Below are 144,179 nucleotides of genomic sequence, written 5' to 3'. Positions count from 1 at the left end.
TTCTTTCTTTCTTTCTTTCTTTCGAGACAGGGTCTCACTCTGTCACCTAGGCTGGAGTGGAATGGTGCTATCTTGACTCACTGCAGCCTCAATCTCCTGAGCTCAAGCAATCCTCTCACCTCAGGCTCCCAAGTAACTGGGACTACAAGTATGTGCCACCACACCTGGCTAGTTTTTATATTTTTTTATAGAGGTGGGGTTTTGCTATGTTGCCCAGGCTGGTCTTGAACTCTTGAGCTCAAGCGATCCACCCACCTCCACCTCACAAAGGGCTGGGATTACAGGCATGAGTCATTGCACCCATAGATGGATTTTCATATGCTAAACTATCCTTGCATTCCTGAGTAAATCCCATTTGGTTATCATATATGATTCTCTTAACATACTATTGAATTTGGTTTGCTAGTATTTCGTTGAGGATTTTTGCATTCACATTCATCAGAGATATTGGTCTGTAGTTTTCTTTTCTTGCAGTGTCTTTGCCTAGCTTTGGTATTAGGGCAATTTTGGCCTGATGTAAGGAACTTAGAAGCATTCTCTCCTCTTGAATTCTATGAAGGAGTTTCAGGAAAATTGGTGTTAATTCTTTTGTAAATGTTTAGTAGAATTCTCCAGCGAAGCCATCTGGGATTTCTTTTTAGGGGGATTTTTGATTACTAATTCAATCTTCATACTAGTTATTGATCTTTTCAGATTTTTATTATCTACATGATTCAGTCTTGCTAGGTTGTATGTTTCTAGGAATTTGTACATTTATTTTAGGGTATCCAATTTGTTGGCATGCAATTGTTCACAGTATTCTCATGATCCTTTTTATTTCTGTGGTATCAATTGTAATATCTCTTTTTTCATTTCTGATTTTATTTATTTGCATCTTCTCTTTTTTTTAATCTAGCTAAGGGTTTATCAATTTTGTTGGGTTTTTGTCCATTATTTTTAGTTTTTATTTTGTTTATCACTGCTCTAATCTTTATTATTTCCCTTCTGCTAAATTTGAGTTTAGTTTGTTCTTATTTTTTGGTTTCCTAAGGTGCAAAGTTAGATCATTGATTGAAATATTTCTTCTTTTTTAGCTTACACATTTGCAACTATAAAATTTCTTTATCGTTGCTTTTGCTGCATCCCACAAGTTTTGGTATGTTGTGTTTTCAGTCTCATTTGTCTCAATATATTTCCTAATTTCCATTGTGACTTGTTTTGTGACCCCACTGGTCATTTAAGAGTTGTTTAATTTCTAAGTATTTGTAGATTTTTCAGTTTCTCTTGTGTTAGTGATTTCTAGTTCACTATATGGTGATTGGAAAAGATACTTTTTATGATTTCAATGTTTTTGAATTTGTTAAGATGTGTTTTGTGACCTAACATGTGATGTATCCTGGAAAATGTTCCATGCGCACTCAAAATGAATGTATACCCTGGTGCTGTTGGTTGGAATGTTCTGTATGTGTCTGTTGGATCCAGTTGGTTTATAGTGTCGTTCAAGTCTTCTATTTCCTTATTAATCTTCTGTCTGGTTCTTCTGTCAACTATTAAATGTAACTTATTGAAGTCTTCTACTACAATTGTGTTTCTGTGTTTTTCTCCCTTCAATTCTTTCAAAACTTGATTTATATATTTAGGAGCTATTAGGTTTGGTGCATAAGTATTCATAATAGTAATATATTCGTGGTGAATTGAACGTTTTTCATTATAGGATATCCTTCTTTGTCTCCTGTAAGTTTTTCATTTCAAGTCCATTTGTTTGATATTATGTAGCCACTCTTGCTCTATTTTGGTTATTATTTGGCCAGAATCTGATTTTTTCCATTTTTTCACTTTTAGCCTATATATGTCCTGATATTAAGACTTACTTTGTAATTTTCTTAATGGCTTTTTGTTAAAAAATAAAACACTTCACAAATTTGCATGTCATCGTTGCTCAAGGGCCACACAAATCTTCTCTGTCTTGTTCCAACTTTAGTTTGTGTACTGCTGAAGCAAGCACTGTCAATTTTTTTTGCATGTCTTCTGACATTTTTCTCTCTCATTTTCTCTGCCTTCCTTTGTATTACATTGATTTTTTGGAGTGACACACTTTTATTCTTTTTGTATTTTCTTTTTTCCTGTATTCCATGGATATTTTCTTTTTGGTCACCATGGTAATTATGTAAAGCATCTTAAAGTTATAGTAGTCTATTTTAAACTGTTAACAACTTCAATCATATACAAACATTGTACTACATTGCAGCTTTGCCCCCCCCCAACACTTTATGTTATTGATGTCACAAGTTACATATTTATATACTGTATACCAGTTAACATGCAATTGTACCTATTTGTTGTACAGTTTTATCATTTAAAATCTATGCACCAAAATTAAGATAATACAGATTACTTTACTTGCCCATGAATTTACCTTTGATTCTTCTTTTTGATCAAGTCTGCCATTGAACCTCTAATAAGCTTTTCAGTTCAGTTATTGCATTTTTCACTCCATAATTTCCATTTGGTTCTTTGTTATAGTGTTTTGTATATTTGTTAATAACCTCATTGTGTTGATGCACTATTTTTCTTATCTTCTTTGGTGGCATATCTGTCCCCTTGTTTCGTTTATTGAGTGTATTTATGACAATTTAAAAAATTCTTTGTCAAGCAGCTCTTAGATCTGTATTGCTTTCGTTTTAGGACAGGTTTTATTTTGGTCCTTTGATTGGACCAATCTGTTTCTCTGTTCCTTTGTATGCTTTGTGAGATATAGATATAGGTATCTATATATAGATATCTATATCTGTCTATATCTATATCTACACACACACACACACACACATATATACATTTTTTCTGGGTTTTGGGCTTTTGGAAAAACAACCACCTCTCTTAGCTTTACCAATCAACTCAGTTTGAGGCTCTGGGACCTTTGAAACCTTTTCTCATGTCTTACTTTTCTTGGTGTTGTCCTATAAAACTGCAACTCTAACATGCTGCTAGCCTTTGCTTTCAGTGCCTTCCACACTCTACTACCCATCCCACCAGCACTGTGAGTCAGGGGAGACAGAAACCATTTCCTCAGGCAGCCCTCAGACAAGCACCAGCATTAATGCGTGGTCCACTTTTTCGTTTCCATCAGGAGAGAGAATCCCTTGTATGGGGTGGTTCCTCCCAGTTGCTTCACAGTATAATGCATAAAGGCGGGACATGAATGGGCATGCCAAATGTCACAAATTTTTTCTATCCTTTTTTTGGGGGGGAATCCTTTCTTGGTTTTATAATGGGCTGGTGCTTCAGCTTCTCTAGTAGTCTCTAGTGTTGCCACAGCAATGAGCCTGTGGGGAAGGCAGTCCCTTAATTTCCTATTCTGCTGTCTTGCTAATGTCATCCCTTCCTTTTTTCATTTTTAAGCCTAAAGTAGATTCCTTAGCTCATGATTAACACTTGCTCACTTTTGTATCTTTACCTTCTTGCACAAAATTATCCTCTTAATCACTTCTTTTTGTGGTCACCTTCTGGCCTCTATTGTGGCTCTTCATTTTCAACAGTTACATTGTTTTATTTTACTGTATTTTCCTGTCCACTCCAATGCCCACTGCTAACCTGGCAAAGTTCAATGTCAAAAATAGGTAATCTAGTCAACAACTTGTCTTTATTGTTCCTTGAGCTGCTCAATTATTACCTCTACTATTACTACATTATAAATCTTAGAATTACATATAATCATTAATTCTTTGAATTTTTTAGGTTTCATATTATATTGTGTGTGTATGTGTGTGTGTGTGTTTTGTCAATTCTCTCTCTCTCACTATCTATATTTTCTAGTGATAAGATATTCATAAATTCTGATATGCTTTGCTGTGAAGTGTAATTTGCATAATTACATCATCAAGTGGATTCACTAGCATAAATAGAAAAAAATTATAGATCTGAATTTTCATGAGGGTTTTATATATGTGTGTGTATAGAGAGAGAGATAGAACATATATGTTTATAGGCACATTATAATTATATGTAATACATATTACATATGTATATAAAATATATATACACATTAATAATTGTATAACAAGGATCTGTTGTGATAGAAGAAAATTGTGCAGGTGATTGGTTGTTGCTCTTCATACTCTGTAACAAGCAAGATGATCCATCAACATGTTTCATGCCATGTATGGACAAGTGAAGACTCTTCTTTGGTTGATATTTCTAGCTAGTTTATACTTTTGCACTTTATAGGCTTTTGCAAGCATCTATTCGAAGAGAACAGCTTACCGCAAATCAGTTATTTTTGGTACGGCCATTGTGGCTTCCTAGCAGACACAGTTATGATTCAGAACTTGAAGTTATACTTGAGTGCACTAAAACACTATCTTAATCCCCTAATTACATCAGACTTCTAGTCAATCTATTGACCTTTCTAAGATACTCCCACCCTTTACATTTACTTGATGAATGTTTCTTTAAATGTGGTCCATGAACCACCTGAAATAATTTTTAGCATTCTCCATTCTAGCTAACTGTACTTTGGGAAGAAAAAGGGGTTTATTGTCGCAAGAATCTGCATTATTAACAAGTTTTCAAGTTATTCTTATATATACTATAGTTTGAGATCTTTATATGCACTAAAGCTTTATATACTAAAGCTTGAGAATAATTCTATAACTATATCGAATTATTCCATGCAGATGACCCGGGATACCCTTTCATAATTGTGGCAGACTCTGTGTATCCTAAAAATTTAGATAAGGTGTATGGCAGAACCAAATACACTAGTACCAATAAAAAGACTGTTAGTTATCAAATAGTCAGATAGTTAAGAACATTTTAACGGAATCACTAAAGAGTGGATTGTGAAAGTCACACACACCTCTCACTTCATAATTATCAGTGAGCTTTAAGAAATAAGTGTGTGCTCTCATGATAGACATATAATGAAAATTTTCCTCGATGAATAAACACTGTCTGTCTTCAGGGTTCAAACCCAGATGACTGTTTCCACTGTCAAGTAATTTGAGCACCTGGTTTAATTCTGCTCCAATAATAGAAAGTGACTTTTAGGAAATCTCAGATTTTGCTGGTTTTTTTTAACTTGTAATGTGAAAATGTCAGACTTGGAGACACTTAAAGTCTTTTTAGAAAAATTTTATTTATGTATTTATTTATTTATTATACTTCAAGTTCTAGGGCACATGTGCACAACGTGCAGGTTTGTTACCTATGTATACATGTGGCATGTTGGTGTGCTGCACCCATTAACTTGTCACTTACATTAGGTATATCTCCTAATGCTATCCCTCCCTCATTCCCCCACCCCATGACAGGCCCCAGTGTGTGGTGGTCCCCACCCTGTGTCCAAGTGTTCTCATTTTTCAATTCCCACCTATGAGTGAGAACATGCGCTGTTTGGTTTTCTGTCCTTGCAATAGTTTGCTCAGAATGATGGTTTCCAGCTTCATCCATGTTCCTACAAAGGACATGAACTTATCCTTTTTTATGGCTGCATAGTATTCCATGCTGTATATGTGCCACATTTTCTAAATCCAGTCTATCACTGATGGACATTTGGGTTGGTTCCAAGTCTTTACTATTGTGAATAGTACCGCAATAAACATACGTGTGCATGTGACTTTATAGCAGCATGATTTATAATCCTTTGGGTGTATGCCCAGTAATGGGATGGCTGGGTCAAATGGTATTTTTAGTTCTAGATCCTTGAGGAATCGCCACACTGTCTTCCACAATGGTTGAACTAGTTCACAGTCCCACCAACAGTGTAAAAGCATTCCTATGTCTCCACATTGTCTCCAGCACTGGTTGTTTCCTGACTTTTTAATGATCGCCATTCTAACTGGCGTGACTTGGTATCTCATTGTCGTTTTGATTTGCATTTCTAGTCTTGCTAGTGGTCTATCTATTTTGTTGATCTTTTCAAAAAACCAGCTCCTTGATTCATTGATTTTTTTGAGGGATTTTTCGTGTCTCTATCCCCAGTTCTGCTCTGATCTTAACGTTTCTTGTCTTCTGCTAACTTTTGAATGTGTTTGCTCTTGCTTCTCTGGTTCTTTCATTTGTGATGTTAGGGTGTCAATTTTAGATCTTTCCTGCTTTCTCTTGTGGGCATTTAGTGCTATAAAGTTCCCTCTACACACTGCTTTGAATGTGTCCCAGAGATTCTGGTATGTTGTGTCTTTGTTCTCATTGGTTTCAAAGAACATCTTTATTTCTGCCTTCATTTCGTTATGTACCCAGTAGTCACTCAGGAGCAGGTTGTTCAGTTTCCATGTAGCTGAGTGGTTTTGAGTAAGTTTCTTAATCCTGAGTTCTAGTTTAATTGCTCTGTGGTCTGAGAGACAGTTTGTTATGATTTCTGTTCTTTTACATTTGCTGAGGAGTACTTTACTTCCAATCATGTGGTCAATTTTGGAATAAGTGTGATGTGCTGAGCAGAATGTATATTCTGTTGATTTGGGGTGGAGAGTTCTGTAGATGTCTATTAGGTCTGCTTGGTGCAGAGCTGAGTTCAATTCCTGGATATCCCTGTTAACCTTCTGTCTCGTTGGTCTGTCTAATGTTGACAGCGGGGTGTTAAAATCTCCCATTATTATTGTATGGGAGTCTAAGTCTCTTTGCAGGTCTTTAAGGGCTTGCTTTATGAATCTGGGTGCTCCTGTATTGGGTACGTATATATTTAGGATAGTTAACTCTTCTTGTTGAATTGATCCTTTACCATTATGTAATGGCCTTCTTTGTCTCTTTTGATCTTTGTTGGTTTAAAGTCTGTTTTATCAGAGACTAGGAGTGCAAGCTCTGGTTTTTTTTGTTTTCCATTTGCTAGGTATATCTTCCTCCATCCCTTTATTTTGAGCCTATGTGTGTCTCTGCACGTGAGATGGGTCTTCTGAATATAGCACACTGACGGGTCTTGATTCTTTATCCAGTTTGCCAGTCTGTGTCTTTTAATTGGAGCATTCAGCCAATTTACATTTAAGGTTAATATTGTTATGTGTGAATTTGATCCTATCATTATGATGGTAGCTGGTTATTTTGCTTGTTAGTTGATGCAGTTTATTCCTAGCATCGATGGGCTTTACGATTTGGCATGTTTTTGCAGTGGCTGGTATCGCTTGTTCCTTTCCGTGTTTAGTATTTTCTTCAGGATCTCTTATAAGGCAGGTCTGGTGGTGACAAAACCTCTCAGCGTTTGTTTGTCTGTAAAGGATTTTATTTCTCCTTCACTTATGAAGCTTAGTTTGGCCGGATATGAAATTCTGGGTTCATATGAAATTCTTTTCATTAAGAATGTTGAATATTGGCCTCCACTCTCTTCTGGCTTGTAGAGTTTCGGCCAAGAGATCTGCTGTTAGTCTGATGGGCTTCCCTTTGTGGGTAACCCGACCTTTCTTTCTTGCTGCCCTTAACATTTTTTCCTTCATTTCAGCTTTGGTGAATCAGACAGTTACGTGTCTTGGAGTTGCTCTTCTCAAGTAATATCTTTGTGGCATTCTCTGTATTTCCTAAATTTGAATGTTGGCCTGCCTTGCTAGGTTGGGGAAGTTCTCCTGGATAGTGTCCTGAAGAGTGTTTTTCAACTTAGTTCCATTCTCCCTGTTACTTTCAGGTACACCAATCAGACATAGATTTGGTCTTTTCACATAGTCCCATATTTCTTGGAGGCTTTGTTCATTTCTCTTTACTCTTTTTTCTCTAAACTTCTCTTCTGGCTTCATTTCATTCATTTGATCTTCAATCACTGTTACCTTTTCTTCCACTTGATCAAATCGGCTACTGAAGCTTGTGCATGCATCGTGTTGTTCTTGTACCATGGTTTTCAGCTCCATCGGGTCATTTAATGTCTTCTCTACACTGTTTATTCTAGTTAGCCATTCATCTAAACTTTTTTCAAGGTTTTAGCTTCTTTGAGATTGGTTCGAATATCCTCCTTTAGCTCAGAGAAGTTTCTTACTACCAATCGTCTGAAGACTTCTCTCAATTCGTCAAAGTCATTCTCCATCCAGCTTTGTTCCGTTGCTTGTGAGGAGATGCGTTCCTTTGGAGGAGAAGAGGCACTCTCATTTTTAGAATTTTCAGCTTTTCTGCTCTGGTTTCTCCCCATCTTTGTGGTTTTATCTACCTTTGGTCTTTGATGATGGTGACGTACAGATGGGGTTTTAGTGTGGATGTCCTTTCTGTTTGTTAGTTTTCCTTCTAACATTCAGGACCCTCAGTTGCAGGTCTATTGCAGTTTGCTTGGGGTCCACTCCAAACCTCACCAGCTGAGGCTGCAGAACAGCAGGCAAATGTTGCTGCCTAATCCTTCCTCTTGAAGCTTTGTCTCATAGGGGCACCCGGCTGTATGAGGTGTCGGTCGGCCGCTAGTGGGAGATGTCTCCCAGTTAGGCCACTTGGGGGTCAGGGACCCACTAGAGGAGGCAGTCTGTTTGTTCTAAGATCTCATGCTCCATGCTGGGAGAATCACTACTCTCTTCAAAGAAGCTGTCAGACAGGGACATTTAAGTCTGCAGAAGTTTCTGCTGCCTTTTGTTCAGCTATGCCCTGCCCCCAGAGGTGGAGTCTACAGAGGCAGGCAGGCCTCCTTGCTCTGCAGTGGGCTCCACCCAGTTCGAGTTCCTGGCAGCTTTGTTTACCTACTCAAGCCTCAGCCATGGCAGACGCCCCTCCCTCAGCCTCACTGCCACCTTGCAGTTTGATCTCAGGCTACTATGCTAGCAGTCAGCGAGGCTCCGTGGGCATGGGAACCTCTGAGCCAAGTGCAGGATATAATCTCCTGGTGTGCCATTTGCTAAGACCATTGGAAAAGTGCAGTATCAGGGTGGGAGTGTCCTGATTTTCCAGGTACCATCTGTCATGGCTTCCCTTGGGTAGGAAAGGGAATTCCTTGACCCCTTGTGCTTCCCAGGTGAGGCGATGCCCCACCCTGTTCTGTGGGCTGCATCTACTGTCCAACAAGCCCCAGTGAGATGAACCCAGTACCTCAGTTGGAAATGCAGAAATCACCTGTCTTCTGCATCACTCATGCTGGGAGCTCTAGACTGGAGCTGTTCTTATTCGGCCATCTTGGAACCTCCCCGCGACTGTCCTCCCTAATCTTTTAGTATGCAGATGGGTTCTCTACCAGGCCTGTGCCTTGTTGCCTATTCCTTTACTCTACATGTGATGACAAGAAAAGAAGATGGAGCCTCCATGTTGAACATGCCTGGCCCTCAGGTAGCTCTTTTCTATTGTCACAGTGGCTGGCATTCATGTGTACAAGCTTCCAGCTTGCTCATCTATGTCTGCATCTCGATTTCTCAGGCTGCTCTTCATTAGAAAAGATTTTTTTGGCTGCTTTTTGTTAAAATGGAAAATTCTGCTTATGATTCTGTTGTCCTTACTATCTGCCTAAATAATTTCTTTCTGGCCGGGAGCGGTGGCTCAAGTCTGTAATCCCAGCACTTTGGGAGGCCAAGACGGGTGGATCACGAGGTCAGGAGATCAAGACCATCCTGGGTAACATGGTGAAACCCCGTCTCTACTAAAAAATACAAAAAACTAGCCGGGCGAGGTGGTGGGCGCCTGTAGTCCCAGCTAATGTAGTCCCTGCTACTTGGGAGGCTAAGGCAGGAGAATGGCGTGAACCCGGGAGGCGGAGCTTGCAGTGAGCTGAGATCGGGCCACTGCACTCCAGCCTGGGCGACAGAGTGAGACTCCGTCTCAAAATAATAATAATAATAATAATAATAATAATAATAATAATTTCTTTCTATGTCCTGTATCACTGGCTTCCCCCTACCTACCAAGTTGTTGTTAAAAACAGCTCTCTGAATGCTCTAAGAGAGTGATTTGAGTTTTGAATAAAACTCTGGACTCCCACACAGCTGGCTCTGCATGAGTTACTCTTTCTCTATTGCAATTTCCCTGTCTTGATAAATTGGCTCTGTCTAAGCATTGAGCAAGGTGAACCTGTTGGGTGGTTACATTCTCACTGTTGTAATTTTTCAAAGGTGATTTCAGTTATGCCACCATCAGTGTAGACCTCACCTGGGAGATTGTTAGAAATGTAGAATCCTGGACCCAGTGAATATGAATCTGCAGTTTTAAAAGATCTCCAGGTAATTCACAGATGCATTAAAGTTTTAGAAGTACTGCTGTAAGTGACATGGCTTCTTGATAAGTTATTTTCTGATTTTCAATCTGAGGTCCCCTGGGCTGCCTACCTGGATGTGTGGATAGGGGTTGAGGAAAGAGATGAACATTGGTGTTTCTCTTCAACAGTTTGAATTTGATGTTTGTTTGCACATTTCAATGTATTTGTATATTTTTAAAAATGGAGAAGTTATTCCCAGAGTGAAATTTTGTATTCACCTGGAAAATCCATTTCAACTATCTGAGTTAATTTACCAACAGTTCCCAGAAGAGGGTGCTGCAATGCCTTTCTTTTTTTGTCCGTACCCGTGTGTACTGATGTCAGAAAGTAATTGGTAAAATGTTTAGATCCACCTTATTTCATTGGATGTACCAATACTTGTACTTGCTAAGTAGCTATTCTTTTCTTTACTTTGTAGATGAGTAGAGAGGAAGACTGAACTGTTTCCGAACTCCCAAATTCAGGCTTCTTTCAAAATCTACAGTACCACTAGGGACCGTTATACCAGGACACACAGAGGCGAAGAACTAAAGCAAAATACTGTCTGCTTCACAGTTTTGCTTAAGACTGGGCTTAATTCTTAAAAAGGTAGCTCTGCTCTTAGTTGAGCGGTCTGGCTAAATTCAAGTAGATTAAACCAATGTTTTTTGTGTTGCTTTGCTAAGAGCCTTTTAGCTGCTTTCAACACAAAATGTTATCCATATTGCTTAGACTTTGCTAATGTAAACAAAATATTCTGTTATGTGTTTTGCAAGAATTTTGAGGGTGAGTTAATGTCAAGGTACCTCTGAACAATATTTTATACATGTATAGAATGAACAGGACTTCCTTGATGTTCCCCTCAATTTTACTAAACTTTAGACAGATTTCTTCCGGACTTATTGCTCCTTTACTTCTCTTTTCTTAGATTGTTTACTTTAGAAAACTTCCCGCTATAAATTCTTTCTCTTCTTATTTGAGATTTAAATTTTTCTCAAGCCTTTTATCACTTTTGCAATGCAGAAATAGCTTTTTCAAAGACCTGGGAGCCATTATTTTGAAAAATAATCATCAAGAAAAATAGTTCCCTTATCTTCCCATCGCTGTGGGAGGGTAGTACTCTAACTTCCATGTGTGCCAGTTAGCAAATACAGATGGTCTAATCATGTTGACCCACATTCCCCACTAACATTCTCCAGAACTTTTTCACCAGCATACTCCAGCCTTTGCAAACTCTCCTGTCTTTTGTTCAACAGATTTGAATACAGTCTTTCTTTCCTATTGGAACAGGCTTGACACCTATTGCAGCAATTTTGAATAAAGTCTTCTTTGCCTATTTAACAATGCAATTTTTCTTTGAGAATAGCCTATTGAGATGCAAATACAGTAAGGTTATTGTATTAGCTACTTGCATACTACTGGCATTCTTTATGGCTCATTATTAGAAAATAATAAGTGTAATTGAGGAATATGGATATTTTCCCTCTACACCTGAAACCACTGAAAAGTAATCCTATAGACAAAGTAGCCCCTGTTCAATGTTTTTCCCTTATATCTTCCTAAAATACATTATTCTACTGTTCTTCCTACTTCAAGGACCACAGTGTCTCATTTGCTGACTTTTCCTGTGTTTTCCTCTAAATGCAAAATTAAGATTTTATTCTTGGCTCACTTCACTTCTCTATTTACACAGGTACAGACATGTAGATTAACAGATCTCATTGTCACTTCCACAGTTACCCTTCTGCAAACCTGTTCCACCTAGCAGTCAGAGTTATCTTCTAAAATATAAAAATGTAAAAATATCTTTTCTCTGCTTGAAGTCCTTCAATAGTTCTTTATTGCAGTTAGAGAAAAAATGATACTCAAATCCTTCTCACTGTTTTACAAGGTCCAATACAATGTAGCGTCTTTATATGTCCTCAGCCTCAACCTTCACCACTCATCCTTCTTCACTTCTGCCTCCACTGCCATGTTGATCATATTAGATCCACAAGAACTTCTTTCCATTCCTGCACATGCCACGTTCTCCTTCCTTAGGCCCTTTGTTCCTGCTCTTCCCAAGGGAAGGAATACTAATTCCTCAGACCTATTTTGGTTATGACAGCTGAAAGCTTTTCCCCAAAGATCTGGAGCAAAACATGGATGGCTACTCTCATCACTCTTATTCAACATAGTACTAGAAGCCCAGCCCAAGCAATTAGACAAGAAGAAAAAAAAATACAAAATAAATCTAAATTTTCTGTATTTCTAAATGTAGAAAGGAGGAAGTCAAATGTTCCTGTTTTCTGAAGACACAATCTTATATATAGAAAACTGGAAAGTCCACCAAAAACTCTCAGAAGAGATACAAGAACTTAGTAAATTTTCAAGATACAAAATTAAGACAGAAAAAATCTGTAATATTTATATACACACACAATATACTAGGTGAAAGCAAAATCAAGAAGGTGATCCCATCTGCAATAGCTACACACACAAAAAATCTAGGAATAAATTTAACCGAGGAAGTGAAAAATCTCTATGTTGTAGGAAAATCCAGGTTCTTGTCACATGACTAAGATAATTTAGGCATGAGGACACATTGTAGGGTGAGTAGGGCAGAGTTTATTGGTTGAAAAAGAAAAAAAAAATGGGAAACAGGGACTCTCAGCAAAGCGACAGTCCTGCTACGAAGTTTCCTGCTTTGCAGATCGACTCCTTTGTTACCACCCAGGAACAGGAGAGGCTAGGCTCCTCCCCCTTGTAAACAGTGCTAAGGTCCCAGGGCTCCACCCCATCCTCCCAGTGCACAGGACGGCCAGAGGTTCTCAGGAGACCCCTTTTGAGGTGGCTATCTCATTCCCCACTCTGAAGTATCTCTAACTGCCCTTAGAATAAGGATAAGGATAAAGGAAAAGACCAATCTTAACTGCCTCCTGCCGACGGGGTCGCTGTTTTGGGGAAAATGGCAGTCAGATCTCCCTCAAAGGCCTCTCTAAGGGTCCCTGGCAGAAGCTGCCATTGTCTGAGGCTCCAGTTGCATGACTGGAGTTTGATTGCCTGAAGGAGAGAAGAGACAAGCCAGGTTAATAGAAAACATGTATCAAAACGAAACAAGGGGGTGGGTGAAGACAGCTCAAAAATCCTGAGGCCTTTTACCAGTTTGCACAGGGAGACGGAGGGGGTGGGGGACAAAAGCTGAACTGGTAAGGAAACTTACTTTCTTGCGGGCCTGTCATGCTCCTGGGCCCCCTTCCCCTGAGCCCAATCCTAAGCCAACCAATCTAAGGTTTGGGAAATTAACTCTTCCCAGTTTGGAGGATGCATCTGAGGGAAGTGTCCCATAGTATGGAGACACAATTACTTATCATTAAAGAGAGGACAGACGAGGAAAAAGGAAAAAAGGAAGGTGTTTTTTCAAAGGAGTCCCAGGGATTCAAGAGGCATTTGAAAGGGATACAGACTGAAGATGAATGGCTACTCATCTAGAAAGAGGGGAGTCAGTGCCTCTGATTCCTTTGTCTTCCTAGCAAATACACAGGATACATGAGGGAGGAAGAGTGAGGTGTTCCTCTTTCTTTCCTCCATCCTTGTATCCCTGAGACTTGGTGACCATGACCAGTGGCCATGGGTGTTAAAGTGACTTTCACCTATGTTAACAGGGGGGCCTAAGAGGTGGGAGTGTTCATTCTTACCCATGTATGCTCTATCTCCCCTTCTGTCAGTAGCCTTTGAATTCCCTAGACCTCATTTATGCCATGGATACTAGTCTAGCCTTTATCCACGAAACTGGAAGCTTGGCTTAATCAGCAGGAATCAGCCACACTCACCTGCATTATGCCTTTTAAGTTCCGTTATCATCTGTCTCTGGATCCCTCAGACCCAGTTTTCTTTCCTAGGGCTTTGACTCAAAGCTTGGAATTGAGTTTGGGACAAAAATGTATCTTGGAGTGGGTTGCATGGGTTCCTTATCATAAACCAAATGCTAAGGTGAAGCTGTGGAATTGGGTCTTCTTCCAACAAGGGAGAGAAAGGGATGTCTAGTGACATGCCTAGAAAACTGGTGGCTATAGTTATGCTTCCTAAGATTTGGGTGCATGGTGCTTGGCTTTGATTAGCTCCCTTGGTCTTACTCCCCCACTGCCCCCTCAAAAAATAACTACAAAAAAAAAAAAAACCACTGTTTGATGGGCAACCTATTTATTCCCATCACCTGGCAAGATTTGCAGGATAATTGCTCAGAACTAGAATACTGATCCAGATTTCTACATGATGCATCCCGTTTGTTCTTTCTGAGCTGCACACAGAGATCACTGGTTAGTTCACAGGAACAAGCAGGGTTAGTCTGAAAATGTAGGCAAAAACTGAAAAACAACCAATGAGTTTAGAATTTTAAGACAAATTTATGATAAATTTTGAAACATAATTTCTCTTTCTCCAGTCCTTATTTTTGTTAAAAACACAAATCACGATAGGACTGAGTTGTTTGCAAAATAGAATTTAGTCTTATACTTGGCCTGTTTATTTGCATGAAGTGCAGCAAAAATAATCATTTCTCCGTAGGCCTTTTAGATTGGCTTTGATGGAATGCTGTTCCACAAGTAATCTCAAATAAAATATTTTAAAGCCAAACCCAGACATGGATTTGTATCTTCAAATACCTGTGAGTTGGGTAATCTCTTGCCTTAAGGTTCCAAGATAAACTTGGAGCTCCAGGGCCTGTTAGAAAGTGACATTCTTTACTGATCATAGATTATGAACCTTGTACAGGAACTGCATAGACAAGGCTATATGAAATCAGTTTCCCCAAGGGCCTTTTTTTTTTTCTTTTCCTTGAGACAGACTCTTGCTCTTGTTGCCCAGGCTGGAGTGCAATGGCGCAATCTTGGTTCACCACAACCGCTGCCTCCCGGCTTCAAGCGATTCTCCTGCCTCAGCCTCCTGAGTAGCTGGGATTACAGGCATGCACCACCATGCATGGCAAATTTTGTATTTTTAGTGGATATGGGGTTTCTCCATGTTTGTCAGGCTGGTCTCGAACTCCTGACCTCAGGTGATCTACCTACCTTGGCCTCCCAGAGTGCTGGGATTACAGGCGTGAGCCATCGCACCTGGCCTTCCCCAATGGACTTTTATTGGCTCTGCAAGTTGAGCTTGACTCCTTAAAGAGAAGCATACCCGTCCAATCAAAGCCTTGGTAAAACAGCCAGTTTTTTCAAGTGCATCCTGTTGCAAAAGAAAATGGATTTTTATTTCACTGATGCAAACAAGTATATTGCCATAAGTTAAGAATACTCACAGATAGTTTCCAGATTCTACAGGAAGTAGGCAGAGAGAAGCAAACATGGTCCAAATTTTGCTCACAGGCATATACCCTACTCAATTGTTAAAGGCTATGAATAGTTCAAAATATGTTTTCTTGACTCTAGAAAACAAAACAAGGATCAGAAATATCCAAGCAAAAGTGTAAAAGATTGCTTCATTTTTTTTGAGTTCACTCAGTTAACTCTTATTTTGCTTCATATTCATGAACATTTTAGCTCTTCATGAGTTCTGTACATTTTTCCTTTATTCCAATGTCACAATCCCCAAAGGTATCAGAAACCTGTATCTGAGAGCACTTGTAAAAGTTCTATAGCTTATTATAAACCATCTTATGAAAAAGATTAAAACAAGACAACAATTGTCTGTGAATAATAGTATGTCCAGGGTAGTTACAGTTAGAAACACAGTTGACAAAGTTTGATTATCTCTGTGGTTTAAAATAACCTAACATAACAACCTTAATTATGATGGATAGCATATACTTTAGACATTAGACTTTTAAAAATTCCTTATAATTTTTGAACATATACTAGTATTATTCACCAAAATATGACCTAAGGAAGATTGACTACCATTCTGGCAATCCTATGTACCTAAACATGTCACATAATCCTGTTTACCTTTCTTTTCTGAACACTCCAGGGGCCCTCTGAAGTATCTGAAAAGCCAGGTATCAGGAAAGACAATTTTGAAACTGAAGTTTGATTTTAGAAAGCCTGTTAAATATATTACAGGCTTAAAATACTTGCTGTTATGAAATAGAATTCCGGATTACCATAAGCTATTTATTTTGCTGAAATAATGACTAATAATTTTTTTAAAAGAAAAAACCTTGTATAACCCTTTTATACAAATTTTGCTGAAGAGCAGATTAGTGCCTTAAGGATACCTTGCTGTGCTTTTATTTCAATGCTCAATTTACAGAAAAATCATATAATAATTTTTGAAGTTATTCAATATGTTCACACAGATAATTTTTTGCAAGATTAACTTTTACAATCCTTCCACCAGTTGTTTGAACTTTTAGCTTTATCTTATCTGATTTAAAACAAATCTTCAACCCTAGGCAGGAATTTACATTTTTGTGATTTCTTATAAACTTTTATTAAAACACATTTCACTGTTCTTACACACCTTGCATGTAAATCTATTTCCAATAGTCTCAGTTGCGTGCCATAATGGTAACTTTTAGCAATTTTTAACTTTAACATAAAACCTGGTAAGTTGTTTTGATTATGTGCTAGGTGCAGCCAAGGTTTGACTCCTTCCAGCATAATTAAGGGCGTGTTTAGTTCCATATGTCCCCAGGCCTTACCAACTGTGAAGTCAGCAAATTGAAAAGTTCTCAAAAACCAAAAAAGCAGTTTATGACCTTAAAATATTTAGCCAACCTAGTATCTGACCTGCATAATGTGGTCCACCTGTTTACATTCTGATGACATCTGCGTTTTACCAATAATCGTTAAGGCTGTTTTTATTTCTCCAAGATCAAAGTTACATGAACTGAAAGATACCACAGCTTTTTATCTTCTCTTTTATAAAATATTTGATGCAAGTGTTTGTCTTCCTTTAGGCAAAATTAATTAGAACTCTTTTTTTTATATATATAAACATCACACACAAAATACATAAATAATTACAAAGACAGGTAAAAGATAATCCAGTCCCCATAAGATCTTTCATTTGCCAATCTCCTAACTGGCTTATTGGCCTCTGGGTGTTTTTAATTTCTGGGGTCCATGAGAAAAACAGAGGTCTCCCCCTCTCATGCACACATTAAAAGCGGCAAAGCAAACTGCAGAAAAAATAATTCAGTTAACCAAGAAAAACCTTTTTCCAGCAAAACAAGGTCCAAGAAAAGGGAAACGTAAAGGCCTTTTAAATATGACCCTAACTCGGATATCCACTTTTAGTAAAGCTGAGCGCTCCTTAAGAAAATCCTCTTAACTCCCTTATTATCTGAATTTAGCCACACCAAGTGGCCAGTATTTCTGACTTTCAAACTCTGCTAAAGGCTCAGAGAAAGGAAAATCCAAGGCAGTTCGTGGAGACAAATGGAATCAACAAATAGCAAAAGGTCATGCAGATATCAAACCAGACAAAACTCATTCCCTAAGCCAGGATTGAACCCAAGCTACACAGAGGCTACACAAAAACCTTGCCAAGTGGTTACAGGCCTTGCTCCCCAGGATGTTAAACAAGATGGAGGTCCTCAGCAAATTTGCTATGGACCGTACAGAAAGACATGCAAAGCAGACCAGATTGGCTACAGCTTAAGATCAACCTCACAAATCCTCTCTCACAATTAAAACTCTACAGAGAGCCCTCTGCTCAGTCCTGCAGCCGCCCACTGCCCTCCTACTGTCCACCATGGCCCTGCTGCACTCCCTGCGCATCCTCTCCGGGATCGCCCGCCACCTTCCACCTGGGCCTCGCTGCCACGGCCTCAGCCAGAGACAGCTCCTGATGGACCCATGTAGAAATGGGACCTCCAGATATCTTTCTGGGAGTCATTGAAGCCTTTAAGAGGGACAGCAATAGCAAAAAGATGAATCTGGGAGTTGATGCCTACCGGGATGATAACGGAAAACCTTATGGGCTGTCTAGCGTCTGCAAGGCAAAGGTCCAGATTACCACAAAAAGTTTGGACAGGGAATCCTTGCCCATTGGGGGCCTGGCTGAATTTTGCAAGGCATCTGCTGAACTAGCCCTCGGTGAGAACAGCGAAGACTTGAAAAGTGGCTGGTTTGTCACTGGAACTGGAACCTTAAGGATTGGAGCCAGTTTTCTGCAAAGATTTTTTAAGGTCATCTGAGAGGTCTTTCTGCCCAAACCAAGCTGGGGAAATCACACACCCGTCTTCAGGGACACTGGCATGCAGCTACAAGGTTATTAGTTTTATGACCCCAAGACTTGCGGTTTTGACTTCACAGGTGCTGTGAAGGACCTCTCAAAAATACCAGAGCAAAATGTTCTTCTTCTGCATGCCTGCACCCACAATTCCACAGGAGTGGACCCACATCCGGAACAGTGGAAGGAAATGCCAACATTGGTAAAGAAGAGGAATCTCTTTGCCTTCTTTGACATGACCTACCAAGGCTTTACCAGTGGTGATAGTGATAAGGATGCCTGGACTGTGTGCCACTTCATCAAACAGGGCATTTATGTTTGTCTCTGCCGATCATATGCCAAGAACATGGGCTTATATGGTGAGTGTGTAGGAGCCTTCACTGTGGTATGCAAAGATGAGATGAAACCAAAAGGGTAGAGTCACAGTTGAAGATCTTGATCCGTCCCATGTATTCCAACCGTCCCCACAATGGGCCCAGATTGCTTCTACCATTCTTAACACCCCTGATTTGTGAAAACAATGGTTGCAAGAAGTGAAAGTCATGGCCGACCACGTCATTAGCATGCAGACTCAGCTGGTCTCCAACCTCAAAAAGGAGAGTTCCACCCACAACTGGCTACACATCACTGCCCAAATTGGCATGTTTTGTTTCACAGGGCTAAAGCCTGAACAGGTGGAGCAGCTGACCAAAGAGTTCTCCATCTATATGACAAAAGACGGCCGCATCTCTGTGGCAGGGGTCACCTCTGGCAATGTGGGCTACCTTGCTCATACCATTCACCAGGTCACCAAGTAACGTACCTGGTGCAAGGAAACAGAGACAGCCTTTCTGTCTTCAGCCTCTGCTATTGGGAGCTTCACACAGAGGATGAGAGAGGTTGGATGGTGGTGAGTGGATCATTTCCTTAAACCACAGTGTGTAACACTCAGCAATTGAATGTTTCTCAGAAAAGAACATGTAGTGACACAGGGCAGAGGGATCCGTGGCTGGCATCTGGAACATTGTGGCTCTAAACCAAACTCTTCCCTGTCCTTTTATCTCCAACTTTTCTCAAAGAGTTTACATGTACAAGAAAGTCATCACACCAAAAAACCTGTCAATTATGCCATTGCAGTATTTCAGAAGCTTTAACTGAAGTGTCATACAGTGTCAGGTTCCTCATGAGAAATAGCCACATTAGACGCTTTGAGAGAAGACCTAGTTCTGTCATGAACACCTGGCCTCATGTCTGTCCTCCCATCATGGAGCAGCCTTGTCAATAGACTGCATTGCGGAAATTATGTTTTATGAAAACCAATGAGTCTGCTGCCACTACAGTAAGGAAAATAATGCAGTTTTCCTGTCTTATTTAAGAAAAAGAGAATGCTCTCTTTTCTCCCTTGCCATTGCTGTTCTTTTCCTTATTCACAAAGATTTTTAACTAATGCAGATTTTTATCTCACTCTACTGCTTGAATGACCATCAACCCCATCCTATTGGGATTTTTTTAAGAATAAACATAATTTTCTGCTGATGTCATACCCTCGCCTTTCTCAGCAAAGAATAATGGAGAGTAGGTAACTGTACTTTATCTCAACATCCTCTTGAATGATTGTGTAGTCTTCTCTGGTTGTGATGTTGTCTCTGCCCAGTTGTACTTCCTCTATTGAATGTGGTTGTGCAGTCACTCGTCTCACCCCCTGAGTCCAGTGGCACGAGGTGGTACCAGGAAAGAGGATATTCTAGGCTTTGTGTGCTGCCAGCTGGGTTCAGGCTTCACCCCCTGGAAACCATGTAGACTTATTGTAGCCTAGAGATTTGTGGAACTTTGAACTTGAGGGAGATGATTTAGGGTATCTGGCAGAAGAAACTTCTAAGCATCGAAGCAGTCAAGAGGTGACTTGCGTGCTGTTAAAATATTCAGTTTTGAAAGGGAAACAGAGGATAAAGTTTAGAAAATTTTCAGCCCGATGATGTGATGGGAAAAAAAGAAAAACAAACAAAAAAACATTTTCTGTTTCTCCATCGTGCAGGAGATAGGTGGAATACCTCCTAGCATTCCATAGCACTGTATGATTACTACGGTTAAAAATAACATGTAATATAGTTTCAAAAAGCTAGGAAGAGGATATTAAATGTTTCCAACATAAAGAAATGATAAATGTTTGAGATGATAGATATGCTAATTACCCTAATAGAATTATTGTACATCATATGTATCAAAATATCACTACATACTTTATGAATATGTAGTTACTATTTGTCAATTAAGAAACAAAAGGAAAAAATAAAACTGTAATCCCAAGTTTAAGTATGAAATTGGATTTCCTATATTAAATGCCTACACCCACACTGTAAATGAATTTTATTTATATTAATATGTAAAGTTGTAATGTGACAAATGAGCTTATGAGGTTGCGTTTATGACAACATTCTATTCACTGAAGAGAAAGAGTACCTCAAGTATTTCTATTTACCATTAAAACTAGAACTGATTTCAAAGATCTATATTCAAGAGAACAGAGAAAGAAATTTTAAGATAATTTCTGCAAGTTAAGGTTATTTGTTTCTAAATCTTACCCAAAATAATGCAAATGATGCCTTGTTTTCAAATTTTATTTTCATAAATCATCAATAACTATTTCTAACAAGCTATCCTGCAAATTTCATAATTATTTGTTATTATTTTACAAGCAGGTAATATGGGAATTTCAGATGTTTATGCACAGTTGGACTGTAGTTGACAAAATAACATTAAGATAACAAATTTTTAAATGCTGTACAATTTCTCATGACTCATACACACTCATGTCACAAGTGACCCACCACTGAGTCTGATGGTACCACACTTGTCTATTTCCTGTCCAACAAGGTGGATTCCCCAACTTGGTTATTAAGGAAATGTCAAGTTGCTATGTGAGTGTTTAAATGCTTACTCTCAATGTCTGTGATATGGTTTGGCTGTATCCCCACCCACATCTCATCTTGAATTCTCACACGCTGTGGGAGGGACCCAGTGAGAGGTAATTGCATCATGGGGGCAGGTCTTTCCTGTGCTATTCTTGTGATAGTAAGTCTCATGAGGTTTGATGTTTACTATAAGTGGAAATTTTCCTGCACAAGCTCTCTCTGCTTACTGCCATCCATGTAAGACGTGACTTGGGGGCAGGTCTTTCCTGTGCTATTCTTGTGATAGTGTCTCATGAGGTTTGATGTTTACTATAAGTGGAAATTTTCCTGCACAAGCTCTCTCTGCTTGCTGCCATCCATGTAAGACGTGACTTGCTCCTCCTTGCCTTCTGCCATGATTGTGAGGCTTCCCCAGCCACATAGAACTGTAAGTCCAATTAAACCCCTTTATTTGTAAATTGCCCAGTCTTGGGTATGTCTTTATCAGCAGCGTGAAAACAGACTAATAAAGTCTGTGTTTACCTCACTATTGACTCGTAGCACATAGTTCATGAACTGCCACTGATCCATGATACACACTTTGAGTAATACCACTCTAAGGTAAAATAAGAGATAGATATATTGTAACTGCTATGATTGAGGAGAGAGAGACCCTCTCATATTGTTTTATACTCAGTACCTGTTTTAAGAAAAAAACAAGAAAGTAAAACCAAAGACAGGCAGCCCGGTGCCAGGCCCAAAACCAGGCCTGGGCCTGCCTGGCCTAAACCCAGTAGTTAAAAATCAACTCATAACTTAGAAACGAATATTATTCATAGATTCCAGGCATTGTATAAAAGAACATAGTGAAACTCCCTACCCTGTTCTGTTTCTCTCTGACCACTGGTGCATGCAGGCCCTGTCACATACCCCCTGCTTGCTGAAATCAATCACGACGCTTTCATGTGAAATCTTTAGTGTTGTGAGCCCTCAAAAGGACAGAAATTGTGCACTTGGGGAGCTCGGATTTTAAGGCAGTAGCTTGCCGATGCTCCCAGCTGAATAAAGCCCTTCTTTCCACAACTCGGTGTCTGAGAGGTTTTGTCTGCGGCTCGTCCTGCTACATGATGATGATGTTAGCAGAGGAACTGGGGATGTTACTATAGGCAGATCTAGAAAATCCAGTAAAGGTTTTCTCATTTCAACTTTAAAAACTACATTTTTTACTGGTAGGTCCTTTTATTAACATGTCACCATCTAGCACTTCACATAATATATGACTCTTCACACAAATGTTTGCCATTTGTTTATTTAACTAGGTAATAATAAGGAGGAAAGATATGAGTAAGCATTTCTAACTGCAACAAACTTTTGCAAGTAATTGTTGTAATCAAAAGGCAAATAACTTACATTCTATGTGTGTGTCCTAAAAGAATCCTGGCTGTGTACTTATTTACATAACCTTTATTTATTGTCCTTTATATACAAAAGACAATAATGTGCGAGGTGGAACATTTCCTTTCTTCTGAGGACAGGGGAATTCTGAATGCAATTCCAGAAATTAACAGTCTTGTGCTTATGTATTAACTTTTTTTCATATATAATAGACATGGGCTTACATTTCATTTACTGTGATGATACATATGAGAAACCTAGTCAAATTTAAGGCCCTGCAATCAGATCCTTTGATGCCTGTCTTTTAGAGTTTGAAAAAATAAAGAAAAAAAAATTTTAACCACCACGATGCACTCAAACTCACTCATTTTTCACAGACACTTTTCTTTATAAGGGTTATATTAGGATAGTTATAGCTATATAGTGTTATTATTTTTATTATCTGTATCCATACATAGCAAAATATTTGTTACACAGCAACAAACTTAGATATTAACATCATATCTCCTTTTCCATACTTCCTCTGAGAGAGTCAAAAGGTGGAAGGACTTATTAAGGCACTACTTCTGAAATGTGATTGAGGCTGTTTCATTATCATGTAAGAAAATTCTAATCTTACTGTATCCTGTGGTGCAGAATATACACACACACATATATATATCTCAACAAATTGTAAGTTAAATTGAAGGATGATTATAGGTTTCTATGTTACAGCTAAAAACAATCATAACACTGACAAAAAGTCATCTGCTTTTTAAAAATAATTAATATAGGTCATTTTAGAATAGTTTTAGGGTTGTGGAAAAATTGAGTGGCAAGTGTAGAATTCTCATTTATCACTTCTTCCTCCTGCACAATTTCCCTTATTAGTAACATCGCCCATTAGTGTTGTGCCATTTGTCTTGATGAACAAATATTGATACATTATAAGTAAGTCCATCGTTTAGGGTTCCTTCTTTCTGTTGTACATTCTGTGGGTTTGACAAACGTATGAGATATATCTGAAGCAGCCTCGTTGTCTGGGGTAAATACCAAGACCTTAGTCTCATGGCCAAGGAGATCAAGGTCTCGGACACACACACAGACAGAGTGAGTTTGGAGCAGGAGTTTAATAGGCAAAAGGAAAGAACAGGTCTCTGTTACAGAGAGGGATCCTAAGCAGATTGCCAAGTTGTAGTAAAAATGTCAGAGATTTTATAAATGGGCTCGTGAGGCGGGCGGGGAGGGAAGCTGGTGAGGAGGGGGCTTGTGAGGAGGGGATGTCTTGTCTTATCTTCGTAGGGCCCCAGGGTTTAGTTGGGAACAGGTGTGCTCTCTGTACAGAGCAGAATTTTTTATCATCTCATCCCATTCCGTGAGCACATAGGCCAACTCTCAGTCTGTTTCTTTGTCCTGCTTATCTGGTAGGAAAAGTTTCTGTGTCGATTCCCATACATCTTCTTGCAGCTCTAGGCACTTTGGTGCGCCTAAACAGAAAGGAGTGTGCTTATTAAGGCCCACTGTTTTAATGGTATAAGTGTGAAGCTTGGTGATTACCCAGGAGATTCCCCGCTGTCCACCTCAGTCCTTCTGTGTCCCAGCCGTCTTTTCTGTGTTTTATTATCTGCTCTTTCAGGCCTCTTATTATTAGAAGAAAAGTGATTTCTTTGAACTGCATGAGGTTAGAAAGGGAGCTACTTTTGAGCTGCTTTTTGTTAAAAGGAAAGTTTTCTACCGGGGACTTGCCTTACCCTGTCTACCCAAATAATTTGTTTCTGCCTCCTATAACATATCCACCATTACACATAGCGTAGTTTCACTGCCTAAAAAGACCCTGTGGCCCAGGGTGGGAATAGGCTCTGGGTCCAGGCCTCCATCGGGTTCCCCCTAATTCCGGGGACAAGGGGATCCTCAAGACAGGGTAAGGGGTACACCAGACCCGGACAGGCGCTCCTAGCTGAAGGAGGGTCGCGTCCCTGCCAGAGGTGGAAAGAAAGTCCAGGAATCCCCTTCCTGTCTTTCTGGTTTGTCTCTGGGCTTCCTGCTCGGGTCACAAGCGCCACTAGAGCGGGCGGCTGCGGTGAAACTGAAGGCGGGGGATCCAGCCCCAAGCAAATCTCCCGCGGGCGCTGGGGAGGTGGGGCCGTGCTGGGCGGAGCCTCGCCTCCCGCCCACCCGGAGCTGCGGCGGGGACGCTTCTCTGGAGGATGTGCGGAAACTGGAGGTTTGCAGCCCGTGGGACCGGAAGGGGCTCCGTAGGTGGGGGCAGGGTGGGCGCGAGAGAGCCTAGAAGCCTATGTAGGTGCGAATCCCGCAGCCCCAGTACTCCTCCCTCGGTGCTTCCCCGCCTTTTCTGCAGAGCCCCGCCCTGGAGTGAAGGAGGAGCCTTCACCTGGAGCTCCGAAAAAAGCGGAAGAAGGCGGCTTCGCTTCGATTTACCCAGTGTGACCCCTCCAGGGCCTTCTCAGCTGGGTGAGCATCCGCTCTGAACAGACCATGAAAAGAAAAATCTGTCCGATGCCTCCCCACACGTCACGGGACTCTGACTTGCCTTTGTCGTCAGAGTTTGCAGAACTTTGGGGGACCTGAGAGGGGAGTGCCCCCTGGACGGGCCACGGCTGTCTGTGGCTTAAGGACTTTTGGAAAGGCGGAGAGAGGGAAACAGGACGTCCTAGTGGCCTGCTTCAGGGCCACCCACAGGCCCTCCCCCAACCTGTCTCTGATCCGACTTGTTTTTCCAGGCTAGGTTGGAAACTTGTGGATGCTGTGACCTCAAGAAGACTTGGCATTTTATTTGGAAGATAGGCATCTATTTGCAACTGTCCTGAACCCCTATTTTCCTCCCTTTCTTGGGGAAACGTGTTTAAGGAGGGGTGCCACTGTTTTTGTAACATGTTGCTCCTAGCTCTTAGCATTCCTGGTACTGTTGTAACTGTCCAATGGGTTCCCTTTGCTTGCTAGATAGAGCCGATTTATCAAGACAGGGGGATTACAGTGGAGAAAGAGAAATTAACGCAGAGCCGACTGTGCCGGACGGGAGTTTTGTTATTACTCAAATCGGTCTTTTCAAATCTGTCTCCCGGAGCAGTGCATTCCAACATTCTTTAGATGCTACAAATGTACCTTTTGGCTAAGTTACATTCTTGCTAAGTTACGATTCTTATGAACTAAGCCCAAATGTTACATTCTTACTAACTAAGCCAAATGTTATATTCTAAAGAATGTTTACAAAACTGAAACTAAATATTTATTACCTGGTACAGTTGTGAAACTTGTTTTTTAAAATGCATCCTGTGGTTAAGTTTTACAGATCCTGAAACTGAGTAAAATTTGACCAGTAATAATGCTTTATTTCTTTCTTTTTTAGTATACTTTAAGTTCTAGGGTACATGTGCACAACATGCAGGTTTCTTACATATGTATACATGTGCCATGTTGGTGTGCTGCACTCATTAACTTGTCATTTACATTAGGTATATCTCCTAATGCTATCCGTCCCCCTCCCCTTCCCCACAATAGGCCCCAGTGTGTGATGTTCCCCTTCCTGTGTCTCCAAGTAATCTCATTGTTCAATTCCCACCTATGAGTGAGAACATGAGGTATTTGGTTTTCTGTTCTTGCGATAGTTTGCTGAGAATGATGGTTTCCAGCTTCATTCATGTCCCTACAAAGGATATGAACTCATCCTTTTTTATGGCTGCATAGTATTCCATGGTGTATATGTGCCACATTTTCTTAATCCAGTCTGTCACTGATGGACATTTGGGTTGCTTCCAAGTCTTTGCTATTGTGAATAGTGCCACAATAAACATACGTGTGCATGTGTCTTCATAGCAGCATGATTTATAATCCTTTGGGTATATACCGAGTAATGGGATCACAGGGTCAAATGGTATTTCTAGTGCTAGATGCTTAAGGAATCGCCACACTGTCTTCCACAATGGTTAAACTAGTTTACAGTCCCACCAACAGTGTAAAAGCGTTCCTATTTCTCCACATCTTCTCCAGCACCTATTGTTTCCTGACTTTTTAATGATCACCATTCTAACTGGTGTGAGATGGTATCTCATTGTGGTTTTGATTTGCATTTCTCTGATGGCCAGTGATGATGAGCATTTTTTCATGTGTCTGTTGGCTGTATAAATGTCTTATTTTGAGAAGTGTCCGTTCATATCCTTTGCCCACTTTTTGATGGAGTTGTTTTTGTTTCTTTTGTTGTTGTTGTTGTTGTTGTAAATTTGTTTGAGTTCTTTGTAGGTTCTGGATATTAGCCCTTTGTTGGATGAGTAGTTTGCAAAAATTTTCTCCCATTCTGTAGATTGCCTGTTCACTCTGGTGGTAGTCTCTTTTGCTGTGCAGAAGCTCTTTAGTTTAATTAGATCACATTTGTCAATTTTGACTTTTGTTGCCATTGCTTTTGGTGTTTTAGACATGAAATCCTTGCCCATGCCTATGTCCTGAATGGTATTACCTAGGTTTTCTTCTAGGGTTTTTATGGTTTTAGGTCTAACATTTAAGTCTCTAATCCATCTTGAATTAATTTTCATATAAGAAGTAAGGAAAGGATCCAGTTTCAGCTTTCTACTTATGGCTACCCAATTTTCCCAGCACCATCTATTAAATAGGTAATCCTTTCTTCCATTTCTTCTTTTTGTCAGGTTTGTCAAAGATCAGATGGCTGTATATGTGTGGTATTATTTCTGAGGGCTCTGTTCTGTTCCATTGGTCTATATCTCTGTTTTGGTACCAGTACCATGCTGTTTTCGTTACTGTAGCCTTTTAGTCTAGTTTGAAGTCAGGTAGTGTGATGCCTCCAGCTTTGTTCTTTTGGCTTTGGATTGTATTGGCAATACGGGCTCTTTTTTGGTTCCATATGAACTTTAAAGCAGTTTTTTCCAATTCTGTGAAGAAAGTCATTGGTAGCTTAATGGGGATGGCATTGAATCTATAAATTACCTTGGACAGTATGGCCATTTTCATGATATTGATTCTTCCTGCCCATGAGCATGATGTGTTGTTCCATTTGTTTCCATCCTTTTTTATTTCGTTGAGCAGTGGTTTACATTTCTCCTTGAATAGGTCCTTCACATCCCTTGTAAGTTGGATTCCTAGGTATCTGATACTCTTTGAAGCAATTGGGAGTTCATTCATGATTTGGCTCTCTGTTTGTCTGTTATTGGTGTATAGGAATGCGTGTGATTTTTGCACATTGATTTTGTATCCTGAGACTTTGTTGAAGTTTCTTATCAGCTTAAGGAGATTTTGAGCTGAGATGATGGGGTTTTCTAAATATATAATCATGTCATCTGCAAACAGGGACAATTTGACTTCTTCTTTTCCTAATTGAATACCCTTTATTTCTTTCTCTTGCCTGATTGCCCTGGCCAGAACTTCCAACACTATGTTGAATAGGAGTGGTGAGAGAGGGCATCCCTGTCTTTTACCAGTTTTCAAAAGGAATGTTTCCAGGTTTTGCCCTTTCAATATGATATTGACTGTTGGTTTGTCATAAATAGCTCTCATTATTTTGAGATACGTTCCATCAATACCGAATTTATTGAGAGTTTTTAGCATGAAGGGCTGTTGAATTTTGTGAAAGGCCTTTTCTGCATCTATTGAGATAATCATGTGGTTTTTGTCTTTGGTTCTGTTTATATGCTGGATTACGTTTATTGATTTGCATATGTTGAACCAGCCTTGCATCCCAGGGATGAAGCCCACCTGATCATGGTGGATAAGCTTTTTGATGTGCTGCTGGATTCCATTTGCCAGTATTTTATTGAGGATTTTTGCGTTGATGTTCATCAGGGATATTGGTCTGAAATTCTCTTTTTCTGTTGTGTCTCTGCCAGGCTTTGGTATCAGGATGATGTTGGCTTCATAAAATGAGTTAGGGAGGATTCCCTCCTTTTCTATTGATAGCAGTAGTTTCAGAAGGAATGGTACCAGCTCCTCCTTGTACCTCTGGTAGAATTCAACTGTGAATGTGTGTGGTCCTGGACTTTTTTTGGTTGGTAGGCTATTAATTATTGCCTCAATTTCAGAGCCTACTATTGGTCTATTCAGGGATTCAACTTCTTCCTGGTTTAGTCTTGGAAGAGTGTAAGTGTCCAGGAAATTATCCATTTCTTCTAGGTTTTCTAGTTTATTTGCATAGAGGTGTTTATAGTATTCTCTGATGGTAGTTTGTATTTCTGTGGGGTCGGTGATGATATCCCCTTTATCATTTTTTATTGCATCTATTTGATTCTTCTCTCTTTTATTCTTTATTAGTCTTGCTAGCGGTCTATCAATTTTGTTGATCTTTTCAAAAAAAGCAGCTCCTGGATTCATTGATTTTTTTGGAGGGTTTTTTGTGTCTCTATCTCTTTCAGTTCTGCTCTGATCTTAGTTATTTCTTGCCTTCTGTTAGCTTTTGAATGTGTTTGCTCTTGCTTCTCTAGTTCTTTTAACTGTGATGTTAGTGTGTCAATTTTAGATCTTTCCTACTTTCTCTTGTGGGCATTTAATGCTATAAAGTTCCCTCTACACACTGCTTTAAATGTGTCCCAGAGATTCTGGTATGTTGTATCTTTGTTCTCATTGGTTTCAAAGAACATCTTTATTTCTATCTTCATTTCGTGATGTACCCAGTAGTCATTCAGGAGCAGGTTGTTCAGTTTCCATGTAGTTGAGCGGTTTTGATTGAGTTTCTTAGTCCTGATTTCTAGTTTGATTGCCCTGTGGTCTGAGAGACAGTTTGCTATAATTTCTGTTCTTTTACATTTGCTGAGGAGTGCTTTACTTCCAACTATGTGGTCAGTGTTGGAATAAGTGTGATGTGATGCTGAGAAGAATGTATATTCTGTTGATTTGGGGTGGAGAGTTCTATAGATGTCTATTAGGTCCACTTGGTGCAGAGTTGAGTTCAATTCCTGGATATCCTTATTAACTTTCTGTCTCATTGATCTGTCTAATGTTGACAGTGGGGTGTTAAAGTCTCACATTATTATTGTATGAAAGTCTAAGTCTCTTTGTAAGTCTCTAAGGACTTGCTTTATGAATCTGGGTGGTCCTGTATTGGGTGCATATATATTTAAGATAGTTAGCTCTTCCTGTTGAATTGATCCCTTTACCATTATGTAATGGCCTTCTTTGTCTCTTTTGATCTCTGATGGTTTAAAGTCTGTTTTATCAGAGACTAGGATTGCAACCCCTGCTTTTTTTTTGTTCTCCATTTGCTTGGTAGATCTTCCTCCATCCCTTTATTTTGAGCCTATGTGTGTCTCTACATGTGAGGTGGGTCTCCTGAATACAGCAAACTGATGTGTCTTGACTCTTTATCCAATTTGCCAATCTGTCTCTTTTAATGGGACCATTTAGTCCATTTACATTTAAGGTTAATATTATTATGTGTGAACTTGATCCTGTCATTATGATATTAGCTGGTTATTTTGCTCGTTAGTTGATGCAGATTCTTCTTAGCATTGATGGTCTTTACATTTTGGCATGTTTTTGCAACGACTGGTACCGTTCGTTCCTTTCCATGTTTAGTGCTTCCTTCAGGATCTCTTGTAGGGCAGGCCTGGTGGTGACAAAATCTCTAAGCATTTGCTTGTCTGTAAAGAATTTTATTTCTCCTTCACTTATGAAACTTAGTTTGGCTGGATATGAAATTCTGGGTTGAAAATTCTTTTCTTTAAGAATGTTGAATATTGGCCCCCACTCTCTTCTGGCTTGTAGAGTTTCTGCTGAGAGATTTGCTGTTAGTCTGATGGGCTTCCCTTTGTGGGTAACCTGACCTTTCTTTCTGGCTACCCTTAACATTTTTTTCCTTCATTTCAACTTTGGTGAATCTGACAATTATGTGTCTTGGAGTTGCTCTTCTCGAGGAGTATCTTTGTGGCGTTCTCTGTATTTCCTGAATTTGAATGTTGGCCTGCCTTGCTAGGTTGGGGAAGTTCTCCTGGATAATATCCTGCAGAGTGTTTTCCAACTTGGTTCCATTCTCCCCATCACTTTCAGGCACACCAATCAGACATAGATTTTGTCTTTTCACATAATCCCTTATTTCTTGGAGGCTTTGTTCATTTCCTTTTACTCTTTTTTCTCTAAACTTCTCTTCTTGCTGCATTTCATTCATTTGATCTTCAGTCACTAATACTCTTTCTTCCAGTTGATCGAGTCAGTTACTGAAACTTTTGCATTTGTCACATAGTTTTCGTGTCATGGTTTTCATCTCTATTAGTTCGTTTATGGACTTCTCTACATTGGTTATTCTAGTTATCCATTCTTCCATTCTTTTTTCAAGGTTTTTAGTTTCTTTGCACTGGTTACGGAGTTCCTCCTTTAGCTCTGAGAAGTTTGATCAACTGAAGCTTTCTTCTCTCAGCTCATCAAAGTCATTATCCGTCCAGCTTTGTTCTGTTGCTGGCGATGAGCTGCATTCCTTTGGAGGGGGAGATGCACTCTGATTTTTTGAATTTCCAGCTTTTCTGCACTGTTTTTTCCCCATCTTTGTGGTTTTATCTGCCTTCGGTCTTTGATGATGGTGACATACTGATGGGATTTTGGTGTGGGTGTCCTTTCTGTTTGTTAGTTTTCCTTCTAACAGTCAGGACCCACAGCTGCAGGTCTGTTGGAGTTTGCTTGAGGTCCACTCCAGCCCCTGTTTTCCTGGGTATCAGCAGCAGAGGCTGCAGAAGACAGAATATTGCTGATCAGCAAGTGTTGCTGTCTGATTCTTGCTCTGAAAGCTTCATCTCAGAGGTGTACCCAGCCGTGTGAGGTGTGAGGTGTGAGGTGTCAGTCTGCACCTCAGTTGAAAATGCAGAAATCACCCATCTTCTGTGTCGCTCACACTGAGAGCTGGAGGCTGGAGCTATTCCTATTTGGCCATCCAATAATGCTTTATTTCTTTGTTCTTCTGAGAGATAATTCCTAATGTTGTTTTTCCAACTAGAAGTCTGAAGAGTATTGTGTTCAGTGTGTACTTTAAGAGTGATATGAATCTGCAGGAGTCAGGACACACTATTAGAAAGGTAGAAGAGAAGTAAGTGAGCAAAAGAGGGAAATGGAACAAGATGCATGTGGGAATATTGCTGCAGGACCTTTCCTTATTTCAGCTTAAAATGGGAATCTTTGTCCGACAGTCATGAAAATTCAGGCTCACAGATACTTTAAAGAGTATATGAAGCAGAGTTTTATTGGGTGAAAAATGGAAAAAAGGGGGGAAACAGTTACTTTGGCAAGGCCAGAGTCCTTCCGCTGGAGTGCTTCCCACCTGGCCGTTTGGATCCCAGGTTCCACACATAAAACAGAGGGGCCAGACTCAGGCTTCTCCCTGCTGCAAACCTTGTGAACTTCCCAAGGCTCCACCTCAGTGGGCAGGCTAGTTGGAGTTTCTCCAGGGACCCCTTCATGCCTGGCTGTCTCAGTATTAGCAGGAGGAACCAGAGATATAAAAAAGAAGAAGAGAAAGCAGGGACATTTAGAAGATGATTAAGAGAGGCAAATGGGAGATTTGGGGGAAATTTTAAGGGTTGAGTTACACATTCCCCTAGTAACAACGAAAAAGAATTATGGAAGTCTTAGTATTCTGAACCTGTAAGACAATTTTGCATTAGTGTAGAACCAGAAAGAATAAAGGCTGATATTTTTATATGAGCCAAAATCCAAACAATATTTACTGCTTAAGATCATCCAATCTTACCCATCTTTTCCACTGTCTAGAACTGAAGCTGAAGCTCCCTGTTATTCTTGTAGATGTATATTAAATGAATGAAAGTTGGCAGGGACTTTTAAAGTATTACAATTTACATTCAGTAAAATTCACTCTTTTGGCGTAGATTTCTACGGTAAACATATATATTCATGTAACTGCCATAAAAGTTAAGATATAGAACCATACCCGCCCACTCCAAATTCCCTCATGTCCCTTTGTAGAATGTCTCTTCCTCTGCCCCTAGCCCTTGGCAACCACTGATCTCTTTTCTGTTCTTACACTTTTGCTTTTCCAGAAGGTCACATCAATGAAATCCTGCAGCTGGCAACTGTAGAATCTGACTTCATTCACTTAACAATAATACATTTTCAAGTCATCTGTATTATAGTATGTATCATTTGTCAAAGAAAAACAAGATAGGGAGAAACTTTATTCAAAAGGACTGTTGCAATAGGAATAACACTGATTTCAAAAATATGTTAGTGGGCTGGTGCAGTGGCTCACACCTGTAATCTCAGCAATTTGGGAGGCCGAGGTGGGTGGATCACGAGGTCAGGAGATTGAGACCATCCTGGCTAACGTGGTGAAACCCCGTCTACTAAACAAAATACAAAAAATTAGCCGGGCATGGTGGTGGGCATCTGTGGTCCCAGGTACTCGGGAGGCTGAGGCAGGAGAATGGCGTGAACCCGGGAGGTGGAAGCTTGCAGTGAACCGAGATCGTGTTCCTGCACTCCAGCATGGGCTACAGAGACTCTGTCTCAAACAAAACAAAGCGAAACCAAAAAAACCAAAAAACAGCAACAACAAAAAAAAAACTTAGTGGTGTAGGAGAGAGCAGGGGGCAAAGTGTAGGCGTTTCAACAGGAAATGGTGCACTGTGGGCAGGTTAAGGCAGGATGTTTTTTGCAAGTCTGTGCTTTGGGGCCTTTAGGCAAACTTGCAGGCAAACACATGTAGGGCTTGTGAGGAGGAGAAAAACCGGACAAAAGTTTGGCCAGCTAACACACAGTAAGAAATTGACAATTGTGAATGTATGATCAAGTTTTTTCTTTTATTAGGGATGAGGAATAGTGGTTCACCTCTTCAGCAGCTGAAGCATATTGGAGCTGTTGCTAGTTTTTTGTGATCATGAATAAAACTGGTGTAAAATATTCCTTTCAGGTTTTTGGGTAAACACAAGTTTTCACTTCCCTTGTTTAAATACCTAGGGATAGGATGGCTAGGGCATGTGGGGAATTTACATTTACCGTAACAAACTGCTTAACCGTTTTCCAAAATGCCCATAATATTTTCATTGCCAGTGATGCTGCATGAAAATTCCAGTTGCATCCTGTCCGTTCTCGCACTGCTATAAAGAAAGTGCCTGAGACTGAGTAATTTGTAAGAAAGGAGGTTTAATTGGCTCACCATTCCACAGGCTGGCCAGGAAGCATGATTCTGGCATCTGCTCAGCTTCTGGGGATGCCTCAGGAAACTTACACTTCATGGCAGAAGGCAAAGGGGGAGTCCATACTTCGCTTGGTCTGAGCAGGAGGAAGAGAGGAAGTGAGGGAGGGCACCACACAGTTTTCAACAACCAGATCTCACGAGGACTCACTCATCGCGACACAGTACCAAGGGGGAAATCTGCCCCCGTGACCCAATCACCTCCCACCACACCCCACCTGCAACACTGGAGATTACAATTCAACATAAGATTTGGGTGGGGACACAGATCCAAACTATATCACATCCCTTCCTCACCAGCAGTTGGTTGTTCCTTTTTTTCTTTTGTTTTCTTTGCCACTCTAATAACCATGTAGTAGTCACTCATTATGGTTTTAATTTGTATCTCTCAAATGGCTGGTTAGTTCAAGCATGTTTTTATGCACTTATTTGCTATTCATATATCCTCTTTAATCAAGTATATCTCCAAATCGTTGACCCACTTTTTAATCTAGTTTTCATTTTCTTATTGTTGAGTTTTGAGTTCTTAATACATTCTAGATACAAGTTGCTTTTTAGAAAGATGTTTTTCTGCCTTTGCTTGTCTTTTTATTCCCTTTCCAGGGTTTTTTTTTTTTTTTCTAGCAGAGAGTTTTAATTATGTTAAAGTTCAATTTATCAAGTTTTAAAATATTGATAATGCTTTTGGTGTTGTATCTAGGAACTTTTTGCCTAATTCAAGCTCACAAAAATTTTATTTTCCTCTTTCCTTCTAATAGTTTTAGTGTTTGAGGCTTCATATATGAGTCTAAGATTTATTCTGAGTTCATTTTCTTATAAGGTATTAGGTGTGAGTTGACTTTCACTATTTTGCATTAAGACACTCAATTGTTCCAGCACTATGAGTTCAGAAAATATTACCCCTTACCTGCCTGATTACTTTCCACTTCTGTCAAATGTCAATTGACCATACATGTTTAGATTTGTTTCTGAAATTTTTTTCTGTTCCATTGATTTATCTGTTTGTTCTTTTATCAATATCATACTGTCTTTGTTTCTGTTACTTTGTAAATTATGAAAGCAGGCTCCCTGATTTCCAAATTTGGCCATTTTTTTTCCTTCAAAATTGTTCAGCTGTTCTAGTTCTTTGATTTTTCTTATAATTTTAAAATTACCTGGCTTATTTCTACAAAAAATTCATACTGCAATGATTATCAGGATTGCACTGAATCTCTAAACCTGTTTGGGTATAATTGACATCCAGCAATATTGCATATTCCAGTCTATGAATATCTTATATCTCTCTGTTGATTCAAGTCTTTGATTTCTTTGTCACTTTGGTTTCCAGCTTTCATCATACTGATCCTAAACATATTTTGATAGATTTATTTGATATCTTTTGTGTTATTATAAATGGCACTGTTTTTATATTCAAATTTCCACTTCATAATTATGAATATATGGAAATATAAGTGTTTTTTATATATGAACATAGCTAATCCTGTAGCTTTGCCAAATTCATTTATTCTCATAGCCATTTGGTAGATTCCTTAGAATTTTACATGCAGACAACTATGTTGTCTGTGAATAGCAATGCCTTTATTTCTTTCCAATCTGTATGACATTTATTTCTTTTTTCTTGCCTTTTTGCCCCTAATGGGACATCCAATAAAATGTTAAATTGGATTGGTGAAAGAGATCAGACATCCTTGCCTTGTTCCATGTCACTGGGGGAAAGCATTTATTCTTTTACCCTTAAGTTTGGTGCTAGCTGTAGTTTTTCTGTAGATGCCCTTTATCAGGTTGAAGAAGGTTCTTCAATTTCTAATTTGTTGAGTCTTACTATTGTGGATGAATATTAAGTTTTTCACATCCTCTTGCAGCATTTATTCAGATGCTCATATGTTGTCCCTTGTCTCATTCTGTCAATATGGTGAATTACATTGATTTATTTCCTGCTTCCCCTGTCTGTGTCCGTTGCTTTTCAGAGAGAAGCTGGAAGCTGGGCTTGATCACTCTGCACTGAGCCAAAGTGGGGAGCAGGGGGAAGTACCCACATGCTTATTAAAAACCGCTCTGAAAATATTTGAAGTACCAGGGCTGTAACAAGTATTATTTTAAAAACAACTGCTGTTTTGTTTTGTGTAGCCCCAGAGGTTTAGCAGATGCTGGGCCCTGTCAGCTCAGCAAAACAGGGAAATTAGAAACCAGTCCCTCTGGTGGTCTCTAGAGAAGTTGTGATACCAGACACGTGGTCCAAACCCTTCACTCCTCAGGGACAGGCTAAGAGATGGGAGTTCCTTCCCGATCATAGGGCATTGTATTAGGGCTAGGGGTTATGATCAGTGTGCGAAAGTTTTTTCCTACCAGTTTTGATGTGGATAGTTTAACACTCACCTAGGGTGCAGGAGTGGCTCAATCAGTTTCTGGATTTCCAGTGATGAGAAGTTGCCTGTGTGTTGCTGTCGAATTGATGTGCCCAGGATGATGAAGGAGAGGTTAGGGCCTTCTATTCTGCCGTCTTGTGACTCTGACAGTTTCTTTCAACGTTAAACTATCATACGATCTAGTTACTACATTTGTAGACATTTCTCTCACACAAATGACAACTTGTATTTACACGAAAGCCTGTATATAAAATGTTCATAACAGCTTTATTCCTAACAGTCAAAACTTGTGAACAACCATATGTCTCACAATGGGTGAATAATGAAGTAAACTCTGTTACAGGCATACAATGGAATACTACTCAGCAATAAAAAGGAATGGGCTATTGATACATACCACAACTTCCTTGAATCTCAAAGTACTTAGGCTAAGTAAGAAAAGCCAATTACTGAAGATCACATTCTGTATGATTTAATTTACATAACATTCTTGAAATGACAAAATTGTACAGATAGAGAATGAGGGTTATGGATGGGTGAGTGGAGAAGAAGGGGTAGAATGGAGAAAGGGTGGTGTGGATCTCTGTGGTGATGGAAGAGTTTTGTTCCTTCATTGTTTCAATGGCATTATCTTAGTTGTGATATTATAGTGTAGTTTTTTAGATGTTACCATTGGGAGAAACTGAGTAAAGAAGATGTGGGATCTTTCTGTAATATTTCTTACAACTGCATGTGAATCTACAACTAGCTCAGAATAAAAAGTTTAATTATAAGATAAAAGCTACATGAAATGAAGCAAAAAATAATTCACCCTTTTCATGCACACAGAGTCAGAGACTGTGACATAATTTGCAGGATCTAGTGCAGAATACAAATGTAAAACATCTGGTTCAAAAATTATTAATAATTTTGAGACCTTGATGATAAAGCATTAAACCACCTGTGGAGCGCTTTAAGCATGATGAACTGTGCTACCACACAGATTGCACATTCACATATCTGGCCCTGCAAATGGAATGAGTTTTGCCCATGATCCATTCACCACTGCCTCTTTGGCTCAGTGAATTTTCTTCTTCAGGAGGGTAATTTTCTCTTCTTTCTCTGCTAAGCTGTTTAACAGTAGTTGCCCTGCCTAATGGGCTTCATCCATTTCTCTCAGATCGTTTTCATGATGCACTAGGATGAAGCACACCCTTTCTCCTAGTCTTGAGGAAACATCGATATTCAGAATATTTAAATCCAGGCACTGACCAATCCGAAGAGTTTCTGGCCAATGTTCCACACTTGAGGGAAATGACATTATCTGAACCCTGAAGAAAAAGGTTGTAGATATTCTCCAGATCAAAGCATCGCCAGGAAGATTTTAGTTGTTGAAGTCCATAATATTTCCTAAAGCAGGTACGAATTACTAGTAACTTAACAGGTATATTAACTGATGAAGTTTTCATTTCTCAGAACAAACCAGTCAAGGAAGGTGCTATTATACTCCTTTTATTCATATAGATCTTGAGGCTGACAGAGTTTAATCAACATACTATAATTATTGTGTAATAATAAATTACCATACACTAGGGGTGCTACGATCTCAATCTTTGTGTCTCCCACTCCCAAACTCACATGTTGAAATCCTGACTCTCAAGGTGATGGCATTAGCAGATAAAACCTTTGGGAGGTGATTAGGTCATGAGGGTAGAACACTGATAAATGGGATTAGTGTCCTTACAAAAGGGACCCACCAAAGCTCCCTTGTTCCTTCTACTCTGTGAGGACACATCTAGAAGGTGCCATCAATGAACCAGAAAGTGGGCCCTCACCAGACACCAAATCTGCCAGGGCTCTGATCTTGGACTTCCAGCCTCCTGAACCGTGAGAAATAAATTTCTGTTGTTTATAAGTTACCCATTTTATGGTATTTTGTTATAGGCCACATGAACTAAAACAAGTGGATTAAAAACAACACAAATTACTATCTTACTGTCTAGAAATGAGAGATTCAAAATGGGTAAAGTCAGGGTGAAACTGATAGGGCTGCGTTTCTTTTGGAGGCTCTAGGGAAGAAGCTGTTTCCTTGCCTTTGTCAGCTTCCAGAGGCCACCTGTATTCCTTAGTTTATGGTCCCTTGCTACAGCTTTAAAGCCAGCAGCACAGGGTCTTCCAATCTCTCTCTGACAGTGACATTCCTGCCTTCCCCTAATAAAGACCCATGTGATTAGTTTAGGCCCACCTGGATTATCCGAAATAATCCCTCTGTCTTTAGACCCTTAACCACATCTGCAAAATGTCTTTTGTCATGTAAAATAACATCCTTACCTCAAGGTTTTGGGAATTAGCTTATTAATGTCTTTAGGGGGTCATTATTCTGCTTTCCACAAACATTTAAAATTAACTATCAGGCTACAAAAGTCATAAATGAATTGAGCTTGTTTGCCCCAAAGGCTGTGTTCTTTTCTTTTTTTTTTTTTTTTTTTTGGAGCCGGACTCTCACTGTCGCCCAGGCTGGAGTGCAGTGGCACAATCTTGGCTCACTGCAACCTCCACCTCCTGGGTTCAAGCGATTCTCCTGCCTCAGCCTCCCAAGTAGCTGGGATTACAGGTGCACACCACCAGGTCCAGCTAGTTTTTGTATCTTTAGTAGAGACAGGGTTTTTCCATGTTGGCCAGGCTGGTCTCCAACTCCTGACCTGAGGTGATCCACCTGCCTCGGCCTCCCAAAGTGCTGGGGTTACAGGTGTGAGCCACCACGCCCTGCCAGCTGTGTTCTTTTACATCATAATACACTGCCTTTTATATCCCTCACTTATTCAATATCATTACCATCCATCATGCTGTCACAAACACAGAGCCCCAAGAAAAGTGGGATACAGGTCATTGAGAATAAATAGTTTTTATAAACTTTTGTTCTTTCTTGTAACTTTTTATCAGTTGACTATTCCAATGAAGCAAAATCTGATAATATATTGCTTTTATACTACTCAGTTGAGACATTCACATCTATTGAGGAGCAATGGGTACCTTGAAGGGGGTTTTTCCTTTCCTTTCATATCCGGTCAATTAGTCATCAATTTCCGCCTTCTGATATAGACACCACTAAAAAATTATATTTTGAAAAAAGAAATTTATTTTCTAAATGAAATTAAAATTACTCTTTATGTGTACTTCTTTTCCTCACACTGGAATTCTCTAGGGACCGTGTAAATGCACATCACTGTATCTTATGTTGGTATCAGTTATTTAACACAAGATTGCATAAGAAAGTAAGCACGATGCTATGGCTTAGAAGTCATGAGATTCACATAGTTTAATATAAAGCTTCTGTGATAACTGGAGAGTTATTTTGTCACATTTCTCCTCTCATAATTTATGCTTCAGCCATCTCAGATTTCAGGTGTTTTCCCAACTCTGCGATATATTCTCTTCACTCTGGGCCTAACTAAAGAAACGAGAAGACTTCCTTCAACTGGAAGACTTCTTCCTCTACCTCAAATGCCTCACTTTATTTTTTTAATTAATTAATTAATTAATTTTTTCTTTCTTTGAGACGGAGTCTTGCTGTGTCGCCCAGGCTGGAGTACAGTGGCACGATCTCGGCTCACTGCAAACTCTGCTTCCTGGTTTCATGCCATTCTCCTGCCTCAGCCTCCTGAGTAGCTGGGACTACAGGCACCCACCACTGCACCCAGCTAATTTTTTGTATTTTTAGTGGAGACGGGGTTTCACTGTGTCAGCCAGGATGTATTTATTTATTTATTTATTTGAGACAGAGTCTCACTCTGTTGCCCAGGTGGTGCAACCTTGGCTCACTGCAACCTCGGCCTCTAGGGTTCAAGCAATTCTCCTGCCTCAACCTCCCAAGTAGCTGGGATTACAGGTGCAAGCCACCATGCCCAGGTAATTTTTGTATTTTTAGTAGAGATAGGATTTCACCATGTTCGTCAGGCTGATCTTGAACTCCTGACCTCAGGTGATCCACCCACCTTGGCCTCCCAAAGTGCTAAGATTACAGGTGTGAGCCACCATGCCCGGCCTAAATGCCTCACTTTATTTAACTAACTCCAGCTCATTTGATTAGTACTTTCTTGGGAAAACTTCTTCTGGGTTAAGTGCCCTCATTAACTGCTCTCCTAATAAATTATTCTACTGCCATTTACATCTTGTTACAATAAGTCATGCATACCTACTTATTTTTCAGTTTCATATTAACTTCCTTAAAGGAAGGGACATTACACTCAAAGTCCACCTGGCCTGCTGGCTGAAGGGCGTGAAGTTTGAAAATATTTGTTAAATGATTATGGACATCTTTAGGACTTCATGAACTTACTTTCAGTTTAGTTTCCACAAAAGGAGAAACTTACAGCAATGCAGAAACCAAGAGACTGATATGAATAAATGATGTGACTAATTCACAAATACTATGTCATTTGATATTTGACCTTTAAAGTAGTTTTCATATCAGATCTTTTGGTTATGGGTTCTATAGCTTACTGTGAACTTAGACATATTAGTTAGTCCCTCACCCAAGATCATCTGAAAAATAAAGGTACTATCAGCCTCATTAGTTAGTTATGCCAATTAAATAAGAACACATGTTTAAACCTCATATTAATGTGTATGGAGCCTCGTAAGTAGTAATAAGCTGGAGTTTTATGTCGTCACGCCAGGCTAATAACAGTAAAAGTAATAGTAGTTTCACTGGAAGGTCCAAGGTTAGTGTGGAAATTCCAAGATGATGTGAAATTTACCAGGGTTTACCTTCCGTCCCCTTTAAGCTAACAATGAAATCATAAAACGACGTGAAAGGGAAAAGCCTGCCAGTTCGTATCCACTTCTGTGTATGATAATATAACTGGAGAGACATCAGACTCATGCTGAGAACAACTAGAAGGCTAGAGTTGAAGAAAAAGGATTTCATTAAGATTATTAGAGAGTGTTCAAGGCAACTGGAGGGGGAACCAAGATTCTGGAAAGCGGCCACGGAGAAGTGAGTCAGCATTCCAGGAGCCACCCTTCTCTTAGGGGCATCTTGCCAGTGGGTCAGATGCTGAGATTCTGGGGAGAAGGCAGTGGATACCAGGCATTTTTTGCGGGGACAGAAAAATCTCTTCCTAAAGCACTTGAAGGGCCAAAATCCCAAAGAGGAGAGAGGGCCAAAGAAATGAGAAAAATTGTTCTCTCAAGCAATTTTCAAATTGTTAAATTTCACAGGAAAAGAGGTTAGGAAGAACAGTGTGAAAAACAGACTTCAACTTTTGGCAATCACATGTTGTTTAGGAGACAAAACCAAATTCAACTTCCAACAAAGAGAAGCAGCTTTGATCAACAGCAGGTTCTCAGATGGAATTACTAGAAGGCTTTATCATAGGTCCTAGGAAAAACTAGAAAGGATGAAATAGTAAAGAAAAAGATAGATGGAATCTTACAGAAACTGGAACTCAGCCCTAACTCAACTTCGTTTCTATTCGATTAAGGCAATAGCTGTCCAATCTGGAACTTATTTCTCACAGGTAAGGGGGGGACTACTGTACAGAATTCAAAAAACAGGGAAAATCAATTTATGTTGTCAGAGTTAAGACAGAGATTATATTTGGGGTAACGAGCGTTGCAGGACGTGAGTAGGGCACATAGGATGTTGGTATTGTTTTATGTGGTTTTAAGATATACTTCATTTAGGTACTTGTTACATGTTATATTTTTAATTAATGTGTTTAGTTGTACGCTTACGATTTGTGCACATTACTTAATTATATTTTAGTAAAAAGTGCCCTTACCAGCATTTATATACAAAAAATCAACACATCTGACAAGAAGCTCCTGCTGCTAAAGAGCCTCTGTGCTCCTGGATTATTCCAGAAGGAGCATAGAAGCTGCACACCGTTCAGGCCCGTTTTTGAAACTTTGTTGTAGCAGCCATAGCAGCAACTTCCCAAAATATCTTGCAGAAATTGAAAACAAGATATTTTTTGAATGAACATAAACTCTTGGGAATGAATTTTAATTTGAGTTGAAAATTGCTGTTGTCTTTACTCACCTAACATTCATTTCCTCTGAGAGTCAACTGCTTCCTTTCAATAAATTCTTATTTTCTATTATGATATTGCTTTGTACCACATAAAATGCAATTATAGTTTTTTAACAGTCAAAACATTTTAAGTTATCAAGCATTTGTTTCTTTTGTAACCAAAATACTGTTGGAGAAGTAGGTTCAACTTTTTTTCTTTTAAATTCTTACAAACATCAGTTTATTCTGTTGTGATGAGCTGATTTTTGAAATAACTTATGTTTTATTTGTTCCTCTAGCTATATTTAACTTAAAGGCTTGAAATTCTGAGTTACGGGGGCAGTTACACACTGACACATTTTAGTCGTTGGGCTTTTTTTGGTTTTGTTTTGTTTTGAATCATTCTTGGGGTTGAAAACATAGACTGTGGTTTAGATCACTCATGGTAACTGGAGGCAAAATGCATGACAGTAACAACATGGAGAAAGACATTGCACCATCCGGATTGCCTGCAAACCCAGGTAAAAGGCTGGGATGTAGAGTAAATGTGAGGACTGGAATGGGAAGGTAGTGGTAGTGATGGGCTCACACAGGTAAGGTACTGATCCAGTAAAAAGTTTTCAAGGATAAGAGATGGAACATGGGAGTCTATAAATTGGCTTATAATTCATGTGAAATATGCATATATTTATATTACCAGTTGTAACCACTAAGGAGAGGGAACAATGAAACATGTAAGACAATGAGATAAGGTTAAGTTTATGATTGAAAATAAAAATAGTGAATTTCACTAAAAAAAAACTACAAACTCTAAAGTGTTACTCAGATACAAGATACTATCATTATTACATAGGTAGAAAACCTACCATGGAAGCTCATAAGAGAGAAAAGGTAGAAAACAGTATGTAAAGGACATTTACAAATCAAAAAAGTAAACAAAGGTTGAAGTAAAAACTTAGGGCATTCTAATGTAATTTTGTTAGATTGGATGCACTGGAACTATATATATATATAGCTTTATAGGATGACTTATATGATGATTTAGCAAGTGAAAAGCTTTATATGATGATTCAGTAAGTGGAAAAAAATGTCTTTTGCTACAGTTAGAGAAAATCAAGGTTTTATAACTCAGGACGTAAAAGTTTGGAGTTTTTTCCCTCCCATCTTAAAAGGTAATCAATTTAGAGAAAACGTAATTCGGAGGGGGAAAAAGATGAACTCTAAATGTTGTTAAATAACTTCATTTGTTTCTTCATTCATTGGGTATTTTGAGCATTTTATACCAACTGCTTCGAAGTATTTGTCAGATAGTTCCAACATCTCTGTGTGTCCCTCCTTGGCTTGTGCTGTCTTTCCCCACGGAAGTTGACATTTTCATGGTTCTTCATATGCTGTGTAATATTGGACTGTAATTTGAACTTTTGAATAAATATTTAGTTAGACTGGATCTTATTTAAATTTTGGAGAATATTGATACTATTGTTTTAGCAAGCAATCACACTGGTGGGATGAAGACAACCTGTGGGATCTGGTTCCAATGTCAGTTCCATTCTGAAAGCCTTTGCAGAGCTATTCAGACATATGCCTCAACCCGGGGTGAAACTGGCAACTGCGCAATGCTGTATTCATTAGGTCGGGTCTTAACATCTTTAGTATGCCAATTAGAAACACATCTAGGCACGCATAAGTTGAGGGGCAGGTGAATCCAGGAGTTTATAAATAATGTTCACGGATCTCTTTCTAACGTTTCTCCCTCTTCACCATCTGACCAGTACTTTCAGGTTCCCAGGGGCTTCTCCTTTCCATCCTCCATGAAACGCGGGGCTCCTTTTATTCCGATGAACCATACACTTCTGCGGTCATTTCTGCATCTTTAAGCTCATGTGGCAGAAGGACAGCGAGAAAGAAGAAAAAAAAGCAAGAGGTTTGGCCCCACTCTCATGGAGCCACAACTCTACTGAATGGAGAGGATTGACTTTTCTTTTCTTTTTATTTCTGAGACGGAGTCTTGCTCTGTCTCCCAGGCTGGAGTGCAGTGGCCGGATCTCAGCTCACTGCAAGCTCCGCCTCCCGGGTTCACGCCATTCTCCTGCCTCAGCCTCCCGAGTAGCTGGGACTACAGGCACCCGCCACCTCGCCCGGCTAGTTTTTTGCATTTTTTAGTAGAGACGGGGTTTCACCGTGTTAGCCAGGATGGTCTCGATCTCCTGACCTCGTGATCCGCCTGCCTCGGCCTCCCAAAGTGCTGGGATTACAGGCGTGGGCCACCGCGCCTGGCCGAGGATTTACCTTTCTCAAGGTTTTGGCTATTGCATGTTGCTGTAGTTTCCACTACTATCATCAGATTGCCTGAGGTTTGAGGCACATGACAGTGTAGACAAGAGCGAGGGAGAAAAAATAAATGTGGTGTTTTCATACTCTATTTGAGGTAGGAGTTTGCTTTTTTGTTCCTCAGACCATACCTCTAGTGATTCTCCTGGAGCCCTCTCTATTTTTATGCTGACAGATGCTCAATTCCATGTTTCTGGCTGTATTAACTTTAGGGCATGATATTAGAGGAGGGAAATTTAAATTCACCACTGGTTTGATGGCTCTTTAAATTTGGATATTCTTGTAAGATCTGCTGCTAGTATATCCTTTTTCCTTTTGCACTTTTTTTTGGTTTAAAGACCATATATTTAGAGCCATTTTGGGATCACAGCAAAATTGTGAGAAAGACAGTTTTTTTGTTGTTGTTTGTTTTTCATTTTCTCCTTGTTGCCACACATACATAGACTCTGTCTTAGCCTGTTTTGTGCTGCTATTACAGAATACCCGAGACTAGGTAATTTATAATGAACAAAATCTATTGGCTCATAGTTCTGGAGGCTGGAAAGTTCAAGACTGAGAGACACATCTGGTGAGGGCCTTTTTGCGCCATCATCCCATGGCAGAATTTGGAAGGGCAAGAGAGCACATGCATAAGAAAGAGAGAGAGCAAGAGGCACCAAACTTGCTTTGATAACAAATCTACTTTCGTGATAGTAAACCCACTCCCATTATAAGGACATTATGACCTGATTCCCTCTTGAAAGGCCCACCTCTCAACACTATTGCATTGGGGACCAAGTGACTAACACATGAACTTTGGAGACGCATTCAAACCATAGCAGTCTCTAACATCAACGTTCTTCACCGGCAGTACATTTATTACAATTAATAAACCGACACTGGCATATCGTAGTCACTCGAAATTCACAGTCTGATGGGCTTCCCTTTGTCAGTGACCTGACCTATCTCCCTGACTGCCCTTAATATTTTTTCTTCCATTTTGACCTTGGAGTATCTGATGATTATGTGTCTTGTGGTTGATCGTCTCATGAAGTATCTTATTGGGGATTTCCTGAATTTGAATGTTGGCCTGTCTTGCTAGGTTGGGGAAGTTCTCCTGGGTTATATCCTGAAGTGTGTTTTCCAACTTGGTTCCATCCTCCCTGGCTCTTTCAAGTACTCCAATCAGTGGTAGGTTCAGTCTTTTTACATAGTCCCGTAGTTCTTGGAGGTTTTGTTCATTCCTTTTCATTCTTTTTTCTCTAGTCTTGTCTGTCTGCCTTATTTCAGCAAGATAGTCTTTAAGCTCTGGTATTTTCTCTTCTGCTTGGTCAATTCGGCTATTGATACTTGTGTTTGCATCATGATGTTCTCGTGCTGTGTTTTTCAGCTCCATCAGGTCATTTATGCTCTCGCTAAACTGGTTATTCTGGTTAACAGCTCCTGTAATCTTTTATCATGCTTCTTAGCTTCTTTGCATTGGGTTAGAACATAATGCTGTAGCTCGGAGAAATTCATTATTACCTACTTTCTGAAGCCTACTTCTGTCAGTTCATCCATCTCAGCTTCAGCCTCGTTCTATGCCCTCACTGGAGAAGTGTCGCGATCATTTGGAAGAGAAGAGGCATTCTGGCTTTTGGAATTTTCAGGGTTTTTGCATTGTTTTTTTCCTCATCTTTGTGGATTTATCCACCTTTGATCTTTGAGGCTGATGACCTTTGAATGGGGTTTTTGTGGAGTCTTTTTGGTTGATGTTGTCTTTGTTACTTTCTGTTGGTTTGTGTATCTTCTAACAGGCAGCCTTTCTGCTGCAGATCTGCTGCAGTTTGCTGAGGATCCACTCCAGACCCTGTTCACCTGGGTATCACCAGTGGAGGCTGCAGAACAGCAGATCGCTGCCTGCTTCTTCCTTCAGAAGTTTCACCCCAGAGGGACCCTGGCCTGATGCCAGCCGGAACGCTTCTGTATGAGGTGTCTGGTGACCCTTGTTGGGAAGTCTCACCCAGTCAGGAGGCACAGGATCAAGGACCCGCTTCTGTAGAGAGTCTGATGTTCCCTTAGCAGAGCTGGTGTGCTGTGCTGGGGGAATCCTGCTCACCCGGTGCATCTGGACTCTTCAGAGCCAGCAGGAAAGATTTAGTCCGCTGAATCTGAAACTGCCTCTCCCCTCAGGTACTCTGACTCAGGGAGATGAGAGTTCTGTCTGTAAGCCCCTGATTGAAGCTGCTGGAATGCTTGCAGGAATGGCCCGCCTGGTGAGGAGGGATGGCTCAGGGTCCCACCTAAAGAGGCAGTCTGGCCACAACCTGCCACAGCACTTTGCTGCACTGTGGGAAATTTGGCCCAGTCCAAACCTCTCAGGCTCCTTTGCACTGTCAGGGGCAAACCGCCAACTAATGGTGGTCACCCCTCCCCGCAGGAACTTGGTCATTCCAGGCACACTCCTGACTACTCTGCTGGCAGCGGGGATCTCAAGTCAGTGGGTCTTAGCTGGCAGGGATCCACGGGAGTAGAACCCACTGATTGAGACTGCTGGGCTCTCCTCCTTGGCTTCAGCTCCCTTTCTATGGGACTGGATGGTTCTCCTGCCTCACTGGAGTTCCACCACCACTGGAGCATGTAAAAACTCCTGCAGCTCAGGGCCTGCCTAAACAACCACCAATGGGAGTGACTGTCATTGGTTTGCCCAAGTTTGTGCTTGAGACCCAGGGCCCTGGTGGTGTAGGCTCATGAGGGAATCTTCTGATCTGCAGATTGCAAAAATCTGTGGGAGAAGCATAGTACCCCTGGTGGGTAGGACAGACCCTCCCCACTTCCCTTACCTCAGGGAGGCAGGTCTCCCCACCCTGTGCAACTCCTGGGTGAAGTCACACCCCACCTGCTTTCTCCTTGCTTTCTGTGGGTTGCACCAGCTGCCCAATGAGATGAACTTGGTACGTCAGATGGAGATGCAGAATTCACCTGCCTTCCACATTCATCTCACTGGGAGCTTCAGACCAGAGCTGTTTCTGTTTGGCCATTTTGGCCCCTCCCATCAAGTACGTTTTCTTTTGTAAGAAACTGCCAAAGTGGCTGTAGCATTTAGCTTTCTTACCAGTAATGCATGAGACTTCCGGTTGCTCCACATCCTTGCCAGCATTTGATATTGTTTGTGTTTTAATGTAACACTTAAGTAATATGTAGTGATATCTCATTGTTTTAACTTGCAATTCTCAAAGGACATATGATATTAATAATTTGTCTTCTCATTATTTTGATTATGTCTTTTGCAGATCAAAAGTTTTTAGTTTTAATGAAGTCCAGTTTCTCAGTTCTTTCTTTCATGGATTGTGCCCTTGGTATTATATCTAAAAAGTCATCACCATACCCAGAGTTATCTAGGCTTTCTCTTATGTTATCTTCTATGAGTTTTGTGTTTTACATTTAGGGCTATGATACATTTTGATTATTTTTGGGAAAAAGGCAAAATCTGGGCCTAGATTCATTTATTTGTATGTTAGTATCTAGTTGTTCAGCATCATTTGTTGAAAAGACTATCTTTTTTAAATTGTATTGCTTTTGCTCCTTTATCAAAGATCAGTTGACTGTATTTATCTCGGTCTATTTATTTTTAGTCTACTTCTCTGCTTTCTATCCTTTTTCATTAATATATTTGTCGATTCTTTTTTTTTTTTTTTTCTAAGAGACAGAGTCTTGCTCTGTCGCCCAGGCTGGAGCACAGTGGTGCGACCTCAGCTCACTGCAAGCTCTGCCTCCTGGGTTCACGCCATTCTCCTGCCTCAGCCTCCCGAGTAGGTGGGACTGCAGATGCCCACCACCACCTCCGGCTAATTTTTGTATTTTTAGTAGAGACGAGGTTTCACCATGTTAGCCAGGATGGTCTCAATCTCCTGACCTCGTGATCTGCCTGCCTCGGCCTCCCAAAGTGCTGGGATTATAGGAGTGAGCCACCGTGCCCGGCCTTATTTGTCTATTCTTTAACAAATACCACATTGTCTTGATTACTGTAGCTTCAGAGTAAATCATGAAGTCAGGTAGTATCAGTTGTTTAACTTTGCTCATCTCTTTCAATAATGTGTTTGCTTTTCTGGGTCTTTTGCCTATCTATACAAACTTTAGAATCAGTTTGTTGATATTTGCACAGTAACTTGCTGAGATTATTATTATCATTGCATTTAATCTGTAGATTAAGCTGGGAAGAATTGATATCTTGGCAATGTTGAGTCTTTCTCTCCATGAACATAAAATACTTCTCCATTTATTTAGTTCTACTTTGATTTCATTCATCAGTTTGTAGTTTTCCACATATAGATTTTGTACGTATTTTGTTAGATTTATACCTAAGTATTTTATTTTTTGAATGCTAATGTGTATGGTGCTGTGTTCTCAAATAAAAGTCTGTTTGTTTCTGGCATATAGAAAAGTGATTGACTTTTGTATATTAGCCATGCATTCTACAACCTTACATATCAATAACCTTGTGTATCAGTTCCCAGAATTTTCAATTCTTCAGGATTTTCTACGTAGATGATTATGTCATCTGCAGAGAAATACAGTTTTATTTCTTACTTTCTCATCTGTATACCTTTTATTTCCTTTATTTCCTTTTCTTGTCTTACTGTGTTATCTAGCACTTCCAGAACAATGTCGTAAAGCATTGGCGAGAGGGACATCTTTGCCTTGTTCTTGATCTTAGTGGGAAAACTTCAAGTTTCTCACCATACTTGAGGATGTTAGCTGTAGATTATTGTAGATATTCTTCATTAAGGTGAAGAAGTTCTTCCCTATTTCTAGTTTACTGAGAGTTTTTGTCACAAATCCATGTTGAATTTTGTTTACTGAGAGTTTTTATCACAAATGGCTATTGAATTTTGTTAAATTTTTTTGTATATATTGATATAATCAAGTGATTGTTTTAGCTTGTTAATGTTATGGATAACATTAATTGATTTTTGAATGCTGAACTTGCCTTAAATAGCTGAAATAAATTTCACTTCATCACAGTGTATAATTCTTTTTATACATCATTGGATTGGATTTGCTAAAGTTTTGTTGAGGTTTTGCATCTATGTTCGTGGGGTATAGTGGCCCATAGTTTTCTTTTCCTGTAATGTCTTAATCTGATTTTCCTATTAGGATAAAGCTGGCCTCATAGAATGAGTTAAGAAGTAGTCTCTCTGCTCTGACTTCTAAAACAAATTATAGAGAATTGGTATAATTTTTTCCTTAAATGTTTGGTTGAATTCACCAGCGAGTCCATCTTGACATGGTCCTTTCTGTTTTGGAAGGTCTTCTGTATATAACTTCTGTAATAAATGTGAACATATTTAGGTCATCTATTTCTCCATGTATGAGTTTAGATAAATTATGTCTCTCAAGTGACTGATCCTCTGTGTGGACATAGAACTGTCCATTTTAGCATCCATGGGATCTGTAGTAATTGCTACTTATTTATTTCTGATATAGGTAATTTGTGTCCTTCCTCTTTTCTTCTTAATCAACCTGGCTAGAGCCTTATGCATTATTTTTAATCTTTCAAAACCTAGTTTTTGGTTGTGATAACTTTTTCTATTAATGTCTCATTTTTTATTTCTACTCTAATAATTTTCTTTTCTTCTGTTTACTTTGTACCTGATTTGCTCTTCTATTGCTAGTTTCCTAAGGTATAAACTTAGCTAATTAATTTTAGATCTTTATTTTTTTCTAATAGATGCATTCAATGCTATCAATTTCTCTTTAAACAATGCTTTTACTGCATCCCACAAATTTTGTTAAGCTGTATTTTCATTTTCATTTAGTTGAAATATTTTAAAATTTCTGTTGTGATTTCTTCCTTGACCCATATGTTGTTTAGAAACATATTGTTTAATCACCACATGTTTGTGGAGATTAGTGGGATTTAAAACTTTTCTTTGTTATTGACTCTAATTTATTTACATTGTGGTCTGTATGATTTCCATTTTGTTAAATTTGCTAGGGTATGTTTTATGGCCCAGAAGGTGGTCTATTATGGTGACTATTCCATGTAATCTTGAGAGTGTATATTCTGCTGTTGTTGGACAAAGTAGTCTATAGATGTCAATTATATTCAGTTGATTGATGGTGTTGCTGAGTTCACCTAAGTTCTACTGATTTTCTCCCTGCCAGATCTGTGCATTTCTTTTTTTCTTTTTATTTTTTCTATTTTGTTGTTTTTGAGACAGAGTCTCGCTCTGTCACCCAGGCTGGAGTGCAGTAGTGCAGTCTCATCTCATTTCAACCACTGCTTCCCGGGTTCAAGCAATCCTCCCACCTCAGTCTCCTGAGTAACTGGGAATACCAGCACATACCACCACACTTGGCTCATTTTTGTCTTTTTGTAGAGGCAGAGTTTTACCACATTGCCCAGGTTGGTCTTGAACTCCTGAGATCAAATAATCCAGTCTTTTTGGCATCCCAAGGTGCTGAGATTACAGGCATGAGCCACTGTACCCTGCTGGATCTGTGCATTTCCCATAGAGTGTTGTTGAAATCACCAACTAGAAAAATGAATTCAACGATTTCTCCCTGCAGTTCTATTAATTTTTGCCTCATGTAGTTAAATACTCTCTTGTTAGGTGCATGCACATTTAGGTTTGTTATGTGGAAACATAACATAGTTTCTTGGAAAACTAATTCTTACACCATTATGCAATAATTTTCATCATTCCTGATAAATTTCCTTGCTTTGAGGTTTGTTCTGTTTGAAATTTGTATAGCTTCTCCTGCTTTCTTTTGTTTGTACCAGTATGATATATATACATATATATATATTTACAATCCATTTACTTTTAGTTTGTGTGTCTTTATATTTAAAGTGTATTTCCTGCAGATATCGTATAATCTCTGATTTTTAACTGGTGCATTTAGATCATTGATATTAAAGTGATTATTAACATAGGTGGATTAATATCTACCATATTTCTTTCTGTTTTCTATTTTTTGCCTTTGTTCTTTGTTTCTATTTCGTTTTTCATTCTCTTCAGAGACAGTCTCATTCTGTTCATTAGGCTGGAGAGTGATGGTGTAATTATAGCTCCCTGTACCCTTGAAATCCTAGGCCCAAGTGATTCTCCCACCTAAGCCCTGAGCACCTGGTATTACAGGCGTATGTCACAAAGCCTGGATGATTTTTATTTAATTTTTGTAGAGACAGAGTCTTGCTACATCTCCCAGTCTGGTCTTGAACTTCTGGCCTCAAATGATCCTCCTGCCTCAGTGTCCCAAAGGGTTGGGATTATAAGTGTAAGCTACCACACCCAGCCTTGTCCTCCATTTTTTTCCCTGCATGTTTAGTTTTTAACTTAGCGTTTATAAAGTTCCATTTTTTTCTCATTCTTGGTATATCAATTATACTTTAAAAAATGTGATTTTAGTGGTTACCCTAGTGTTTGCAATATACACTCACAACTAACATAAGTTTGCTTTCAAATAATACTATACCATTTCACAGGTACTGTATCTTCTAATAAAAAGATCCTAATTCCCTGCTTTTATCCCATGTGTCATTTCTGTTATTTATTTTATTTACATATAAGAATACATAAACATGTAAATCTATGTAAAGATATATATATAAGCACACATAATTAAATATATTGCTACAATTATTATTTTGAACAAATTGTCATTTGTTAGATCAATTAAGAATAAGAAAAATAAATAGTTTTATTTTACCTTCACTTATTTTTTATATTCTTCCTTTTTCATATAATTTATGTTTCTAACCTGTGTAATTCTCTTTCCGTTTAAAAAATTGCATTTACCTTTTTTGTTTTTTGATATAAGACAGGTCTACTGGCAACAAGTTATCTCAATGTTTGTCTAAAATAGTATTTGTTTGTCATTCATTTTGAAGAGTTTTTTAGGCTAAAGAATTCTAAGTTAATAAGGTTTTTTTTCTCTTAATACTTTAAATATTTGTTTCCGCTGCCTTCTTACTTGCATGGTTTTTGAGGAGAATGTAAACGTCATTTTTATCTTTGTTTCTCTACATGTAAAATTTATTTTCCTCTGGATTCTCTTATGATTTCTTAAATATTTTATGAAGGGGGTACATGGGCATATGTGAACTCGATATTTTTCATTCAGTATTTCTGTCAACTTAAACTGCTAAAAACTAAAATCTGTTGATTAAGACAAATATCGGCCGGGCGCGGTGGCTCAAGCCTGTAATCCCAGCACTTTGGGAGGCCGAGACGGGCGGATCACGAGGTCAGAAGATCGAGACCATCCTGGCTAACACGGTGAAACCCCGTCTCTACTAAAACTACAAAAAAACTAGCCGGGCGAGGTGGCGGGCGCCTGTAGTCCCAGCTACTCGGGAGGCTGAGGCAGGAGAATGGCATGAACCCGGGAGGCGGAGCTTGCAGTGAGCTGAGATCCGGCCACTGCACTCCAGCCTGGGCGACAGAGCGAGACTCCGTCTCAAAAAAAAAAAAAAAAAAAAAAAAAAAAGACAAATATCTTGGGAAACATCAATGTAAAGCTTGCTAATGTCTCTAGTGTTGGGGGGAATGTTAGAGAAAAATATGCCTATTTAGCTAAGGACAACTCTAGATAAATTAACTAGAAGTGTGAATTGTATGCAAGAGATTGTGTCAGAACAGGGTTCCAATAATAAACTTTATAAGAGGTTTTAGATAACCTAAGACATTTCGAAATATAACACAGATACAGGAAATTATAAAATACAAATATGTAGCTTGATTAATTATTGTAAGATAAACACCTTTGTTGACTTCTGATATGGCCTAGCTGTGTCTTCACCCAAATCTCATCTTAAATTGTAGTTCTCATAATCCCCACTTGTCATGGGAGGGACCCAATGGGAGATAACTGAATCATGGAGGTGGTTACCCTCATGCTGTTCTCGTGATAGTGAGTGAGTTTTCATGAGATCTGATGGTTTTATAAGGGGCTTTTACCCCTTTGTTAGGCACTTCTCTCTCCTGGTGCCACGTGAAGAAAAACATGTTGGCTTCTTCTTCCACCATTATTGTAAGTTTCCTGAGGCCTCCCCAGCCGTGCAGAACTGTGAGTCAATTAAACTTCTTTCCTTTTTAAATTATCCAGTCTCGGGCAGTTCTTCACAGCATTGAGGATGGACTAATACAACTACTAACATTGTCTGAGAAAGATCCTTGTTATGTGGCTCAGAGGCCCTCTATGTATTCTGAACTATTCACTCTCCTATCCTTCCAAGAATAACACTAATTTGACCTCTACCATAATCACTTTATCATTTCAGTTTTGCCTTTTTTCCTCCAAAACAATGCCTTTTAAGTCCATTTTAATCAATAGATCTCCTCTTAATATCGTTTAAAAATATTTCTTTACATTTTTAGACAGGAATCAGAATAACTTGCTATGTTGAATTTCCAACGATTTGGATGTTGATTTCATTCCTGTGGTTTGGTTGACATGAATCTCTCCAATTGAAAGGGTAACCTGAATATGGTAGCTGGAAAGTTAAAATCAATTCTTTTAACTTTTGAAAATGATTACACTGTAGAGATAGAATAGTACGTTCATAAGATGACAGGTCATTTGCATCCTCTAGTGAAAAGGGAAGGAATTAAATAAAAATAACATTTTGATGGTTAATGTTTCTGGCAGTATTATGTATGTATTTAATTGCTAAAATGTTTTTCAATAATTTTTTCCAGGTTATCGGCATTCAAAAGAGCATTCTAATAAAGCTACCTTAATTTGGCCGTTATTTTTCTTAATCATGTTTCTGACAATCGTAGTGTGTGGAATGGTTGTTGGTTTAAGCGGTAAGTGAACTGTAATCTTCATTCATCTAGAGAGAATTATACTTGTAAAAAAAAGAGAAAGAATCTAAATAATTTTGTTATTCTTTACAGCTTTTAATATATTGTCTCACTAATTGAGTTAAACTCCAATAGCTTTTTAAGTGGCATCAAAAATTTTAATTATGTAAATAGGGTTCACATTATTCCAAGTTTAGTGAGAAGATCAGAATCTTCAGAAGGTAGAAGACAGACCACTATTCCTTAACTATATTGATGCAAAAATTTAAAAAAACAGTAAACTGAAAAATAGTCCCTTATCCAATCTAGGGACATAGTTAATTTTACCTCCACAACAGCCTTGTTTCATGAAACATAGTAAAACAGATGGTTTAAAGTATACAAAACTACTAAGTGGCTATAACATCACAGGCAGCCTGGTCTTTCTTCCTAGCTATTTGAGCATGTTCTGGCCCTTGTATTTTTTTAGCATGTGTAGCCCATCTCCCTAGAAAACAAACTCCTTTTAGTGATTGTACCCTAAAAGCAATTTAGCTATAAAAATTACCTTGTACCTCAAAACATGCTTGCATTGCATCTAATATAAACCAAGCTGACACATAGAAAACTACAAAAACACTTTCCCCAAACCTCATGCCACTCTACGTATCAACTTAAAATCTACCCCCATTATTGGATTCTGAAGTAATTTCAGAGAGACCCTTCAAATATTGCTTACATAACTTAGAGTCAGCAATACTTGGAACACTCCATGTTCTAGATAATTCCTATTCATTTGCAAATCTTTTGCTTATTATCTTTTGCCATTTTGAAACCACAGATAATATACTTTATACATTTACGAAGCAAAAATAATTTTTTTATTTCGGAGATTTAAGTCAACTAATTATAACTATTTAAGAAAGAAAAAATTGGAAGGAGACAATTTTTGTGGTCTGTAGATACTTCAATATTAATCAAGGGAATGTATTCTAAAATATAATTTAAATTTATAGTCCTTTTTTTACAGTAAGCATATGAAATTGACACTTATGACTGTTTTCCTTTATTATCCATTATGTGTTTTGTTTCCTTTCAGCTAGCACTTTGACTGGAAATGATTTCTTGTGTGGAGCCAATAGCTGGAGCCATCTTTTAATCTGGTCATTTTCTTTCTTTCTTTTTTTAAATGTGTTGTTATTTATTGCTTTGTATCATTTTTACATTTTATTTAACATTTAGATTGTTAGTTAACAATTCAGATGTCGTATTTCCCCATTTAGATCAAGTTATTTAGATTGGCTTTAGTTATAAAAATTCCTAATAGCTTTGCAGTTATAGCTCTGGTCCCTGACTTTTTTTTTTTTTTTTTTTAATTATACTTTAAGTTCCGGGATAAATGTGCAGAACCTGCAGGTTTGTTACATAGGTATACACGTGCCATGGTGGTTTGATGCACCCATCAACCTGTCATCTATATTAGGTATTTTTCCTAATGCCATCCTTCCTGTTCCCCGCAACCCTCAACAGGCCCCAATGTGTGATGTTCCCCTCCCTGCATCCATGTGTTCTCATTGTTCACCTCCCACATGTGAGTGAGAACCTGCAGTGTTTGGTTTTCTGTTCCTGTGTTAGTTTGATGAGAATGATGGTTTCCAGTTTCATTAGTCTCCCTGCAAAGAATATTAACTCATTCTGCTTTATGGCTGCATAGTATTCCATGGTGTATATGAGCTGTATTTTCTTTATCCAGTCTATCACTGATGAGCATTTGGATTGGTTCTAAGTCTTTGCTATTGTGAATAGTGCTGCAGTAAACATACATGTGCATGTGCCTTTATAGTAGAATGATTTATAATCCTTTGGGTATATACCCAGTAATGGGATTGCTGGGTCAAATGGTATTTCTGGTTCTGGATCCTTGTAAAATCGCCATGCTGTCTTCCACAATGGTTGAACTAATTTACACTCCCATCAACAGTGTAAAAGTGTTGCTATTTCTCTGCATCCTCCTCAGCATCTGTTGTTTCCTGACTTTTAAATGATTGTCATTGTAACTGGCCTGAGATGGTATCTCATTGTAGTTTTGATTTGAATTTCTTTAATGATCAGTAATGATGAGCTTCTTATCATATATTTGTTGGCCACATAAATGTATTCTTTTGTGAAGTGTCTGTTCATACCTTTTGCCCATTTTTTGATGGAGTTTTTTGTTTCTTTCTTGTAAATTTAAGTTCCTTGTAGATTCTGGATATTAGCCCTTTGTCAAATGGATAGATTACAAAATGTTTTGATAGTTATTTTATTTTATTTTATTTTTTGGTGTGCAGAAGCTCTTTAGTTAAATTAAATCCCATTTGTCAATTTTGGCTTTTGTTGCCATTGCTTTTGGTGTTTTAGTCTTGAAGTCCTTGCCCATGCCTATGTCCTGAATGGTATTGCCTAGGTTTTCTTCAAGGGGTTTTATGGTTTTAGGTCTAACATTTAAGTCTTTAATCCATCTTGAATTAATTTTTGTATAAGGTGTAAGGAAGGGATCCAGTTTCAGCTTTCTACATATGGCTAGCCAGTTTTCCCAGTACCATTTATTAAACAGGGAATCCTTTCCCCATTGCTTGTTTTTGTCAGGTTTGTCAAAGATCAGATGGTTGTAGATGTGTGGTGTTATTTCTGAGGCCTCTGTTGTGTTCCATTGGTCAATATATCTGTTTTGGTACCAGTACCATGCTGTTTTGATTACTGTAGCCTTGTAGTATAGTTTGAAGTCAGGTAGCATGATGCCTCCTGCTTTGTTCTTTTTGCTTAGGATTGTCTTAGTATACAGGCTCTTTTTGGGTTCCATATGAAATTTAAAGTAGTTTTTTTTTTTTTTAATTCTGTGAAGAAAGTCAATGATAGCTTGATGGGAATAGCAATGAATCTATAGATTACTTTGGGCTGTATGACAATTTTCATAATATTGATTCTTCCTATCCATGAGCATGGAATGATTTTCCATTTGTTTGTGTCATCTCTCATTTCCTTGAGCAGTGGTTTGTAGTTCTCCTTGAAGAGGTCCTTTACATGTCTTGTAAGTTGTATTCTTAGGTATTTTATTCTTTTAGTAGCAATTGTGAATGAAAGTTCACTCATGATTTGGCTGTCTGTTTGTTATTGGGGTATAGCAATGCTTGTGATTTTTGCACATTGATTTTGTATCCTGAGAATTTGCTGAAGTTGCTTATCAGCTTAAGAAGTTTTGGGGATGAGGCGATGGGGTTTTTTAAATATACAATTATGTCATCTACAAACAGAGGCAATTTGACTTCCTTTCTTCCTATTGAATACATTTTATTTCTTCATTTTACCTGATTGCCCTGACCAGAACTTCCAATACTATGTTGAATAGGAGTGGTGAGAGAGGGCATCCTTGCCTTGTGCCAGTTTACAAAGGGAATGCTTCCAGCGTTTGGCCATGCAGTATGATATTTGCTATGAGTTTGTCATAAATAGCTCTTATTATTTTAAGATATGGTCTATCAATACCTAGTCTATTGAGTGTTTTCTGCATGAAGGGGTGTTGAATTTTATAAAAGGCCTTTTCTGTATCTATTAAGGTAATCATGTGGTTTTTGTCATTCGTTCTGTTTATGTAATGGATTACATTTATTAATTTACATATATTGAACTAGCCTCTCATCCCAGGGATGAAGTTGACTTGATTGTGGTGGATAAGCTTTTTGATGTGCTGCTGGATTCAGTTGGCCAGTATTTTATTGAGGATTTTTGCATTGATGTTCATCAGGGATATTGGTCTAAAATTATCTTTTTTTTGTTATATCTCTGCTAGATTTTGGTATCAGGATGATGCTGGTCTCATATAATGAGTTAGGGAGAATTTCCTCTTTTTCTATTGTTTGGAATAATTTCAGAAGGAATGGTACCAGCTCCTATTCAGACCTCTGGTAGAATTTGGCTCTGAATCTGTCTGGACCTGGGCTGTTTTTGGTTGGGTAGGCTATTAATTACTGCCTCAATTTCAGAACGTGTTATTGGTCTATTCAGGAATTCAATTTCTTCCTGGTTTAGTCTTGGGACGGTGTATGTGTCCAGGAATTTATCCATTTCTTCTTTGCCTGGGTATCGCCAGCAAAGGCTGCAGAAAAGCAAAGATTGCTACCTGCTCCTTCCTTTGGAAGCTTCGTCCCAGAGGGGCACCCACCATATGCCAACTGAACTCTCCTGTATGAGGTGCCTATCAACCCCTGGTAGGAGGTATCTCCCAGTCAGGAGGCATGGGGGTCAGGGACCCACTTGAGAAGGCAGTCTTTCCCTTAGAAAAGCTCGAGCTCTGTGCTGGGAGATCCATGGCTCTTTTCAAAGGTGGCTGGCAGGAACGTTTAAGTCTGCTGAAGCCACAACCACAGCCACCCTTTCCCCCAGGTACTCTCTCCCAGGGAGATAAGAGTTTTATCTATAAGCCCCTGACTGGGACTGCTGCCTTTCTTTCAGAGATGTCCTGCCCAGAGAGAAGGAATCTAAAGAGGCAGTCTGGCTGCAGTAGTTTTGCTGCACTGTGGTGGACTCCACCCAGTCCAAACTTCCCCAGGGGCTTTGTTTACACTGTGAGGAGAAAACTGCCTACTCAAGCCTCAGTAATGGCGGTTGTTCCTCCCCTCACCAAACTTGAGCATCCCAGGTCCACTTCAGACTGCTGTGCTGGCAGCAAGAATTTCCAGTCAGTGGATTTTAGCTTGCTGGGCTCTGTGGGGTTTGGACCCACTGAGCAAAACCACTTGGCTCCCTGGCTTCAGCCCCTTTTCCAGCAGAGTGAATGGTTCTGTCTCAGTGGGTTCCAGGCACCACTGGGGCATTGAAAAAAAACTCCTGTAGCTGGCTTGGTGACTGCCCAAACAGCCACCCAGTTTTGTGCTTGAAACCCAGGGTTCTCGTGGTGTAGGCACTCTAGGGAATCTCCTGGTCTGTGGGTTGCAAAAACCGTGGGAAAAGTATAGCATCTGGGCCAGATAGCACCTTCCCTCATAGCACAGTCCCTCATGGCTTCTCTTGGCTAGGGGAGGGAGCTTCCCACCCCTTGTGCTTCCTGGGTGAAGCAACGCCCCATCCTGCTTCTGCTTGCCCTCCATGGGCTGTACCCACTGTGTAACCAGTCCCAGTGAGATGATCCAGGTACCTCAGTTGGAAATACAGAAATCACCTGCCTTCTGCATCGGTCTCACTGGGAGCTGCAGACCGGAGCTGTTCCTAATCAGCCATCTTGCCCTCTCTGGTCTAGTCATTTTCTTTAAACTGGTTGATACAGGAGCAGTGATAGCACAACAAAGATGCACAGATTTGGGGAAAGTCATCCTGCCTTATGGTCTGGTTCAAGGAATTACATTATAATAGTTATAATTTGGTACCTAGTTTGTGATACCAAACCAGGTACAATACATGTTTGCCTGGTGTTATGATTTGACATTCAGATTACACCAGTTATTATTCATAACCAAGCATGATTTCTCATCTCATAAGAGCCAAATCCAAGGATAGTGATGCCAATTGGTAGTAATGATTCTATGAATACCCAGCATTCTGGTCTATCATAGACACTTTCAGAACTGTTGAGTTGAAGGGAGAAGGGGATCATATAACAGAAGATGAACAGTCAGCTACTAGGGCCTCAGTGACAACTATCTGGAGAAACGTTCATTGCTTTAGATCCCACATGAAGAGAGCATTTCTCCTGATTATATAAGAAGTGGGTCAGAAAAGCCTGTCCATGAGGTATTGCTGCCTTCAAACTGTAGAAAACCTCACTAAATCTCCTTAGTGGAAGGAAGCTCACTGTACAACTTATTTCATATTTATGATAGTATTTAGACATATAATATACGAGGCCTTTTCACCTCAAGAAACCTTATTCACATGAGGTGTCTATGTCCTGCCCTCCATTTTACTAAGTCATCTAGAGCAGCAGTCCCCAACCTTTTTGGCACGAGGGACCAGTTTTGTGAAAGACAACATGTTCATAGACTGGGGTCAAAGAATGGTTTGGGGATAATTTAAGTGCATTTTTTTTATTGTGCTCTTTATTTCCATTATTATTACATTGTGTAATAATATATAGTAAAATAATTATACAACTCAACATAATGTAGAATCAGTGGAAGCCCTGAGCTCGTTTTTCTGAAAGTAGATGGTACCATCTGTGAGTGATGGGAGACAGTAACAGATCATCAGGCATTAGATTCTCACCAGGAGCCCACAACCTAGATTCCTCACATGAGCAGTTCCCGATAGGGTTTTCACTCCTATGAGAATCCAATGCCACTGCTGATCTGACAGGAGGAGGAGCTCAGGAGGTAATGAGTGATGGGGAGTGGCTGTAAATACAGATGAAGCTTCACTCATTCATTCACTGCTTACCTCCTGCTGTACGGCCTGCTTCCTGACTTGCCATGGACCAGTACTGATCCATGGCCTAGGGGTTGGGGACTCCTGATCTAGAGCACGTGGAGAACTATCTGTTCTGATCAAATGCTATCATTATGTATCTAATATTTTAAGAAAGGGTAACACTGTTGAGAGCCAAATAGATACATGGCCCAGAGCAAGGTTAAGTAATTCCTTTTTCAGCTCACCCCCTGCTGAAGGCATGAGTTTGAATCTCAGTTTTGCCATTTGCTGTGTAATGTATACAATTATATTTAGCATCATATTTCTCATTTGAAAAATGAAAATAATACATTTAATGCTTAATGAGAGTGTCAGAAAGTATATTAGCACTTGGTAATTTATACAATACAATATAAAAGTATAAATTTTTATTTTATTTTATTTTTTAATTTTATTTATTTTTATTTTATTTTCAGCAATAAGAGCTAACTGCCATCAAAAGTCATCAGAATGTCTTCAAGCTGCGTGCCCAGAAAGCTGGATTGGTTTTCAAAGAAAGTGTTTCTATTTTTCTGATGACACCAAGAACTGGACATCAAGTCAGAGGTTTTGTGACTCACAAAATGCTGATCTTGCTCAGGTTGAAAGCTTCCAGGAACTGGTAAGAAAATAGTTCTGGTCAGAATCAAAGATTCAGGCCTACAAGGATATTTTTTCCTGTGAAATTATCTAAGAGGTAGGTTTACACATCTGCCTTATATTGATTTTTTTTTTTTTTTTTTTTTTTTTTTTGGTATAAGAAAAGAGTAACCTAGCATGTATTACATTTTACAGTGAACCATCTAAAATTACCTTAACATTCATGGCAGAAACAGGCCCAGAAGGCAAGCAAGCCAGAGGCTTCTTTGACTTGTGAGCCAAAACTGTGCAAATCAGGATTAGAAAAGTACTGGTAAAAACACAATTTTAAATGTGTAAGAAGTTAGCAACATTGTTTCAAAATAAATCGAACAAGGCCAGGAGCAGCAACACATGCCTGGAACCCCAGGACTTTGGGAGGCCACAGCGGGTGGATCACTTGAGGTCAGGAGTTCGAGACCAGCCTGGCCAACATAGTGAAACCCCATCTCAACTAAAAAATACAAAAATTAGCTGGGCATGGTGGCACACGCCTTCCAGCTACTCAGGAGGCTAAGGCAGGAGAATTGCTTGAACCTGGGAGGTGGAGGCTGCATTTAGCCGAGATCACGCTACTGTACTCCAGTCTGGGCGACAGAGTGAGACTCTGGCTCAAAAAAATAATAAAATAAAAACAATAAGTCAAGCAAGAATGATGTCAGAGAGGATGGTAGACTAAAAAGCTACAGAAATCTGTTCCTCCACTAAGAAAACTATTAAACTGTCAAAAACTGTCTGAAGTAGCTATTTTGGAATTCTTGAGTCTAGTTAAACACTGGAAGCATCAAGGGAAGAGTTTGATAAAAAGGATGACAAATTTTGGTTAATGCCAATGAATTTCAGCGTTTCTACTTAATAATAACTATTTTCCACACCCCATTATTGCAGGGAGCCATGGGAACTGCTGTCCATGTTCCTGTAATGAATTCCTGCTGCCAGGGTGGACAGTAAGAATCTTTTTCTCCAAATATCAGGGTTATTGCTGATTTCTGCCTTTGAATGCTGAGGGGCAGACACAGAAGTAGGCTATCATTGCGTCAATCCTCATCAGCTGAAGTGGCTTCCAAAGGATTTAAATAAATAGTACGTGTTTTTCCTCAATTTGGGAAGCAGGCATTTAAGACAATTTTTGTTAGATAACTGGCTGACTGCAGAGATAACAGAACAGAGATTTCAATGACCATGCACAACAGTGAATAAAAATAGTTGGGAAAAATCATGACCAAATGACTCTGAACCACAACAACCAAGATTCGACAATCCCTGAAAAGCAAAAGAATTAAGTTACCAGAGTTACCACAACATAGTACTCATAATGTCCAGTTCTCAAAAAAAAACAAAAAAAAACAAAAAAAACAAAAAACATCCAAAGAAAAGTATGATTCATTCACAGGAAAAAAAAGTAATCGAGCAGAAACTATCCCTGAAGTGGCCCAGATATTAAAAATATAGGTCAAGAATGTTAAATCAGCAGTCTTAAGTATAACCAATGAGCTAAAGGAAACTAGACAAAAAGCTAAAGGAAACCCAAAACATAATAAATGAACAAAATTAGAATATCGATATAAAGGTAGAAATTGTAAAAAAGAACCAAGCAAAAATTCCAGAGCTGAAAAGTACAATGACTGAAATTTTAAAATAATTTTAAAAATTCACTGAAGAAGTTCAACAGCAGATTTGAGAAGTAAGAGATCAGAAAACTTGAAACTAAGACAACTGAAACAATCCAGACCAAGAAAAACAAAGAAAAAGAATAAGACAAATAAACAGATTCTAAGAAACCTGTAGGACATGAGCAAACATACCAAGATATGCCCTGTAGAAATCCAAGAAAGAGAAGAGAAAGAGAAGCAGAAAAATACACTTAAAGAAATAATGAACAACACTTTCCAAAATCTGGGGAAATACATAAATATATACATCCAGGAGGCTCAATGAACTCCAAAAGGGTAAACTTAGAGAGATCTACATTGAGACAAATTATAGTCAAGTTGACAAAATCCAAAGAGAGAATTTGAAAGCAGCAAGAATGAAGCAACTCATCATTTACATAAGACCCTGAATAAAATTAGTAGCTAATTTTCTCTGAGAAACCATGGAGATCAGAAGGCAGTGGAATGGCATATTTAAATGTCTGAAAGAAAAAATAAAACTGCCAACCATGCATTCTATATATATCAAAGCTGTCCTTCAAGAATGAAGGAAAAAATAACACATTTTCAGATAACCAATAATTAAGGGATTTTATTACCAGTAGACATGTGCTACAAAAAATGCTAAAGGAAACCTTTGAGGCTGAACTGAAAGGACACTAGAAAGCAATTCAGAGCCCCCAAAATAAAGAATATTCATAAAGGTAACAATAGAGGTAAATATAAAACCCAGAATTACTGTATGTGTCATATAATTTATAACTTCTCCTATTTATAGCTTTCTATATTTATATTTATCTATAATTTCATAGGCAAATGAATAAAAATTATAAATCTATGAGAGTGGTCCTATAATGTATAAAGATGCAATCTGTGACAATCTTATAAAGCAGGAGGGATGAAGACATATAGGATCAAAATGCTTGCATAGTTATTGAAGCTATGTTGATATTATGAAATTATATTGTTACAAGTTCAAGATGCTAATTATAATTCTCAAGGTAACCACTAATAAAATTACTAAAAATATACAGAAAAGAAAAAAAAGGAAATCAATACACTATAAAAAATCAATTAAATACAAAAAAATGTCAGTAACAGACAACTTGAGAAATAAAGACATATAAGATATGGAGAAAACAAATGATTAAATGCCAAAAGTAGGGAGGCCGAGACGGGCAGATCACGAGGTCAGGAGATCGAGACCATCCTGGCTAACACGGTGAAACCCCGTCTCTACTAAAAAAATACAAAAAAAACTAGCCGGGTGAGATGGCGGGCGCCTGTAGTCCCAGCTACTCGGGAGGCTGAGGCAGGAGAATGGCGTAAACCCGGGAGGCGGAGCTTGCAGTGAGCTGAGATCCGGCCACTGCACTCCAGCCTGGGCAACAGAGCAAGACTCTGTCTCAAAAAAAAAAAAAAAAAAAAAAAAAACAAAAAACAAAAAAAAACCTTGTTTTAGTAATCACATTAAATAAAAAAGGATGAACCCATCCTATTAAAGGGCCGAGACTGACAAGTTGGCGAAAAACCAAAATAAATTAAAAAGAAAAACAAGACTCATCTATATGCTGTCTACAAGAGAGTTGCCTTAGATACAGGGACACAAAGAAGTTGAAAGTAAAAGGACTTAAAAAGATATTCCATACAAGCAGTAGTAACCAAAATAGTGTTGAGTGGCAATATTTTTGTCAGACAAAATAAACTAAGGTAAAAAATTTTACAAGAGACAAAGAAGGGCATTATGCATTGATAAAAATTTTGACATAGCAAAGTAATTATCAGTCATAAAATATATGTACTTACTAACACAGCCCCAAAATATATGAAGCGATAATTGCTATAATTTAAGGGAGAAACAAACGGTTCTATGAAAAGTTGGAAAATGAAATATTCCACTTTCAATATGAGATTAAACAACTAGACAGAATATCAATAAGGAAATCGAAAATTTGAACAACACTATAAACCAATTATCCCTAATGGGAATATACAGAATAACCTACCCAGCAAGAGCAGAATACTCATTCTTCTCAAGTGCACATGGAATATTCTTCAAAATAGACCATATGTTAGACCACAAAACCTAAAAAAATTAATACATTTGAAAAGTTTGAAGTCATGAAAAGTATCTTTTGCAGTTATAATGGAATGAAGTTAGAAATCGATAACTAGAAAAACCGGAAAAGTCATGCATATGTAGAAATTTAAAAACCCACTCTTAAACAGCCAGTGGTCAAAGAAGAAATCACAAGGGACTTTGGAAAATACCTTGAGACAAATGTAGTAAAAATACAAATAGCACATTTATGGCATACAGCAAACATAGTTCTAAGAGGGAAATTTATAGCTGTGAACAGATAACTAAAAAGGAAGAAAGGTCTCAAATCCATAGCTTAACTGTACACTGTAAGGAACTTAAAAAAGTAAAGCAAAAATAAAAGTCATCTTTATGATTTGGAAGAGTAAAAGATTTACCTAAGAAGTCCCTAAATTTACTACTAATAAAGGAAATTGTTTATATATTTAATTGCATTAAAATTCAGAACTTGTAATCATAAAAAGGACAGTACATGCTGACAAGCAAACACAGCAAAGGAAACCAGCCTACACTGCTGCTGTGTGGATAATTTGGTACACTTACGTTAGTTTGGTGTCATTTCTTTCTTTCTTTTTGAGACAGAATCTTACTCTATTGCCCAGGCTGCAGTGCAGTGGTGTGATCTTGACTCACCACAACTTTTGTCTCCCAGGTTCAAATGATTCTCACACCTCAGCCTCCCAGATAGCTGGGATTATAGGTGTGTGTCATCATGCCCAGCTAATTTTTGTATTTTTTGAATAGAGAGGGGACTTCACCATGTTGGCCAAGGCTAGTCTCAAACTCTTGGCCTCAGGTGATCTGCCCACCTCGGCCTCCTAAAGTGCTGGGATTGCAGGAGCCTGGCCTAGGGTCATTTCTTAAAGTTGACAAAAAGCATATCCTGGGGCCTAAAAATTCTATTCTAGGACAAGTGACAAGAATGTCATAGTAGCATACATTCCAAACTTGATAAAACCCTGGTGTCAACCAATAGTATAATAGATTAATTGGGGAAGAGTCATACAAAGGAGTACTATACAGAAACAAAAGTAACCAAATTATCAACAATTTGTCTCAGTTTTAAATTATCTTCTTTTGATATGTATAATATAGCGTACCTATTCTGTGTGTGTTACTAAACAATACAAAATAAAAACGAAGAAAATTATGAGTAGTTAAGAATATAGCATAGCAGCAACATTTCTGGGAGAGGATGGGTTATGTTAGATTAATGACTATCATCTCTGTGTTTTCTGAAAGAATTTCCTGTTGAGATATAAAGGCCCCTCTGATCACTGGATTGGGCTGAGCAGAGAGCAAGGCCAACCATGGAAATGGATAAATGGTACTGAATGGACAAGACAGTAAGTTCTGAAAAATCTGGCAGTAATATTTGTATTTGAATTTACTTTGCATTAAATCTAAAGTATTCTCTAGTTACATGCTTTAAAATTTCTCATTTTAAGATTAGTCATAAAAGATGATGGTGCCAACTTGTATGTTGCAAAGGTTTCACAAGTTCCTCGAATGAATCCAACACCTGTCATGGTGAGGTAGACTGACTGTGAACTTGGCTCCAGGCTTCTCTATGTCATTTTCAAACACTTTCATTTCCAGCAAACCATGCAGTATCCTTAAGTCTGTTCCTGATCTCCACAACAAAATCAAAATGCACTTGTCCTCCTGATTTCACAGGGTTGATGTCAGGAACAGAGGTTTTGATGTATCAAAGAAAGATTATGAGTGACAGCAATTATACCTATTATTTAAAATAAGATGATAGTTTTAAAAAATGGGTAAAGTTTGGCACTAGAAAATTTAATCTCAATTGTGTATTTATAGGATCTTTAGATTACTAAAAATATTTGAGATAATGCTGGAAAAATTGGATTCACACAATTTCACTCAACGTTTGTCCGAGAGATGAGACAGTTTTGAAAAGCTACTTTCTTATAATACATTCATCAATATTGGAAATATAACTTTATTTAATAAGAAGAGCCCCAGACTTGACATTGGCAGGTTTGAAAAGAGTTTTTTCTCATTAGCTTTTGACCTTGGATAGGATGGTAAGTTTTAGAAATCAGAGAACACGTACATTTATACATTGCTGTATCTACACTGCCCGGCACATTGTGACTGCTTTATAAATATCTAGAATTAACTTTTATTTCCTATTTTACAATATGGAAGTAGTAAATTTTCTCTACCTAATTCTCAAAATGTTTTTTTGTTTGTTTGTATTTTTGAGAGACAGGGTTTCACTCTGTTACCCAGGCTGGAGTGCAGTAGTACCATCATGGCTCACTGCAGCCTTGACTTCCCTGGCTCAAGTGAGCCTCTCACCTCAGCCTCTTGAGTAGCTGGGACTACACGTGTGTGCCACCTTGCTTGGCTTTTTTTTTTTTTTTTTTTTTCCAGAGATGGGGGTCTCACTATGTTGCCTGGGCTGATCTTGAACTCCTGAGCTCAAGCAATCCTCCCATCTCGGCCTCCCAAAATGTTGGAATTACTGGTGTGAGCCACCATGCCTGGCCTCTCAAAATATTTTAAGGATCAAATATATTGTTAACTAACCAGTTGTTGGAAACTGCTCATCACTTAAAGAAATGTGAAATATTATATGATTAAGGTCTAGCGTGTTTCAACAGTTAGCAAATCATATCATAGATGATAGTGATTCCAATGAGCGAAGAGGAGAAATTTATAATCCAAATGCTGATCTAAAATATCTGTGCCAAGTCATCTAAACTCAGCTAAATAGCACTGCAGTTCCAGTACTAAAACAAACAGGGAAGTCGGAGGAATAAAATCAAGCATGGTTTTTAGATATAGCTGCTGAGTCTTCAGTTATTTAAGGAAGCAAAATGTTGGGAAACGGTGTAAAAGAAAACAGGTATCAGACTTCTCCCATTAGCCAGCTAAGGCTTTGGATGTACTGGAAAGAATATTACGCTTACAGACATGAAATAGGCTTGATTCAGGACTTTGCACTATTCCAGTAGTTGATTTATAACATCTCCTGCTAAGCAAAGCCCACTGGCTAATTAGTCACCGCGACACAAGGAAAAACAACATTATTTTTAGAGGTTGAATTAATGTTAGTTTTCTTACTTTCTCATCTTCTTTCTCTCTGCTTTTGAAGACGTGTTCAGTGACACACTGATTCTGCTTCTTCTCTTGCAGGTTTCCTATCCTGGGAGCAGGAGAGTGTGCCTATTTGAATGACAAAGGTGCCAGTAGTGCCAGGTACTACACAGAAAGGAAGTGGATTTGTTCCAAACCAGATACATATGTCCAGATGTTACAGCAAAGCCCCAACTAATCTTTAGAAGCACATTGGAACTGATAACCCCATTTTAGAATGAGCAAAGAATTTATTTTTTTAAATTGTATTTATTTTTTGTTGTTGTTGAGATGGAGTCTCACTCTGTCACCCAGGCTGGAATCCAATGTCACTATTTCGGCTCACTGCAAGCTCTGTCTCCTGAATTCATGCCATTCTCCTGCCTCAGCCTCCTGAGTACCTGGGACTACAGGTGCCCACCATCATGCCTTGCTAATTTTTTGTATTTTTAGTAGAGACAGGTTTCACCGTCTTAGCCAGGATGGTCTTGATCTCCTGACCTCGTGATCCACTGCCTCGGACTCCCAAAGTGCTGGGATTACAGGCGTGAGCCACTGCACCGGGCAAGAATTTATTTCTTATACTAACAGGTATATGAAAATGTACTCAATGTCACTAATAACTGGGAAAATACAAATAAAAATCATAAAATATTATGGAATAAAATGTGATGTTCTGATACATGTGTGCACTATGGAATGATTAAATCAAACTAATTAACATTTCATCATCTCACATACTTATCATTTTCTGTGGTGAGAACATTTGAGATTTATTCTCTTGGCAATTTGGAAAGATCCAATACACTCTTATTAACTATAGTCACTATGCTGTGCAATAAATCTCAAAAGCTTGTTCCTCTTAACTGAAACCTACTACCCTGTGACATGTGGGGAACATCTCTCTATTCCCCACCCCCAGTCCCTAATGGCTGAATACGCAATGGGGAAAAAATAGTTTTTTCAATGAATGGTAGTGGGAAAATTGTATATCCACATGCAGAAGAATAAAATTGAACCCTATCTCATACCATATGTAAAAACCAACTGAAAACCGATTAAAGACTTAAAACTGTAAAACTACTAAAAGAAAACATGGGGGAAAGCTTCAAAACGTTGGTCTGGGCAATAATTTTTGGATTTGTGCAGCAACAGTGAAAATCAACAAATGAAACTGCATAAAATAAAAAAAGTTTCTGCACAGCAAAGGAAACAATTAATGAAGTAAAGAGACAACTTACAGATTGGGAGAAGATATTTCCAAACTATTGTTGGGGCTCAGAAACGGATACCCTAAAATACGGTGATTTGACAGGTGGAACCAAAGAAGCCTCAAGTTCTCTGTGACCTCCTCCTCAACCCCTGTTTCTTAATCCTCTGTTTTCCCAGAGCACAGAAGGAAGTTGTTCTCTGAAGTTCCTTTATCTGCTTTAAGTTCAGACTCACCAAATAAGAAAACAGCTACTTCTTGTGCCTTCCATGGGTTTTCATTAACTGAAGTCATATTGCAGGAAAAAGAATGAAGTCTCTTAACACACCTGGATAGATTTTTCTCACAAACCATTGTCTTCTCTGCAAGCCCAATAGACTTTGTCCCAGGCCATTCGTGTGATCTTCACCCCATTAAGTTCTCCCCAAATTATTTACTATTCCCCCCAAATCATTCCACACTTCTCTATCTCCCTTTCCCCTAAGAACAAGGGTATTTCACCATCTCTACCCTATTGCTTGGTGGGGTGATGACTCTGTGATTCTCTCCATGCATTTTTACAGATTTGTTTGCCATTTATCCTATTAATCTGCCTCTGTCAATTGATGTTTAGCAAAACTTCAGAGGGGGAGAAGTTTTACTTAGGGTCCTAACTGTATATTCAACAAGGGGTTAATATTCAAACTATATAAGGAACTCAAACAACTCAAAGCAAGAAAATAAATAAACCTGATTTAAAAATGGGCAAAGCACCCAAATAGACCTTTCTCAAAATAGGAAATACAAATGGCTTAATGCTATAGAAAAAAAAATAAACCTCAATATCACTAATCATTTAGAGAAATGGAAACTAAAACCACAATTAGATAGCACCTCATATCTTTTAGAATGTTTGCATTCTCACCCATTCTGTTCTGAGGGAAAAATTATGTTTCATATTAGCTTTTCGAATGCAAGAATCTGTTCATTCAGTTTCTCTTTTAAATCTTTCTCCAATGTAATTGCTTTGTTTGCAATTCAGTGTTTCCATATTAAGATGTCTAGGTGAAGACTAGGGATTAGGTAACTCCAGATGATACAGTAACTGGTGATCTGAAACCCCAGGTGGTTACTATCATTGAGGTTCAAGGCCATTGGTTGCCTAGATTTACATATTACTGTCCTCAGCAGAGCAGCTTAATAATGATCTTAACATTCAGAGTGGGAACAAATTCAGGCCTGAGATATTTCTCTGCAATGATTGGCAGCCCTTAGAGAAATTCCCATACCTTCAGCTTTGCCTTTAATGCAGAATTTTGAAAAATTTAAAAAGCTATATCTGGATTAATTTGGTTCGGTGGAAAGAGCCCAGGGATGTTTTCCGTGGATAGTGTTCCCAGATTTAGCAAACAAAAATAGAGTATAACTAGGGTTATATTTAAATTTCAGATAAACTGCAAATCATCTTCTATATAGTATATTCCATATTATATTTGGGACATACTGACAGAAGTTCTTTGCTTGGGAAAACTTTAGTCAGCCTTCTAAATCTTTGGCTAGTCCCATGTGTGGATTTCCTTATAAAATTCAGTTTTAGCAAATAACCCTGCTAAGGCAGTTTAGCAAGAACCACCCATTCTTGATATCTGATCACTCTGGATATCTGATCAGGTTCCTCATCCACCATCCTCCAGGTGATGCCTGTTCACCCTGACCTGTCTTCTGCAAGAATCCTGTGGGGCTGCTTTAGCCAGAGTCCCCCTTATGCCTGATGTTCCTGTTGGCAATTTTCCATCCACTGACTCCCACACTGGTCCTTGGCTATAAACTTCCACTTAACCATGTTGTATTTGGAGTTGGCCCAATATCTCTCCCTCACTGCAAAACCTCATTGCAGTGGTCCCTTTACCTACCCTGATGGTCCTAAATAAAGCCTTGCTAACAGTGCTTTAATAAGTATCACTGAATATTTTTAAAAAATAATATACTACAAAAAACCTTTTATCTGAAATTCATTTTTTTCTTTTTTTTTTTTTTTTTTGACATGGAGTCTTGCTCTGTCACCCAGGCTGGAGTGCAGTGGCATGATCTCGGCTCGCTGTAACCACCGTGTGCTGGCTTCAAGCGATTCTTCTGCCTCAGCCTCCCGAGTAGCTGGGGCTACAAGCGTGTGCCACCACACCCAGTTAATTTCTTTCTTTCTTTCTTTCTTTCTTTCTTTCTTTTTTTTTTTTTTTGCATTTTTAGTAAGGGTGGGTTTCACTGTGTTGGTCAGGATGGTTGTGATCTCCTGACCTCATGATCTGCCCACTTTGGGCTCCTAAAGTGCTGGGATTACAGATGTGAGCCACCATGCCCGACCTGAAATTTAAATTTGAGTACACGACCTGTATTTTGTCTGGCAATGCTACCTGAAAACTGGTTTTACTCCCCTCATTCCTGGTCACCAACAATCAGGCCCTCATTTTGTCTCTTTTTGTTTAAATTTTGGAAACTGGGAGAAAAAAAACTCCAATAGACATCATTCCAGCCTTTAGTATCAGTAGGTGGCGCTGTGGAGTACTGCCGTATTGCTGCTGGGCCTCCTATCAGACTGGATCAGGAAAGCCATGTAAGCTTGGGGTAAATCCTTCAGCTCTTTTTCCTAGAGCACCAAATTATGTGATGCACAAAGCCGAGTACATATTAAGTACTAAGCACATTAAAACATTTGCTTTCCCTTTTTGATATGATTATCATTTAATTTTAAACAAATATAATTTATATGTTACACCTAAATATGATGTATTATATATTATATAAAAAATACACAATGCATAACAATTGTATATTTATAAACTCTAATCCCAAATCTGGGAATTTGTTCTATATTCTGGAAGTATGTAATCTAGGAGTGTTCTATAAGTACTTCTCCCTTTTCATTGGAATACACAATTTAATCAGCTGTAAAAAAAGTCTTTTTTTTCTCATCAATGAATGAATTTTACTCAGGATTATCTCCAGCTGCTTAGCTGCAGCTGAATAAATTCCACAGGACTACAGTTCACTGTCAGTTGCACAATACCAGGAATGGGGCAAGAGTTGGAATTTGAGCCCAGATGCTGGCAGCACCTGGGTCTAGGGTCAAACAGGGGCACCCCGAAGGCTGTGACCTTTCTGTCATATTTGGCTTAAAAACCAAGCAATGGCAATAAAGCATTATTTGTGTTGCTTCATATTTTCTAATTCTTACAATCCATTTTCTCTAATTTATATCCCAAATAGAGAAACAGCTTTGCCCAAGCATTGGCTAGTATTTTTCAAGACTTGAAGAAAACAAACAACAACAACAAACAAAGCAAAAATATTCACAGTTTAGCAGATATAAGAGGCTCCTAATTCTCTCTTTGGTATTAACATACCAAGGTCATAGTTCGGAAATTACTACCCAGAACATTTTATTATTACATAATAACCACTTATTAAAATTAACATAGAGTGATGAAAAAGGGTTTGCTTTAAAATAACTATTTCAGTAAGACTGCTTCATATAAAATATTGGGCAAGACATTCTAATTTTTTTGTAATTTTTAAGAGTGCATTTCAAACAGTGCTATGGTATTACTGGATGCTTGGGATGAGGTTGGAGCCAACATTTCTCATTGCTGATTTCTATACCACTAAATATTTCCCTCAGTTGGCAAGTTATCGGTATATTTTGTGACTTTTAATTTTAATGGAAAGACACTTCTGTATACATTGGAAATCTCAGAAAATTTCTTTTTTCCTTAAGCTTAATTAAAATGTTTACTTTTCAGTAAAATTTGAAGCTTGAGTAATGTTCATGCCTGCTTTTCATTGAAGTAGAATGAAAAGGTTGTACAATAAAATATTATTTTCATGAAATTACTTCTAGCATAATTCTGAGTAAATACTCTGAAAGGCAGCGAACTGTAAATATATTACAGCCATCTCTCATTCTTCAGGGCGGGTCTCAATTCTGTGAAAGATGATTGGCTTTCTGTTTTACGTAACAGTCATTTTGAAAACACTTTAAAACTGTCAAGTGAAGTGTGATGGCTAATTTTACATGTCATCTTGACGGAGATAAGGTATACTCAGCAGGGAAAGCATTATCTCTGGATGTGTCTATGAGGGCTTTTCTGGAAGAGATTGGTGTTGGAATCACTAAGCTGTGTAAAGATGATCTACCTTCACCAATGTTGGCAGGCATCATCCAATTCGTGCAGTCCCTGCCCAAACAGAGCAAAAGGTCAGGAAGGGTAAATTCATTCTCTTCTAAACCTAGGGCATTCGTTTCTTCCTACTCTCAGACATTGGAGTTCCCCCGTTTCCCAGACCTTTGACCTTACACTGAGAATTATGCTTTGTTTGATTTAGGTATATTTTAATAATACTTCACGTGTTAGTCATGAAGACATTTCCTGGTTCTAAGGCTTTGGACTCAGACTGGATTACAACACTGGCTTTCCTCGTTCTCTAGCTTGCAGAAGAGAATACTAGGAAGCTTGTACTTCCTACACAAATAAGAAGAGGAAACGAAATCTCTGGTTTATAAACTACGTAACCAACCACAATTCACAAAGATTCCATAATTTCCTTGGCAGGAGGCTAAGATCTAAAACCCAATATGATTGTGCTCCTCTTATCAGTTTTCTGTAAACAAAAGAGTATAGAACTAAAATAGAGCTTTGTTAAAATAACGTTGATTCATTTGTACGAAATATCAGATCACAGAAAAAACATGTTTTTATAAAATATGAGCTCTGTCACATTGGCTTATGGGAAAATTAGGCTGTTTTTTCCAAATAACAAAAAGCCGCAGCAAGCTGCCAGTGCTCTTGCAACACTTCTAACCAGAAAGCCTTATCCGACTTTTATGAAGTTCAGTATAATGCCCAAACTGCATATTTCAAACTCCTGCCATCAGATTCACCTGAGAAGACAAAAGATACATTGCCTCTGAACCTACAGTCCCAGAGCGCCCGACGTGAACTTGCTTACATCCAAAGCGGAGCAGCTTCTTATGTAGTGAATTCCCAAAGCATTGCTGAAATTATGAACAGTGCCCTGCTTCATACTGACAAGTGAAACTTTTATCTCTGATTGCCCAAAAATGTCTAATGAAGCTATAGCATCACTACAAGTTGGAATAGACACTTAATCCAGATTAAAAAGATATAGATAAAAATGAACTGAGTGTAAAGTCAAAGGATAAGAATAAATATGCCCCCCCCCCAAAAAAAAAGATCCTGACTAAATCCTTGGCAATGATATTAGAGATTCCTCGCAAAACTCCAAGGAATAAAACAAGAAACCATAAAGACAGATGGAGATCCACACGTTATAGTAAATCATATAAACAACGAAGAGATGGTAGTCGATTGTGTAAGAATCGTGAAGTTTTGGGTCCAAACAAAGAGAATTACGAAATGAAATAACTATCCAATTAACACAGGAAATAATATGAACAATGGGGTTAGGAGAGCAGAGGTTAATGTAAGAGATGTTTCCAAAAGTAATGATGTTGTCATGGAAGTTGGCAGATGATGAAACTATCAGGCATGTAAAACTGATCATGAAGATGTTCCAAGGAAATTACTCTAATTGTTTCATCAATATCGAATAAAAAGTTAAATCAACCCAAACATAGACAAGAAAAGAAGGCAAAAGGCATAGTATAATGATTCTCTTTTTACTCCTTTGGAAGGGATTGATAATATTGCAATTACTTCCTGTATAAAGAATCATCCATTTATAGATGACTCCAAATTCAATCCTAAACATTCAAATAAAATGAAAAGAAAGTATGTACTGAGAATTGGAATGACTACTCACCTAGGTCAAACTCTCACCTAGGAATGAGGCATCAGGCACACAGTGCACTGAGCAAGGCTGAAGGTGCATTGACTAATCTAAAACCTACTCCAGAATGAATGAGAGAGACTGGTACAACTCCATTTGTGCTAAATTTGGAGATACAAACAATATTTTGGAGTTAAAACTTAGACTGAAGATTTCAAGTCTACATAAAAAATCAATTTCTTTTTTTTCTTGCAAAAGCAGAAAAGATGAAAGGACATTGGCACCTGCCAAGAGTGCTGATGAAACGGGATAGTTCCCTGGCCCCTTTGCAAGAGTCGCAAAGGGGTTGGCTTGTTTACTCAGCCCACAGCTCTCCACCCCTCATAGGAGGGGGAGTTCACAGGTGAGTGGTGTAGGGGCCAGGAGGAGGGCTTCTGGGTGCCAGCAGGAGTAGAACTCTGTGCTGCCCCATGGAAGCATCTAGGGGGGCTCCTGTGTCCCCCAAAGCCCCAGAGGGTGAAAGTTACAGTGTGCTCTTCTGACTTTTCTATCCACAGATGACTTAGGTATTTAACAGCTCAGTGGAGGGTCAGGGTGACAGCCTTTAGGACTTGCCCTCTTGGTACCGCAGTTCTTGTTTAGCGTCCAGGAAGAATCAGATCATGCGAGCAAATTGAAGGGTGGTGAATGTACAGGATTTTATTGAGGGGTGGAAGTGGCTCTCAGCAGGATGGGGAGCTGGAAAGGGGATAGAATGGGAAGGTGGTCTTCCCCTGGAGTTCACTGTCTTCAGCCAAATTCTTCTCTCGGGTCCCACCATCAAGCTGTCCCTCTGAGCTCAAACTGTTTCTCTCTGACATCCGGCAGCTTCTTCTTTCTTTCTTTCTCTGCCACACTGCCACTCTGCTGTTCTGCTGCTCTGCTGCTCTGCTGCTCTGGTGGTAGGACCAGTGGTTTTCATGGGTACAGGATGGGGTGTGGGGTGGGCCAAAAAGCAACATTTGAGTGGGAAAACAGCAATAAATGTTCTCACTTTGGTCTGTGGTTCCAGGCTTGAAGATGTGTGGCTCTTGCTGGGGACTCCCCTCTTCTACCCACTATTTCCCTGCCTCCCATCCATATCACCAACATTGCTCCTAACCCTACTCAAAATGTACATTAAAATATAGAGGTGGAAAGTTATATGCTGCTACCCTCAGAGCAAACCCTTTCTCTCTTATATGAAATAACTAACTTTCCTCCACAGCATAATTAAAAAGGAAAACTAATAGTGACATTAGTCAGAAATCTGTAGACATCTCTACTCCTCCAGCAACTCTGAAAACTGGGTCTTCTAATGCGTTGGTAGCACTGAATCTGAAGACTGAATATTTTCTATTCTGTTCTTTCCCTTTTTACCCTTATTTTAGTGAAACAATAAATTTCAGTAAAACCAGTGAAAGTATATCGCCAATGTTCCAATTAGCACAGAGGAAGAGAAGAATTGTTCTACAACTAAACTAGTAGAAAACTCAGAAAAATATCTCTACTTATAATAAACAGAAACCTAAATTACTGCATCCAACTACCTGATCATCATTCATTTTTAAGAAACAGACTTGCTTAACATTCCAAAGTTCTCACCCAAAAGAGATCTGACAGTTTTCTGACTGCAATCCATTCTGGAGAAGTTGCTACTAAACTAAATAGAATAAAGTTATTGTTCCTTTAAATACAGTATCTATGAATGGACAATCAAGACTTATGTCCCTGAAGGCACAGGACAGCTGTTAAATGTTGTTCCTCCATTGTACTAATCAACTTCATACTACTGGAGGATATTTGTAAAAAATATTTGTATGTATACACATACACACACATACTCTTAAAAGAATTTGTGCTAGGTCTTTTATTTATTTATTTATTGAGATAAGGTCTCACTCTGTTGCTCAGGCTGGAGTGCAATGGCATGATCATAGCTCACTGCAGCCTCGGCTTCCCAAACTCTGGTGATCCTCTTACATCAGCCTCCCAAGTAGTTGAGACCACAGGCATGTGCCACTATGCCTGACTAATTTTTGTATTTTTTGTAGAGACAAAGCTATGCCATGTTGCCAAGGCTGGTCTCAAAATTTTGTGGTCAATCTGCCTGCCTTGGTCTTTCAAAGTGTTTAGATTACAGTTGTGAGTCAAAAGAACCCTTGCCAGTATATATGTTTATTTTATTTTTTTGTCATTTCTTTGTCTTCAAACTGGAATATCCTGCTTTAAAACTTTAAGATAAAGTATAAATTACTTTCTTTTTTTAATGAGAAATAATCACCTTTTGTCAATTTTATTTGCTGATTTTATTGACTTGCATATTCTACAGCGAAGACGTCAACATATTCTATGTGTTGTGTTTTAGTAGCTAGGTGAACATATATATGATATTTTCTACCCTAATGTTACTCGTTAATGCTATTTTAGCTTTTCTATCCACAGAGGACTTAAGTATTTAACAGCTCAGTGGAGGGTCAGGGTGACAGCCTTTTGGACCTGCCCTCTTGGTACCCTAGTTCTTGTTTAGCGTCCAGGAAGAATCAGGTCATGTAAACAAATTGAAGGGTGGTGAATGTGGAGGATTTTATTGAGGGGTGGAAGTGGCTCTCAGCAGGATGGGGAGCTGAGTTACATTATACGGTATAATTTACGTTAAAGCCTATTTTATGTTGAAAGAAGGAGCTAGAAAACTAGCGATGTTAATGTGTTAACATTTATTTTCAGTGATGAATCATTTAGTTTACAGGATGTATCTTGTATTTTCTTTATGTAATTGCCAAATCACAGTCAAATTTATGGTAAGTTCATAGTACTTTAATATTTTACTAATATGAAATATTTGATTTTTACATCTTTAGAATTTGAATTGCACAAGGAGAATTTCCAATAAATATTTTCTGTATATAGCTATGACACTTTCTTCACAAATATTACATATTCTATGTGCCAAGGTCTTAAACAATTTCTTATGGAAATGTTGCAGTATTGTCAGTTATTTCACAAATTTTCTATAGAGAGGAATAGGGATTAAGTTTTGTTCGTTTGGTTTTTTAACTTTTATTTTAAAATCAGAGATACATGTGCAGGATTTGCAGGTTTGTTACATAGGTAAATACATGTCATGGAGATTTCTTGCACTGATTATTTAATCACCCAGGTATTATGCCTAGTATCCATTACTTTTTAAAATTCTCTCCCTTCTTTCACCCTCTGCTGTTTGGTAGGCCCCCGTGTTTGTTATTTTCCTCTATGTATCTATGTGTTCTCATCATTTAGCTCTCACAAGTGAGAACATGTGGTATTTGGTTTTCCATTCCTGAGATAGTTTGGTAAGAATAATGGCATTCAGTTCCATCTATGTCCCTGCAAAGGACATGATCTTGCTCCTTTTTAAGGCTGCATAGTATTCCACGGTGTGTATGCACCACCTTTTCTTTATCCAGTCTATCATTGATGGGCATTTAGGTTGGTTTTGTGTCCTTGCTATTGTGAATAGTGCTGTAATGAACGTATGTGTGCATGTGTCTTCATTATAGAACAATCTATATTTATTTGGGTATATGCCCAGTAATGGGATTGCTGGGTTAAATAGTAGTGCTGTCTCTAGGTCTTTGAAAAATTGCCATACTGTCTTCCACAATGGTTGACCTAATTTATACTCCCACCAACAATGTAAAAGCATTCCTTTTTCAATACAACCTTGACAACATCTATTACTTTTTTACTTTTTAATAATAGCCATCTGACTGGAGTGGGATGGTATCTCACTGTGATTTTGATTTGCATTTCTCTAATGATCAGTGACATTGAGCTTTTTTTCATGTAATTGTTGGCCACACGTATGTCTTCTTTTGAGAAATGTCTTTTCATGTCCTTTGCTCACTTTTTAATGAAGTCATTTTGTGTGTGTGTGTGAATTTGTTTAAGTTCCTGATAAGTGCTAGATATTAGATCATTTGTGTGTGTGTGTGTGAATTTGTTTAAGTTCCTGATAAGTGCTAGATATTAGATCATTGTCAGATGCATGAATTACAAAAATTTTATCCCATTCTGTAGGTTGTTTACTCTGTTGATATTTTCTTTTGCTGTGCAGAAGCTCTTTAGTTTAATTAGATCCCATTTGTCAATCTTTGCTTTTGTTACAATTGCTTTTGGCATCTTCTTCATGAAATCTTTGCCTATGTCTATATCCTGAATGTTATTGCCTAGGTTTTCTCCTAAGGTTTTTATAGTTCTGGGTTTTACACTTAAGTCTTTAATCTATCCTGAGTTGATTTTTGTGTATGATATAAGGAAGGGGCCCAATTTCAATCTTCTGCATATGGCTAGCCAGTTCTCCCAGCACTATTTATCGAGGAATCCTTTCCCATTGCTCATTTTTGTCAGGTTTGTCAAAGGTCAGATGGTTGTAGGTGTGTGGTCTTATTTCTGAGTTATCTATTCTGTGTCCATTGGTCTATGTGTCTGTTGTTGTACCAGTACCATGCTGTTTTGGTTACTGTAGCCTTGTAGGATAGTTTGAAACTGGGTAGTGTGATGCCTCTGACTTTGCTGTTTTTGCTTAGTATTATTCAGGCTATTCAGGCTCTTTTTTATTCCACATAAATTTTAAAATAGTTTTTTTTTTTCTAATTCTGTGAAGAATTCAATGATAGTTTAATGGGAATAGTACTGAATCGTAAGTTGCTCTGGGCAGTATGGCCATTTTCAAGATCTTGATGCTTCCTATCCATGAGCATGGAATATTTTTCCATTTGTTCGTGTCTTCTCCGATTTCTTTGAGCAGTGGTTTGTACTTCTCCTTGAGAAAGCCCTTCACTTTTCTTTTTAGCTGTATTCCTAGGTATTTTGTTCTCTTTGTAGCAATTGTGATTTGGCTCTCCACTTGCCTACTGTTGGTTTATAGGAATGCTAGTGATTTTTGCACATTGATTTTGTAACCTGAGACTTTGCTGAAGTTGCTTCTCAGCTTAAGAAGCTTTGGGGCTGAGATGATGGGATTTTCTAAATATAGAATCATGTCATCTGCAAACAAAGACAATTTGACGTCCTCTCTTCCTATTTAAATATGCTTTATTTCTTTCTCTTGCCCAGTTGCCCCGGCCAAAACTTCTAACGCTATGTTAAAAAGGAGTGGTGAGAGAGGTTATCCTCGTCTTGTGTCAGTCTTCAAGGGGAATTCTTTGAGCTTTTACCCATTTAATATGATATTGACTGTAGATTTGTCATATATGACTCTTATTATTTTGATGTATGTTCCTTAAATACCTAGTATATTAAGAGTTTTTAACAAGAAGGGCTGTTGAATTTTATGGAAAACCTTCTCTGCATTTACTGAGATAATCATGTGGTTTTTGTCTTTAGTTTTATTTATGTGATGAATTACATTTATTGATTGGTGTATGTTGAACCAAACTTGCATGCCAAAGATGAAGCTGACTTGATCATGGTGGATAAGCTTATCGATGTGTTGCTAGATTCAGTTTGCCAGTATTTTGTTGAGAATTTTGCATATGTTCTTCAAGGATATTGGCCTGAAGTTGTCTTTTTGTTTGTATCTCTGCCAGGTTTTGGTATCAGGATGATGCTGCCCTCATAGAATGAGTTAGAGAGAATTCACTTCTTTTCAAGTTTCTGGAATAGTTTCAGTCCGAATGGTACCAGCTTTTCTTTGTACATCTGGTTGAATTCAGCTGTGAATCCATCTGGTCCTGGGCTTTTCTTGGAAGGGTTTGTAGATTATTTATTACTGCCTCATTTCAGAACTTATGATTGGTCTTTCAGGGATTCAATTTCTCCCCTGGTTCAGTCTTGGGAAGGTATATATTTGTCCAGAAACTTATCCATTTCTTCTAGATTTTCTAATGTATGTGCATAGATGTATTTTATATTCCTTTGAAAAAATGAAGGATTACTTGGAGTACCAGAAATTTTAGTTTTAATTCTAGTAAAATTATTAAATAAAATTATGATGTAGCCATGCAATAGATACCAGTTTAACGTTCTGCAAATCTCATCAATCAAAAATTATGAAGGGTAAAGATTATAAAAGTTTTATATGAAATTAGAAGTATTAGCATCTAAAATTACATAGTAATTTTATCATTTTATTAGAATTAAAGCCAAGATTTCTTAAATATTTACACATACATTTGGTATGGGAGTACTGGGAAGGGAAGAACATGGTCCCTTTAAATGATATGGAGTGGGGAAAGGGAAGTGCTGGGTAGATGAGGGTGTGGTCTCTGGCTAGGGCTCCACTTCTGCTCCACTGCCATGAGGTTGGAGCCCCACAGCCTGCCTGTCTCTGTATGCTCCCCTAGAGATTTGAGCAGTGGGGCACTGAAGAAGCAAGCCACACTCCCATCACATGCTCTGCAAGCGGACAAGGGAAATTTTTCCATTTCACATGGGGACTTGCCCAGGATCTCAGAAGTTGAGTGTGAGCAAATACAAAACTATGGGGTCTGCCTTTCTTCCAAAACCTTGCCACTTCTCTTTCTGTGGGTAAGATGCTCTGCTTTCTCTTTGTCTCTTTCCTCTCTCACATGGTTTAAAATGGCTATCTCTTCCTTTATAGTGTTAAGAGTTTTGTTACAGGCTGCAACAATTTTACTAAGTAAAATGAGCATTTGGCTCAGCCAACAAAGGTGCCAGTCAGAACAATTGTTCCTACAAGTGCCCTGTATGCCTCCATGTTGACAGCCACAGGTACACATGGCTCAGGGCACTTCCCGTTACCCTTTTTCCTCCCAGCTCGGGTGCCTGGGTGTGCCCACAGCAGGCAAAGGCCAAGTTCAGCAGCCACGAGGGGGGTGGGAGGAAGTTGAGGCAGCAACCAGGACTCTACCAGGTGCTTCTTACCTGCCGTGCCAATGGAACCTCCCCTGGCCAAGGAATTCAACCTCGTCTGAACTGGGGGAAGAATGGGAAAGTTATAAGGATTAGGAGGGCCCACTTGCACTAAGCAAGTGGTTCTTCCCTCAGAATTGCTCCCATTTTTGCCCCTTAAGCTATTTTTCTGTGTTTTTTTTTTCCTTTTTTAAGTGAGATGGCTCCCCCTTCCAACACTGTTTCTGATAGGGAAGTTAATGATGAAATGACCCCTGCTGGCTGAGAACTGCAAATTCAGCAGGGCATATTTGAGAAGCTGTAAATGGACACAAACAGTTTCTGAAATGCCTTTTCAGTCCCAAAGTTGATTCCAAGCTTCAGGCTGAGGTCCCAAAAAGGAAAACCAGGTCTGAGGGATCCAAAGACAGGCAACAGACACAGCATAAATGGGCAGAACTAATTTCTGCCAATTGAAACCTCCACCCTATGGAAGGAGGCCATGCTTCGTGGCAAAAACAGGCCCAGGGAACTCAAAGTTTGCCAACAGTGGGGAGAAAAGTAGACGCAGGTGAGGGCAGCTAATTCCTATTCTCCAGATTTTCTCTACTTCATAGGTACCTACTGCATTGGCACCTATGTCACTTGCCAAGGTCACGGGGGCTCAGGGACAAGAGGTGGAAAGTGAAGGGGGACACTCACTTCCTCTCTCCATTACACTCTGAGTATTCGCTGAAAGAAGAGAATAATGGACTCCTCTATTCCCTGTCTTTCAGAATGGGCAACCAGTTCTCTTCACCACCTCCAACTTATACTCCTCCGGAGTGTATCCTGCAATTGGGACTGTTTTGACCCTCAGAATCTGGAGGAAAAACACCTCATCATAGCCCTATGCACAAAGGTTTGGCCAAATTATGATTTACAGGAAGGACTGAGTTGGCCTCAGGAAGGAATCATTCATTCCAATACCACTTGGCAGTTGGAAGTTTTCTGTAGACATGAGGACAGATGCTCTGAGGCCACATATATGCAGGCTCTCTAAACCTTGCAAGGCAATCCAGACCTTTGCTAAGGATAGATCCAGCCCTCCTGTTTGCCATCTCAGGGAAGGCTGCAAGGGGCAAGCCTAGAGAATTAAAGATATGAGTCCTAGAGGCACCCCTAACAGAGGAGCCAGCTCCCTTGAGCCCTGCTCTTAGAGGTCCACCCCAACCTCCCTATCCAGCTTCAGCCTCTCACTTGCCCCCTCCTAGAAATCCTCACCCTAAACAAGCCCCAGTCTCACTCCTGCCCCTCCAACAGATGCCCAGTGAATTTGAGCCCAGTAAGGTCAAGGTCTCCTTCTCCCTACAAATTAAGGAGGATCTTGACAAGTTTTCAGATGATCCTTATAGATACATAGAGGCTCTCCAGAATTTCACCCTAATATTTGAACTCCCTTGAAAAGACGGTATGTTACTTTTGAATCAGACCCTGATGGACACTGAGAAACAATCCACTCTGCAAGTAGCAGAGAGATTTAGGAATGAGCTTTGTATCACATATAGCATCAGGGAAGGGGACGAATATTATCCAACTGGAAGAGAAGCAGTACCAGTGAATGACCCTAAATGGCATCCCGATGATGAGATGGAAGACTGGAGGAGGACACACTTTCAGGTATGCATAATGGAAGGCTAGTATAAATGTATTACTCAGGCAGCTCCTGATATCAGGAGGAAGTTGCAGAAATGAGCCCTGGGACCAGATAGTACATTAGAGAACCTCCTGAAAGTGGCTACCTAGGTCTTTAATAACAGAGACAGGGAGGCCCAGGAAAGAGAGAGGAAATACACAAAAGAAGCAAAAGCTTTAAAGGCCACGATGCAACCCGACAAACCCTAGAATTCCCAGGATACACCTGTTAGTTGCTAAAGATGTGGCAAGAGCAGTTACCTCTCTTCTAAAGTTTACTTGCCCCTGTACAACGTTTCATTTCTTTCAACAGAGTGAAACAGCTTGGGGTACAATGTTATTGTTAGCATATTTTTCTTCTTATCTCTGTAATATTTGGCACTAAATTCTTTCCTTTAATAATATACATGTTTAACCCTTGCATACTTAACCTTATAAAACTTGTGTTTTCTCTCATGCCCAGAAGTCATCAAACTTCATATGTTCAGGCAACCAGAGCTTCAGATGATGGTTCTGCTTTACTAGGAATCCCTAGGTAGATCTCTCGGAAGCCTCTGACAGCCATTTACCCCAAAACAATGCCCCCTGTCAGCAGGAAGCAGCTAAGATCAGTCACTGTCCATATTCTAATGGCAGTTAGATACACCTCTTCAGAGAGGGGAAATAATATGGGAGTGCTAGAAAAGAGAGAACGTGGTCTCTTTAAATGATATGGAAGACGGGAAGAGAAGTGCTGGGTAGAGGAGAGTGTGGACCCTGGCTAGGGCTCCACACCCATGGACCTAATTGAGGACAGGCATTTCCTGCCCAATGTTGCAATTCCCAAGACCACCCTGGCCTGCCATGCCCCTATCTTGTGCCTATAAAAACTTGAGACCCTAGCAAGGCAGACACAGAAGTAACTGGACATTGAGAGAAGCACATCAGCAGAGGAACACACAGGCGGAGGAACACATAGGTAGCTGGACATTGAGAGGAGCACATCAGCGGAGGAACACACAGGCAGTGGAACACATAGGTAGCTGGAAATTGAGAGGAACACACTGACAGGCACGGGCATGCTGATAGGCCACTGACTGACAGGACAATGCAGAGTGTGGCTGGGGTAGCTGGAGGAGAGCCTGGGCTGCTAAGCAGCCTGACTCCAGGGGAAAACCATCTCCCTTCTACCTCTCCCATCTGCTGGGAGCTATTTTCACTCAATAAAACCTTGCACTCATTCTCCAAGCCCACATGTGATCTGATTCTTCTGGTATACCAAGACAAGAACCTCAGGATACAGAAAGCCCACTGTCCTTGTGATAAGGCAGGGGTCTAATTGAGTTGACTAACACAAGGCACCTAGAGCGGCTAAACGAAAAGAACAAAACTAAAAGAGAATGCTGTAACACATGACTACTGGGGCTTCAGCTGCAGACATTCACCCCTAGAGGGTTCTGAGGGGTTGGCGCCCCACAGCCTACCCGCCTGTAAGCTCCCCTAGAGGTTTGAGCAGTGGGGCACTGAAGAAGCCAGCCACACCCCTATCTCACATCCTTTAACGGGATAAGGGAACTTTTCCCTTTTCACATTCAAGCCAGAACTGTTAAGAGAAACAATGAGTAATCTCCTGGCTTAATCTGGGTTCTAGAGAAGGTTGGTGTTCTGTTTCTACCTTCAGAATTGCATTGACTATTTAATCTAAAAGCTTTGGTCAAACGAGCTGATTGTGGAGTTAACTGCTTTTCATTAAAGCTACTTAGAGCTTTTCCACTTCATATAAGAAACCCACCTATTGGGTATTATACTCAATTATACCTGGATGACAAAGTAATGTGTACATCAAACTCCTATGACATGCAATTTACCCATGTAGCCAACCTGCACATGTACCCTTGGAACCTAAAATAAAAGTTGGGAAAAAAATGTTTAAAGCACACATTTTATGTGATAATAATGTTAATTAATCACAGATGTTTGATAACTTAAGCATCAAATGCCTAATTATATATTTTTTCTTCTTAAAAGTAATATGAAAACATCAAGGATCTGGAAACTGGAAAATAGAAGACAAATGTAAAATTTGATCAAAACGTAAGTACTATGGCTATTTCTTGACATTCATATGCATATTTTATATAGGCTTTAATTACCTAGCTAAAACAAATTAATAATGTTGCTTTTAATTTTTTTGTTAGTGACTATTTTCTTGAAATGAGGAGGAAATGATTTCCCTTTGGTATCAACATTGCTTGCTTCTTCCATAAGCAAGAAATTATAATTAGGAATTTGAAGGGCATTCTTCAGTCAAACAATTAGAATATGGCCTCAAGCAAACTCAAACTTTTTTTCTATAAAAAAGTTAAAGGTAACTTATTTGATCATTATGAAAGAGAAAAATAAATGAACAGAAAAGGAGGGTAGCCTGGTGAGAAAGTAAGAATAAATATAAAATTTGACTGGTGGTCAGTGAATATTTTCTAGGGAAAAAGGAATCTTGACCAAGGAATTACATCATCACAATTTCATTTGTAAGTCTTTTCATACATAGAAGCTGAGGGATTTGTACATTGAGGCAGAGCAAGATTGTCTCAGTTCTTTTTTATTTTGGTTGATGACAGGAAGAGAATTTACAGCAAAGGAGAATCTGTACTTTTGGTTTTTTTGATAGTATTTCAGTGTGAATCAATACAGTTACATTCGATGTGTTTCTGAGTCTTATTTTTTAGTTTGCATAAGTTAGAATCCCTGAGCAAAAAACAACACTTCTATATCTTCACATCGATGGGCCAGATTCTTGCTGTGGGTATCTGTAACCCATAGCCCCTGGGTTTTTGGGTACACACAGTGAAAAAGTAGCCCCTTGTAACTGTTGCTCCTTGAATTCTTACCGTTTTTAAAAAGTTCCAGGAAGAAACTGAGCCCAAGAGATTGGATCCAGAGATGTCTGAGTTGGAGATAAACTGTAGCTAACTCCTCGTTACTGCAATAAAAGCCATCCCAGGGAGGGGCTTACTTGCTATTTTCTATACATGCAATGTATATGGAAGCATGATCAGTAACTGCACTTGTGCTCCCTTTACTCCATCTCTGCATACAATGACTCAGCTCATCAGCCCAATAAAAGCCTGGTTTTCGCTTTTGTTCGAGGTGGCACTGCTTTGGGAACTATTACCGATGCCCTCCTTATTTGCGGCAAGTAATGAAATCCTTATGTTAAATCTTTCTTGGTTTTGGTCCTTGGACTGTCTGTCACTTGCCAAGCCACTGAACCAACATGTTGTGTAGGTAACATATCCTGTTCAGTTGAAATCAGCCATCCCTTAATGTGAGAAGCAAACACCACTCCTGACATCTAGGAACCAGAGTAGTACTAACAGCTAGCCTTTGATGTTACTAGATTCTGATGTGGCAGTCACAGTTAGACCTTGGGGTTTTCCTGCTGAATATAAGGAATATCACAGAGCACAACGTCAGCCAAGGTCATTCTGTGACAGTAATAAAGTGATACAAATAACACTTCTCAAAAACAAAAACAAAACAAAAATCAAGACCATCTCATAATTGTATCTAACCACAACAAAACAGTCATGAAACCCACAAAAGCCAAATTCCATCTCCTGTCTCATGATCTCTATCCCTGCTAACATAACTGATGCTGCTTTTTTTTTTTAACAGATTACAGCTATAGTCTCACTTTATTTTTAATTGCCTTAAGATGCATTGAGTTAAATATGGTTAACTGTTCAAAAACCAATTAGTTGATTTTCTTGTATTCATCTGGAGGAAATCTGTTATTTTTATTCTACATCAGCACTGTCCAATCAACTATCTGAAGTGATGAAAATGTTCTATATCAGTGCACCCAAAACTGTAGCCATTAGCTACATGTGGCTATTGAACAATTTAAATGTGGCTAGATTTTTGGTTGTATTTAATTGTAATGAATTTAAATTTATATAGCCACTTGTGATTGATTGGCACAGACATTGCTGGACTGAACAAAGGAGGATAAATGTGTCAATAAAGACAAAGACAAAAGAGTATATTTGGACGAAGGAGTCAGTAGTCTCCTTGCTTCTGAGCCTCTAGAGCCCTTCATATTTATTGAGTAAAGGAGATAGGGAGAAGGAGGTGGTTGTCAGTCAGCTGCTTGACTTAGTGCAGGCCTGCATGACTGCATTCTTTGAACAGTAGTCGCCAGATGTTCCAGCAGATAACCTCAAGGAGCGCGGTGCCAGAGAGTGACTGCCTTGAGCACCGTGGAGTGACTGCCCTCAGCATACCTTCTGGCAGCAGGAGCAGAAGTGAGTTTCCCCACATTCTGCATTCCTGATCAACAGTTTGCTATTTGATCATACAGCCTCCAGTGGAATGCTGAGTGTGTCATGACCCTTAGGTTTTTGGCTCCCTACAATTGATGGCTACTATATGGGGCCGAGTAACTCTGTAGGTCTGGTTTGGATCTAGTCATTACAGCACTTAGAGAACAATTGTTTCATGATAAAATTCCTTATCAGGATTGGGGTGGCAAAAGCAATACAAACTTCAAAATGAGCTCTTGATTACTGCTTGTGAAAAGTTGGTACATTTATAGATTATAGACATTAATCAGATATTTGTTTGCTATGATTACACAAATTAGCACCTACTCACAGCATAAGTCAAGGATTGATTTCAAAAGACCTGATGCTTTGGAAATCAGTTCGAAGAAATCGTGTTGGGGATGCAGTAAATTAGTAAAAAATTAGATACCATGTCTATAAAGTGCCCAGCAGGCTGGCAGATACTTGGTAGACACTCAAATCTACAAATCTATCTATAAATAAACAGTAGCTTCAAACAGCAAGCAAGCAAACAGACAAACAAAAACAAAACTAAAACAAAAAACAAAAAATCTGTGCTTCTACTCACCCCTAGGACCAAACTAGAAGCCCAGAGTTTGGTTGGTCTATTTGGATTTTGGAGAACACAGGCTCTACAGCTGGCCTGCTCCTTTCCATAAGACTACCTGAAAGAAAGCGGTGTACAAGTGGGAACCTAAACAAAGGCGGGTCTTATCTAAATTGCAAAAACAGATAGCTTTCTCAATGCCTTTGGACCTTTATCATCTCAACTCAAATAGGATTTTAGAAGTGTCTGTCACTCCCACGAATGCAGACCGGAGCTTATGGCAACAGCTCCTAAGTGCCTCCCAGTGGTTACCTTGGGGATTTCGGACCAGAAAATTTCTGAATGGGGCCACCTGGTACACACCATTTGGGAGACAATCATTAGCTGCTATTGGGTATTAACTGAGACTGACTTAATGACTAAAGGACATAAAGTAATCATGAAATCTGAGATAGCTGTAATGTCTTGGGCAATGTCAGAGGAAGGGTCTAACAAGGAAGGCAGTGCTCAGAAGGGCTTGACAATAAAATGGAAATGTACACAGGAGCGTGCAACCAGGGGGAACGCAAGGAGGCACCCCCCATATTCATGAACATGTGGCCTCCTTTCCCCTAGGCCTGACTTTGGAAGCATCTGAGTTGCTGCTGAAACCTATTGCCATGTAGACATGTGCCCTATGAGCAACTCTCAGTCAACTAATAAAGACCTGCTTGGGTTAGGCATGGCAGCTCCAATGTGAATGGACGGTTTCCTGTTGGAAACTTATCACACATTAAGGCCAATGGATGGAAAGACTCTGAAGAACGTTAAGAATGAATCGCCCTAATGTGCTGAATTTCATGCTGTTTTTCTAGCAGTAAAGAAGTGAACAATAATAAAACTCCTATGTTTAGATTTTTACTAACTCATAGGCGGTAGCCAGTGGCCTGGCCCTATAGTCAAGTAGGTGGGTGATGGGAAACTGGACCCTTAAAGCATGTTCATAAGGGATGCCACCCTATGGAAATGACTCTGGGAATTTAGGAGTGCATGAAAGTGGGACATGTCAATGTCCATCATAACAACACTCATTCAGGTGCGGAAGGTGATTGGAAGCATCAGGTAGATCTTTTGGTGTGCAGCCTTGAGGTGGCCACTTAGATCTATAAAATGACTGGAAAGGGTGAAGGGACTGTAGCAATTTAGAGATGGGCCAGATCTGGACATTCCTATTGCACTCTCTGAGGCAGAAAATGCCAACAAGAATTGCTCTGCTTGCCAACATGAGAGACAGAGACTTCCGGTGGCTGTAGAGAAGATTCCAGGGTGTGTGTGTATGTGTGGGGAGTCTCCAATATAGCTGGACCAATGCCAGTAGCCCCAAGGAGCTCTAAATAATTTCTGACTGGAATAGATACTCTGGACTGAGCTTTCATACCAAAATATTAAGCTTGCTCGCTCTTTCTTTTTCTTTCTTTCTTCCTCTTTCTTTCTTTCTTTCTTTCTTTCTTTCTTTCTTTCTTTCTTTCTTTCTTTCTTTCTTTCTTTCTTTCTTTCTTTCTTTCTTTCTTTCTCTCTCTCTCTTTTTCTTTCTTTCCCTCCCTCCCTTCCTTCCTTCCTTCCTTCCTTCCTTCCTTCCTTCCTTCCTTCCTTCCTTCCTTCCTTTCCCTCCCCTCCCCTCCCCTCCCCTCCCCTCCCCTTCCCTTCCCTTCCTTTCTAAACAGAGTGTCGCTCTGTCACCAGGCTGTAGTGCAGTGGCACGATCTTGGCTCACTGCATCCTCTGCTTCCCGGCTTCAAGCAATTCTCCTGCATCAGCCTCCGGTGAGTAGCTGAGATTACAGGCGCACACCACCACGTTCTGCTAATTTTTGTATTTTTAGTAGAGATGGGGTTTCACCATGTTGGCCAGGATGGTCTCAATTTCTTGACCTCATGATCCACCTGCCTCAGCCTCCCAAAGTGCTGGGATTACAGCCATGAGCCATCGCGCCCAGCCCCAGGTATTAAGCTTTCATAGTAGATGTAACTGGTAGATGCAAGTGCTTGAAATACTATTAAATGATTGCAACAAAATATACTGTACCAATTTGAGCTGTTCAGTTACACTTTTTCAGACCACCGGACACATTTTACAGCTTGTAGTATTCAACGGTGGGCAGAGACATACCATGTCAAATGGACACAACATGCTGCATATCATCCTCAGGTAATAGTTTACTAGAGAATTGAAATGAGTAGTAAAAACATTTGTTAAGATCAGGGGAGATAAAGGCATGAAGCGCTGGCCTTCACGCCTTCATGATTGCGTGCTGTCACTCAACATGAGGGGGTCTAGGAGAGAGACCCCACTGGGTAGATTCCTCTGTCTTTCTGAATGATTTCTGGAAGAAAGAGTGGAGGAAGGTGCTGGTTTAACTGTGTAATTCTTCCCAACATAATCTCAACTCTCTGTTTATCTACCTAATACAGTGGTTCCAGAAACAGAAATGCAAACTGCAGATTCCTGAAGCAGAAATTATTCCTAAGCAGAAACTGTAACTATAACCTTATTATTATTATTACTTTTTTTTTTTTTTTTTTTTGAGACAGAGTCTCGCTCTGTCAGCCCGGCTGGAGTGCAGTGGCACGATTATAGCTAACTGTAACCTCTAACTCCTGGGTTCAAATGGTCTGTCTGCCTCAGTCTCTAGAGTAGCTGGCGCTGCAGGAGCACACCACCATGCTCCGCTAATTTTTAATTTTTATTTTGTAGAGACGGGGATTTGCCATGTTCCCCAGGCTGGTCTTGAACTCCTGGGCTCAAGCCGTCCTCCCACTTGGGTCTCCCGGAGCGCTGAGATTACCAGCGTGAGCCACCGCGCCCGGCTGAACGCTTTTGTTTAATGGCGCCATCTTCTGGAAAGAGCCTGCACTGTTTGGCTTTGTTACCCGACAGACACAACAGGTGCAAGGACAGGATTGGCAAGTCCCTAGAAGTATCTGGAAAATTTCCAGGGATTTGGCCCAGAGGTAAAACCATTGTTAACCGCATTGTGAGGACACCGAGAAGGAGGAAGTTCTGGTCCTCTGGGCTTCTCCTTTCTTTGTTACCCTGCACCTGCCTCGCCTTACCCTTATAGGGAAATTTCATTCTCTGGAAATTCTCGGGCTCCTGTGGTCAATGTGTCCAGTCTAGCAGTTTATTTTGCAGTGCAAGGCCGTGTTAGACCTTCTCCCTTGTCTGCTGCCATCTGGTCTTACTTAGCCATAGAAATGTAACCGTCTCTGTCTAAAAAGGAAATTCTCTAGCCCAGGCTGCTTAGCTTTGGATTTGGAGCGAGTATGGATCTTTTCCCCAGTGCTTCCACTTTCCTATCCATACCGGATTTTCCTAAAGAGCCCTTGGGAGGTTTCTAACATTTTAGGCTGTCCCAGCTGCCTTTCTAGTAGCAGCAGGTGGTGCTCTTTTGACATTTTCTTGTCCCGAGACTTACAGAATCCTGAGACGTCAACCACGCGAGATCCAGCTATCTCAAAGAGGATGGATGGAGTCTTCCTTCTAGGCCATTATCTTACTGTGGATACTTTACCCTGGAATTCTTGAGTGACCCTATAGGGGCCATCATCCAGCCCACTCTGACCACAGAGCTCCTGGCCTGCCGAATTTGGCTAAAGGGCCTGCTTAACTTCATGTTCCCCTCTCCTGAGTCCTCTATCTTTGCTCCTGGGTGCAACCAGCAGGGTTACGGGTCATTTAACCCTTCTTATGGCCAAAATGTCCAGCCTTTCAGAGTGATAATAACCCTGGGCCAACACATACATACAAACATTGGCTTCCCAGTGCCCTAGGTTCTGTCTCCTCTGCAAAGGGAGGCTCAGTTGGCCCTCATAATACTCAATTAGACTTGATGGATACAGATTTTGGCACAGAAGAAGGTTCTAGAGAAGCAGAGTCTTCAAGATGAACATTCTGAATTGATTGTCAGGTTTCTGGAATTAGTTCTCTAATCTGTTAGATTTTAATTGCATGAGTGACTCCGTTTCCAGTGTAAAGACGGCACTGGTGCTCTATGGTGTATGTGGCAGTAGAGTTAGGTAAAACATCACCACCGAATCCTCCCGAACAAATGCTTATAAAAGACAAGGTTCTGGGTGATTATGTATTTTATACCTTAGAACATTTTAGCGAAACTGAGGAGTACAGTGAGATGAGCTGCTTGTTTCTAACTGCACTGGAAAAACTGGGGGAAGGAAACAATGACCTTAGGACTTTGAATTCCCAGCTCAAGCTCTGTTCAAATAGTCTGAAAACTTTGATGTCTTCCCTGAAGGAAATCTTTATTTTCCATAGCCGCAGGGCTTAGATCTCTGAAAAACAAAACCCAACCAACCCCAAAACAACAACAAAATTCAAAACCAAACAAAACAAACCATATTCTTATTTTGCAAGGACATAAATTGTAATGATCCCATTACAATATAAATGGAATACCTAACCTTGCAGGATTTCTTCTGTTAAAGTGGTAGCACTGATGGAAAAAAAAGGGATCCCAAAAATTAGAATGGGAATGGATGGAAATATCCAAACCAAGCTAGGAACATGAAAACTCTAAATTCTGCTGAGTTGTTTTTGCCAGTAGAGGTCGCCCTTCCACCATTACCTGTGGAAATTAACAGGCAATTTCCTCCCTTGACTGAAGAATCTGTAATGCCCTTCCTTGGATAGAACAATTCTAGGTCTAGCTAACAGAAATCTAATTTGAATCACCAGCACAGAGTCACAACTCCAGAATCAATTTCCAGACTTGAATCGGTTTCCAGACCCAGAACCCCTTCAATTAAGTGAAGACGGCTAAGTCTGCAGAGGAAGGATTCTGTTAAGCTGGCTAAATGTATACAACTCAATCTTTCACTGACTCTTCCTCAAAGAGACATGTGACCATGTACCTGGGTGACTCCTAAGTCTGTCAGTCACAGACTGGGTGATTGTGCATTGGAATAAAAAGAAAATAATCAGACTTTGGGGAGGTTACTGGACACTGGCTCGGAATTAACGCTAATAGTAGAAGACCGAAAACATCACTGCCTTCCACAAGTGAGAGTAGGAATCTGGCAGATTCCCCACATTAACTGAATGACCTGTGACGTTAGAGTGATTATGATAGGACAGACCAAGTGGAAGCCACTAGAACTGTTTCTACTAAGGAAAATAAATCAAAGCAATACCACATTTTTGGAAAGACTACTGAGATTAGTACCATCATCAAATATTTAAAGTAAGGGTGGTAATTACTACTAAATCCTCATGCCACTCACCTATTTGGACTGTGCAAAAAAGAGATGGATTTTGGAGAATGACGGTGGACTACTGTAAATTTCACCTGGTAGTGACTCCAGTTGCAGCTGCTGTTCCAGATATAGTTTCATCTTTGAGCAAATTAACCCTACTGGATAAGCATCTACTGATCTGGCAAATACGTTTTTCTTAATATCTGTTAGCAGAGACCACCAGAAGCAGTGTGCTTTCACTGGAAAAGTCCAGCAATACACCTTCACTGACCTACCTCAGACACAGATCAACGCTCTAGTCATATGTCCTAATGTACTCCACAGGGAGTCTGATCATTTTTCATTTCCATGAGACATCACACTGGTCTATTATATTGATGATACTGGACTTGGTGATTGGACTTCGTGATTAAGAATTAGTGACTACTCTATTGACGAGACATTTGCAAGCCAGGGAGTGGGAAATTAATCTGACAAAATTTCGGGGAACTTACTCCTCAGTAAAAAATTTGAGGGTCTGATGGTGTGAGGAATGTCAAGACATCCATTCTATGGTGAAGGACAAATTACTACATCTGGCTCCGCCTACAACCAAAAAAGAGGCCCAATGTCTAGTGGGCCTCTTGGGTTCTAGAGGCAGGATATGCTCTATGTCAGCGCCAAATATGTGGCCCCATTTTTCCCATAGCCAGTTTTCAAAGTTCTAGGAATCAAGGGGTGAAAACATCAGTGGCCCACACACTTTTATCTCTAGTGATCCAGAGAAAAAATGTTCTTTTCATTCCTATGACCTTGTGCTCTGCTGGTCTAGTGGTCTGAGTTCCAAAGAGAATCATTCGTCCACCATGGTCACAATAATAGTTCCTTTGAACTGGAAGTGAAGACTGCCACTTGGCCACTTTGGGTGGCTCATGCCTTTGAATCAGCAGGCCAAGAAAGGAGTTACTGTACTGACTGGTGTGGGTGATACAGATTCTAAGGGAAAACTGGACTTCTAATATACATTGGAAGTGAAGAAGAGTGTGTCTAGAATACAGGAGATCCCTTGGGGGCATCTTTTAATATTTAATACTACCATGTTCTGTAATTAAGGTCATTGGAAAATCACAATTCAATTCAGGATGGTCCAGACCCTTCAGGAGTGAATGTTTGTGTTACTCCATTAGGCAAAGAAGCACAGCTAGCTGAGATGCTTGCTGAGGGCAAAGGAAATACGGAATGTATATTGATAGAAGGTATTAATAAGTACCAACTATGATTAGGTAACTGTTGCAGAAATGAGGACTGTAATTGTTGTATTTCTTTCTTATTTTGCTATGCATATATTATTTATATGTAAAGTCTATACAAAATATATTTTTGTGTGTATATATACAAAGAAGATATACATGTATAAAAATATATGTATATGTACATTCAAATAATATACATATATATTATTTACCTGTTGATATACGGTATATAGAGCACAAATATTTTTTGTTTTCCTCTCTTTCTTATCCTTTTATCATTTAAGATAAGATGTATTAATAACAGTGAACTTTACATGTATACCTGCCATCTGCCAGACTCCTACTCTCACTAGTGAAATACAGTGAAATTTTCAGTCATCCAGATACATGGTCACATGTCTCTTTGAGGAAGGGTGGATGAAAGATTTAGCTATTTAATGTTACATCTCAATATTTCAGTTACATGATTATCAAGACGAGTGAATGTTACACAAAGACGTTGCATCCTTTTTTTGAGGAAAGGTTTTGCATATTCTTAGTTGCATGCAAGATTGTTGTGTCATTTTAGGCAGAATTATGCCTTTGTTATCATCTTCGTTTGGAGATTAAGTATGGTTTAAGGAGATTATGTATGAGTATCAGATTGACAACGTGTGGACTCTGATGATTTGTTTTACGTGTGGACTTGGCTAGGTTTCAGTACACAGTCATTCAATCACACACCAGTCTAGATGTTGCTGTGAAGGTATTTTGTAGATACAGTTAACAGCTACAAATAAGTTTACTGTATGTAAAGATCATTCCTAATAATGTAGGTGGACCTTATCCAATCAGTTGAAAGTCCTGAGGTTTTCTGGGGAAGGAGAAATTCCACTGTAGACTGAAGCATCAACTCCTGTCAGAGTTTCCAACCTGTCCTTCCTATGGCATGCCCTGTGGATTTGGGATTTGCCTAGGCAGCCCTCACAATTGTGTAAATCAATTCCTTGCAACCATCATTCAATCAATCAATCAATCAATCAATCAAACAATCTCTCTTCCTTTCTCTAGCTCTTGTTCACAAATTTTTGGTTTTTTACTCCTCTACCTTCAGCATCTACTCTCCCAGCTGACACTCCAGAGGTCCAATTACCATCCCCATCCACTGCTGAGCTTCTCCAGTTCTGGCCTTTATTCTATCTTCTTGTTCTGACCTCTCTTTGGAGGACTTTCATCATTGGTTCCGATCTTGGCTCTGATTCTCCATTATCATCTCAGTTTTTCTCATTTTCTCATAATGTCACATTGGATCCTGTTCCTACAGCACTCCTTACTGACATCATTGGCCTCCTCTCTGCCATCAGAGGCCCCTCTGAATTGGCCTGCACATTTTCACTACTTTTTTCCCTCCTGCCCACAAATTGCCTTGTATCTTCTGCCTTCAAAGACTTTCTGGCCCCTGGGTTCCACTCATCCGTCATGTGTTCTTAGCTCACCTTCGCAGTTGACTTTCTTATCTTGGTTACCAGGGCCTTCTCTGCCATGAGTCCTTGCTCCCCACATATCCTTTCTGGCTCTTTCTCACCACTGTGGTTCTGCCTCCCCAGCCCTTTGCATGACTGTATTTCATGTTCTTGTGGGACTGTCTTCTGCCCTCACAACTTGCCTTTTCCATGCTTTTCCTGGAGCAGGCAGGCCCAGGATCCTGTTCCTATATCTGTGTCTCACTCTGTCTCGGGACACCTTCTCTCATGATATTGTCTTCTCGCCAAACTTGATCATCTTCATTTATCCCACTGATTCATATTTCTTTTATCTGCTATCACCAGTCACTCTTTCTCATCCTCCTTAGACTTCACTGTATCTCTGACTAACACTAACTCTGACTCAAACAGGGCATAGCAACTTGATGAACACTGTTCCAGAGAGTTTACCTCCAGATGATTCTATTTATTGGTCTTGAATTTCCCAATAACCTGGAAATTGACTGTCTATTTCAGCCGTCTCCTGGCGGCTGGTGGCTGCCAAGAACTTGTCCCATCCCTCTTGCTCAAACTGGGATATCAAGCAGAGCTTTGTTCTCTTCATCAGAGGCCTCATCCTGAGAAGACCCCAGAGGCAGACACATGGATGCCTGTAGCCTCTATCTCCTCAGCACTGAAGTCTAGGAACTTCTATATGCATATGTCAACAAAGATTGGATTTCTAGATTTGAGAGGAGAAAGAAAATAATGAGGTATCATTCCCAAAACATTTGAGGCAAAACCACTGAATGGATTATTATGGGACCATCCTAGAATCACTTGCTAGACTCCATCTTAGAATCACATGAGAAGTAAACCACAACCCCCATGTCCTTGTGTGAGCTGGATGCAAACCAGAGCACTGACACAGCTCTAGCAGGGTCTGAATCCTAAGAACTTGGTGAACCATTAGCAGCATGAACGATGTCAAGTATTCTCGTGTCCATCCCTCTACCCAGTGAGTCCTGGATGATTATTATTCCTGGAAGTATTTCTGTGTTTTAAAATAGTTTAGTTTGAAAATTAGTGAAACAAGACTGGGCACAGTGGCTCACGCCTGTAATCCTAGCACTTTGGGAGGCGGAGGCAGGCGGATCACAAGGTCAGGAGATTGAGACCATCCTGGCTAACACGGTGAAACCCTGTCTCTACCAAAAATACAAAAACTTAGCCAGGCGTGGTGGCACGCATGTAATGATGATGGGCGTAATGAGCAGAAACCCCGTAGCGGTCCAGATAATTATGTCAGAGAGACCACCTGCTGCATGTATTCTAAGACAAGTTTTCCCCCAGTGCTAATGTTTTGGAATTGGAAACGTCTTATCAATGACTTGCAGTAGTTTAATTGGCAACTTTATTTTTGCTTTCTAATTGATATTAATCTTACACCTTATAATTGAAAGGACCTTAGATTCAATAAAATAAGTAAATATTTATCTTGTTTAAGCTTGTTTTGCTTCTCAGTCACCTACAGCTGAATTCACTTAGCATATTAAGTGATATAGCTATTTGCTGGAAAATAGTAATTAGGCGTACAAGTGAGATAATAGCTTTCCTGCATGAATTACCTTTGTACTATGTTAAAAACAACCAGTTGACTATATGTGCCTGGGTCTATTTTGAGCCTATCTTTTCAGTTTCACTCATGTATATATCTCTACTTTGACAGTTCTACCTGATCTTAATGAACTTAGCTTTATAGTAAGACCTGAAATTGAAGAGTGTAAGTCTTTCCTTCTGCTTGCTTTGGGTTTAGGTTGCTCTTCTTTTTCTGTTTTTTTATTTTTTTTCCTTTAAGTAGATGCTTGGATTATAAATTCTACATTATCTCCTTTTCAAATATAAGCATTCAATATTATACATTTCCCTCTAAACTCTGCTTAAGCTAAAATCCATTAGTTTTGATACTTTATGTTGTTATTTTTATTTTTTATTTTTATTTTATTTATTATTTTTGAGACGGAGTCTCACTCTTTCGCCCAGGCTGGAGTGCAGTGGTGCGATCTCCGCTCACTGCAAGCTCTGCTGTCTCCCGCGTTCATGCCAGCATGGTCTCGATCTCCTGACCTCGTGATTCGCCCACCTCAGCCTCCCAAAGTGCTGGGATTACAGGCATGAGCCACCGTGCCCGGCCTATATTGTTATTTTTATACAACTCAGAATACATTTTTAAAATTTCCCCTGATTCTTCCTCTTTGGCCTATACATTATTTAAAAGTCTGTTGCTTAATTTCTAAATATTTAGGCACTTTCTTTCTTTTATTAATTTCTAGTTTATTATGATTTGAGATATACATTTTATATATCTATATTTTCCATATTTGTAAATATTTTCAGATTTTTATGTCCCCAGATATGGTCCCCATGAACATTTCATGTGCACTTAAAAAGAATGTATAATCCCTGTTGTTGTATAGAGTTTCCAATAATGTCAATTAAATCCAGTTGGTTGATAGTGTCATTTAGTTCTTCTGTTTCCTTACTATTTTTTCTTTTTGTCTATTAGTTTAATTAGTTACTTAAAGAGGTGTTTATGTCTCCAGCTACAATTGTGAATTTGTCCATTTTCCCTTTCAGTTCTGCAGTCTTTGCCTTGGTGCATGCACATTTATAATTGACCCTTGTTATGGGCTGTGGGGCCCAGAGAGTGGAATATTATGGGCTGGATTGTTCTACTCCAAAATTCGTATTTTGAAGTCCTAAACCCTCAGTATCTCAGAACGTGACTGTATTTGGAGACACAACCTTTAAAGATGTCATTTACTTACAGTGAGGCCATTGGGGTGGGCCCTAATCCAATCTGACAATGTCCTTACAAGAAGAAATTTACACAGAGAGACATCAGAGATGTACAGACATTGAAAAGATGCCATTTGACGGTACAGCAAAAAGGTGATCATCTGAAAACCAAGGAGAGATGTCTCAGAAGAAACCAAACCTACCAACAACCTCGATCTTGGACTTCTAGGCTTTACCTGTGAAAAATAAGTTTCTGTTGCTTCAGCTACCTAGTCTGTGATACTTTATTGAAACAGCCCTAGCATATTAATACAACTCCTTTATCATTATGTAATGTCCCTCTTTATTCTCAGGAGTGTCTTGGGTATTTTTGTATGTGTGTCTTTTCATATACCTCTTACTTGTTTGTTGAAAGTTGTACATCTTCATCTTGTCTAGGACAGTGGGAATTGAATTAAAATGCTTTTGTACTTGGAAGTGAGCACACAGGTCCTTCTCCTAGGTCTTTAATGTGGGGTTTGAGTTAATCATTAAAAGTTGGAGCCAGGTGCGGTGGCTCAAGCCTGCAATAGCAACTGTTCATGACGCTGCTGTGGGAGGAACCCTTGAGACCAGGAGTTTGAGAACAGCCGAGGCGGGGCATGGTGGCTCACGCTTGTAATCCCAGTACTTTGGGAGGCCGAGGTGGGCAGATCACAAGGTCAGGAGATTGAGACCATCCTGGCTAACACGGTATTTAGTATTCTCTACTAAAAATACAAAAAATTAGCCGGGCGTGCTGGCAGGTGTCTGTAGTCCCAGCGACTCGGGAGGCTGAGGCAGGAGAACGGCGTGAACCGGGGAGGCAGAGCTTGCAGTGAGCCACTGCACTCCAGCCTGGGTGACAGAGCAAGACTCCATCTCAAAAAAGACAAAAAACAAAACAAAAAAAAAGAAGCAAAAAAGAGAACAGCCTGGGCAACATAACAAGATGCCCATCTCTAAATAAATAAATAAGCAGAGTGTGGTGGCGCATGGCCTTCTGGAGGCTGGGAGGGTGGATCCCTTGAGCCCAGGAGTTCAAGTGGGCTATAATCACATGACTGCAGTCAGCCTGGGTGAGACAGAGTGAGATCCCGTCTCTAAAAATACAACCAAACTAAAAAGAGTTGGTTTGGGTTTGTGATTTGTTCTTGCTGTGATTATCCTCATTGTTTCATACACTTTAAATTCCTGTAATGATAGCTGGTGTTTAATCTGGAGATGTGTTTGCCAGAAAAATATCTTCTTCATCCTGGGCATTTTACTTTCCATTTGCGCAGTGCCTTGGAGAAGATTACTTGGCACATTCTGATTTCTCTTCTTTTTCTCTTCCAGCAGCATTCTCTTTCACTCCTTTTCTGAAAATGCTATCTTGGTAGTGCAAGGCAGTGAGTGGAAGGGGAGATTGCTGTTCTCACTGGAACTCAGTCTTAGGCACTGAGTGAGTGCCTGTAATGTTAGTGCCTGGCCTGCTCAGGACTTTGCCCCTACCCTGGATATAGTTGTTGGTCCAGTGTGTATTCCTGCCCCTCTTACAGGAGCAGATTTTGTGTTTTGGCTCTTTCTCCCACCTGCAATGCTGTTCCTCCAGTTCCTTAAGGGCAGAGATGTTTGTTGCCCTTCTCCCCAGCACACACAGTAGGTCTTTTATTGTGTAGATAGCAGACAGGGGAGAAGGTGCTCTGTGGAATTTCATGCCATCACTGTATTATTATTATTATTATTTTTTAGATGGAGTTTCACTCTTGTTGCCCAGGCTGGGGTGCAATGGCTGAGATCTTGGCTCACTGCAACCTCCGCCTCCCAGGTTCACGCCATTCTCCTGCCTCAGCCTCCCGAGTAGCTGGGATTACAGGCATGCACCACCACGCCCGGCTAATTTTGTATTTTTTAGTAGAGACGGGGTTTCTCCATGTCAGTCAGGCTGGTCTTGAACTCCCAACCTCAGGTTATCTGACCACCTCGGCCCCCCAAGTGCTGGGATTACAGGTGTGAGCCACCTCGTCCAGCCGCTGCCTCTGTATTATCACTGTTTTCTCTCTCCAGGTCTGCATCACAATGGATACGAAGAATTTCTGCTTCTTTCTCACCATTTCTGTGAGAGTCTGGTGGAGTTTGTAGAGAAATAGCCTGGGCGAGGTGGTGGGATTCTCTAATCTCTGCAGACCCCAGGAGCTTCACACTGTTCTGCCACCCTACACTTAGCCCTAATCCATCTTTCAATTATCCTGCCTGAATTCTTACTGGAATCTGGTGTTGGATTTCTCTATCCTAAATAAGTGAGATGTATCTCCTCTCTCTTGCATGTGCCTATCACCATAGATTTTGGCCAGTTGGTGGTTCTACAAAGTTCATTCTTCAATGGATTTGAAAAATGTTGAGAAGTTAATTTGGCTATTTTCCATTATAGAAGGGGTAGCAGCATTTCTCTGAGATATCTGCAGCATGGAAGTGAAAGCCATACATCTCCCTTGCTTCTTTTTATGCCTCTTTCCCTGCCTCTCTGCCCTCCTTCTCCTTTTTCCTTCATACTTCTTATTTTATTTGCCATATGATGACACTTGGATGTCTAATAATCCTTTTTTTTTTTTTTTTTTTTGCCATTTTAACTTTAACTTACTTGAGAACTTGAGAATAATTGCTAGAAAATGATTTTATATTTCTTGGAGTAAACGTTCTTCTGTAACCTTTTATCTGTTTTTTACTTTTCTTTTTTGGGAGATGTTTAGAAAGGGACATGCTTATGCATAAATCATACATGAATTGCTTTTAGATTCTTGTTTATTCTTGAAAGGGAACAATTGGGTCTGACTCATATATTTACTTAGGAATGATGTGAAGAGATAAAGCTTAAACTGGAGGAAGTAAGTTTCTGTTAAAATGTGTTGTCTTAGACCACCGTTCTCCCAAATCTGGTTTATTGTTTGCTGAGAGACATGTTTTTCTACATTTTCACATTTTTCCTTTTGATTGTGAGCAGGAGATATATGAGATTCTTAGTGAAGTCATTCATTGCGCAATGGCTCCATGCTATTATTTATTGTTGATTCCTTCGAGAACACTCTTTTTAGATGCTTTTTAGTTACTCCCTGCTTCCTCTTTCTTGCTCATTGAAATTGAGCTCTAGAAGAACAAAAGTCTCTTATCAATTCCTAATTCCATTCTTGATTTGGCTCATAGTTGGCTGCGCCTGACAGAGTCTTACAGTTTGACATTTGGGGTAACGCTAGTTTCACTGAAGATATTAATAGGCTACTTCTCTTTTAGTTTTTCTTGGTGTGGATTTCTGTGAAACTCAGGAGGGACTTTTTCCCTCAGATGTCTCAACAGCTGCCCTTTTCTAAGTTCTCTCAGATGGCTGATGTTCAACCAGGTTTGTAAAGCACTGCTAGCTATCGGGTTTGCAGAAACTGAGCTGTTGGCGTAGCTTGTGATTCTAACATACTGAGTCCCATGCTGAGAACCCTTATTTAATATTTGTAATTTAACATGTACATTGACCTTGTCACTGAGAAGGTTTAAAGTAGTGTCCAACCTCCATTCAGCAAAACTTCAATTTAAATTAAGGCAGAGTTAGCTAAATGTTAGCTATCCTCTGGAAATACTAAATCTAAGTAAAAGATACTGTTCTGCCTTCCCTTTCTCACAGCGTCATCCTTAATTTCAGCTGCCATGGTATCTGGCTGCAGCCTTTATGAGCGTTGCAATAAACATGGGTGCTAAAAGCATATATTCAATCTCTTACATTTTAAAATGAATCTGCTAAGAAGCGAGGGTCCTTTGGAGACAAGAACTTAGGTATAAAATATAAAATGAATGTCCCCTCCTCCTAGCCAAGAAAAAAAAAAAAAAACCTCGAAGGTAATCATGTAATTCAACAATTCATTCAACTAATATTTGCATAGTTAATAGAACATGAAGTTGAAACTTTTTTCACGTACTTTCGCCAAGTTTGTAGCACAAAAAATTCACTGCCAATGTGGGGGATGCTGTCATCTCTAAATGTCAAATCTCACCATAGCAGTAATGTCTTGAATCACCATGAGATATGAATTTTTCGTGGCATAGTCATTTTGACTTTCGTTCCAAGATTTCTTAGTTTCAGCAATCCAGTGACATTTTCCCTTATGCACTTTTCCAGTCTTTGGCAGGACACGATTTAAGGACAGTGGCAAAGTTGAAAGAAACTGGGAGAAAGAAAGATAAACAATTAAAAGAAATGTAAAACTGTATCCTAACGACGTATACTAATCGCAGGGTCTCAAATTTGGTTATATTATGTGCTAAGCTTTCTTTGAAAAAAGTATGTGCTTTGTTCCAAGGTACATTTGAAAAAAAATTAAAAGAATTGAAGTCATGTGTATATTCATTAATTCATTCACTCATCCATCCTTTTTCCCTTTAATTTATTCTTTTAAAAACATATCATATTTTGGCCAGGCGCGGTGGCTCATGCCTGTAATCCCAGCACTTTGGGAGGCCTAAGCGGGCAGATTACAAGGTCAGGAGATCGAGACCATCCTGGCTAACGCGGTGAAACCCCATCTCTACTAAAAATACAAAAAGTCAGCCGGGCGTGGTGGTGAGTGCCTGTAGTCCCAGCTACTCAGGAGGCTTGAGGTAGGAGAATGGTGTGAACCCGGGAGATGGAGCTTGCAGTGAGCCGAGGTTGCACCACTGTACTCCAGCCTGGGTGACAGAGAGAGACTCCATCTCAAAAAATATATATACACACACACATATATATATATAAATACATATATATATAATGTTTTCTATAAGCCAGAAAATGCACCAGACACTAGGATAAAACAAAGGAACTAAAACTTTAAAGGAAAAATAGAAATTAAAAGTTTTAATTAGTTGTCCACTAGCACATCAGAAATGTTGGGAGTTTATATCACACTAGAATAGTTATTCACAAGCAAAATTTGTGCTATGAAATCAAATAGATTCATCTCTACTATCACACAAAAGGATCTTGACATCTAAAAATGTGCTCTTAACAGCTAGTTCTAATTTATAATATTTCCCAGCAAATTTAGATGATGATACAGGGTATTCTAGATATACCAATAATTTAGTATTCCTGTAAATAAATATTCTTTACACAGACAGACAGACACACACACACACAAACACACACACACACATACATGACCTGAAGTCATTGAAAGTAAACAAAGTCTGACAGATCCTGAAGGGGGGATGACACTTCAAAGAAGGTATGGCAGGGCAAAAGTTTATCATTTTTACAATTGTTAGCCTTAGGCCAATTTTAGTCCCATGTAGAGTGCGTAAAACATCATTAATAAACCTGCAGCCTTTTTAACCTGAATAACCAGAGAACAGAGTTAGAAGAAACTGCAGATGCTGAAAATGAAGAATCAATTCCATAAAATCAAAAACATAAAGGGGGTGCTCTAACTTGTGTGTATACTTTTTCCCCAAAATCTCTGACTGATGCAAGCACAAGCCAGGTTACAGTAAGAACAAGAGAACTGGACTGAGATTTGACCTGCTGCCCCAAAGATAGAGATTTAAATTTAAGTCCAACTACACCAGTTGCTTGCTAAGGAAGGAAAATTGGCCAGGTGCAATGGCTCATGTCTGTAATCCTAACACTTTGGGAGGCTGAGGCGAGCAGATTGCTTGAGGCAGTTTGAGACCAATCCGGCCAACACTGCAAAATCCCTTCTCTACAAAAGACACAAAAAAGTAGCCAGTCACGGTGGCATGTGCCTGTAACCCCAGCTACTCGGAAGGCTGAGGCAAGATATGAGTCTGGGAGGCAAAGGTTGCAGTGAGCCCAGATCATGTCACTGTACCCCAACCCTAGTGACAGAGCAACTCCATTTAAAAAAAAAAAAAAAAAAAAAAAAAAACAAGAAAGAAAGGAAAGTCAACACTTTCACTTTTTTTTGAGAAATATATAAGAAAACAGAGACTTCTCAATATAACTTTTACAGTGTACAGTATATAATCTCAAATGCCTTACATGAAAAACCAGAAAACTATGACCAATTCTAAAGGAAAGGGACAACCAATGCAGCCCAATATAAGGATGATGCAGAAGTTAGAAGTATCAGACAAATATTTTTAAGCAGCTGTTGTAACTGTGCTTAATGACATAATAGAAAATATGCTTGCAAACAATGAAAAAATAAGATACCTCAGCAAAGAAGGACAGTAGGAAAAAAGAGCCAAATGAAATTTAGGATGAGAAATATAGTAAAATATTTTACATAAAAACCGTCTCTGGATATACTTAAAAGCAAGATTTAACAGGAAAACAAGTTAGTGAACTTGAAACTGTCCAATATGAAGAAAAATGTTGGAAAATTTTTAGAGCCTCAAGGACTTGTGGAATAATGTTAAAACATATGACATCCATAGAATTGAAGTCCCAAAACTCAAGAGAAGAGAAAGAAGAAGGCAAAACAGGTTGAAGATATAATTGATTTTTTTTTCCAAATTGCTTAAATCTATAAATTTACACATTCAAGAATTTCAGCAAAGCCTAAGCAGGGTAAATATTAAGAAATGTATATGTATGAATAAGACAGTCAAACTCCTTAAAAGACAAAAATAAAAATCTTGAAGACAGTTTTTGCACATTACCTGCAGGAAAACAATTATGCAAAAATCCTTCATCATCTTCATTATAAACTATAGGGGCTAGAATACAGTAAAAATATCTTTAAATTGTCAAAGGAAAAAGTAACTGTCAACGAAGTATTCTATATCCAGTGAAAAATCTTCCAAAAATTGTGGGAAATTTAAGGCATTTTCAGAAAATGCAAAGAACCCTTGACAGCAAATAATCACTATAGCTAATGTTAAAAGAAGGTTTCAGGCTGATGGGCAATGTTTCTAAATGAAAACTAGAATATTCAAGGAAGAACATAAAAAATGGCAAACATCTGGATAAGCATAAAAGTATAAGATAAACTACATATCTTCAAAAGACATTTGGTCTTGCTTACAAATTAAGTTCATACCGTTGCCCAGCTTACAAAGTTCTTTCTCAGACTGATGTAATGTACCTAAATCAAACCCTTTCTGAATAAGTGTATAATTATGGTGAAAGGTAGAGCAACTATGTAGCTGAAAAATTTTAGGACATATTTAACAAAAACTATAAAAACTACATTTTCACTTCTCTGATAGACTAGATAGCTGGAAGCAGTGTTTCTCAAATATTTTTATATCATAGAATATAAAAATGATTTCTAAAGTAGAACAAGATAGCTAAATAATAGTTTATTTATAGTCGGTCAAATAGCAACTTGGTTTTGTATAGTTCAGGAACTTTAAGGCATACAAACATGTTAGGGCATGCAAAGAAACAACTTTAGGAGAAACAACACTGTTGTTTCTTTGAAGATGTTTTCACTACGGGACAATTATAACCTGAGATAATTAGGTTAAACATATTGCTTTCCTTGTAAGAAATGAGGAAATTGCTAATGGAAGGCACTTAGCTAGAAGCAGAATGGGGAGCAGCATTTGGTAAATGAGTTCAAAGGGCAAGGTGGCCCTTCACAGTAATAATCTGTATATTGGTGCTGGGATTCTAAGAACAAGCTCTTGGTTACTGAAAGGTGATGGAAGAAATCAATGAAATTTTCATCAGTCTGAAACCTTAAAAAGGGCTTCAAGATATCCAAATCATTAGCTACACTCTGCACTCTTAAAGGTGAAAATGCAATTAATCTCTGGAAGAAATCATCCTTAATTTTTCCTTATAAATCCCATTATTGAGGTCAACCAAATTTTAAAAGATCATCAAACACTTCAGGAAACAAGCAAACATATCAATAGGAAATCCAAAGAATGAATTTGGTCACCAAGGACTTTAGATATTTGAATAATCCTATGTATTATGAAAAATAATGTTTAAATCATTTTAAGAAATAAAAGAAATAAAAACTGATCACATAACAAAAAAAATCAAAAGTTAGTAAGTTTGAAAATACATCCCTATAATCAAAAACTCTTATCATTGAAATTAAAAACTCAGTGAATGAGAGCAGATTAGGCTCAGGAAAAGGGATAATTAGTGAATTTAAAGATATATCTGAAAATATTGCTAAGAATTCAGCACAAATTGACAGGGACAAAGGTGAAGTTGGGTGAAATGGAGGATAGAAAGCAGAGACCCACTGCACATCTAATTTGAGTCCCAGAAAGAAAACAAAGAGAAAGTAGAGAAAGAATTTGGAATGATGGTTGAATACATCAACTATGTTTTACTTTATGTATTTTCAGTCTATTTTACTATTTTAAGATCAAACACATTTAGATTTGGTGTACTTTCCTAATCAATTGAAAGTAGAACCTTAGGAGAAGTACCTCATACATCTATTACAATAGAGTAAGGGTAAGAAAACAGATTTGGAAGCATTTAAAGCCAGAGCTTTATTTATTATCTCCCTGTGTCACAGATATAAGGACTACAAGAAAGTGCTTTTGCTTTGGGTATAATATCTCACAAAGTTAAGAAAAATATTAACTTGTGTTGTATGACATAGTCTTTAGATTGTGACTGAGGGGGCTTGGGAGCATCAAAATCCAATTTAAAGTCTTAATGAATCCTCAGAATTTGATTCTAGCTTATAATTTGGACACGATGAATAAGTTATTCTAATATAATTGTTGTAAAAAGTTGTATAATGTTTCAATACAGAATTAAAATGTAAATTAAAATATTAAAATCAAATAATCTAAGAAAATATAAAGGCCATCTAATGACTTTTAAAATATGCAAATACATTCATATGAGAGAGCAAAAGAAAGACTAACAAAATTACCATTTAAAATTCTAAATATGTAATAACACTAAAAAATTGAAAAACCATCTGCAAAGACCATGAATTTTAAGCAAAAGAAATTTTAACCCTAACCTGTACTTGCACATACCCCAGTAAAAAACAAAATAAAATACAGTTATTTCAATGAAATACTTTTAAATTCATTTGAAACTCATGGTATAAGCTCATTTGTCTCATTTTGCCTTGTCCTTTTACATATTCATATTTTTATCATAATTGTAATGAGTCCATTAAAAGCAACGATCTAAACCATCAGTCTATTGTGATAGAGAAGTTTCTCTTCTATTCAGATATTGTCAAAGAAAATCAGGGCTACTGTTCATGCTTGGTTACTCAGGAATTTGGCAATACAAAATAACATTACCTATTGAGGTGGTTGTTCCAGATTTGTTTTCTCCAGTACAGTTTTTCTCTTCGGGCTCATTATACAATTTAGTATTGGATAATGAATAGTATGTCACGCAGTGTTGAACTAGACAACTAATGAAAGAAGAAACATGTTTTTCCAATTAGATACAAAGCCCAGAACCATTAGTTTGTAGTTATTCCATGAAATCCAATAATACGGAAATTCCATATCAAAAGTTAAATGATTAAAAATTTAAGAGAAAGGCGGGGCGCAGTGGCTCACACCTGTAATCCCAGCACTTTGGGAGGCCGCGGCGGGTGGATCATGAGGTCAGGAGATCGAGACCATCCTGGCAAACACGGTGAAACCCCGTCTCTAAAAATACAACAAATTAGCCGGGCTTGGTGGTGGGCACCTGTGGTCCCAGCTACTCGGGAGGCTGAGACAGGAGAATGGCGTGAACCCGCGAAGTGGAGCTTGCAGTGAGCCGAGATCTCGCCACTGCACTCCACCCTGGGTAACTGAGCCAGACTCCGTCTCAAAAAAAAAAAAAAGAGAAAAACATAACTACTTTTTCCAAGATTTAGAGTCTCCTTTGCACTCTTATTAACCTTAGCAATGTTAACTTTAAAAGAATTGGAAAAAATATGACCAGAAGAATAAGCACCTGAATTTTTTCCTGGAACTGTCATAATTACTTTAATAAGCACAAAATGTCCAGCTCTGGATATGACTCATATTTAGATCGTTTGTGTTTAGTGAGTTCCTGGGGATTATATCAGGTGTCACCTGGTTGATGTTTTGTATGTTTTGGCTTTGGTTAATGATTTGTTCCTTTGAGATTCTGCATATAAACGCTGCATGTATGAGATTTAGCCCAGAGTAGTTTTTTTCTGCAATGAAGAAAATATTTGTCTTTCTGTTGGCCATTTAACTGAAATTATCTTTGATAATTTACAGCCTCACAACAATGTATATTAGGTTACTAGTATTGACCATCTAAAACCACATAAACATATCTGAAAGTAATAAAAGTAAATATTTAATAGTGCTTGCATTTGCCAGGCATTAACACAAGATACCATATTCACAATATATTTAATTCATTTAATGTATTAAATATATAATCTCTAATTCTTATGTTGATACAGAGTACTTTTAATCCTTCAACATATATACATCATAATATAGTGTATCCAATGCAATAATTTTATTAGTGATGCAGCTGGGGTTTGAAAACAGGTCCGGGGTCTCTAGAATATCCATGAACAATGTTGCCTTCTACAGAAACTTTTTAAGAAGATGTTTTGTCTTTGAAATCTATTAGTAACACATCAATTTTAGTAGCAAAAAAAATCTATATTGCTAAAAAACTATTTTAGTAACGAGAAAATCTATTACCTTAACATAATGAAAAGAAGTAGAGTAGGGATTTTTAATGCTAATTATTTTTGCTCCCCCTACCCCCATTTTATAGCCCTAATTAGGCTATTGGCTAGTTACATTAAAGTAGTTAAACCACTTATCTCTCTGGGCTTCAGACTGCCTGTCTAAACTAGACTTTGCTGATTTCTGGAGTCCCTTCTAGTTCTAAAGAAGTAGATAATAAGTAAGTAATAATAACTTACTAACATAATTCTCTAAGATTCAGTCACAGAGACACTGCATTGACCTTTTCTAGGGTTTAGTTTAATCTGGAAGTCTGAATTACTCGGAATGTATATCATCTGTATATTATCTCTGTTCTGTAGATATTTGTAAAGAACTTTTCCCCAAGCATTTATTCAATAAAACATTAAAATAATTGCCATATGAATAATTGGGCTATATTTGGCTATGTCCAAAGTACATTAGTATAAATTTATAATGCTCAATTGAATTGATTTATTGTAGAAAAATTTCTCACCTGTTGCCACAAGATTGATGATACTTAGGAGTAGTTAATATAAATAAGCATATACAGAAATACAAGTCATAATTTAATTTGCTTTCTTCTGAACATGCTTTCAGAGACATCTGTGTATATCCCAATATCAGACTGCACTAGAAAATTCACTGCATGATCTTGATCATAAAATAAACAACTAATCTTGGCATCTCTTCTCTTTTATCATTGAGATGAATTTACAATATATATTTTATCACATGGTGAAATTCTATAGAAAATCTCTAATTTTAGTTGTGTATCAAATTTTACACTTTTTGTGAAGTCGTACCATATTGTTTAGGAACCATTTAAATAGGAAACACAGTTACAACAAGTTATGAGAAAAATAATACCTTGAGATGAACAAATAATATTACTAATTACTTACCCAAAATGTTCAGTACGATTACTGTTACCAGAAGGATAATATTATTGCACATCCAACGTTAAGGACAATTCCATGGTGGTGAGAATCTACAAAATTGAATAGATTTCCCTAGTAAACCCAGCAGGTAGTTCCTTATATGGTAAGAGATAGGAGAGGACCAAATAAATTTTCTCACCTATCATGTTCCTGAGTTACTTTCCTTTGAAATATGTAGACCCAGCTTCTTTTGTTCTTTTTTTTTTTTTTTTTTTCAACACAAAGCACACATATGCGTGTGTTCTCTGGTTTGAATAAATAAGATTTTTTCCTTGTGGATTCACTGTATACATTCCCCAGTATTGATCTTACTTATGATCACTGTCTGTGTCTCTGCCTTTTTTTTTTTATTTTTTTTTTAGACGGAGGAGTCTGCAGGATCTCGGCTCACTGCAAGCTCCGCCTCCCGGGTTCAGCCATTCTCCTGCTTCAGCCTCCCGAATAGCCAGGATTACAGGTGCCTGCCACCACGCCGGCTAATTTTTTTCATATTTTTAGTAGAGATAGGGTTTCACCGTGTTAGCCAGGATGGTCTCGATCTCCTGACCTCGTGATCTGTCCACCTCGGACTCCCGAAGTGCTGGGATTACAGGCGTGAGCCACCGCGCCCGGCCTCTCTGGGTTTTTGTGTAAGACTGTGAAACTCTCAAGATTCTCTAATAAGCTTATTGACAACCCCTACTTATTTGAGTTGATCTTTTCTGTTTCTCCTCTTACATAATGTATCCATTTCCTGTGATAGATCATTGTCATTCCATAAAATCATACATTTAAACATAAAAGAAATGTTAGAGATTATTTTAACACAATACCCATGTGTTAAAATGGTTATATTCAAGTTCACAGTCACACAGTTACTTGAGAGCAGAGCTGATATCTAACCTCAGGTCTCTTGACTACCAGACTAGTGCTGACTTCGGTATCCACACTTCTCATTGCATTTGAAGTACTCAAAAGATAATAAATAAACCAAATAAAAGAAGTTGTACATTTAACTTTAGGCTGAAAGTTTAAAACAACAGTCTCTAGTACATACAGGTTACAGTACATTGTTTCCACTAGATACGTGACATAAACACACGATACACTGAGAAAGTACAGAAAATAGCTGATATTGAAATATAATCATATCAAGACTGATTAAGTGGAATGTTTATTTGGTAGATTATTATTGAGTGCATTGTTTCATGTTCTAATTATTGTTGTTATTAAAATATCTTTAATAAGAATTTATTAATTTTCAAAACATCAAAAGAAGTCCACATATTTTCACTCATCAGACAAAACAGTCAGAATTGTAGGAGTCAAGTCAGTCACAGAAAGAATGTGGTGATATCACTCTACGTTTCCTTTTTTTTTTTTTTTCCTTTCTTTTCTTTTTTTTTTTTGACAGGCTTTTGTTCTGTTGCCCAGGCTAGAGTGCAGTGGCATGATCATGGCTCACTGCAGCCTCCACATCCCAGGTTCAAGCAATCTTACTGCCTCAGCCTCCTGAGTAGCTGTGACTACAGGCACGTGTCACCATGTTCGTTTGTAAAATTTTGGGTAGGCATGAGGTCTCTCTGTGTTGCCCAGGCTGGTCTCAATCTCATGGGCTCAAGCGATCCTCCTGCCTCGGCATCCTAAAGTGTTGGGATTACAGGCGTGAGCCATTGTGCCTGGCCACTACACATGTTACTAATATGAAGAACTGAAATTATGGACCCCTCAATTTAGGAGAATAAAATTGTAGGTTTCATAAAAAAGACTAACATAAAAGATACTGATCACACTTTTAGGCCTCCAAAGTAAGATTTAAGCCAAGCATAAATTTCTGGGGTATCCTTAGTTCAAGCACAACCTCTCACTGATGTCCTGCTAAGCTTCCTGGTGACATTCCCTTATGCTTTGTATCTTGGAGAACCAATGAACATTCATCGTCTAATGAGATTCATTTATTTATTCAACCATTTATAAATTATTTTACTTATCAAGCATCTGTTAATTTCCTGCTCTATATTTAGTACTGTGTGAGGTGCTAGAAACACAAAGATTCATAGATTAGGTAGAAAGATTCAGCATTTTCCAGCCTCTGAAATGGCAAGGAATATGATAACCTTTAGGAGCAAAGAAAAGGCCAATAGCCACAGCAAAATCAGTGAAAGTTATGAAGTTAGAAGAGATCCGGAACAATTGTGTAGGACTCTATGTAAGATAACAAAAATCTAATCTACCCAACAACTCTTTCCCTCGATGATGATGTGACACGTGAGAACAAAAGTTGCATTTATCTAACACCACACATATACAGCACAAGAACAATATGATATGTGACTTCTGGTCATAAGCATGACTATAGGTAGGTAATTTCATCTTCATATAGTTCATTTTCTCATTTTTAACATTATAAGATTGAACTAGATCACATTAAAAGATGTCGTCCCCAAATCCCTAAACTGGGGGAAAAAACAAGGTTTTATTTATAAAAGTTCAAACCGTAAACAGAAAGGCAATTAAACCCTGGAATGCAGAATCAAAACTATTGGTTTTCTTGCTTAAACTGAGTAAAATAACCTCTAGAAAAAAGAAACTAACTGCAGGATATTTTTGAAGCGTAGGGCAATGAGACTGCAGTTGTAGTCCATGTTATTTTTCAAATTATGTTTCACTATTTCATAGGAAATGAAAGCACCTAAGCTGGAAGAAAAGAAAGTAAGTTAGCCTCTGCTGGGCAAAATAGAGAGGTAAGGTTTAAAACAAGAAACAAGATGCTTTTATGACCAGAAAAGGGCACACACTGGATTCATTTGATAAATATAAACTTTTGAAAATATAAAGAAGAAATACATTCCTTGGAAATACGGACAAACAAAATATCAGATTCATTCCACAAGGGCAAATGCAAAGGAGGAACCTTAAATTATTTAAAACACCTATATAAACTCTATGATACAAAAATTCTTACCCTAGAGCAGAGAATGGAACTGTAACATGACAAAGAAATTTCCTTAATACTTCAGGGAATAGAAAAGACACTGGCTATGGAAATCTATAATTTTTGAGGGGGTTTTGTGATGAAGGCACCATGTTGAGGCATATGCTTATCTCCTCTGGTTCCAGAAATATTCAATTACCTAGTCATTAATTCTAGCCTTCATAAAATTAAATCTAACATTTCATGTTTTCTTAAGTTAGTTTAACATTTTTATCCTATTAATATTGTAAAAGAATAAATAACAATGTGAGTAAATTGCCACAGGTATTTTTCCCAGTGGAGATGAACTTACCATATTATGTTAAAAGGACAGATTTGATTGAGAGTGAGCAAAGCTATAGAGCAGAAAGGGGTGATCCCGCTAGAAGCTGCTGTGTGAATATAAATATTCATCACAAGAAATCAAGAAATAGAAAGGCTGCGAAAACAGAGGCAAAGTTCTACATAGTAAAATCGAAGTTACAATTTATTTTATGAACCAGACATTTTGCTTCATTAAAAACATTCGCTCTTATTCTTAACATTCAATGAATTTTGCTTTGAATCTAGTCTCCTATTTTCAGTTTGGCAAATAGAGACACAGGATAGAAATAAAGGAGATTACTAGTAAAATTTTAATTCTAAAACGCACCCTAAATCCAGCTTACCAGATCTCTGAAGTGGAGATGGGAGTTCTAATGGGGAAGTCCTAACAGTTTTGATGTCAGCATAGACTACATCTCCAGCCAGCGCATAGACCAAAAAGAGACAGAAGCCCACAAATGACGTCCCACTGAAGGAACAGTCATATTTCTGCAAAGAAACTTCTGGTAAGTTAAGTAAATTGAGATGGCAGATTTCCTTCTGCTCCCCAAGTGGGTAGTGGACTTCCTCCACGAATAAATGACAAAACCAATGTGTTCAGTCTTACTAATCAGGGTAGCAGATTTCCTGAATACTTGTATGACATGAAAGAAATTACTAACCATAGAGTAGGTTCTTGGTTTTTCAGTTAGTTTTCTGCCTAAACTTGAAATGCTTTTAACTTTTATTAATACCACAGAAGATAGCTCATCATTTTCTTCTATAGGCCACTTCCTCTTTTAGTTCAGGCATATATTCTCTGGCAGAAACTCTGAGTATCCAGCATCTTCTCCAAAGTAGGATAGCTGTTTGGGAAGCAGAACAAGAAAAAGAAGAGATTTTATTATGAAAGTCACAGAAAGCGGCACTAGGTCTTTTATCCTCCTCTTGAAATGCATATCTAGATAGTACCTTAAATATTCTGAAAGCTATTTGCTTTCCTGTATGCTTTATAATATTAACATTAAACTGATGTAAAACATGAATTTTGCAGAGGACTTCGGAACTAAAAAATATATATTTAAGAAACAGAAATAACTCTGTTAAAATAATTCAAGATAATGGCATAAAAGAAATGAAAACTAATTTTAAAATGAGGTGTTCAGAAATTTACCATTGAATACAACACAGCAAACAGATTTTATCTCCTATTTCTTCTAAAATTCCACCAAAATTGTATTAAGTGAATAAAAATGTGTAAATCTAAAACAATAACACAGAAAGGCTCAGGGTTCTATTAGTTGATGAAAAACTTCAATGAATTCCTGGAAAATGGAGAGTAGATGGAGATGTGATCATTGATGAAGAAGTAAAATGAGAGAAAAAACAGCCAAAACCATACAGAGGGAAATAATGGAGGAGAGCCTAGCCGCCTGTGAAACCGTCATAGGACATAGAACTCAGAAATGTCAGATATGAAAAATGGCAGGATCCAGTAGCTTATGACCAGTAGATTAACTGGAAATCTGCATATGGAAAAACTGGTTTACTCAATACCCACTCAAATGATTTCTACAGAATTAATCTAAACTGCAATCACCCCATCCTACCCCTCATCCAAGAAATTTAACTTAGGTTAGTTAAATAACTAGAGAACAGACCCTGGCTTTGTGGCATTTAGGGATTCCTCAGTATAAAGACCAACCTCTGACCGTGGATGAGGCTTGAGCACTGACCTCTGTCTCTTAAGACTGCCATGACACTGTCCCTTTTCTGGGCTGTGTTAACTGTTTGTATGTGACTAGACAATACCTACTACATTTTGATCTCCATTTTATACATGAAAAACTGACTTTTAGAGGTTTTATTATCTGCAGGTGGTTGCATAACCAGTACTTTTTTTTTTGAGGCGGGGTCTGGTTCTGTTGCCCAGGCTGGAGTGCAGGGGCGTGATCTCAGCTCACTGCAAGCTCCGCCTCCCGGGTTCACGCCATTCTCCTGCCTCAGCCTCCCGAGTAGCTGGGACTACAGGCGCCCGCCACCACGCCCAGCTAATATTTTCTATTTTTAGTAGAGACTGGGTTTCACCGTGGTTTCGATCTCATGATCTCGTGATCTGCCCCCCTCTGCCTCCCAAAGGTATAACTAGTACATTTTAAGAGTGATAACTGAGTTCTAAATCCATGCCGTAGTTCAGTTATGCAGTCTAGATTTTGAGGGTAAGACTCACATTTTATTATTTTTATTTTCATCGCTTAGTTTTGTGTGAAACGTAACAGTCACTCAGTAATTATATGTCGAATTACCAAATCAGTTATGCTATGCTGAATGTTATAATTAGGCTATAAGAGTTTTCCAGAATGAGAATAATCATTTTTCACTAAAAAGTAGACTTTTATTCATATGAAAAATATGACTGATGGGCCATGGCTCATGCCTGTAATCCCAGCACTTTGGGAGGCCGAGACGGGCGGATCATGAAGTCAGGAGCTCAAGACCAGCCTGGCCAACATAGTGAAATCTCGTCTCTGCTAAAAATATAAAAAATTAGTCGAGTGTGGTGGCACAGGCCTGTAATCCCAGCTACTCGGGAGGCTGAGGCAGAAGAATGGCTTGAACTCAGGAGGCAGAGGTTGCAGTGAGCTTAGATCGAGCCATTGCACTCCAGCCCTGGAGACAGTGCAAGAAACCATCACCAAAAAAAAAAAAAAAAAAAAAAAAGAAAGAAAGAAAGAAAGAAAAAGAAATATGACTGATGATCTAGTTGTATAAAGGTAAAAAAAATTACTAGCATGTAGAGTGTTAAAAAATTAGGATAAGTATGTCAGTTTCTGCCATAAAAAACGCAGCTAGGATTCATCAGATCAATTTTGGGAATACTGCAAACTGAGTAATACTAATTTTTTCAGTCCATAAATACAGAATCTCTCCTTTATTTAGATATTCCTTCATCTATTTCAAAGATGGTTTGCATTGTACACAGAATAACTCTTACACTTCTGTTATAAAACTTATTCTTTATTTTCTTATTTTTGATGGTATTGTAAAAGATTTTTCTAAATTTCATTTTTGGATTGTTCATTGCTAGTCTGTAAAAGCACTATTAATATTTTCTATTGATCTGTATCCTGTAATCTTGCTGAACTTGTTTATTACCTCTAATTTTTATTGCTGTTGTGAATGTTTTAGGACGACATGATATGCAAGATCATGTTATCTGCAAATAAAGATTGTTTCACTTCTTCCTTTCCTATTTGAGTCTGTTTTCTCTTTTTCTTGTTTTATTGCTTTGGTCAGAAACTCCAGCATAATGTTGAATAGAAGAGGTGAAAGCAGATCCACTCCATCATTTTCACCAATATCATCCCCAGGTTGGGTTATCAAGGACTGGCTTTTCAGTATCAGGGCAACAAGTCCTTGTTATGTACAGCGTGAAGACTTAATCAATGAATTTAAAATCACTAAAGTTTATATTACACAGTTCTTTTATTTTAGACGGAGTCTCCCTCTGTCGCCCTGGCTGGAATGCAGTGGTGTGATCTCAGCTCACTGCAAGCTCCACCTCGGGGGTTCATGCCATTCTCCTGCCTCAGCCTCCCAAGTAGCTGGGACTACAGGCGTCCGCCACCATGTCGGGCTAATTTTTTGTATTTTTAGTAGAGACAGGTTTCACCGTGTTAGCCAGGGTGGTCTCGATCTCCTGACTTCGTGATCCGCCTGCCTAGGCCTCCCAAAGTGCTGGGATTACAGGCGTGAGCCACCGTGCCTGGCCTATACATGTTATTATTTTTTTAACAAAGGTTATCCTATTATATTTTCTCTCTGTGTTAGAAGTGCTTAAATTAAAATTTAAATGTGTATTGATGGACCACAAGTCATATCCAAGTCTGACACAATAATTTATCCAAGACAGACACATAATTTTGAGATCCTGGAGGTGAATAATAAAGACAATAATTGCAAAGAAGTATATTTCTCTTAATGGAGGGGCTTCATGTTTATTTATGTATATGTTTTCAGTAGTGGTTTGTGTCGTTAAGTTTTTGAAAAGGAAGGTTTTTTAATATTTAGTTTTAAAAGAAGAATGTGCTTACATAGCCAATACTTAAATGCAATTATAAAAGTGTTTTAACATCTTTGTATGCTTGTTTCTTCATTTCTGTCACTTCATGGTATTTTTTTTTAATTTCCACAGTTAGTTGTTATAGTTCATATTTTCCGCTTCTTGGCGTGTTGGATAATTCCTGATTAGATGCTGGATATTATGGTTTATGTTTACAGATGCCTTGACATTGTGGTTTTTGTGTAAAGCCTGTTATGTTGGTAGTCTTCATGTAAAGACTATCAGGCAGTTAACTTACCTTACATGGAGATACGTTTCATAATTTTGAAACTTGTTTTTAATTTTTGCTAGGTTATGAGCTAATCTTACCTCCTCTTCAGGGATAGTTTATTTCTGCTTTCTGATCTCTCTGAAAGACCCTGGTGATCACTGATGACAGCACAAGAAGAGATTAAGTGTTAATAGCATTAAAATGTCAAAGATGCGGAACAGACAGTACAGTGTACTAAATAATTAATGACATTTTGGGGGAGGCTAAGAAAAAGGAAGTTTTGCAGTTACAAAAAGAGGAAATATGTTCTAAAATAAAGAGTAAAATATTAGCTTAAAAGAAATCAGTGACTTCAAATACAGATTTAAAAAATTGAGGTTTACACAAAAGTGGAGGTACCAGTATTCTCTAGCTAGTAAATGATGTCAAAGGTAACTCAGAGACATTTAGTTGTAAGCACACGAATTTGCTTAAGAGAGTTTTGTCAACAAAGACAAGATGCATGGGCGAGAGCAAAAGAGACAGAACAGTTTTCAGTAATTTGGCTGAAAAGAGTTGTATTGTTCTTATGTACCCGAAGTATAGTTGGACTGAGTACAAAAGTTGAGATCTGTTATCAGATTTCCTCTGAATTTTAGTTGCACTTTCTGCCAGATGACATAATTATTAAAAAACACAATACAATTTTAATTTCTGATCCTGTGTCTGAGGCTCAATTTTTCTATCTGGAGACTTTCAGGATCTTGTATTTTTTCCTAGAATTCTTAAATTCTGCAGTGAGGTGTCTTTTACATCTATTTTTATTCTTTCCATTGGGCATTCAATGTGAAGCTTTAAACAGGAAACTCACACCCTTAGCTTCTGAGACTTCTTTTTTATACTTATTTCCTATTTTTCCTCATATCTTTATTCTATTGTCTTTTTTCTAGCATTCCTGTTAGTGAAATCCTAGTGCTCTTGGGCTGATATTCTATTATCATTATACTTTTTCTTTTACCTCTTCCTCTTTAGTGTTTATCATCTAGGAAATTTCTCAAGTTTTTCCTCCACCCATTTTATAGAATTTGTTTTTTTAGTTTATTTTCTTATAATTTTAATTTTCAAGGATTATTTCTTGTTGTCAAATGATCTTTTTTATAGTTTACTTTTTGTTTAAGTGATATAGTATTTTCTTTCCCCACTCCTGAGATTATGAATTATAAGAATATTTTAAATCTTTATTTTATTTTTACCATCAATTCTAATTTGAACTTCATCTTATGTGTACTTGTTTTTGTTTTGATCTCTACTTTTTTTTTTTTTTTTTTTAGATGGAGTCCTGCTCTGTTGCCCAGGCTGGAGTGCAGTGGCATGATCTCTGCAACCTCCGCCTCCCAGGTTCAAGTCAAGTGATTCTCCTGCCTCAGTCTCCCAAGTAGCTGGGATTACAGGCATGTGCCATCACACCCAGCTAATTTCTTTATATGTTTAGTGGAGATGGAGTTTCACCATGTTGGCCAGGCTGGTCTTGAACTCCTGGCCTCAAGTGATCTGCCTGCCTCAGCCTCCCAAAGAGCTGGGATTCAGGCATGAGCCATCAGGCCCAGCCTGATCCCTACTTTTATTGGAGACTTTTCTAAATATCTAGTAGTCCTCAGGAGTCTAACAGTATGCAAGACTGAGGTATTAAATAAGCAAAGGGAATTTCTGTGTCTGGGATTAGTGGACATCACTGGATGTTCAGGCAGAAGTTATTTATTTCTTCTTAATCTCAATGTTTGTAGGTCTTTATTATTAAGCAGGTCAGTTTTTTCAAAGAAAAATTCTCCAATTTTCTTCTTGGGTGCCTTAAGTCTGATTGTCAAGGATATTGAGGTCAATTAGGAGATGGGTCAAAGCATCTCTCTGTTATTCAGAATTTCAATTAATTCCTCTGTCTTTAATAAAGCACTTTCCTCACTTAGCCTTGCCTAGAAACTCCCACCCTGATTTCAGCCTCCTTTTGGTTCAGTAATGACAGGCAATACACTTCCAATCTTCAGTAGACATACAGGGTTGCAGTTTGGTTGTTCAAGGTGTTCCTTGTGTATATTTTCTACTAATTCTCCAGTTTTTCCCCATATTGAGCCCATACTGTATTAGTTTTCTATTGCTAAATAACAAATTACTTTAAGCTTTGTGGTTTAAAACAATGCACATTGGTTATCTCATAATTTCTGTATGCCAGGAGTCTAGGCATGGCTTGGGTAGGTGCTGTGCTTCCAACACTCACAAGGCTGCAGTGAAGGTGTTGGCTGTGGTTCTCATCTCATCCGAGGCTCGCCTGGGGAAGGATCTGCTTCTAGGTTCACACGGTTGCTGGCAGCATTCCCTTCCTTGTGGGCCATCAACTGAGGGCCTGAGTTTCTTGGTGGCTGCTAGCCAGAGGTAGCCCTCAGTTTCTTGCTGTAAGGACTTTCCCAACATGGCACCTTGCTTTCTCAAAGCCAGCCATGGAGAGAGTCCCCTCTGGCAGACAGTTATTATAATCTTAGGTACATAACATTACATTCATGTAATCATGCATATACCATTACCTTTTGTATTTTATTGCTTAGAGGCAAATTACAAGTCCTATCCACACTCAAGGAGAAGAGATCACACCAGGGCTTGAAGACCAGAACACAGGGATGATGGGAGCCACCACAGAGTCTGTGGTGCACAGGGTCTCTGATGCTTTAGCATCCAGGGACCTATGCCTAAGTTACTCAACATATTCCAAACCTTGTAGACATTTCTCATCTATGCCTAGTTGCTCCCAATCATTTTTATTCTATTGAATGTTTTTATTAATATCATTTTTACAGAGATTTGAGAGAAAGCAGAAACAAACACATCTGTTGAATATTACAAATGTACCTGAAAGTACCCTCTTGAATTTTTAGGTAGCCTTTGTAAGTTTGAAAATTAAAACAAAAAACTTCACATCTATGAGAAAAAAAATCAGATATATTACTTTTAACACTTTATTTGATTTTCTTAATGAGCAATCTAATTTAGAATATTAATCAATTAGTTTTCAAGCCCACTTCATATATATATATATATATATATGCCAAAAAGTTTCCATTCAGAGAAACATTGGGTTGGATTTGTATTCATAGATTAATTTTTATGAAATGTCATACAAAATTTATAAGATTTATATTGAATTTGTATTAATTTATGTGAAAATATTCATATGAAAGTAATTCATACTAAACTTATAAATATAGTTTGATGATTTGATTAGTTAAAAGTTAACATTGACTAAGAACATTGTGTGTTTCAGGTATTAGTTCATTTAAGTCTTCTGGTATCACAACCGTGGGAGCTAGGTACCTTTATTATCCCTAATCGCTGATGAGGAAAACAAGGTAATTCACTCAAAGTCACACAGAAGGATAGGAGTTGAGCAGAAATTTGAAACCAGATTACTTGACACCAAAGCCTATCAACTCAATAGTTAAACTATATTGCTTTCCCTGCAACTGGAAGTCGAGATTAAAAATGATGTCCTCCCTTCAGGGAGCTGATTTTCTAGTATGTCAGTAAGTAAGGAATTTACTGACAATTTATATACAAAACAAAAATGCCCCAACAGAGCACGCATGAGGTTTTACTGCAGCCCACAGGTGCATCAGAGAGGAAGCGCCACTTGAAATAAGATGTTACCTTGAAATAAATAAACATTTAGTTTTACTAAGAAAGAGAGATGATGAATCAGTGGTCTAACCACACTGAAATGGGCGGTGAAGAAGCATTTTCAGGTTTTGCAGCAATTTGTGTTAGGCTGTTTTCTCTTTGTCATTCTAGGGTTTAAAAAAACTTCATACAAATGGAATCACACAATCTTGTGATCATTTATGTTTAGCTTCTTTGCTTAACAGTAGGTTTCTGATATTTGTGTTTTTGCATATGTAATGAGTATAGTGCTTCTTGTATGGATGCTGCAACATTTATCTATTTTATAGTTGATGGATATCTGATTCCAATTCAGGGCTATTATGAATAAAACTGCTACGAATATTTATTCCTTTCTTTGGGTGCACATACATGTTTGTTTCTATTAACGAGTGAGCAGAATTCCTGGTTCACAGAGTATGCTGATGCACAACTTTAGTAGAGACTACCAAATTAAGATGGTTATCAATTTGAACTTCCGCCAGAGGTTTATGAGCATGTCAGTTGATCTAAATTCTCACCAACCTCTGGTATTCTCAGATTTTATTTTTTTAATTTCTTTAAAAATTTTAGATATTCTAGTTGGTGTGTACTGACTCCTTTAAGTTTACTCATTTCTCTGATGACAAATTTGAGTGTTTTGATAAGCTTTTGTGCCATTTTGGTGTCCTTTTTCTGTGAAATTATTTCTGTAGTCTTTTTCTCACTTAAACATTTGTTGTCGCCTGGTTTTTCAAACTGATTCATGAGTTTGAAAACTCTCACTCTCCCAGTCTTCCCCGAGAGACTTTGCGTGCACGTAGGAGCACATCCTGGACCCTCAGCAGGCAGGCAGTTCGCTATGCTGTTCCTTCACTTCCTGCACAGGCTGAGCTTCAAGGTCAGCCAGAGGTGAGAGCTTAGGTTCTTCTCAGGTAACTGCTGAACCTGTGTACAGCCCTGTACATTCACACTGCCCTGTGCTTGTGCACGACCTTCAAGATTCCAATAAATATGTTGGAGATTTTGAAGCCTACTATAGACATCTCATCTCCAGTTTTTTTTTTTTTTTTTAAGTTTTCATCAGTTCTTTGTCTCAGTTTTTATTATATTGCTGCCTTGGGAAGTTAAACAATTATCCCTGGTGTTTTTGACAAACACCCTCAGAAATTATGGAAAGAGTAGATGAATTTAAATAGTCCGGAGGTGAGTAGGCAAGTTTCAGCAGCAGTGCAAGCTGGAAGAAAAGGAGGTTTCTGCCAGTAGGGGGCCAGTGTGACTGAAGTTGCCATAAACTTTAACAGAAATGAAACCAGGCATTCAGCTTTAAGTACATATATAATTTGAGACAGAGTCTCTCTCTGTCGCCCAGGCTGGAGTGCAGTGGCAGGATCTCGGCTCATTGCAACCTCCCCCTGCCACGTTGAAGTGATTCTCTTGCCTCAGCCTCCTGAGCATCTGAAATTACAAGTGCCCGCCACCACACCCGGCTAATTTTTGTATTTTTAGTAGAGAGGAGGTTTCACCATGTTGGCCAGGTTGGTCTCAAACTCCTGATCTCAGGTGATCCACTCGCCTTGGCCTCTCGAAGTGCCGGGATTACAGGCATGAGCCACCGTTCCCGTCCTATATTTTTATGTGTCACAATACGTCATGTTTTTCCAAACTGTCAGATTGCCTGGGTATGAAGCCTAGATCTGAAATTTAAAGCCTTCCGGTAAAGCAATGATTTGTGACTTGGTTTTGTTACATATTAAATGAGATATTAGATCTAAGTCACAGGGCTGTTTTGGAGATTACATGAATTATATATAAAACATTTAGTGTCTGGCATATAGAAACACTATAGAGATGTTGGTTATAATTATTGTCATATTTTAATTATCCTTATTGTAATTACCACCATCTGGTACACACTTTCATTACTTTTATTATTTTAGTGCTTTGGATAATACAGGGAGCAAGAGTGCTAAAACTTAGCAAAGTAGTGTGGGTTGAAGACCACATCTTATAGAACCAGCTATAAACCAACAGGATGTGACCAGTGGAGCAGACCAGAGCAACAGTTAAGAGAGAGGATTAATAAGCAACAAACAAGCTTTTAAGTACTCTCTGAGAATTCTCAGGATTATTCAGAAAAATGTATTTTTAAAGGCAGAATGAGACTTCGAGTTATTTTATTTGGCTATTACAAAAAGTATGGATAATTCATTGCTCGGCAATACCAAGCCTGTTTCCACTGAGGACAATTTGAAAGGCTGGACAAAATGTTTCAAATTGCTAATTTAATTTAATTTAATTTAATTTAATTTAATTTAATTTTATTTTATTTTTTAGACAGCATCTCACTCTGTCACCCAGGCTCAAGTACAGTGGTGCAGTCACAGCTCACTGCAGCCTCAAACTCCTGGGCTCAAGCAATCCTCCCACCTTGGCCTCCCAAAGTGCTGGGATTACAGGCACGAGCCACTGCACTCAGCCTCAAACCATCATAAAGGCATCAATGAAATTATATGCTATTGAAAAACAAAGCAATACAAATCCAAGAGAAAACTGAAACCCAGAAATAAGAGCTGCTTTTCCAACAGAAAATCTTACAGATGGAAAATTTAAAAATTTTAAAAGATACTATTTTTTAATATTGCTGCAGTAACAAATTACCACAAATTTAGCAGCTTAAAACAACACATGATTGTCTTGCAGTTTATACGGCTCAGAAGTCCAGGCACAGTACTACTCAGTTGGTTTTCTGTTTAGGGTCCTATAACGCCAAATTCGAGGACCCATTTTTTTTTTTTTTCCTGAAAGTTCTGGGGGGAAAAATCTGCTTTTAAGCTTGAAATAGTTTGGATGTTTGTCCTCTCCAAATCTCATGTTGAAATGTAACGCCAGTGTTGGAAAGGAGCCTGGTGGTATGTCTTTGGATCATGGGGAAGATCCCTCATGGATGGCATAGTGCTATCCTCTTGGTAATAAATGAGATCTCACTGTGAGTTCAGGCAAGATCTGGTTAGAGCACGTGGCACTTCCCACCAGTTCTCTTCACATGGTGGCTCCCCATTACCTTCTGCCATGATTGTAAGGTTCCTGAGGCCTCACCAGGAGCAAATGCTGGAGTCATGATTGTGTGGCCTGCAGAACCATGAGCCAATTAAACCTCTTTCCTTTATGAATTACCCTTCCTCACGGCTTCCTTCCTTCCTCCCTTTTCTTCCTTCCTTCCTTCCTTCCTTCCTTCCTTCCTTCCTTCCTTCCTTCCTTCCTTCCTCTCTTATTTCCTTCCACCCTCCCTCTTTCCTTCCTTCCTTCTCTTCCTTCTTTTTCTTTCTTTCTTCTTTTTTGACAGCATCCTCAGTCTGTTGCCCTGGCTCTAGTGCAGTGACAATCCCAGCCCAATGCAGCCTCTACCTCCCAGGCTCAGGTGGTCCTTCCACCTCAAACTCCTAAGTATCTGGGACGATAGGCACATGCCACCATGTCCAGCTAATTTTTGTATTTTTAGTAGAGATTGGGTTTTATCATGCTGTCCAGGCTGGCCTCGAACTCCTGAGCTCAAGGGATTCACCCACCTCGGCCTCCCAAAGTCCTGGGATAACAGGCGTGATCCACTGCACCTGGACAGGGAATTCTTTATAACAATGCAAAAAGAGTGTAATACAAAGCTTATTCAGGTTGTTGACAAAACCAGTTTATTCGACTACAGTGCTCAAGTTTCCTTTTCTTCTTGGCTGAGGACTGAGAGCCTCTCTTAGCTTCTTAAAATCAACAGTCATTGTATTATTGATTTGTTGTCTAGATACATGATAGATAGGTAGGTAGGTAGGTAGATAGATAGATGATGGGGGTGGGGAGAGACAGATTCCTTTATCAATTACACGTGTTCGAATGTCTTCCACTCTGTGACGACTTGTCATTCTGTCCATGATATCTTTTGAAAACTAGAAGTCTGTAATTTTAAGTTTACAATGTGTACATGTTTGTTTGTTTCAAGTTATTGAAAAGTATATGGAAAATAAGGAGAAAATAAGGTGAGCTTCAGCTCTCAGAACCTAGAAATTTGGAAGTAAGTCAACTTGTGGTAACGTAGTTCTTTAGCATATACGAAGCACTTTCACATGCATTATTTTAATTACGTTTTACACTTGGCAATAAAAATATTGAGAAATATGGATGGGGTGCAGTATTATCAAGGGTTAGGTTTCACTTTTCTAGATTAAGTTATTTCCTTTATAACTAGAAAAAATATAAAAAGTAGTGTTGAGAGAGTGGTGACTACCGTATCTTTCCACTACAGAAATCAAGAATCGTCATCCACACACACACAAGCCACTTGAGTGTAAAAATTTTGAAAAATTTTATTGTTAATTGACAAATTATAATTGTATATATTTGTGGGGTATAATGTAATGTTATTTGTACACAGTGTGGACTGATTAAATCAAGCTGATTACCATATCAATCACCTCAAATACTTATAATTTTTTGTTGTGAGAACATTTGAAATTTTGAAATGTGCAATATATTATTGTTAACTATAGCCACCAAGAAATTATTTTTTAATGTCCTTTGACAATGAGATACTTAAAACAGAAGTGCAGTAATCTCATACAGTCACTAGACGGCACTGCAGCTTTTGTAACAGGGATCTTCAAGCCAGGCAAGAGGGGTTCTTGAAATAAACTCATTTTTTGTATTTGTAATTGGTCACCAGACAGTAGAGTCATGCTTTAAATAATAAAACTATTCCCTTTAAGAATTATATATTTGTATCTATTTAAAGAAAACACCTTTTCTTAAGAATAAAATAATTTCATTATAGGAAAATTCAAAAGTGGCCGGGCGCTGTGGCTCACGCCAGTAATCCCACCAGTTTGAGATGCTAAGGCCGGCGGATAACCTGAGGTCAGGAGTTCGAGACCAGCTTGGCCAACATGGTGAAACCCCGTCTCTACTAAAAATACAAAAATTAGCCGGGCGTGGTGGCGCGCGTCTATAATCCCAGCTACCCGGGACGCTGAGGCAGGAGAATCGCTTGAACCCTGGAGGCAGAGGCCGCAGTGAGCAGAGGTCAAGCCACAGCACTCCAGCCTGGGCGACAGAGTGAGACTCGGGGGCGGGGGGAGGGGAAGAAAAGGAAAAAAAAGAAGAAAGAGAAAGATCCAAAATTATAGAAAAACATAAAGAAAATAAATACTTCCTATATTCCTACTCCTCAGGGAAAACCACTGTGTTTAGTAGTTGTACTTTCTGTCAGCATATAGAAATATAAAGCGTGTTCTGTGTATTTAATACTGAAAAGGAAATAATCCTATTGTATATATTATTTTAAACTGGCGCAATAATAGTTTGAGTATTCTTTCATATACATAAATGTTCTTCATTATTTTTTAATGTTGGGATAGCATTTCATCATGTAGGAGAATTATATTTACCTAACTAAATCTTTAGTTTTGTACAATTAAGTAGCTTCTGATTTTTCACTACTAGAAATATCCCTTTGATAAATGTTTTTGTGGTTATGTCTTGCACATCCAAGATTATTTCTTTAAAATCTCCCTTTCCCCTCCTCACCAATAAGTATTGTCAAGCTGCTTTCCAAAGGGTAAAGGAGGCCGGTTTACACCATCACTAGCAGTCTTTCTGGTCATATATTTTCCAGTATTTTCCCCTGAAAAATCATTTACATTTTAATTTCAGTTATAATACATTTTCACGTGCAAAAGTCTAATCAAATTATGAAAATTGACAGCGAGCTTAAAAATATCATTTCTATAATAGTATCGTACAATTTTTAAGTAGTTGAATACTGACTACAGCACCTAACAGTTCAATGGCATTTTGGCCTTTTTAAAAACAGTTTTATCCAATCCCTATAATTATGTGAAACGTGCAGCTGACGTATTCCCCTTTCCAAAGGAAGAAATTGAAATTATGTTGAAAAAGCAACGCAAAACGCGGATAACCGATGGTTTTATTTTACACATATTTATGTAACTATCCAACATGAAGGTAGCCTACAGAGCCTGCAGAGTTAAAATTTTGATAATTAGCTAAAGGTTTGAATACAGGAGTATATCTTTAATATGCTTCCATCGCACCCTACATTTTTCCTATTATAACCTTCATCACACCAGATTAATTCATCTTCTTGCTTGTTTTCCAAATAGACTGTGAATTCCACAAGGTCAGTTGCCATGCGGAATTTGCTCAGTATTTTAACTCTGGTGTCCACCATAGTAGTAGGTGTTTGCCAAATGAAATATTTAAAAGGCTTTCCAAACACAAACACAAATAATATATATTACGTAGAAATAGACATGTCATGTAGAAACGTTGCTTTATGCCAATACTGGAAGTTTGAAGACGTTGTGTTTCTAGTTATAATCATCATCGTGAGTATTTAATACATGCCTACGGTGTACTAGGGAGCCAGATAATGTTTTAAGTTTGTTTTCATTACTAACTAATTTAATATCTAGCTAATTTTAGCTGAATTGTGAACGAGTTCTGATAAAATAGCTAGTCAGTCCGCGCGTGGCAGAGATGAAACTAGGGCGGTCTGGCCCCCAGTGCCTTGGCTCTGAACAGCGCCGTGCGCTACATAGATATTTTGTTCTATACTTAAAACGGAAGTGGGGGGCGGAGCAAGATGGCCGAATAGGAACAGCTCCAGTCTCCAACTCCCAGCGCGAGGGACACAGAAGACCGGCGATTTCTGCATTTTCAACTGAGGTACTGGGTTCATCTCACTGGGGAGTGCCAGACGATCGGTGCTGGTCAGCTGCTGCAGCCCGACCAGCGAGAGCTGAAGCAGGGCGAGGCATTGCCTCACCTGGAAAGCGCAAGGGGGAAGGGAATCCCTTTTCCTAGCCAGGGGAACTGAGACACACAACACCTGGAAAATCGGGTAACTCCCACCCCAATACTGCGCTTTAAGCAGACAGGCACACCAGAAGATCATATCCCACACCTGGCCGGGAGTGTCCCACACCCACGGAGCCTCCCTCATTGCTAGCACAGCAGTCTGTGATCTACCGGCAAGGCAGCAGCGAGGCTGGGGGAGGGGCGCCCGCCATTGCTGAGGCTTAAGTAGGTAAACAAAGCTGCTGGGAAGCTCGAACTGGGTGGAGCTCACAGCAGCTCAAGGAAACCTGCCTGTCTCTGTAGACTCCACCTCTGGGGACAGGGCACAGTAAATAATAACAAACGCAGCAGCTCTGCAGACGCAAACGACTCTGTCTGACAGCTTTGAAGAGAGCAGTGGATCTCCCAACACGGAGGTTGAGATCTGAGAAGGGACAGACTCCCTGCTCAAGTGGGTCCCTGACCCCTGAGTAGCCTAACTGGGAGACATCCCCCACTAGGGGCAGTCTGACACCCCACACCTCACAGGGTGGAGTACACCCCTGAGAGGAAGATTCCAAAGCAAGAATCAGACAGGTACACTCGCTGTTCAGAAATATTCTATCTTCTGCAGCCTCTGCTGCTGATACCCAGGCAAACAGGGTCTGGAGTGGACCTCAAGCAATCTCCTACAGCTACAACCTACAGCTGAGGATCCTGACTGTTAGAAGGAAAGCTATCAAACAGGAAGGACACCTACACCAAAACCCCATCAGTACATCACCATCATCAAAGACCAGAGGCAGATAAAACCACAAAGATGGGGAAAAAGCAGGGCAGAAAAGCTGGAAATTCAAAAAATAAGAGCGCATCTCCCCCGGCAAAGGAGCGCAGCTCATCGCCAGCAACGGATCAAAGCTGGACGGAGAATGACTTCGACGAGATGAGAGAAGAAGGCTTCAGTCCATCAAATTTCTCAGAGCTAAAGGAGGAATTACGTACCCAGCGCAAAGAAACTAAAAATCTTGAAAAAAAAGTGGAAGAATTGATGGCTAGAGTAATTAATGCAGAGAAGCTCACAAACGAAATGAAAGAGACGAAAACCATGGCACGAGAAATACGTGACAAATGCACAAGCTTCAGTAACCGTCTCGATCAACTGGAAGAAAGAATGTCAGCGATGGAGGATCAAATGAATGAAATGAAGCGAGAAGAGAAACCAAAAGAAAAAAGAAGAAAAAGAAATGAACAAAGCCTGCAAGAAGTATGGGATTATGTAAAAAGACCAAATCTACATCTGATTGGGGTGCCTGAAAGTGACGGGGAAAATGGAACCAAGTTGGAAAACACTCTTCAGGATATCATCCAGGAGAACTTCCCCAACCTAGTAGGGCAGGCCAACATTCAAATCCAGGAAATACAGAAAACGCCACAAAGATACTCCTCGAGAAGAGCAACTCCAAGACACATAATTGCCAGATTCACCAAAGTTGAAATGAAGGAAAAAATCTTAAGGGCAGCCAGAGAGAAAGGTCGGGTTACCCACAAAGGGAAGCCCATCAGACTAACAGCAGATCTCTCGGCAGAAACTCTTCAAGCCAGAAGAGAGTGGGGGCCAATATTCAACATTCTTAAAGAAAAGAATTTTAAACCCAGAATTTTATATCCAGCCAAACTAAGTTTCATAAGTGAAGGAGAAATAAAATCCTTTACAGATAAGCAAATGCTTAGAGATTTTGTCACCACTAGGCCTGCCTTACAAGAGACCCTGAAGGAAGCACTAAACATGGAAAGGAACAACCGGTACCAGCCATTGCAAAAACATGCCAAAATGTAAAGACCATCAAGGCTAGGAAGAAACTGCATCAACTAACGAGCAAAATAACCAGTTGATATCATAATGGCAGGATCAAGTTCACACATAACAATCTTAACCTTAAATGTAAATGGACTAAATGCTCCAATTAAAAGACACAGACTGGCAAACTGGATAAAGAGTCAAGATCCATCAGTCTGCTGTATTCAGGAGACCCATCTCACACGCAGAGACATACATAGGCTCAAAATAAAGGGATGGAGGAAGATTTACCAAGCAAATGGAGAACAAAAAAAAGTGGGGGTTGCAATACTAGTCTCTGATAAAACAGACTTTAAACCATCAAAGATCAAAAGAGACAAAGAAGGCCATTACATAATGGTAAAGGGATCAATTCAACAGGAAGAGCTAACTATCCTAAATATATATGCACCCAATACAGGAGCACCCAGATTCATAAAGCAAGTCCTTAGAGACTTACAAAGAGACTTAGACTCCCATACAATAATAATGGGAGACTTCAACACTCCACTGTCAACATTAGACAGATCAACGAGACAGAAAGTTAACAAGGATATCCAGGAATTGAACTCATCTCTGCAGCAAGCAGACCTAATAGACATCTATAGAACTCTCCACCCCAAATCAACAGGATATACATTCTTCTCAGCACCACATCGTACTTACTCCAAAATTGACCATGTAATTGGAAGTAAAGCACTCCTCAGCAAATGTACAAGAACAGAAATTATAACAAACTGTCTCTCAGACCACAGTGCAATCAAATTAGAACTCAGGACTAAGAAACTCAATCAAAACCGCTCAACTACATGGAAACTGAACAACCTGCTCCTGAATGACTACTGGGTACATAACGAAATGAAGGCAGAAATAAAGATGTTCTTTGAAACCAATGAGAACAAAGATACAACATACCAGAATCTCTGGGACACATTTAAAGCAGTGTGTAGAGGGAAATTTATAGCACTAAATGCCCACAAGAGAAAGCAGGAAAGATCTAAAATTGACACTCTAACATCGCAATTAAAAGAACTAGAGAAGCAAGAGCAAACACATTCGAAAGCTAGCAGAAGGCAAGAAATAACTAAGATCAGAGCAGAACTGAAGGAGATAGAGACACAAAAAACCCTCCAAAAAATCAATGAATCCAGGAGTTGGTTTTTTGAAAAGATCAACAAAATTGACAGACCACTAGCAAGACTAATAAAGAAGAAAAGAGAGAAGAATCAAATCGACGCAATTAAAAATGATAAAGGGGATATCACCACCGACCCCACAGAAATACAAACTACCATCAGAGAATACTATAAACACCTCTACGCAAATAAACTGGAAAATCTAGAAGAAATGGATAATTTCCTGGACACTTACACTCTTCCAAGACTAAACCAGGAAGAAGTTGAATCCCCGAATAGACCAATAGTAGGCTCTGAAATTGAGGCAATAATTAATAGCCTACCAACCAAAAAAAGTCCAGGACCAGATGGATTCACAGCTGAATTCTACCAGAGGTACAAGGAGGAGCTGGTACCATTCCTTCTGAAACTATTCCAATCAATAGAAAAAGAGGGAATCCTCCCTAACTCATTTTATGAGGCCAACATCATCCTGATACCAAAGCCTGGCAGAGACACAACAAAAAAAGAGAATTTTAGACCAATATCCCTGATGAACATCGATGCAAAAATCCTCAATAAAATACTGGCAAACCAGATTCAGCAGCACATCAAAAAGCTTATCCACCATGATCAAGTGGGCTTCTTCCCTGGGATGCAAGGCTGGTTCAACATTCGCAAATCAATAAACATAATCCAGCATATAAACAGAACCAAAGACAAGAACTACATCATTATCTCAATAGATGCAGAAAAGGCTTTTGACAAAATTCAACAGCCCTTCATGCTAAAAACGCTCAATAAATTCGGTATTGATGGAACGTACCTCAAAATCATAAGAGCTATTTATGACAAACCCACAGCCAATATCATACTGAATGGGCAAAAACTGGAAAAATTCCCTTTGAAAACTGACACAAGACAGGAATGCCCTCTCTCACCACTCCTATTCAACATAGTGTTGGAAGTTCTGGCTAGGGCAATCAGGCAAGAGAAAGAAATCAAGGGGATTCAGTTAGGAAAAGAAGAAGTCAAATTGTCCCTGTTTGCAGACGACATGATTGTATATTTAGAAAACCCCATTGTCTCAGCCCAAAATCTCCTTAAGCTGATCAGCAACTTCAGCAAAGTCTCAGGATACAAAATTAATGTGCAAAAATCACAAGCATTCTTATACACCAGTGACAGTCAAACAGAGAGCCAAATCAGGAATGAACTTCCATTCACAATTGCTTCAAAGAGAATAAAATACCTAGGAATCCAACTTACAAGGGATGTAAAGGACCTCTTCAAGGAGAACTACAAACCACCGCTCAGTGAAATCAAAGAGGACACAAACAAATGGAAGAACATACCATGCTCATGGATAGGAAGAATCAATATCGTGAAAATGGCCATACTGCCCAAGGTAATTTATAGATTCAATGCCATCCCCATCAAGCTACCAATGAGCTTCTTCACAGAATTGGAAAAAACTGCTTTAAAGTTCATATGGAACCAAAAAAGAGCCCGCATCTCCAAGACAATCCTAAGTCAAAAGAACAAAGCTGGAGGCATCACGCTACCTGACTTCAAACTATACTACAAGGCTACAGTAACCAAAACAGCATGGTACTGGTACCAAAACAGAGATATAGACCAATGGAACAGAACAGAGTCCTCAGAAATAATACCACACATCTACAGCCATCTGATCTTTGACAAACCTGAGAGAAACAAGAAATGGGGAAAGGATTCCCTATTTAATAAATGGTGCCGGGAAAACTGGCTAGCCATAAGTAGAAAGCTGAAACTGGATCCTTTCCTTACTCCTTATACGAAAATTAATTCAAGATGGATTAGAGACTTAAATGTTAGACCTAATACCATAAAAATCCTAGAGGAAAACCTAGGTAGTACCATTCAGGACATAGGCATGGGCAAAGACTTCATGTCTAAAACACCAAAAGCAACGGCAACAAAAGCCAAAATTGACAAATGGGATCTCATCAAACTAAAGAGCTTCTGCACAGCAAAAGAAACTACCATCAGAGTGAGCAGGCAACCTACAGAATGGGAGAAAATTTTTGCAATCTACTCATCTGACAAAGGGCTAATATCCAGAACCTACAAAGAACTCAAACAAATTTACAAGAAAAAACAAACAACCCCATCCAAAAGTGGGCAAAGGATATGAACAGACATTTCTCAAAAGAAGACATTCATACAGCCAACAGACACATGAAAAAATGCTCATCATCACTGGCCATCAGAGAAATGCAAATCAAAACCACAATGAGATACCATCTCACACCAGTTAGAATGGCGATCATTCAAAAGTCAGGAAACAACAGGTGCTGGAGAGGATGTGGAGAAATAGGAACACTTTTACACTGTTGGTGGGATTGTAAACTAGTTCAACCATTATGGAAAACAGTATGGCGATTCCTCAAGGATCTAGAACTAGATGTACCATATGACCCAGCCATCCCATTACTGGGTATATACCCAAAGGATTATAAATTATGCTGCTATAAGGACACATGCACACGTATGTTTATTGCAGCACTATTCACAATAGCAAAGACTTGGAATCAACCCAAATGTCCATCAGTGACAGATTGGATTAAGAAAATGTGGCACATATACACCATGGAATACTATGCAGCCATAAAAAAGGATGAGTTTGTGTCCTTTGTAGGGACATGGATGCAGCTGGAAACCATCATTCTTAGCAAACTATCACAAGAACAGAAAACCAAACACCGCATGTTCTCACTCGTAGGTGGGAACTGAACAATGAGATCACTTGGACTCGGGAAGGGGAACATCACACACCGGGGCCTATCATGGGGAGGGGGGAGGGGGGAGGGATTGCATTGGGAGTTATACCTGATGTAAATGACGAGTTGATGGGTGCAGCACACCAACATGGCACAAGTATACATATGTAGCAAACCTGCACGTTGTGCACATGTACCCTACAACTTGAAGTTTAATAATAATAAATAAATTAAAAAAAAAAAAAAAAAAACGGAAGTGCAGTAATCTCCTATAGCCACTAGATGGCACTGCAACTTTTGTAACGGGGACAGAGCCTGGGGCAAGAGGGGTTCTTGAGACAAACTCATTTTTTATATTTGTAATTGCTCACTAGCAAGTAGAGTCATACTTTAAATAATCAAATTATTCCCTTTAAGAATTCTATTTTTTTTATCTATTTAAAGAAAGCAGTGGTCCTTAAGAATAAAATGACTTCAAATTATGTGTAAAAAAAAATAACTCTCAGTTATCCGTGTTTTATCCATTGCTTTTTCAACATAATTTGAACTTCTTCCTCTGGAAAGGGAAGCACGTCAGCTGGTCATTTCACATAATTATAGGGATTCAATAAAATTATTTTTTAAAATGATAAAATTCATTGAATTTTTAGGTGATACAGTCAGTATTCAATGAGTTAAAAACTGTATCATACTAATATAGAAATAATATTTTTAAGCTTGCTCAGTTTTCATAATTTGATTAGATTTATGCACATAAAAATATGTTATAACTAAAATATTAATCACAAGACATTGTTTTCTAAGATGACTCAGGAGTAGATTGTTGTTAACGATAGACTATTAGAGCTAGGAGGCTGCTTATTTCATTTATTTCCCACAGCTGTGGGAAGTCAGGAGCGCAGAGGTCGTTATTTTTCACTAAGCAGTGTCTGAAATTCACATTTCCATTTGCCATTTGTCAATAGTTTAGAGATACCGTACACATCACACATTTCCAACAGGCAGAGAAGAATATTGCAAATTACATTTATAAAACAATTTTGAAGGTAATCAAATGTATTAAGCTATTCTTGCATTGCTATAAAAATATCTGATACTGGGTAATTGATAAAGAAAAAAGGCTTAATTGGTTTACGGCTCTGCAGTTTTTACAAGCATAACACTGACACTGCTCAGCTTCTGTGGAAGCTTAGGGGAGCTCTTATGGTGGAAGGTGAAGTGGAGTGGGAGCAGACATGTTACATGGAGAAAGCAGGAAAGAGAGGGAGAGAAAGAGAGAGAGAGAGTGCTGCACACTTTTTTTTTTTGAGTTTTTATTTTATTTTATTATTATTATTATACTTTAAGTGCTAGGGAACATGTGCATAATGTGCAGGTTTGTTACATATGTATACTTGTGCCATGTTGGTGAGCTGCACCCATCAACTCGTCAGCACCCATCAACTCATCATTTACATCAGGTATAACTCCCAGTGCAATCCCTCCCCCACCCCCCCCCCCCCATGATAGGCCCCGGTGTGTGATGTTCCCCTTCCCGAGTCCAAGTGATCTCATTGTTCAGTTCCCACCTATGAGTGAGAACATGTGGTGTTTGGTTTTCTGTTCTTGCGATAGTTTGCTGGTTTCCAGCTGCATCCATGTCCCTACAAAGGACACAAACTCATCCTTTTTTATGGCTACATAGTATTCCATGGTATTCCATCTTTTAAAAGTATACACTTTTAAAAGACCAGATCTCCTGAGAACTCACTCACTATTGCAAGGAGACCACCAAGACGACGATGCTAAACCATTCACGAGAAATTCGCTCCCATGGTGTCATCACCTCCCACAAAGGGGATTACCACACAACATGAGATTTGGGCAGGGACACACATCCAAGCTACATCATCAAGTTTTTTGCTGATTGAAATATCCCATGAAGATTATGCCTCATTTCTATGTATTGAATTATTTTACATAAATAACTAATGTGTATATAGCACTTCAGAATTGAACAGGATACTTTCAGAGCATTGACTTTGAGGAGTAATTATTACTGAGCATCTTCTATACACAGAAAAATGAATATGGATACATATACCCTTTAGCATATAAGTACATGAAAACAATTTGATATGTATAAGCTGTTGTAAAACTAAGGGTTTTATCCTAGATGGGATTTTTTTCTAAGTTATAGTACTCTGTTTTCTGCTTTCTCATACAGTATATACTTTTTAAAATATTTTGAAGGAATGAACTTTCTTGGAAACCATTGTGTTTATTCTACTTTTATTTCACATACATGAAAACAGCTTATAATTATACTGAACACAAAATACAAACAAATACGTTTTATTGCACATAAAAATATTTTAAATGAAGTATTGAAGTATTGCACATAATAGAATTGATTAGGAAAGTCACAAACCTATTATGAGACTAGTATTATTCTAGGTTTGAACATTACAGAATATTTCCTGATAGAGATTTGCCACATCACATATTGCACATTTTCCAACACTTTTCTAGGTTTTACAAATATTCCTCATACTCTTTGCTTATGTCTTTTCTCTGTAAAACAATGTATAAAAGATTATAAAGGTAAAGAAATATGTACCATCGAAAAGGACCAGTCTATGGCTGAGGAAGTAAAAAAATAAATACATGATCATCCCATTCTTTTTGGGGAAAAATAACAAAGTAAATTGGCAAATTTCTCTAAAAAGAGAGAAATATTACAAATCTTAGTTTCATAAGCATTTGTCCATTTATAAATGCTCCCTGAGTTTAAGGGATTCAATGACTAAATACCTACGTTACCAGCCATAATTCCTTTGTTTACATTCAGTATTTAGTACCAACATCTAACTCCTTCCAATAGTGCAAAGGCATGAAGCGCTCTCACTGTTGGTAGTCATTCAGCAATAAATAGTAAGTCCATGCCTAGTTATTTCATTATTTCTGGATTCAAAATAATATAAAGTGCATCCAAAGGTTTCATAGTCATTCTTCTCATTCTTGGGCATGGTTATCAGTCAACCTGTTATGCTTCCAGCTCATGGCAACAAGAGCCCACAATGAAGATTTTCCTGGAATTTCTTCCTTTTTTCCATAGTTGTGTTTGGAAGAAAATTCTCAAGATACTACAAACATTTTTTTCCCACAAAGTCTGCGTGGAAAACTTGAGACCACAGAGCAGCATCCATTGACACAGATTTTCTTGAGTTCCGTTCTACAATAGTCAATAAGTGAATATGTTTCCTTATTATTTGTAAGGTTTGTTACATATCCAGTATAAATTCTTCTCACATTCCATGCTGCTGACTTCTGTGTTTTTCAGAAAAGCGCACTTCTCAGACCCTGTAAAGTTGAACCTGTCAAACAATAAAGAAACTTAGAATTATTTTCAGCTCATTGTTTTCATTCAGTTACACGAGAATGAACTCAAGATGGTGACCTCTGCTTCTTTTAAATTCTTAGCAGGGTACATAAGTCAAATAATCATAGACTAATTTGTAGAGACAATGGACAAGAATTGAAAAAAAAAGTATGTGGGGGAAAAATATGGAGGTAAGAGGAAAGCGCGCCATTCATTTGGCTGGCATGGCACCAGAGAAGTGATTCTTGGTCATTTTTGAGTTCATAGATTTTTCAATAAATAATTTCACAAAATTATATGCATCCAACAGCCATGCATACTAGTGCATACAGCTTTAGGAGGTTTATGGTTCCTGAAGCCCATCTGTGGATATGGAACCATAGGACAAATATTAGGAATTCCTTTTCTAGAGACCTGAATTTTAATCTCGATACTTTATTATATTATGATCAACAACAAACTTATAAAATGATCTTCAAACATTAAATGTATTTTAACTAAAAGTAATGAAAATAGAGTATCTAATTCTGGGGCAAATTTTCTTTCAGGTCTATAGAAATTCATAATTAGGCATTGAAACTATTCTTTATTCTGTGGAGATGAAAACTGAGAAATAGTAAGAGGGATTTATTTTCCAACAACTATCTCATTAGTAAAGACTAAATGTGACATTGAAAGTGGGGTTTTGTTGCATCATCATAATTATCATTAGAATATATCCAAATTAACCAGATCTATTCCTCACATTAGAGTTTGCTGAGAAAAATTACTATAAGCATTTATTTTATGTATTATAAGTGTGGATAAAGAAAAAAGAATAATAATAAAGCCTGTCATTAAAGAATTTGAGCATACGCATTCAGAAGAGATTGTTAGAGCTCTTGAAGAGCTCAGCCTTCGTATCTAAAGTGCTTTGAAAGGAGAAAAGGAAAATGATTTTCCTGAGATGCCACCCTGGGGAGAGTAAAGAGACTTCTGGAGACTTACCAGTTGTTAAATTCTTTGCCATTTGACCACTTCCATGGGTGACCAGGTTCCTTTTTCAGTCCTACCCAGTGTTCATCTCCACCTGCGTATCGTTTTAGAAAGTTCTTAAAGAAAGCACAAGGGAGTTGTCACATTAAACACCCTTCTGGGGAAGTAGATAGTAAATCCTGTTTCTCAAAAGCTGCAACTTGAGGCATGACAGCTCATCTGACCATTGACTCATTCTATGTAGGATCAGCATATTTGGATTTCTGGTCTTTGAAGCTAAGCAATCAAGTCAAATTTAAAAGACTAAAGTGAGTAAATCTCATTTTGACCTCAGGCTGATCATAGGGTTCTCTGGCATGATATTTTCCTACATCTGAAATAGGTACAATATTGTTTTTTTCTTCCACTCAGAAACAGAAGGAAACCACTGATTAGCCATATTAATTAAAATAGCAATATTTTATCATTTTTTTCATTCTTACCATGTCCTTCACAGAATCAATGACAGCGAGAGTAGCACCATGTTCAGAACAAGCATTTTGGGCTGAAGTCCAGCTCCTCTTCACAGTAGAAATAAAGTAGCATTTCCTCTGGTAGCTAACCCAGTCATCAGAGCATGAAGAAACATGGCTATCTGATGGCATTGAGAATGTGTATTGGCCTGGACAATTGTATTGGCCCACTGTGAACAGAAAAATGCTTTGTTTTAGTAACAAAAGAAATTAAATACCCATAGCATGCAAAACTAGTCTTAGGATGCTATGCAGTGCTAGGTGGTGATAAAGTAAAGGATAAAAGCTAAAAAGGAGAATTCTGAAAAGGGTATGAAGAAAGAAAGTTCTCAGGACCATATCTGATTTTCCATTGAGCCTAATCATCATTGGATGGAGGTATGAGGATGAGGGGATGTACCTTTGGCCATAATGTCAGAAAATGACAGAAATATAGAAAAATTCTGAAAATTTGGACTAGATATTTCTTTGGACTAGAAAGGGTAAAGTACATTATACATTTCAAATAAGGTTTTGAATCTGAATGCAGAGGTGGAAGAATTTGAAGATGCAGTATTTATAACACTAGGTTGGAAAGATGAAGAGAGTAAATTTTAGGAAACCAATTCAAAATACAGAAAGACATATAGCTGAGAATATCTCAAAAAATGGTAAATATTCCCATTTGTAAAAGACACAAATATATCTCGGTATAGCTGGAGGTACTGAATACTGAATCACTACTGACTCTCTGGGAACTTTTAAATATAATCTTAATTATTCAGAACTACCATTCTGTGTCCTTTGGGATAAAACACAAAAGACTGGCCACTTCCTGATTAATCTATGACTTTAGATACGATTTTTTCCATAATCAATGAATGTGAAGTTCACATTTTTTTTCCATCTAAATAGCTATTTATTCAGAATTCAAATCAGCTCCCTTCATTCTAGATGTAAACGTCTTTTCAAATGCAATTTTATTCTACAGTAATATATAAATCATAGATACTTTAATACTTATAAAAGTATTACATTATTTATTTGAGGATTGTGGAATTATGTCTAGTATTGATTAGGAAATTGGCCATATATGGTACATGGGATGGTTCTAAATTAGCTACAATTTCTGATTAACTAGACTAAACTAATATTGATTTCAGCTGGGCATGAATGCTTACAGCTGGGAGGCTTTGAAAGAATTGATGAAGAGCAGACCCACCTGATAAGGCAATGAGAGCTATGATTAAAATGGTGATGAAGACCACATTCATTACAGCACACAGGACAGGAACTTGGAAGGATCCTTCACGATGTGTTGAAAAACGGGGGCTGGTGGCGTCATCTGGAAGGGAGAAAGTTGAGGGTGAGTTCAGGCAGACTATAGAAGTACTATAGGAATATGCGATATTCTTTTGAGGCATTTAAATTTAATATTTCCTATCTCCTGACATGAAATTTCTCCATCTCTTTATAGAAATTTTTCAAAAGATGTTAAAATAATAGAGGAAATGTAACAGTATTATATTCAGTGAAAGTTTTTCCATTTACCCTCTGTACAGTGGTGAAACAAAGTAAAAGCCTTTTTTTCCCAACAAGTAGTGTTTCAGTGGAAGGATTTAGAATAGGAATATGATGTTAATGATAATTGATAGTTACAAAAAACTCTAGGAGGATATCTGTTCTATAGTCTAAATAAATAACTGAGGAAAGAGAAAAGAGAATTTTGTGATTTAGATTTTGGATTTTAATTTTGCAGGATGAGCTGTTAAGATTCTTAAAATGTGGCCCCACAAGGAGTATACAGGTCCCTGTCATGTTCTCAAACACCGAAATGTAAAATGGCTGCTTGAGTAACTGACAATGCAAAAACAGTTTCAAAATAAAAAACATTCAATTTTTCAATATGGATGATTTTCATAACTTAAAAAAGTTTACATAAGACATATCTTGAAACGCATGTATTTTTATTCTTCAAACATTTATCTAAAGGTAAACTGGACCAAGAGATGTTGCCTTTTTTCCTAGCAATTTACTGGGTACTGGTGTCAACATCAACTTTTGCTTTATCTGGAAGTTCTTTTTCCCGTCACAGATCTGCACTCAGATTTTGCAAGAGAAGTCTTTACTTCGCTGCCATCTAGCTTGATTTTCTCAACTTCTCAAAGTAAATTTTCCTTTTATCACCTGTGTAGAACCATCATCGGAAGTCGCCTTTGCTACCCAAGGTACCAAGTTCGGAGCTCTGTCTGGTTTCACTTCACATTATGTGAGTCAGTTGTGCTGCTTGAACTCAGTATTGCAACAGCTCTGTCTCCTCAGTGAGCACTAACACACCCCAATAACCCATGGGCTCCAGGGTCTCACTCAGACCATTGGCTCAACTGGGGAGTAAGCTTTGAGATGACTCTCAGATACTTTACTCCCATTAATGAGGGCTATTGTTACCCACAGTTCGACTTATCTCCTAGGTGACAAAACATTTCCCCCAACAGCACACTTTTTCTTTGGTTTCAGGTCCCGCACATTAATGGAGAAGTTGAAAATAAACCCAATTTGCTACTTATTGAATCACCCACAGATGACCTTCAGTGATTCTTCCTACTAATAAAGCACCTACTAGGGCAGCCTAAATTAGACATTCAAAACAAAGTTGAAATGGCATCAGGAAAAGTTAAGAATTTCTGCATTAGGTCCTTATTTCAGCTATGCTCTCTATTTATTGAGTAGTAATTATTATTATTATTTCTTTTTGGCAACGCAACTGTGCCGTAAGTAACGGCTCACCTGATTACCTGAAAATTTGCTTGCTTTGCATTTGTTATCCACACTAAATTTTATGTTCTTAAACACAGGATGGATTTATGAGAGGTAACTGATGTTTTTCGGAAGTAAGCTAATATAGTAGACATATGCTTAGAAAATAATCCCTTTCTACAAGATCGTTTTAGTTGTGCTGTCTCTCACATATCCCTTTGCTACTAGATAGCTCTTGCTGACAAGTAAAGACTAATTCCTAAGTGCTAATGCTTTAGGGTACCTCATTAACCAAGGAGAAAGGAATAAATGGAAAAACTCAAATAAATTATACAGAAATAAGGTATAAAAAATAGGCAAAATCCCAGTAACAGGAAATAAACTAGATAGGTGGATAGAATAGACAAATAGAAGAGAGGAAAATTTCTAGGATAATTATATTTTGATGAGAAACAAAGGAAAGGAAGAAAAAGTCTAAGTTACATAGACTTTGAAGCCAGAGATTGGAAAGGTTAACTAGAAGGATGAAATGGAGGAAAAAAGTCCGATAAAGAATACCAAAGCAGAAGATTGCATTTTCAGGAATTCTTTTGTGACTTTTTTTTAGTAAATTACACATGGACACTGTAAATTTTCATCTGCTCGTATAGCTATTCTCTCAAAGATGGCAAACTTGCCCATTTCCAGCAACGACATGATGCTGTCATGAGAACACAGGATAAGGCACGCTGAGAGCAGACAAAGATGCAAAGGAAGGCAAACAATGTAATTGCTTATGTGGAAAATAGAATTTTTCATAAAGAGAGACAGCACTTCCTGGAGAATGTACACATGGATATGAAAAAAAAATGATGGAGAATAACTGGGCTAGAGCAGAAAGTTTTCTAGTTAAATCTAAACACTGAGATGATATAAACTAAAGCAAAGAGAAAGATCTTTAAAGATCTTCTGAAATTAATTTTTGCAGCTTTCTCTTATCTCAGATATTCTATCTTCTTATAGATAAGAGGGATTTACCTCTTCCCTGAAGAAGAACCTGTCTTCTCTAAAAGACAAAGCCTCACTTTCTTCCCTAATAACCATTAGATATCACATACATAGAGATTAGCAGTATATTTTTCTCTACGATTATATATCATATATAGAGATTATATATCATATGTAGAGATTATATATCATATACATATCATATATAGAGAAGAGTATATCTTCTATAACTACTATTATATGTCATACACAGAGATACTAGACAGTAAATATGCAATCAGATCTGACTTACTTTCTTGTCCACTCTCCGGATGCAAAGAGCTGTTCTCTGTTACGTAACAATGATCAGAGCTCATCTTTATTCTCAAGATTCCCTAGTTAATCTGAGGTCAAGATGATCTACAGTGAAAGTCTTTGCTGGAGCTCTTGTTCAGTCTCTGAGGCTCTGAGGCATCTGAGGGAGTTTATACTCCCTGATGAAGTCTCCGCCCCCTTCCTCTTACCGCCTACTTGCTTGACTACATTGTTTCTCTTTAATTTATGCTTCAGTGGACCAGACAATGTATAGTGTGTTGTTGTGGTGAAGTATGGGTTTTCCCTGTTGTCTGAAATGCGCTTTCTCACAACTGTAAGGTGTAGCAGGAGGAAAGTGGGATTTTCCCAGACTCTGAGACATCCTGCCTTAAATTTCTAGAAAACACGAATAATTTAGAAGATAGCATAATCTAAGTAAAGAATTAGAAGTTAGAGATTCCTGTCTTTGAGATAAAAATAATTTGGAGAAGGAGAGTGTAGTATTTTCCAGGAATCCCGTTCATCTATTTATTCATACATTTAACTGATATTTACTGAACTATGCACCTGACACTGTCTGGGGCCCCAGAATTTGTTGTTGAATATGAATGTTAAGATCTCTGTGCTCATGGATCTCTCTCCAGCCTGGAAGAGTTTTATTTAGAAAGCTACTGACTGGTTTTTGGAAGTGTGTCATTCACTTCTTCTCTGGCGACTAGATGTATCATGTAGTAAGAAGTTGTTTTAATGCAGGAAACAGAAAGCTTGTGGTCTGGAACTTCCTTGCTAGGCTCTAAAATTGTTTATCTTAAATTATCTGTTTCATTTATTTCC

General features: G+C 38.6%; 3 protein-coding genes, 1 long non-coding RNA gene, 1 other non-coding gene and 1 pseudogene across 9 annotated transcripts; 3 read left to right on the top strand and 3 right to left on the bottom strand.

Moving 5' to 3' along the window:
* Positions 1 to 1,877: 1,877 nt before the first annotated feature.
* LOC119622694 (U6 spliceosomal RNA) lies at positions 1,878 to 1,984 on the bottom strand. The gene has a single exon (XR_005239275.1). It is a non-coding gene; the product is annotated as a U6 spliceosomal RNA (small nuclear RNA).
* Positions 1,985 to 17,767: 15,783 nt separating this feature from the next.
* Positions 17,768 to 19,044, top strand: LOC103218556 (aspartate aminotransferase, mitochondrial-like; annotated as a pseudogene).
* A 5,579-nt stretch (positions 19,045 to 24,623) lies between these two features.
* Positions 24,624 to 68,684, top strand: CLEC2D (C-type lectin domain family 2 member D). Of its 4 annotated transcripts, XM_037995159.2 has the most exons (6): positions 41,518 to 42,525; positions 54,001 to 54,111; positions 60,942 to 61,126; positions 66,139 to 66,242; positions 66,345 to 66,426; positions 67,136 to 68,058. In XM_037995159.2, the coding sequence occupies exons 1-6, from the start codon at positions 42,447 to 42,449 to the stop codon at positions 67,235 to 67,237; spliced, it is 663 nt and encodes a 220-aa protein (XP_037851087.2). In that variant the 5' UTR covers positions 41,518 to 42,446; the 3' UTR covers positions 67,238 to 68,058. The 4 variants fall into 4 exon arrangements, with proteins under 4 accessions (XP_037851086.1, XP_037851087.2, XP_072876571.1 ...); XM_037995158.2 differs by lacking the exons at positions 41,518 to 42,525; positions 54,001 to 54,111; positions 66,345 to 66,426; positions 67,136 to 68,058 and adding exons at positions 24,624 to 24,715; positions 24,851 to 24,963; positions 68,065 to 68,684; XM_073020470.1 differs by lacking the exon at positions 66,345 to 66,426 and having other exon boundaries at positions 67,130 to 68,058.
* A 12,589-nt stretch (positions 68,685 to 81,273) lies between these two features.
* Positions 81,274 to 89,993, top strand: LOC140712733 (uncharacterized). The gene is made up of 3 exons (XR_012094448.1): positions 81,274 to 81,526; positions 82,627 to 83,509; positions 85,532 to 89,993. It is a non-coding gene; the product is annotated as an uncharacterized lncRNA (long non-coding RNA).
* Positions 89,994 to 101,902: 11,909 nt separating this feature from the next.
* CLECL1 (C-type lectin-like domain family 1) lies at positions 101,903 to 115,159 on the bottom strand. Its single transcript, XM_007967568.3, is given in 4 exon segments — positions 101,903 to 103,275; positions 103,277 to 103,326; positions 114,295 to 114,457; positions 114,460 to 115,159. Coding segments are annotated over 4 exon segments (507 nt in total). The 5' UTR covers positions 114,616 to 115,159; the 3' UTR covers positions 101,903 to 103,137.
* A 21,575-nt stretch (positions 115,160 to 136,734) lies between these two features.
* CD69 (CD69 molecule) lies at positions 136,735 to 143,491 on the bottom strand. Of its 2 annotated transcripts, XM_007967569.3 has the most exons (5): positions 143,344 to 143,491; positions 140,530 to 140,652; positions 139,299 to 139,498; positions 138,829 to 138,932; positions 136,735 to 137,836 (listed from the first exon to the last, which is right to left on the bottom strand). In XM_007967569.3, the coding sequence occupies exons 1-5, from the start codon at positions 143,405 to 143,407 to the stop codon at positions 137,728 to 137,730; spliced, it is 600 nt and encodes a 199-aa protein (XP_007965760.3). In that variant the 5' UTR covers positions 143,408 to 143,491; the 3' UTR covers positions 136,735 to 137,727. The 2 variants fall into 2 exon arrangements, with proteins under 2 accessions (XP_007965760.3, XP_037851043.2); XM_037995115.2 differs by lacking the exon at positions 143,344 to 143,491 and having other exon boundaries at positions 137,279 to 137,836; positions 140,530 to 140,817.
* Positions 143,492 to 144,179: the final 688 nt, after the last annotated feature.

This window comes from Chlorocebus sabaeus, chromosome 11, assembly GCF_047675955.1.
Source record: "Chlorocebus sabaeus isolate Y175 chromosome 11, mChlSab1.0.hap1, whole genome shotgun sequence".
NCBI lineage: Eukaryota > Metazoa > Chordata > Mammalia > Primates > Cercopithecidae > Chlorocebus > Chlorocebus sabaeus.
Note: the sequence above shows the minus strand (reverse complement) of the source record. Positions and strands in the feature narration are given on the sequence as shown.

Excerpts from the sequence above, each read along its gene's own strand:
- CLEC2D (XM_037995159.2), top strand. The coding sequence starts at position 42,447 with ATGGTAACTGGAGGCAAAATGCATGACAGTAACAACATGGAGAAAGAC. Across the intron at positions 61,127-66,138 it reads TTGAAAGCTTCCAGGAACTG|AATTTCCTGTTGAGATATAA; the intron begins GTAAGAAAATAG and ends GTTTTCTGAAAG. Across the intron at positions 66,427-67,135 it reads TGAATCCAACACCTGTCATG|GGTTTCACTCTGTTACCCAG; the intron begins GTGAGGTAGACT and ends TTTGAGAGACAG.
- CD69 (XM_037995115.2), bottom strand. The coding sequence starts at position 140,731 with ATGCCTCAAAAGAATATCGCATATTCCTATAGTACTTCTATAGTCTGC. Across the intron at positions 139,499-140,529 it reads AGCTCTCATTGCCTTATCAG|TGGGCCAATACAATTGTCCA; the intron begins GTGGGTCTGCTC and ends TTCTGTTCACAG. Across the intron at positions 137,837-138,828 it reads GGCAAAGAATTTAACAACTG|GTTCAACTTTACAGGGTCTG; the intron begins GTAAGTCTCCAG and ends ATTGTTTGACAG.